Raw genomic sequence first — 137,901 nt, forward strand, 5'->3', positions numbered from 1 at the left:
CGATCATCCGCAGGTAGCTGTTAGACCTCCTCACTTACGATCGGAGAGGAAGCCAGCATAAGCTGGACTTAAACTCATAGCGACCGCATTGATGAGAGGCTCCTGAGTAATTACGCTGCGCTAGCGCGCTAACCAACTGAATCTTTTTAAATAATGTTCTCTAAATGAGGCTGTGATGCGTGTGAACTAAATTTATTTGCGCTAAAATTGGAACTTTTTTTCTCCAACAAATGTTCGACCAGAATTTCAATGTGTTATGTGCACAACTGCCGTCAGCTTCTAAATTTAGCTTGCCACTGTTTACATATGCTAAGTTCAGGGCCTGCTGTCTGCCTCTACCTTAGAATGTTCCAGAATACGCTCAGTTCGGTGCCTGTTTGTTTACATCAAATGTTCAGGAATTTTCTTATTCTAGACAATTCCACCAGGCTATATAAGACCTATGAAAGCAGGTCAAAATAAAGGAGAACGGAGAACTATTGAGAGTTTTGGATGCTTTCGCTGTGTATTTATTACTTTAGTAGGCCTTTTGTGCTGAATTTTGGTGTCTTTATATCCTCTGGCTTTGTTATATTTTATCTCCACCGAGCACTTGTTCAGTCTGAACTTGTATATTTAATTTGTGCTCTTGTGTACACAGTGCTTATTAGTACACGGACCCTGTCTGTGGAATTTTGTGTATATTTCGTCATACACGTTATACTGTGGATTTTTCCTCTTATTTCTGCATTTATGCCTGTATGGTTTTCCGCATTGTGGAATATATGCGTCCGTTTGGACTTGACACCGTTGTACATGTAAGTACTTTAGTATTTGTATAGATACTGCTATCCTTTCTTGTTGAACTTAAGTACTTTAGTATTTGCATAAGTCTTATTATCTGTTGTAGTTAAAGCTAATAAATTGTTGTAAAGTAAAATCTGCTGGTTTTGGTTACTTTTTGTGCGGCTAAACTGTCGTGTATTTCGAACAAGCCATCGCTTTATAATACAGACAGTTTGGGTCGTAACAAATGACATTTATATTTAGATATATCCATGACACAAATATTATTGTGTATCAATAACAAATTTCCATTTAAATATACACTTTATTAACTAGACATGACTCACATCCTGGTTTATCAGCCGTGATAATGTCAGTGTCAAGACGTGATAATGTAAGTGAAAAGACGTGATAATGTCAGCGTCAAGACGTGATAATACCGTCGGTGGCTAGCAAAAATATGCATGCATGTTCGGTGCTTTGTATTCACCAAAAACACACCCCATGCAGTTAAGATAAACATTCCTAACGCCTTCAGTAAAGATTATTATGTACCCCATACGGTACACCCAGATGGAGAGAATGTAAATTGAGCTAAGTCAACTGGCTGCATGATCTGGACACGGATTCTGACACCCAACCTCCACGTGACCATTTGTGGGTGTTTCTGATTGCTATATTAATTTGTCATGTACAACAACCCTGATAGCCCATTTTGTTTTGGAAAATATCAGTTGTCATGCACATAAAGGGCTGAACACCTAGGCCTACAATACTTTTTATTGTGAAAAGTAGATTTTACTGTTTTAAGGCATTTTCCTGAGAAAAATTCCCTTTATAATAAATACATGATCAAGTGAACCAAAATCATTTCCACATATCTGATGTCCAGTAAGGGAGTTGTAAATTTCTGTATATTTTCTCAAGCTATATATTTTACAAGATTTATCAGTTAAGCTTCGTAATAAATATATATTAAAGACACTATCACTGACCCTCTCATTATTGCGATCGCTTTGAGTTCAATTCCAGCTCATGCTGGCTTCCTTTCCGGCTGTACGTGGGAAAGTCTGGCGCAACCGGCGTATGGTCTTGGGTTTCCCTCGGGCCGTGCCCGGTTTCCTCCCACCATTATGCTGGCCGCCGTCGTATAAGTGAAATATTCTTGAGAACAGCGTGAAACACCAATCAAATAAATAAATATGTAAAACAAAATTTCTTTCAAATACCAACATTAGAAGAAGATATTATCCAATGCATTTAACGCTATACAGTACGCTTATGGATGGCAACGAATATTTTTAGCTTGTCCTGTTCCATCGGCTACACATATTACATAACAGCGCCAAGCACATACCGGGAAGTCCGTTACTCATTTCACAGATGATCTGTCGCTGTGAGTAGGCTGTCAATCGGCCTGCGTGACAAGAGGCGATTTCATATCTAGTTCCAAGGCGTCATTTAAAGAGTTCTGCGTGTTCTATGGTGCATGCCACTGTCTTCTAATTATAAGATAAAAACAGCATTGGAAAACATTCAGTTATTGCAGTGTTAGAAATATGGGACGCAAACATTCAACACTCCACCCATTTATTTGATTGTGCATGTAGAAAATCTCTGGCGCATGCCCACTGTACACGTAGAAAAACTGTTCGGTATGCATATACAATTATTCCAAACATTTTTGTCAGTTTTAGAATGAAAATAGTTCTCAAATCTGATTTCTGATGTCAGTTTATACTTGCTATTAAATATATCTCTGTACAATTTCTTCAAATGAATTTGAGTGTGAATAAATTTAGCATAAGTAAATTTTCCGTGCAACTGCTTTGTAAGTCTGTGTGCACCTTGTGCGTGTAACATTTTTTTTCTTAAATTCTACCCCGGTATTGTATAGTCTTTTATGTTATGTGCTCTGTGTAATTCTTGTGTTCTTCGGGTTATTTTTGATAGTCAGTCAGATAGTCATTGCACATTCAAACATTTCCTGACGAATCTCTCAGATGTGCATGTATCAACTCTACAGGAATGGGGAATGTACATTATACTATATGTACTATATCTGAGTAGCTAAAACATGTTCAGAACAATATATACGCCCACCTATGCAACCAAGTGTGCATGGTCCAGCAGATATGGTCGGTGTCAAGTATATTACACACACTTCTTGTTATTATGTAATGGAGTTCCGATATTTCAGCTGTATCAATTACATATATCCTATCACGCATCCTATCTACGGACAGAGCTATCCCATGAGACATAGGCCCCAAGTAGTCTCGCGTCATATAGCAGACTGTGTCACATTGTCTAGTGTTCAGGGGACGGCCTGATATTTGGTATTTAGGTGAAGATTCGTGATAACTGTTTCCCAGTGCGCATGACTGGGATTACATCGCCGTGAGATAAACAGACTTACGTGGCTGGTCTTTATCAGGTTAATATTTGTGACAACTGACACTTTGACTCGTGAAAAGTTGCAAGTCGAAAACACAAAAAATACACATAAACGACTATATTTCAGCTGGGATTATTCGGTGTTTATTTATGTACTTGATTGGTGTTTCACGTCGTACTCATGAATATTATAGTTTAAGCCTGACTTATTGTTTTAAAGCTGAACGTGTGAATCACAAGAATACCCATTTCTTGGCAGTTTAGAGCTGCCAGTCTGATTGACTTATGGCTACTTGGCGTGAACATCGATAGTCTTTACCGCGCATGCGCCGCTCTGTGCTACGTTCGCTTAAGGAACGTCACGCGCGCTGAAAGGAGTACGTTAAGTAACTGTTCTGCGCTTTTAAGTGTTTCAAGTGTGTCAGGAACTGACAGGCCGAAATCCCAAAGACCTAAGAAAAAACACTAGACACACAAATGCACAAAAATTATTTAGGCCTGTATGTATAAATATGTATAGTCTTTCGTTTTGGCATCATCACTTAAATGAGCGTAATATGGGGAACATTTTAATAACTTCGATAGGTAATGAGGCGATATATATATATGGATCTACACAGAAATCACTTCACCTGATGTACTAAGAATGCGCACCTGGTTTGCGCGATCAATCCGGAATCCGACCTGTCCGTCCATGAACGAATGGAAGGCCGGAGCGTGCACACATATATAATTTCCGGGTCTCACATCACCCCACTTAAAATACGGATACGGATTGTCATCTTTAACGTAGAAAAGGACAACGAGACGATGCTCACTGACTTCATCCTGTAAGAGAATAGACAAGAGAATGTAAATGTTCAATATAAGAAAAAACAGTAATGCCGCTGGAAAGGTCGAAACACAACGTTCGAGTGAGTGAGTGAGTGAGTGAGTGCTTGGGGTTTAACGTCGTACTCAACAATTTTTCAGTTATATGACGACGAAGGAATCCTTAGGGTGCATGTATGTGTAATGTGCCTCCTTGTTGCAGGACGGATTTCCACCGCTCTTTTATTTAGTGCTGCTTCACTGAGACGACTTACCGAATACAAGTAAGCCGCCCCGCCCGAGCCATTATACTGATACGGGTCAACCAGTCGTTGCACTATCCCCTTCATGCTGAACGCCAAGCGAGGAAGTTACAACTTCCTCTTTTAAAGTCTTAGGTGTGACTCGATCCCGAAGCAGAGGCTCTACCAACTGTGCTATCCGGGCCGGTCACAACGTTCGAAAATAATGCCTTAATCCTAACAGAAAGTATGTTGTCTGGCTGACGTTAAAATGTATCCTGCTACTGAATTGGATTATTCTGTTAAATGTAGCACACACATAGTATTAACTCAGCATGAAGATCGTTTTAGACTAACATGGAGGATGATATGTTAAATATAACATGAGAAAAAAATTCTAGTATCACTCCGACAGGAATTGTGTTAAAATTAACAGATTATTTTTTGAGCGTAACATTCTTATTATCTGTGAACCTAAGTAACATCTATACAAAAAACACTCATAACCCGTTGCGCGTTTCGAGATGGTGGCCATGGAAACCAGAAACTTGATCGAAAAAGGAGGGAGGCCGGTTTAATATCGCTTGACTTTAAGACTATAGACCAAAATTTCGCAAAGCAATATTGCCGTGTGTAACAAAAGCGACGCCAGATAGAGGTTTCCAGGGCACATGACAAACCAGGGTTTTGGGGCTTCTTCGGTGGCCTGGAGCGTAGAGCGTCCGCGTCGAAATCGGGAGATCTGGGTTCAAACCCAGGTCGGGTCATACAAACGACTTTAAAAATGGCACTGGTTGCTGCCTCGATGGCCAGGTGTCATTATAATGCGACTGGGGTGGGGTGTCATGTCTGCTGCCTTTGAAATTATACCTCAGTAGCAGCAATACTTTGGCGGCATGGAAGTGCCCTGCCACAAGAAGGCACAGTATATGTACACACACCCAATGAAACTGTTTAGTGTATCAGATGTGACTGGGTGAAATATGATGTCTGGTGCCACTGCTTCAGTGGCGGCAGTACTTTGGCGGCATGGAATTGCCCTGCCACAAGAAGACGCAGTACATGTACACACACCTAATAACTCCTTGTCGTCATATGACTGAAAAACTTTACAAACTCAAGCACAGCTTATAAATTGACGAGTTGTGTACTCTTTTCATTCATTCGCGTGGAACATTCCTTGCGTATTTCCAACATCATTGGAAACTTCCGTCTGTTTCTCTTTGCATGAATCCGTTTTAATTTCATGCTTTGTGTACTTTCTTAGTTCTGTAAAGGTTTGAGTTGAACGGTGTTTTAGAAATTGGTCCTACCATTACTGACCCGGAACGTCCATTTGGGTTGACGGCAGGCATACGAATGTCTATTTAGACACCTAGAAATGAAAGCGAGGCGTAATCTCGTTGTAGCATAATACTACTGCAGTGCTTCTGAAGCGGTTTGGCTTGTAATGAAAGTCAAATCGTCGAAAGCGAGGCGCAGTCTCTCAGCATAAGCAGGATATCATTGCCGTGCTGCCGAGAGGAGTATTCATTCTGCCTTGCAGTTCTTAACCTGGCAGTGATGACACCTGAGCCTATGAAACAGTGGCAGTAGATCAATGGCAGTAAACTGTACTGGATTCCATACGTTCTTTGAACAGGAGAGGTAACAAGGATCACGTTACTCATCCTCCTTACAGCGCATGCGCCGCTTTCTACGTTTGCTTTACATCACTGCCACAACTAGCATATTTGGTACAGAAATCTCAAACGCCTATGTCATTGGGGTCACGGGAATGAGGCAGGAAGTGATGTCAGAAAACACAAAAACTCTCCACCTTTTACTACAGAAGATAGATCTACAGCGCTTGTACTTACCATTATACGTATACCGTGACGAAACAAATGGCCATCCATTCTCACGATTTTAGCTATCAGGACTGTTTTCTGCAGGTCAGGTAAGGTACTAGCTACCAACTCAGGCGGAATAAAACTCATATCAGTGATAAACCGGAACTTTTGACCTCCATCTGCTGGGCGAAAGAAGTTCGGGTGAGGCAAAGACGACTCTAGCTTGCTTGCCACGCGCGATAACTCTCGATGGCTTGGGCTAGGAGACTGGGACGACCCGGGCGGTGGTGCCATAAGCAAACTATTAAACGGGAACTGATCATAATGATTGATAGATCCTGTTAAATTGTCCGTCAATATCCAATCCCGCCCTTTTCCTCTGCGAAGCTCTGAAGACTGTCCACGTGCTTTGGGTTTTGTCGTTTCGCGTCTCTCACTGGCCTTTTCCTGAAGTTCTTTGCACTCCGGTTTGTGCGTCCGCCAGTGGTTTCGCTGACAGATTTTGGAGCAGTACAATGTCGTCTTGCAGCCGGCACATCTTTTCAAGTCTTCGCCTTGTAGACTACAGGCAGAGCAAGATTGCGACATTCTCACGGTGCAGTAGGCCTATAGTCACCACACAGCTAGGATATACAGTTTATACATCGGCTTTCCAAATCAAAAGAACAGCTCACATGCACAAGTACACAGCCTGGCTGACCTGATAGCCTGTATATAGCTATACCCTGACGGGTGCTGCGAAATTCACACAAATTCAGGTCTACACTTATTTCTCAGAAATGGCCTGTATGTTCCACTCCTTGCTCCCGGCAAATCATGGCATATTGAAACTGACTATTTTTTCTCGGTATTCAGGTCAGAGCTGCATTCGGGATCAATACGTATAATCTTTCAGTACAGACCTCGTGTGCATTTGTGTACATAGCTATTACATTGCATCACGTGCGTGATAGCGTATAACAATCATCACGTGCTACATTTATGGCCCGACGGCTGATGTTTATACATTAGCTATTCCAATTTTTATTTGTAATTCTGAAAAGAAAGAATTATACTCCCCTCCCAGTTTTTTGGAAAAGTAAACATATAAATACGTTGTTCATTAAATGCACAAAACATGTGAAAGAAGAAACTTAATATCCCTGCTACAGTTACATGTCTATGGGCTAATAAGAACACACCTGGTGTCCCAAAATAAGAATGAATTAATGATTATGGCTTAGCGCCACATCGGCAATACTTCAGCCGTATCGACGTGACCAAAAATTAGAAGAATTACAGCAGGCCTAAAAAAAATTTTGAAAAAAATTAATAAATACATGATACATCAACATTTAAGTTTTTACCTATTACTGACAGAGCTCGAAACTCTCCTTTTGCACTCAATTGCATTTATACAAATATATATATGTACAAATGAATATTTATGACAAAAAAAAACTTGTGTAGCACATTCAAATAAGCCTATCATACAACAGATATTTCATTTTTTAAATCTTTTCCGTGCACAGATTATCGTAAAATACTTGCTATAATTAATGTATCACCAAACATCAATTGAACGAAAAAGGCTTAAAAAAATATTAATTTTATTTATTTATTTATTCTTTATTACGCCGGAGAGGAAGCCAGCATGAGCTGAACTCACAGCGACCGCATAAAAACACATTGAGTGTACATACGTAATTGACTGAATGCTTTAAAGAGTTGGTGAGTGAGTGAGTGCTTAGGGGTTAACGTCGCAATTAACTATTTTTCAGTCATATAACGGCGAAAGAGTCCTTCGAGTGCATGTACGTGTAATGTGCCTCCTTGTTGCAGGACGGATTTCCACCGCTCTTTTATCTAGTGCTGCTTCACTGAGACGACTTACCGAAGGCAAGTAAGTAAGCCGGCCCATCCGAGCCATTATACTGATACGGGTCAAACAGTCGGTGCACTATCCCCTTAATGCTGAACGCCAAGGTCTAAGATGGCCAGTAGTGAATGTTTTAAAGGGAATGGTAATATTAAATTTTTTGTCAAAACAAATAAATCCTATTTGAATATATATTTCAGTTGTGATATGTATATAATAAACACTGACACTGCATGCATATACGGGCTGCACGCATGCGCGCCTGGTGATTGGGATACAGCCACATGTTAGGAGGTTTGTACTGGGATGTGTACGGTGCGGTGGTGTCATACATCATGGTCTGTGCGGTTTCCCCCAGCCATAATACCCGACAGCAGTTGACAATTTAAACCAGGAAGATACTGGTGAAATAAATAAATTAGCAATGTTGGGTAGGGGGCGATAACTTTTTCTATGATAATATAAAATTTTCATGCTAACGTTTTATCGTTCTGAGCTATCAAAGCGTTATCATCCGGAGCTATCAACGCTTTATCGTCCAGATTTTCCAAAGATTTATCGTCCGGTGTTCCCAACGTTTTATCACCAGGAGTTCCAAACAGTTTATCGTCCGGAGTTCCCAACTGTTTGTCATCCGGAATTCCCGACAGTTTGTCATCAAGAGTTCCCAACTGCTTACCATCCGGAATTCCGGACAGTTTATTAAGTGGAGTTCCCAACTGTTTATCTTCCAGAGTTCCCAACAGTTTGTCATCGGGAATTCCCAACAGTTTGTCATCCGGAGTTCCCAACTGCTTATCATCCGGAATTCCCGACAGTTTATTAAGCGGAGTTCCCAACAGCTTATCATGCGGGGTTTCCAAAAGTTCACCTGGAGTTCCCGAAGGTTTATCATCCGGAATTTCCAACAGTTTGTCGGTTGATGCTCTCAGTGCTTTATCGGCTGGTGTTCTTAATGCTGTATCGCCCAGGTTTCCCAACGCTTTGTCTTCCGGATTTCCCAACGTTTTATCTCCCCGATTTCCCCATGATTTATCATCCGGAGGTCCCAACACTTTATCTTCTGGAGGCATTAACGATTTAACGTTCAGTGTTCCCAACTCTTTTCCGTTGGGATTTCCAAAAGCTTTATCGTCTGCATTTCTTAACGCTTTATCCTCCGGGAAAATTCTCAACGTTTTATCATCTGGACTGCCCAAGGCTTTATCTTTCGGAGTTACCAACAGTTTGTCGTTTGGCGCTATCAGTGCTTTATCGTCTGGTGCTCGTAACGCTTTATCCTCCAGATTTCTCAACACTTTATCGTTCGGAATTATCAACGCTTTATCTTCTGGGTTTCCCAACGCTTTATCTTCCGGGTTTCCCAAAGGTCTATCTCCGGGATTTGCCAATGATTTATCGTCCCAAGGTCCCACCACTTTGTCCTCTGGGGCTATCAACGCTTTAAGGTTCAGAGTTCCCAACTCTTTTTTGTACGGATTTCTCAAAGCTTTATCGTCTGCATTTCCTAACGCTTTATCCTCCGGGGAAATTCTCAACGTTTTATCATCTGGACCGCCCAAGGCTTTATCGTTCGAAGTTGCCAGCAGTTTGTCGTTTGGTGCTATCAGTGCTTTATCGTCTGGTGCTATTAATGCGTTATCTTCCGGATTTCTCAACACTTTATCGTTCGCAATTATCAACGCTTTATCTTCTGGGTTTCCCAACGTTTTATCTTCCGGATATCCCAACGCTTGATCTTCCGAATTTTCCAAAGTTTTATCGTCCGAAGGCCCCACCACTTCATCCTCTGCGGCTATCAACGCTTTATCGTCCGGAGTTTCCAAGATTTTATCGTCAGAACTTATCAACACTGTATCGTTCAGGGTTCCTAAAGCTTGATCAACTGGATTTCCCCACGCTTTATCGTTCGGAGTTCCCAACACTTTATCCTCCGGAGCTATCAACGCATTTTCGCCCCGTATTCTCAATACTTTATAGTCCAGTGATTTCCCCACTTCAAGGTTCAGAGTTCCCAACTCTTTTTCGTCCGGAGTTTCGTCCGGAGCTTTACCGTCCGGGGTAATTCTCAATCCATTTTCGTTCGGTGTTGTCAATATTTTGTAGTTCGGAGGTCCCAACGCTTTATCATCCGGACCTATCAATGTTTTGTCATCTGGGATTCCAGAAGCTATCAAAGATTTGTCGTCCAAATTTCTCAACGATATTTGGCTCATTGATTCTAAAGCTACATTGTCCAGAGTTCCCATGGCTTTGTCATCCGGATCTATCAACGCTTTATCGTACGGAGCTCTCCACGCTTCATCGTACGGAGTTCCCCACGCCTTATTGTCCGAAGTTCCCCACGCTATATCGTCTGGAGTTATCATGTTGGGTCCTGTGCCACAAGTGGAATCAATGCACTCTTCACAGCCACAGAACACTTGCATCTGTTCCGCCGTGTTGATTCGGAAACCAATCTGACCATCTCTGAACAGATGCAGGACTGGGGCAAAAATGCTGACATAGTTACCAGGTTTCATATCCTCCCACTGAAAGAACGGAAGCGGACAGTCGCTATCCAAGTAGAAATAAACAACCACTCCCTGCATTTTGTCATCCTGCAAAAATTAGAATAAAACACACAATTATAGAGGAAAATACTAATCGTAGCAAACTAATACTTCATTTATTAATCAATTAATGCAGTATTTATACAGTTCACGTCAGCTAGTTAACGCCTGAGTTTTACACGCATGGGTAGTGGCGGAAGCGCACAGGAATGCTCATGCCTGCATAAATTTTAATTTATTTCAAATTTTAATTATTCTCTTTTATCTAGTGCTGCTTCAATGAGGCGACTTACCAAAAAGTTTTCGTCTGGACTTCCGATCGGTTAAATTTACGTTATACTTTTTAGGGGCTGACTTCATGTAGGCCTACATATATGTGTAAATGGAGCTATACTATAAGTATCGTGCTTATCAGAGCTCCGTAATCAAAATAAAATATGTTGAAACAAGTACAGGGGAATACCTTGGTCAGATATTGCAGATGTAGAAGCGATAGTTTCCTTTGAATTTGGAGAATGAATTAATAGGCATCAACAGATACATCAGAAATAGTTGAAAAAATACGTCAATGTTTAATTTAATTCAATTAGGCAAAGTCCAATACATCTTCATCCGCTAAAACGAAAATTATTTCTTTATTTATTTATTTACCTGAAGTTTTACGCCGTACTCAAGAGTGTGTCACTTATACGACGGTGGCCAGCATTATGATGGAAGGAAACCCGACAGAGCCCGGGGGAAACCTACGACCATCCGCAAGACCTTCCCTCGTACGGCCGGAGAAGAAGCCAGCGTGAGATGGATTTGAACTCACAGCAACCACAGTGGTGACAGGCTCCTGGGTATATATATATATATATATATATATATATATATATATATATATATATATATATATATATATATACACTGACCAGAAATCAATACAGCATGCAAACATAGAATCGAAAGTGAAATTAAATGGTCTTACTTGAACCCAGATGCCATGACGGATCCAGTATGGGTCCACTTTGATTATTTTGACAACCAACACCACGTCCGCCGGGTTCGAGTCCTGCAAAAACCATTCGTGTGGTACAGTTCCTATGTCAGTAAGGATCTTACACGTGGTGGGCACGTAGGATGACATGTACTGGGCGACCTGTGACAGATCGTTGTCCAGATGTCTGGTACCGATAATGTCCTGTTGATCCAGGTGCCCCGCTTGAACGCCGGAGGGCAGCGGACGCCTGTACTGGATGACGTATGGGCTGAGATCGTCGACAGAAGCAACGCTACAACTGAACGGGTTTTCTGTGTCACTTCCCCGTGGACTGACATTTTCCGCGTTCCGCCCACCACACACAGCCTTGTGGTGAGACCAGTCATATCGCTGACAGGACTTAGAACAGTAGTACGTTACCTTGCACCTCTTGCAGCGTTGATAGCCGTCCCCCTCCATTTTACACCGGTTGCACTTGCGAACAGGCCTTCCCGTGGATGTAGCCATTACTTATATGTGGCTTGCTATCAGTATTACCTCTATGATGTGTCTGCAGCAAATCCACATAGCCTATTACGAGGACTTTCCCCAAAAAACGAAACTGAAACTTCATGTACATTTCCCATCAGCCTATTTATATACATGAAAAATGTGACGCACTGTGTTGCATGGTGGATAGGCTAGCAAGCCACCGCGTTGAATGGTTACTCCCTATAGCTTATAATGTTAAGATATTCCACGAGGTAGCCTCTGTGTAATTATAATGCTACTACGATTATGTGCATCTGTTGACATGGATATGGCATGCCAAGTACGTATCTATCCAGCAGTTACACGCCGAATGAAATACAATGTGTCCACTTTACTATACATCTGAAGTGACCTTTTATGTGTTTGCATTCCCAATTTAAAATTTGTCTACAAAATATTGCTGTCCCAGCCCATACACAGTAGACAGAAGACAGGACCGTTATGTATTTACAAAACAATCCAGTTGCACGTGGTAAATAAAGAAATGTAGCAGGTATATTATAGAGTTGCTATGGAGTTTTATGGTAGTTTTCATCATTTTTTTCGGTCACATTATAAATGAGGTGTATCATTATAGCAGATCGCTCTATCCGATGTCGACCTGTTCATGATGCTGCCTCACTAAAGAGCCATGCGGAAGACGTATTTCACCATTAACTGCACAATATAGCAACTGGAAGCAACTATGGGCAACTGGAAGCAACTGTGAGCATACGATCGAACGTTGGTTTTAGTCGATCTAAGCGCGCTTGTTATCACCGACAACTGATGACTCAGCAGTTTTGGGGAGTTGAACATGTTCTACTTTTCTGCGACTGGTAGCATCCATTTTGTACCAAGTTCTGTTCCTCCCAGTGACGCACCACGTGGATGATGAGTTTTACTATGAAAATGGCGACCACCGAGTGGACGAATGAGGGCAAAATAAGCTTATCGGTATGTGAAGGCTTAGGCCCTGCTTGTACGACACCTCTTGCTAGGCACAGACAAAGCCTATGAAGTACTCAGGGAGTGTAACGAGGGAGAGGGCTATAACTAGAACAAATTATTAAATTTGCCTATCCTAAATTTCACATGAAAAATTGGAATAAAGGGACGGGGAAAATTTCGAAGAAACCTTAAATTTCGAAAGGAAAGGTGTATGGGGCATTATATCAATTACATTCACGCATCGTGTACAAACGCCCCATCATCATGAACAGGTCAGATGACAGTTACGTTGTACGTACCTGCTCACAGTTGCCGCCAGTCGTGGTCGACCTACGCGCACCGAAACTGAATCTGATCAGAGGCTTACCAGTCGCTCACGATCGTAAGGTTTTGCCAAACTATTCGACATATGCACTGCGCGTAAATCGATGGCGTCGAGCTGTACTCAGTCGCTTGCGATCGCAAGTCAATCTGCGCCCTGCTTAAGACGTTTTTCAGAGCAATGGTAGCCAGGGAGCGCCTCTGGTCAATCCGCTCATTTCGGTCAAAAAGCGGCATGTACGGCGAGACATTGACTGATTAATTTGACAACATGGTCGTGGGCCTATGTTGTTTTACGCAAGCCTCAAAACATTTTTCATTTATACGATAGCGGTCAGTTTTACGGGTAGTGTTAATCGAAGATCTCTGGTATAAACCACGTACCTTCGGCAAGTTACTAATTTTCACACAAGATGACATATACAAATGCACATCATATGGCTGGCCATAACAAACGCAAGATTGCGTCAGTAGGCTAACGGTATTCATCACCCACTTACCGCCATGCAAGGTCTCCATGAACAATACGTGAACATGAACAATACATGGACATGAACAATACATGAACATGAACAATACATGAACATGAACAATACATGAACATGAACATGAACAATACATGAACATGGGAGAACCTACATCACTTTTCACGGCTGGGCCGAAGTGTTCAAGTCATAATCCAAATAGTTACGTTGTCTGGATACGTAAAAATGACTGTAAAACAAACAAACCCTTTGCGACCCTTAGAACAGAGAAGAGTTGTTTGTTGTTATTTACTTATTTAATTATCTATTTATTTATTTCAGATAAGACTGAAATTTTCACTTATATGACAGCAGTCCGGTTTATCAGTGGTGGACATGGGAGTGTCTGGAATAAACCACCGCGCTTACCCGACCAATTTCTTATCATAAAGCCTCAGCTGAAACAGCTAAAGCTTGATTCGAACTCTCGATCTCTGAGTTATAATGAAGACAATAATGGCCTGTCAACCCATTGTATGCGCTGGACGTATTCAGAATGTAGATTAAAACGCGGGTCACATACATGTACAATACTTTTATTGAGTGACTTTCAAGACTATCGTCAGCGATACATTTTCTCGCCCAAACCCTGTACTTAATATACTAGTACTCTCAAGTCAAAAGATTTCTTTTCCTTTCTAACACAAATCTCTATGTATTTGTCCACAAATCTGCATAATATACTTCTGTGCAAACATGAAGACTTTTGATAGCAACGAAGAGAATGGTGGATATACACAAATAGAATATTTGTACACATGCTGTAACCAATCTACTTGTACAACTAAAATGATCTAGCGGAATTAAAACTCAAATTGTACGCAACACACCTAATAGTACTAACTCTTTTAAGCGATGTACATACACTCTAAAAATTGACTGGTATGTACAAACGTGGCGACATATAAATTTACAATGATGCAAAGAGATGATTATTAATGGTATGCTTTCCTTACTGTGTATACAAGCTCTAAAACAAATGTGCTTGAAATAAAAAAAAAAAGACCATAACAAACACTGTTTACAAAAGCATACATCTTTAACAAAAGGAAACATTTCATAAATAGGGTGGGTAGTTTGGACCATCTTATCAACTGTATTATCTTATTTTATAACTTACAAATTAATGAATATCTGGCGAACGGTTAGGTTCTACAACTGTTCAGTAACAGTATTATCGTTATTAGGGATTACACTTTCTGGATATAGCACAGATTCTAGTGCTGAAATTTTGGCTGAGACCACTGCGGGCACCTAACCGCCAGCAATACGTCAACCGTCTAGACCACTCGACCAACAGGCCTTCCACAAAAATGGAAGGTAGTTGACCGGTAGACTTTACAGGGAACATGCATTACCCCTCTGATGATCGCAAACGACGTCACTCCCCTTAGGTGAATATATCAGATAGGTATAGATGTCATTTAGAAAGTGAATTAAGTAACAGTATTATCGTTATTAGGGATTACACTTTCTGGATATAGCTAACTGTTCAGTAGTTTTCTTCTAGCTGTATATTCTGTAACCTGAAAAAACAAAACTGGCAAATCTTATTCAAATAGCTTTATGGTGGGTCCCTTTACATTGTTTGAATGTTTTTGTATGTTAGAAGTGATGACAAAATAGCATTTTTGAATACAGCGTAATTTTAAGTGGAACTGCTTAAAGGAATGACTACTACAGACCCCACGCTTTGCCAAGCAGCCTGCAGAGGGATATATACTATGGCAAAATCTAATGGAAGCTACTTTAGATAACTTCAAAAAGTGTAGCAGCCCTACAAACAGAAGAAAAACCAATAGAACATCTTGTCTAATTGAGTTCCACGACACATTTCAGGCACTGTTCTTTGAGGCCACAATTTTTTTTTGCAATTTATGTATTTTTCATTATGACCTGACAAACACAACACTATGTGACTACAGAAGCTCTCCAATTAGCCCATTGTCATGAAAACCATAAAATAACAAAATTCTTCAAAAACCAAAATTATACTGCTAAACTAGGGGATTTGATACATCAACCTGGTAGCTGGGAAAAGTCTCAGCGCACAATTTTCACCAGGATATGTGAGCTATTAAAAGATTTCACAGCCTGATTCCACATAGCCAATTCTGACTTAAGTCAAAATTTAAAACATCGTCACCATTCTCGGTTTTTGCTACAGAAAGTTAAAATTTTGGTACATATGTCAACAGATCACATTTATGAGGTGATGAAAATTTTCATTTACAGATCCCAAAAATGAGCTTGAACATCATATTTCAAATTTAGACTAAAGTCAGTAATGGTTTGGTGGACTCAGCCCTTGAGAACAATATTACTGACTACATGTATATGTTCACTGTCCACTGGGGTAAGACTATAAGAAAATACACAATACACAGAATGCATACAAAACAATTTCTCTATATGTCAACAAAGCTTTTCCTGCAAACTTCAAACTCAACAAAGTATATAAATAAACACATTTAAACAGCTCCACATTCACAGGTGGTTTATAGCAAGAAAATACTGGGGCAAAAAGAACAAAAACAGCCAAAAAGTTAACAGTACTACATGTGCAGCCCACTAAAATTAGTGCACACGTGGATCTTTTCTTGTGTTTGCAATTTCTCATTTTTTTTGTCAAAACTGTGAAAGGAATTTGATCAACCAACCAATTCTGAATATTTGTGATGCGTAATAATCTACACAGTAGAAATCAAGTGTTGGCCCTTAATTCTTCAAATTTTGAGAACATCTGGTCTGCCCTTTTTAGCCAATATACATGTAACTGACCCTAAAGTGTAACAGGAATAAACAGTCTTTTTTTCTCACACTGTTAGTCCACCTAATGAACAACATACCCATATCTTGAAGTCTTCCTTAAAAACTTTTATTTTGATCATTTATTTCATCATCATTTTATGCTGTGCCTAAGAATATTCCTTCATATGATGACAGTCTGGTTCAAGGCTTGCGGGGAAAAAACGGACTGGGGATCAAGCCAAAATAATTCAAAATTATGATTGCCTCTAAGTGGCATGGCTAAACTGATGTGCCTTCTGTGTTAATTTTGCCCGAGATTCACAGATTTTAGGTTGACAAGGGAGATAACTTCAGCTAAACTCAGGACTCGATGAAAATTGTGTCCTTCCAACATTTTTATAGGCCTACAAGTATACGACAAACTTAATAATTACACCAACAAGCCTTACTGGTCCACTTATTGTTTTTAAGTGTTAGCATGATAAACAGTGGAAACTTTATACAATAATGAACTATACATGAGGGTGTAAAGTGCAGAGCAGTCACATTTTCACACCTTCATCTTTACAGCATACATTTTGTCGTAATTTGTAGTCACAGTACAATGCCATAAATATCTAAATGACCATACGTTTCGTCCATGACCAACTTGCCAATCTTTCCTGATTCTGATAGTTCTGCTGATTTTAGACAGGTGTTTTGAGGTTTGCTTGGAACATGGTATGATATTCTACTGCAAAATTGTAAGTTTCAACACCAAAACTAAGACTTTGTGACATTTATTTGCCTCTAAAAGTGCACTTTTGTGGGTGACACTTTAGGTCATTTTAGGTATTTGGCCCACCCTTATTCTTTCATCTTTTCAACTTCCACTGCAACCAATTTTTTTAAACATTCTGAGATAACTATGGGGTTTAGAGAAATAATCTGCACAGTTTTGAGCGACACAAACATATCATTTTCATAATTACTGTATGTATAAATTTGACTGAAGAAAGTGCTTAAGTGGTTGAAAGAGAGGTGAACATGACTAATTTACTCTTTTTGATTGATAAAAAGAATCTATTGATCTCAAAAAGATATTTTCCTGTTTGTTGTCAAAGTAACCTATATCCTGGGAAAATGTGAGCATCAGCACCAAAGGTAATATTTTATGAAGGTTGTGTGTTTCCACCGGAGCTCTGCCCGGTCTCCTCCCACTATAATATTGGCCGCCATCGTATACGTGAAATGTACTTGTTTATGGCGTAAAACACGAACCAAATAAATAAAAGAATAATTATTTTATGATCTTCATTTGCCCCTTAAAATGCATTCTTTGTCTGCAAATTTTTATGAAAAATGCAAAACAAGATGAATTCATAGTCTAAATATAGTCTACCTAGCCTAATTTAAAAACTACAGAGCGCAATACTGTTGTTGTTGGAATAGTAGTGGAAAAACAAAGATATGTCAACGCTTCAAACATATGACACTGTGATCACACAATCGCCTCAAACACTTAAACATTTCTGGACGCTAATGCGGTAATTTTTCGGAAACTACTTTTTGGACAGTGCCATTCCCAGCCCAATGATACCTCCTAGTGCAAGGGCTGCTGCTCCTCCAACTATTGCCATGCCAACAAGTCCCTCTGAAATGATAAGAAAATAATCAGTCAGTAAACATTTACCATTTGATAAAATTTATTTTATATATATCAAACAACCAACCAAGTGCATTTTGACACTGCCTAGATGCCGGGCCACCCAAATAGTGCCTGCAAAAATTGCCCTTGTTAACAATACCACAACTACAGCTAACAAGCGGCAGGATGACAGAATGGATTGGAAATGGGAGAGTTGAGTTGAGCTCAAGATGGGTGAGTATATCTGTGTGAACACACAAGATTGCAAGGGGTCAACTTTTTTGGTCACTCGCTCATTTGTAATAGTGTAAAAACAAAATACAAACAAAAAAATGATAGCTAATTCAGCCCAGGTCATCAAATAAACGACTTTGTAACATGCAAATTTTCATAATTTCAGACACATAAATACCAACTGTTTGATGTATTTAATTCACTTCAATCTTGTTTATTTTGTTCACTTCACCTATGGTATAAATGTGATTGCTGTGAGTTCAAGTCCAGCTCATGCTGGCTTCCTCTCCGGCCATACGTAGGAAGGTCTAACATGTGGATGGTCGTGGGTGTCCCCAGGGCTTTGCCCTGTTTCCTCCCACTATAATCCTGACTGCCGTTGTATGAGAGAAATATTTTTGAGTATGGCGTAAAATGCCAATCAATTAAATAAACAAATAAAATAAGTGTTTACATGCTTTAAATTTACATGTAGTTATCTGAACAACATAATGCTTTACCTTTCTTCATCTTGTCATTAATATATTTCTGTAGCTGTAAAGCCTGGTAGTTTCTGGGTTCTATCTTCAGAATACCTTCACAGCACTTCAGAGCTCCTGTATAGTCCTGCAAAACGAACATCGCACAATTACAAAGGGAGATAACTTGTAAACTTTCACGCAATTGTCCAACACAGAAACCTCATACCTCAATCTTTTCGCATGCTTGCAAGGTGTTTATTCAGCATTTTCTGTAGGCATTATTTTAAGTAGACCGATGAAGTTATGCTTTTTCCAAAGCCCTGAAATTAGCCAAACCAACCAAAGTAGTTTTGTCTCCAAAATCATATTAAAATTGTGCATAAATTGCTGAAGAATTAGGGTTGTAGTTTGTTATATATTTTCACTGAAATAATATATCCCAAAACTGGCTAAGAATTCTTCCATTTTAAACCAGATGAGGCAGACATTGGGATGGAAAAGAGGAAACTATACATAATACAAATAATTTGACATTTTCAAGGTTACAGGAAACCGGGCATAGCCTAGAGGAAACCCAGGACCATCCGCAGGTTACGGCCAGACCTTCCCAAGTAGGGCCGGTGAGGAATCTAGCATCACACTCTGTACTATATCTTTTGTAAGCAATGCTTACACAGTAAAAAGCAGCAGTATGGTTTGGTTTCACAATCACAGTGCTGTGCATATAACATTGCCACAGCGTCCGCTTCGGGACCGGTAGATCCAGGATCAATCCTTGGTCGAGTCACACCTAAGACTTTAAAAGAGAAAGTTGTAACTTCCTCGCTTGGCGTTCAGCATGAAGGGGATAGTGCAACGACTGGTTGACCCGTATCAGTATAATGGCTCGGGCGGGGCGGCTTACTTGCCTTCGGTAAGTCGTCTCAGTGATGCAGCACTAAATAAAAGAGCGGTGGAAATCCGTCCTGCAACAAGGAGGCACATTACACGTGCATGCACCCTAATGATTCCTTCGTCGTCATATGACTGAAAAATTGTTAAGTACGACGTTAAACCCCAAGCACTCACTCACTAACATTGCCACGGCAGTTACGCATGGTGACCAGTGCTGTGGATGTAACAATGCCACAGAAGTTACGCATGGTGACCAGTGCTGTGGATATAACATCGCCACGGCAGTTACGCATGGTGACCAGTGCTGTGGATGTAACATCGCCACAGCAGTTACGCATGATGACCAGTGCTGTGGATATAACATCGCCGCAGCAGTTACGCATGGTAACCAGTGCTGTGGATATAACATCGCCGCAGCAGTTACACATGGTGACCAGTGCTGTGGATATAACATCGCCACAGCAGTTACACATGGTGACCAGTGTTGTGGATGTAACATTGCCACGGCAGTTACGCATGGTGACAAGTGCTGTGGATGTAATATTGCCACAGCAGCTACACATGGTGACCAGTACTGTGGATGTAACATCGCCGCAGCAGTTACACATGGTGACCAGTGCTGTGGATATAACATCCCCACAGCAGTTACACATGGTGACCAGTGCTGTAGATATAACATCACCGCAGCAGTTACGCATGGTGACCAGTGCTGTGGATGTACCCACCATGTGATAACAGTACCCCCAGGTGATAACAGTACCAAACAGATGATAACAGTGCCCACCAGGTCATAAAAGTACCAACCAGTCGATAACAGTACCCACCAGCACCAACCAAGTGATAACAGTACCCACCAGGTCATAAAAGTACCAAGCAGGTGATAACAGTACCAACTAAGAGATAACAGTAGCCACCAGATGATAACAGTATCCACCAGGTGACAACAGTACCCACCAGATGATAACAGTACCAACCAGGTGATAACAGGATGAACCAGTCGATAACAGTACCAACTAGTCGATAACAGTACCAACCAGTCGATAACATTACCCACCAGGTGATAACAGTACCAACCAGATGATAACAGTACCAACCAGATGATAACAGTACCAACCAGGTGATAACAGGATGAACCAGTCGATAACAGTACCAACTAGTCGATAACAGTACCAACCATGTGATAACAGCACCCACTAGGTGATAACAGTACCAACCATGTGATAACCTGCCCAATGTCCTCCCACCATAATGCTGGTCGCTGTCATATAAGTGAAATATTCTTGAGTACGGCATAAAACACCAATCAAATAAGTGAATAAATAAATGATCTATTGCACTTACTTTAATTCTTGTATAAGCAATGGTCAAATAATACAAGTAGTCTCGCCGTGATGTGTCATCCTTAGTGCGATGAAACAAATCTGAAACATTGCAAAACAGGGGTGTTATTAGCTGTGCCATTCAACTAAATTTCTTATTTGCTTCAAAGTAAAAGTATAGAGTAAGTTGTCTCACTCTATAAACAGAGTATTAAACTTTCAAACAACACACTGTTTCCTGTATTTTACACGAGTCATCACAGGATAGACTTCAATCTTATACGGCAGAATCATACAAACAGTTTTGAGGTGTTCTACATGTAAGTAGATGTAGACTCAAAAATTTTGCATTTACATGAGGCTGCCAGTTTTATGGTTAGAGGAAACCAGACTGTCCGATGCAAAGACTGAACAAATGGTGTTAAAGGAGAAGAAAATTTAAATATTAATCAAATACCATTGAAAAGAGTATGTTTTTCCTCGCAGGTGCATGCTATAAAAAAATTCTAATATGTACCTCAAGTTGATAAATTATAAATGAAGTCAGCACCAAAATCCGCTGTGGGCGACTCCATTTTGCCTCAGAACTAGCCCTGAAGTCTTCTGTGTTAGGAGGAGAATTGCTGTCGGAAACTGCCAAAGTGCAGTTCGTACATTTCCAGTAGAACTCTTCTTCTCAGAAGATAGCGAACAGTACAGTTCGTTTTGACGATCGGGAAACTGGAATGTTGGATGATTTACACGAACAAGTCGGCAGTTTTAACATCCCCAGCATAAATTACAGGGTGTTAAAGATGGAGGATGTGATGGACTCAGTGATTTATGGCAGCTTTGCCGTTTTCAGGCTTTACGTGTATGGCGAGGAAAAATGGCAAAATTATGCAGCAGGCACCACCAGATTACGAAAAGAAATGTGCTCTTTTCAGCCTATAGTGTCATGTCTTTAGGTTTTCTTCTCCTTAAGGTAGCTCGAATCTATACAGAATCTATACTTTGTGCCAATTTTTACGCATATTACAAGTTGCAAAGTTACACATGTACTATGCTGTAGCTGTTGTGGAGTGTTAACTGACACTCAAATGATGTATGATGTCCCGCTTTGCACTTCTGCAGGTACAGCGTTAGGCTCATACAAAGTCATGTTTCACTCACGTAAGACAAAAATAGTAGTTGGATGACCCCAATTTTATATTTGATATTATTCATAACTATACCCTGTCAGTCCAAGCAAGGGATGAACAAGTACCATTTTTAAAGTGTTTGGTATGACTCGACCTGGATTTGATCCCATGTCTCTTGGTAAATATCTCTCCTGGTAAATACGCATCAACCACTCCAAAATAGTGCAAATTCATGTCACTGACTGCTAGCCAGGTCATGGAAATCTCACCTTCTAATAAGGCAATACCATTCTTCATGTCATTCTGGTAACGACTGCGGACTAGACACCAGGCATATTCAAACTGTGCTTTCTCACTCACGGAACCACGTTTTTCCTGCTCTTTGTACATGCGCTCAAATTTCTGTTCCGGTACATGAAACAAAGAAAATATCATAATAAGCAGGATGGAAGTTTGGGGTTAGTGTTTCTGTTAAAAAATGGTTCAGTGGTGAAAATCAGTAATACATTGATAACAGGAAATAAAAATTCATGTGAACTCTGCTTGTATACAGTTACTTGTATGTTCACACCTCACATCATGGATTGTACTAGTTGATATACACGAATAAAATTTTAAAACGGCAAGTACATGTATGTTCCAGTTTCTATTTCTCAAAAATACAACAAACTGTACGGATTTGAATGAAATAAGCAATGACTGATAAAGTTAGGCAGTTCATGACCTGTTATAATACTCTTGCTTATAATCGTCAAAAAAAACGTTACGCATGACATGCACGTGAAAGCCAGTACCTCACCGATCAGCTAAGTGTCATCAGCTACAAGTGATACCTTGAATAATGAAATCTTACTGATGTATATATGCATGTCTATCTGATTTATACCACCTTATCAGCATGGCCTGAGGTTTAACACCTTCAGTATACACTCTTCAGGCTTCTGTTAAGTGCATATATTTTGCACATAGAGTTAATTTATATGGTACCTCTTCTTAAGTTCTTTTGTAACTTATTCAGTTGTGTCTTATGCAATACACAAGCATTTTTCACTTATATGCTTATGGTCAATTTTATGGGTAAATGAAACCAGATAGAACCTGGAGAAAACCATGCATCATACCTCCACAGGTAGCCTACCTGACAATCTGTAGAGTGAAGTCCAGTTTACTGTTATCCATCAATCAAATATATCAGAAAACCATTTCATAGGCCTTGTGCAGCATTTTCTTCAATTTTATTGAACATTAAAGTACATTCAACATTAGTTTAATTAAATATAATGTTGAAGTCTAGTTGAAAGCAGACCTCAACATTTAATTTACTTGAACTAGTATATTTCACCAATGCAACTGCAGGGGCCAGAGTCATGATGGGAGGAAACCGGGCAGAGCCTGGGGTTAACTGAACTAAATGAACATGTATACTCTCTGTATCTTTATTTGAATATTAACATGCAAGTGATATCACATTTTTCTGGTAGCCACATGTGCAAACATGGACAGTAATCACTGATAATGTGATATATATATAACATAGAAAAGAGTATATCAGCCATCATAGTTTAAGGCATAAGGCTATAGATACACTGCAGATCTATAGGAGGTGGTAATTTACCATGGATTCATGGCCAGCAGCAGATTCTGATTTCCAAATTATGATAGGCCTTTTATGCTCATTGGATTTGTTTCATTCATGCCATACATGTACTAGAAATCTAGCAACTCATACTCATCAATGATTTGTTTTTATGCTCAAAATAACACTTTTCCCACTCTGCCCTGCATTAATTATCCCTGTTGTAAGAGGGCGTGGGACTGATGGAACACCCAATTACAATATAATACGCAGCCAGACAGTATTTAAAATACTTATAATAGAGAAATTCACCACATGTATCAACACAAATATATGTTTGACAAACTCTTTGTTTACTCTTTCAGCTTCTATACAAATTGCCTAAATGTAGCTGGAATTCATTATAACACTTGGATCATTTACTGAGTTGCTTGACTTCGACTAGCCATTCGCCACATTAGTTTTGGCAAATACAATTTCTGTGTGGCGAAAGGAAATTGGCGTCCCTTCGCCACAGCAAAAGCGAAAGCAATGGATGCCTTTCAACTTCAGTTGTTTAGGTTTAGAGTTCGTAAATTTACTCAGATTTAAGGTCGGATCCAGAATCAAGAAGGAATATTTCACTTCAGTGTGAAAAAACTTGGTTATGAAAACAACAAAGTATTTAAAGAGCTTTTTAAACTGGAAATGTATGCCCGCGATAATTCAATTCAGACAATGTGGTCCGAGAATTACTTTCAATTTACATTAAAAAATGCCGACCAACCGACCTGACTTAATAAACAGTGTTTGTTACCCGCAACAAACAACTTTTTAATGATGGCCTGGGGTACCTATGATACAATGTGATGATCATATACACAGGTCATCCGGGATCGCAGGGCTCTCCACATATCAGTAAATACAAGCCATCCTTGGACTGAATTTTCGGGCTAGGTACGTGGTGTGGTGTGGTGTGCACGTGGGGTGGAGGTCAACCGTATGACCCGAGGCACTTAAAAATGTATGAGAATCGAAATATTCAACAATGAGGTGTCCTTCACCGGTGGTTCCACCCTCTGCCCTTCTGAGGCCAGATTAGGCCCTGAGTGTTGCGAAAATTAATTTTTTAAAAAAGTGTTGATACTTTACATTAGGCATAAGCAATGAAGACATTCACTTTGACATTCACATCGAAAATTTCAGTGACACTGTGAGCAGAAGGGCAATCAATACACCAAAGCAGGGTGACCGCTAACTGTAACACATTTCAAGGAAACGGCATTTTAGGTCAGCTGTCAGTGTCATGTCAATCGGGACAATATGTCAATGAGCTGAGGCGGAGGACAGGCGGGGAGGGAATAAATGCAAAAATGCACTACAAACGATGACATCCCGTGATCGAGATAAACAGGTAATTGATAAGACATCAAACGGTATATTTATTTCACAAGTAATGGCCAGGAATAATTGCAAATTTACCTTTAAATCGGAAGGATCAACAATATCTTCGACGATTGCCTCCATCTTGAGTGTTGATTTATTTACCTTCTAACGTTAGAGAGCTCCGTCTCATCCACGTGCTGATAAACCAGTGATTAAACCATAAGCCACAAACAGATGAGAATCATCGGCGAAAAGAAAGCTTCTTTATTTTTTATGCTTTAATTATAATATATACTATGTTTATTTAACCTAAGCTGAGATGAGCATTGTGGGTGGAACGGAAACGTGTTCACCTGCATGCATGCAACCATATCCGCTGTAGCCTTGGTTTCATCATTTTTTACTTGCAGATGAAAAAAATAAAAGGTTGCTGAAGGTGGAGGTGGGGTCGGGGGTAGGCTTACATATCCGAAAAGCTAGCCTATACGTTTTGGGGAATAGACCTCTGTTTATTTATTTATTTGTTTATTTTATTGGCGTTCAACGCTCGTGAAGAAAATCGGAATGCTCAGAGTAGACCACTGACCTTTGGTAACTTATTAACTGACAAACTTTCCCAAGAGTGACGTTCATATGCACACCATTTTCTTTTGATGGAATTATGCCAGATAAGTACACGCTCTCCAGTCGATGTTAAGCTGTGGAGAAGACCACACGTACGAGCGTTGTCACGAGTTGCATCCCCAAGATCAGCGAGAGAGGGAAAATCTAGATAAAATTCCTTGTCCAAGGTCGGATTTGAACCCCAACCTCGATCATGTGTTACCAGTAGTGATAGTGACAAATGTGAAAATCGTTAGGCCTCCAGCAATCATATGCACACTACAGAGCAAATATGAAATGCTTGTAACCTGCGTGTGGTCTTTGCTTTGCGCTGCGCTCTGCTCGATTCCCTCAGATCATAATGCTGGCCGCCGTCGTATAAGTGATATATTCTCGAGTACGGCGTAAAACATCAATCAATCAAATAAATAAATAAATAAGTAAATAAATTTTATAGTCGCCGCGCTGTAGCGCTGTTACATGTATGTTGATGTAATACAATTTGTACGTCATGCCTTAATCGATGAGTTATCAGGCTACAACGCTCTAATAGATATGTAACGGTATCATATATGTCAATATAAATGTATATATATCACTGTGTCCTTTAACACTGAGTGAAAGATTTTGATTCCTAAAATATTTTTGCAAGGTCAGATTCATATATATATAGAGAGCTATACTTACATATACCATGAACCAAAAAATGTTTGACCTATGTTTACGTTTTTTACTCATAAATGTCCAGAAAAATATAAAAGATGAACACCCATTTCTATCTTCAAAAATCGGAATTCAAAATTGATTCTGTCAAAAATATAAATATTGATCAGTTAAATTCACGCATTATCAATTATATAATTTGCAGTAAAATTTATATATTTACATTCTCAAATGGAATTCGTAAAACAAAATATTACAGGTTTTAATTCTGATCGCTTTGAAGCTGGCCGTGACATATTTTCGCCTACAATCCCACTGTATCAGTAAACACAGCAAAGCGTCTCTTCTACAAACAGTGTCAGGAAAACGTCGAAAATACATAGGCTTTTTCCTTAAAAAAAAAGTAATCAAGATAAAACTTAAATCACTGAACAATAAATATTTAGTGAGATGATTCTTTCAAAAACATAACATAGCTGATCACATATGATATTTGTGAAAGTTTCCACATGAGTTACATGTAGATTTCACAGGTAATGCTTGGTCACGTAGCTAACTGCGAGGGATCGAAGTGGCAATCAGGTTGAGATTTTGAAGACGGGTTGGTCACGTTTAAAGACAAATTACAATCATGCAGCTCGCTAAGAGAAGCCAAAAATGGCGATACTAGTATAAATGGAAGATGGGGAATACGTTTGTAGATTTAGAAACACAAAATATGCACACTATAATTCATTAAACGACTTTTGTTTGCCACATGTTCGTCATCTTCGCATGCTTCTTGCACTTTGACAAGCTCTTTTTACTAATAGTTTACGGCCATTATGCATGAAATGTATATCAGCTTAAAGATAAATTTCTGTAGATTTTAATGTTTTTATTTTAAGTAGAATCCGTTCATTATGTGCAGAGATATTTACAGAGAAGTACAAGTGAACAAACACAATCGTGATGATAAAGGCTGAGTTAGGGAGAAATTCGCGGCTTGCTCTCGTTGAGGTCCGCGCTCGTGCTATGTAATGTAGGCCTCCACGTGGCTGTAGTATTCACACACCTGATCGTGGAGTAGGAAGCTCATCACATAGAACGTTTTACTCAGACATGGCAGATTCCGCTCCAGCCCCAGCCATGCAGAAGGCGAAGAAAACCACCAAGCCAAAGAAGCCCACCGATCACCCCAAATACATCGAGATGGTAGTGGCTGCCTTAAAAGAGCTGAAGGAGAGAGGAGGCTGCTCCAAGAGCAAAATTCTCAAGTACATCATGGTCAACTACAAAGTCAGCGACGAGAGAACCGTCAACACTCATCTGAAGGTGGCTCTGAGGAATGGCGTCAAGACCGGAGTGTTGAAACAGACCAAAGGGACAGGGGCCTCTGGGTCTTTTCGTCTCGGTGACGCAGCTAAGAAGGCACCGGCGAAGCCGAAGAAGGTCGTCAAGAAATCAGCAGCAAAGAAACCCGCAACCAAAAAGACCACCGCCACCAAGAAGACTAAATCACCAAAGAAGGTGGCCAAGAAACCCGCAGTAAAGAAAACTCCAACCAAGAAGGTTGTAAAGAAGCCGAAGTCACCTAAGAAGGTCGCCAAGAAGCCAGCGTCCAAGAAACCTTCCAAGAGCCCGAAGAAGGTCGCCAAGAAGCCGGCAAAGAAGACAGCTGCCAAGAAAACAAAGGCTTAAAAACTTCCATCAGCAGTGCGCTGATTTGTTGCTATTTCCAAAGGCCCTTTTCAGGGCCAACCAATTCACTCGAGAGAGAATCTTTCCAGTCTTACGCACAGCTTAATTTTTCTTTTTTTGTAAGTCATCGTTTGAAAACCTTGTTTTATGATATGCAGTTCATGTGTGTAGGCCTATGTAAGTTTTCTATATTTCTCTCTAGCACATCTCACATCTCCTGTCCCTCAATAATAAAGACACTTGTGGGTGTGTTTGCCAATGGTAATTTCGCCACCAACTTGAAAATTACGCTGCTTAAACACATTGTTTCGTAATCTTGTAGACGCCGGAATCGTTAACTTAACTCCGAGAGATATGCTTTGTTCACCGAAAAATGCAAGTTTAGGTTTTAAAGCTGTGGGGAATTATTTACATAAGATCCAGATTTTGTATGTGTGTACAAAAGGGTCACAGGGTTTGAGCCGCAGTATTGTGGCAATAGTTCTCTATGAATTGATCATCGTTGATTAGAACAGCCTGAATCTCTGAAATACCTCTTATTACCATGGTGCAAATCATTCGAATGGAGACACCTTGTTATCTAATTTATGTATGAATGTGTGCAACTTTACAAAAGCCTACTTTGGTTTGCCCCACCAGTGCGTATTAGAAAGATTTTCGAGTACCGCGTTGAACTAATACTAATTCAGGGGTGAATTAAATTAGTTAATCATTGTTTAGAACATCCAGAATCCCTTAATGCTGTGGCGCATGTCATTGCATGGAATGGAATCGCTTTGTAATGTACGCGACATGACAAATCTTGTTTGGTTTGCTTCAGCAGTGCGTATGGGGAAAATTCTCGAGTACAACGTTGACCTACAATCAACTAAAACTTTGTTCTGTATTGTTCTGGTTCACTGATTTCCGCAAATGCCTTGCACCCTGCGGCTTCCCATGTAACGGCTGCTTGAATAGGTGACTGGAAAGGAGGTGGGGAGGCGACTGATTAATGCGAACACATGCGATAAAATCTGGTCCTTTTCCTAACTATCCCGGCTCTTATGTAACCATAACTGTTATCTTGTTTTCACCCGTTCGTTCGCCAGTGTGTCCACATACACAAAGAGGGGGTCAGAGTAGGAGTAGGTGCTGCGCCCACACAGCGAGTAAATGAGGAACCCCGACTGCGTGTCCATTAGCTCAGTTCTATTCATTCACAACAGTGCTAGTTCAAGCTGAGTACCGAGTTGTTGTCTATGTCACTACAGTCGAATTTAAAAATCTCTACATTAAGGTTTGTACGTATAGGCCTACTTAAGCTGAAAGGTCCTTGAAAACATAAGACCACATGCAGGTCTTCTAAGATCCTTTAGAACATTCTCATTTATTGTCAGAGAACCCCGATATGAACAGAGGTTTCTTAAGCTGGTTATGTTAAGATTGATGACCATATGTGAGATCAAATTAAGACAGCTACCCAGTGTTAGCGATGCGCCTCGAGGCATGCTGTATATAGGTACCTCTGTGGGCGTGGCTGTGCGAATGTAGGGCATTTACCCCACCCCTGCGAGACATTTTCTGTCCTTGTCAGTTCCATCTCATGAACAATGTCCCTACAGGTCATCTTTTCTCAGCTTTTCTTACCGTACAGGTAGCTTTCACAATACAAATTTTCACCACCATTAGATGCCTTCATTATCTCGATGCTTTTCAAACAGTTCCGACACCCTGGATTAGACAAATTCTGCATTATTAAACAAGCTATGCTTGTCATGCAATGCATGAATGAGTTCAATTTTTTAGGTAACAACAATACTGGCAACCAGGAGCCTCCACACCTAAATGCATGGTTATAATGTGTTAGAACAATAACTGCGGGTTCGAGCCCAACGCACGCAAGCTTCCAGTCATAAATGTGAAGCTTGACAGCAATCTGCGGATCGTCGTGGATTTCCTCCGGGCTGTGGTCTGTTTCCTCCCACCACAATGCTGGCCGCCGTCGTATAAGTGAAATATTCTTGAGTACGGGGTTTAACACCAGTTACATATATAGTAAACAAATCAGTACTGAAAAAAGAACAAATACGCTCGGTAGTATAGGTATAAACCGTCAGCCCAAACGACCATACAACATAAGAACTAGCAGGGCTTCTAATGCAACTGTTCATTTTATTTATTTATTTGTTTATTCATTTGATTGGTGTTTTAGGCTTACGACCGCACCCTGGGAGGAGAAAGTGTCCAGGGACGGGAGGATGTGTGTACCCCTGGCTGAGCAGCCCTTTAAACAGTGACTAGGGCCATTAAAAACTAAAAGAGTGAATGGTGGTCGATGTATACTGAAACATCTTAATACTAGGAACACAATTTGCTTCAGTTGGAACACATCTTTGTACACAGCCCATCCAATTCTACACATTTTAAAACAAAATACAACCAGTACTATAACCTTAGTCATTTCGAAAGATGAGCGGAAACAGGCCTAAACAACCACAGACAATGTGTTCTGATATGGTTGCTAACTTCAAAAATTAACATTAAGTTCTTACCAGGCCATGTGATACGTCATGGTTGAGAAGCGGGGAATACGTTGTTGCCTCACTCGTACACCCACCCTATATTGCCAAAAGGCAATACAGTGACCAGGTGACATCAGAAGAAACGTGTGTTCTAGGGTTATAGAAATAACTCACGCCTGATTGGTTGAAACTGAAAAGGCGTCTTTTTTTTGTCTTTTTTTTTTTATGTGCGCGATTAGGATTTGGATAACTTTGAACTGTTATATCTCGGATATGCAACACTGCAAAGCATGCTTTGTAAACTTTATGTGCAATACTTCATTGATGCATATATATATATATATATATATATATATATATATATATATATATATATATATATATCTGGCCTAGTGTCGTCTTTTCTTTTAAATGAACAACATTGACTAGAACACTCCAAGCTATGACATCGCTTTGGCCCAATGGTTAGAGCGTCCTTCTCGAGAATGGGAGACCTGTGATCGAATGCTGGTGGGCCATGCCGAAGACTTTAAAGTTACCATCCCTTGCCGCGCAGCAATGTAATGTTATATCAAGGAAACAGGGCTGGCTGGTTCAATAATGTGACTGGGCGGGGTGTCATAAGGGGAACAGGTCGTGGACAAGTGGTCAAGGCGTATTACAATGACCACACTTTCCAACAAATGTTCGTGCTATGAAATCATCTGAGTGTAGAATTAATCCTGACTTGAGCGTCGAGTGGCTTCGTTTCACCTTTTCGCACTTCACCGGTTTTTTCAGCAAGAGGTAATTAACCGATCAGCTTCCGCGGAACTGTAATTTTCAGTTACAAAAGCCTTGGTTCGAAGACACAGATTTGAAACTTAATGGAGATTTATTTGTGAAATGAGCAGGCAGTCAATGGTTTTTGGTTTGATGTTAAACCGTGCAGACAGAACATATCCATAGGTTCCCGGTTTGATATTAAATTGTGCAGACATAACTTATTCGTCGGTTCCCGGTTTCATATTAAACTGTGCAGATAGAACCTATCCGTCGGTACTCGGTTTGATATTTAACTGTGGAGACAGAGCTGCTGCTTAGGTTCCCGGATTAATATTTCCCAGTTCGGCTCTTTTGTGACAAATTAGCTGCCGATCGAGCAATACATGTGTACTCCAAACAGTGCACGCGTCGCTCTAGCCTCTCGCGTTACATCACTGTCACCACTAGAAAAGGGCCTGGTATGCTAAGGCGAGGAATCGGCCCCCGTGCAAGAAATTGTGTATCTCAAGAAGAGAAACTGACTATGGCTGCGAGTGACAGCTGCTGACAGTCTCGAGGCTACTTCTTTTCACGTTTTGTTTTATTCTTCTTTTCCCGTTAATTGGCAAGCATGCAACTTATAAAGCTCCAAACGTACACGGTAGCAAAGTATAGGCCATAAAATCGATAAATGGTACACTGCTCTAGTCGCACTGAAATATCTGTTTTTGTATCGAACACTTGTAGAGTGGAGAAAGTCACTCCGCAACAAATGTAACTTTCTGAAAAATTAATGAACGCGCAGTTATGCACTAATCAATTAAATACATATATAACAAATGTTCAGCCTTATACCTCTACTACGCATAACATGTTGATGTTAGTGATAGCCAGATTACCACGTGCTCTCAGAAGGATTCATGTTTGGTTTCGCTATAGTTGCCATTGGTTACGTTATACCAAAACTTAACAAGTATCCATTCTAATTCATGATAAGGGGCCTCCGTGGCTCAGTCGGTTAGCGCGCTAGCGCAGCGTAATGACCCAGGCGCCTCTCACCAATGCGGTCGCTGTGAGCTCAAGTACAGCTCATGCTGGCTTCCTCTCCGGCCATAAGTGGGAAGGTCTTTCAGCAACCTGTGGATGGTCGAGGGTTTCCCCCGGGATCTGCCCGGTTCCACCCACCATAATGCTGGCCGCCGTCGTATAAGTGAAATATTCTTGAGCACAGCGTAAAAGACCAATCAAATAAATAAATAAATAATTCATGATAACACTTATTTAATGCATGGCAGACTATATTTTATCTCACACAAAAGGTATGTTACCCCCAAAATAAATAAATAAATAAAAAGAGAGAACAACAAAGATTCGAACTCTTTCCCGAAATGCAACCTGCTTTACACGGTGACTTAGTTCACTGCACTATGAAGGATGCCTGATATATGATGGCGGAAAAACGAATTTTAAACTTGCCAAAATATGACTAATCACATTACAAAGTTAATTTTTTACACATGAAGACATATGTTAACCAGAACGAAACGTTGACAGCACGCAGAAATACACACATAAAAGATATTTTTCTGGTTAACGTTGATCTTCATATTGTAAATTAAGTACATAGTGCCTCGTTTGAACGAAAAATTGGCGTTTTTGATCGAGAGTGCATTTTTGTCGGGTTATTGCTAAGTAACCATCTCTTTTATGGCCATATAACTTTTATGGGTGATTCGACCAAGTTTTATACTTCGGATCTGGAAATTTACAGAGCTGTGATGGGATTTTGAAATTTACAGTTTCTTATCGTACTTCTCTGGGGCCGATTCTCCGCCTTACAGTACCAGATACTCTTCATGGCGACACATGTTAAGAACATTTTCATGGTAGTTGCTATCAACTTGCCTACAATCGCTTTGTGCACGAGGCCAATGAGATGGGTTGTTTGCAATGTAATAATTTTAGTTTCCACTGTATCATAAGTTCTTTTGACTATCACTGTGTATAATATCAGATTTCTTTGATCAGGTTAGATATAGATTTTACCAAATTGCGGTTCGGGGTGTAAAACATCTTCCTGTCATTACACCAGATATAATATATGGCCCGTGAAGACCACTTTACAACGTCAACATTTAGATACTTATGATAAGCACCATTATAGCCTAACTATAGTTCCAAGTGGGTTATACCATAAGGAACTTTCAGGCACTCTCGCGCTATATCCGGGGAGAATCACAAAAAGAATTTCGATCATTCTGATTGGACGAAATAATCTGGCTTCAGCATCGTGGATCTGTCTTAAATTGTGGCACTATTCCTTAATTCTTGCACTTTGATTTGAAGTAAAAGGGTAATTTTAAATTTTCCTCAAAAGATCTTAGACGATTCTCAGTATTAAAAGAAAAATCCTTCAGGTAAACCACAATTTTAACACAGTAGGCTATTTCAAAGATAAAATCAGGCTTAACATAAGTCTAAGTTGAAGGGAATCTATGTGCTAGGGGTATAAACCACAGGCCTTTGGCAAGTTACTGACAACATTTCGCACTTTTGACTTTATGTGCCCACCCCATTGCTGGAAGACATGTGGTCTTAAACGAATTTCCAAGGTCGGGTTTGAACCCTTAACTCGTGGCAGTCACAAAGACCATGCTTTTCCACAAATGTTGTTTTCGCAAGTCCCGTAATTCCAACATACCTCTCATTGACCCTTATGGACCCCAGAGACCACAAAATTATCGGCTCGACTCATTTCGGTCTTAAGATAATAGTTATCATTATTGTCCGGACGAACTGGTCATTTCAGCTTGAAGGGGTGCACTTTAGCACCGAGCATGGTGGACGTTATGAAAAGAGTTCGTTCCTCAAATTTCTTCAACATCGTGTCACACTAAGCACAGCTGGAGCTGACTCAATCAATAAATATGGAGCCTGAAATTGGGAGCTAATTTCCAAGTTAAATATCAAACCGACTGAGCAGTTCTAGCTGCACAGTTTAATATCAAACAGGTTACCAAAAACTGCTTGATAATATCACAAATAACGGGGAACTGCAAGCTAACTTCCCAACTGAATATACAGAAGCATGAAACGACAGCTAATCACACAGTTAAATACTGAAGCGGGAACTGACAGCTAATCACACAGTTAAATACTGAAGCGGGAACTGACAGCTAATCACACAGTTAAATACTGAAGCGGGAACTGACAGATAACTACACAGTTAAATACTGAAGCGGGAACTGACAGATAACTACACAGTGGAATACTGAAGCGGGAACTGACAGATAACTACACAGTGGAATACTGAAGCGGGAACTGACAGATAACTACACAGTGGAATACTGAAGCGGGAACTGACAGATAACTACACAGTGGAATACTGAAGCGGGAACGGACAGATAACTACACAGTGGAATACTGGAGCGGGAACTGACAGATAACTACACAGAGGAATACTGAAGCGGGAAATGACAGATAACTACACAGTGGAATACTGGAGCGGGAACTGACAGATAACTACACAGTGGAATACTGAAGCGGGAACTGACAGATAACTACACAGAGGAATACTGAAGCGGGAACTGACAGATAACTACACATTGGAATACTGAAGCGGGAACTGACAGATAACTACACAGAGGAATACCGAAGCGGGAACTGACAGATAACTACACAGTGGAATACTGAAGCGAGAACTGACAGCTAACTACACAATGTAATACTTAAGCGGGAACAGTGGACATAGTTCAGAGTTATATATCGAACCGGGAACTTTATGTGGCAGGCAGCTAACTTCGCAGAGGTATACCGAAAGCGACAGACAACTGCTCAGTTGAATACTGAACCAGAAACTCACAGCAAACTATACAGTTGAGTATTAAACCTGGAATTACAATTGGCGGCAAGCTTAGAGATAAATATTTAACCGACAAATACGATCTGACGCCAAACTTCACAATGGAATCAACGCTGGTGTGATACACCAATCAAACAAATGAATAAATCGCTGAAAGTTCCGTCAAGGGCAAGACAGTACCTGGCTAAAACATATTTCAGTTTAAAGCAGGATAGTTAAGCTTTCTAAAAAGTATCATACTATATTGTTTCAATGAGATTTCAAAGAAAACCACGTAGAACAAAATGACAATACTGCTCAAATGGCTGGCATGAATCGAGGCAGCCATCTTGAGAATTTTATGCAATCAAACACGTTGCTGCCAGATTGCGCGGCCTAAGCTGTGGCCTACCCATTCACGCATTTTGAGATTGTTTATAACGAGTTAGTTACGTGTAGCCGAAGGGAAATTTAACGGGACAGGTCCCATATTGTGGGACAGGCCTGTATTATTTATGGACCTTTACTTTAAATGGTAGTATTTCAGTGGACATAAACATTAGCCAGGTGCCGTCTTTCGCTTTAATCTCTAATATTCTTCTGGCGACATAAAATACATTATTGTAAAGGCCTAACCATGCTCCAAGCTTTGACTAAAGTATAAAGCTGCTAAAACATGTTGGACTTACTGAAATCTAGGCATAATATTTTTGCAAAAGGCAAAACAATTGCCACTTAAAACCTGTTCAATAACAAATCTCAAACAAACAGGTTTCTCAATTAAAACTTTGAAAACTTTATTTTAACAAATGCGTGAAAAAATATAAAATATGGAAGGAACACCATTGCATGTTGAGCTAACATAAAAATGCAGTTTATAAAAATACATCCAGAATAAAATTTCATATATACAATTTTAGATTTGCTTATTTCATTAACATTAAAACTTAATTTTAATCCGAATAAAATTTAGATTAAATTAGTTTTGCTCAATAATTGTCTTGACGTACATTAACGATTGACAATTGTTGTAAAATCCATACGAATCACAGTCACGGTATAGTGCACAATTATACTATACCACGCAGGAAGCTTTTTTTTTCTGCAGTGGACAAACGACTTACAATTACTTCAGTGCAAACAATATCTCATGGTTGCTGCAGTGCATAAACGATTCACAGCTGACACAGTGCAAAAACCACTCACAGTTGCTGCAGTGAAAAAACGATTCATAGTTGCTGCAGTGCCAAAAAAATGACTCACAATTAGCGTATGAGATGTATAACTGAACATGGTCATGCATGAAATTGAAGTTAGGACATGGTGTAGGTTGAAGTGACGACATGTAAAAACCTCTGTTGTGCACAATAAAACAATGATGAAGTAAAATGTCGTTCTGATTTTCTTGCTCCAGTCATATAATACGTGTAATTATGGATATTTTTTACAAATATGAGAGCAATGAAACGTTAAGAAAAAGGTAACACAATGTGTGCATTTGACATTCTCACAAAACTGGTGAAGCAAGAAAAGCAAAATCTTTTTCACTCCAATTCAGTCATAAACAGGAAAAAAATTGCAGTAGCTTTTCATACCGTGTGTGTGTGTGTGTGTGTGTGTGTGTGTGTATGTGTATGTGTATGTGTGTGTGTGTGTGTGTGTGTGTACGGCAAACAAAACAAATAAAACAAAAAGTCAAAGTAAATAAACTGTCGATATACAGTGGTCTTTGATAAAGAAAATAAGAGATCACTTTTTTTAAGTGTTATTTGTTAAATAAAAAAATTACAATTAATGTAAAATATACAATTTAAAAACCTTGCTTTCTTCTTGCGTAAAACTAATCTATACACATCAAATAATTGGTCGATAGAAACACAGCACTTTGAAGCAACATCATATTGTCCTGTTAAATCTGATCAATCCTGTTTAATGACGTCATCAATTAGAAATGCCTCTGGCGTAAGGTTTAGGTAAAGTTTTGTTCGACCAAGGATTGCCACAAACAAACATCCGAGCGCGCTCCATTAAAAACCCTGATGAAGTTGCTGTGCTGTACTGAAAATCTCTACATATTAGACAAGGACAGGTAACTGCATCGGGTTTTTTTAAATGGAGCTCGCTCTGACGCTGGTTTTGAATCATCCTTGACCAAACAAAATTTTGCCACACCTAATGTTAGAGCAATCTCGGACTAAATATGTCAGGTAAAACTTCCCATTCTAGTCAAGTAGATCGTTCTGTAAAATAACTGTTCAAGTGCTTCCAAATTAAACAACACCTGGTATTAGATACCCACAAGGCCACGTGTGGAGACCTTTAAGCCAATCGTTAAGTAGCTATATTCTACGAGATGGTATGGAAGACGTCAGACTGCGGATGACCAGCAAAACTTACCTCCAATCTGGAGCTAGTCTGCTAACCATCAAAGTAGAAGCCACATAACATCACAGGCCTATTTTCTCTTCAGTAAGCCCTATAATTAAATCTTAATATATAGCTACAAGTAATTAAGTTATTTCATTCATGCATTGGTTTTAAAATAATATTTCTCAGTCATGCAGAGTGGGAAATGCTTTCACGAAGCTTAAGCTTACTCCTCCATTTTTAATGTCTCAGAGCAACGGCGAATAACTGTACAAATTCTTGACAGAAGTTTGTGTGCAGTATCAGCGCAATGCTGTAAACTCCTTTGCTAAGTTCTGAAAGAGTAAGTTTGGTCACATTGATTACCCAGGATGTTTCCAGAATGGTTATCCAGATCTCCAATATCAACTCTGATACTAGGTAATCAAGTTGAAACCTATACATTGAATCAGATACCAGAATAATCCCACAGTGCGTAGAGAATTATACTCTGATTTCGTAATACTATAGACATCGTAATTGTGCAACCACTGAAAAACCAAATATCACATATTTCGACTGTCAATCCAAAAGATGTAAGCGTAAGTGCTTGAGAAGTATTGTTCACAGGCTGTTACAACAAAATATGCCGATGCTACCAAGTAACACTGTTGACTTCTTCGTTCATGTTTTTGTTAATTTTTTACAAATAATCTTTTCCTGTTTTATTCTTGAACTTCCCTATCCCTGCTAATGCCTCTTATTTGATATGGATAATAGTTGGCGTTTTTTTATTTTTTTGTTTTTTTCCTTCATCTGTCTGATTAATTTTTCTCGTTCTACGTAAATTTCTGCTTCCGGTCCACGAATTCCTTTTGACGCTCTGCGCATGACAGGAAGTGTAAAATTTGGATTTCCCACAAAGAACATATCCGTTGTGTTTCGCCGTTTTATCGACAACGACGAGTAGTAGCCGTGGTGCTGAAAAAGTGTCGGTTTCCTCACAATTCTGCGAAATTGTAACATCAGCTCATTAAAATGTAAGTAAGTGACGTCATTGGGCTGTTCATTATAAAACAACATCAACATTTTGGCAAGTTTTTCCAGATCATAAGAATGGAATAACTTTGCGATAAATCCGAGTTCACTGAACTCCAAACAGGTGAATATCTTGTAGCGAGTCATGAAGTCCTCCATCAGTCCGATGTAATTAGGAACGGTGGTCACATCGTCCTCGAGCTGCAGATAATATTCTGCGACATGCCGACTGTACAACATAAGATAAGCGAAATCGTAATTCTGCTTAGACCGCCATTTTACCCTTAACATCGGGTGGTGATAGGTAATTTTCAGATGGTCCAGATCTGGGTAGAAATCCCTGGGAGCTTGGATGGTTCTAATGAGACCGGACTCGAAATGTTCTTCATATCGACGGACGAGAGCATTGGACAGCTTTTGTTTGGATGCCTGTACGAAATCAGCCAGGAGAATAATGATAACTATTTGCTCCTTCTGCGTGGAGTTGGCGTTATCCAACAGCGAGTCGATAGTGCTGAATATATACGTAGTGTTCTGTTGGCGTTCGATGCAGGAAATGGCAAACGTAAACTTCACTGTAACAGATGAAAGAGAACAATAAAGTCTTCGGGACGAAAGGGATGGAGTAACAGGAAGACCAATGATATACAGTATAATCAACTAATCAAGCCGCCTACGTGTACTTTCGAACGTATCATTAACTAACCATTATATTAATGTGATTGGTGTTTTACGCCGTACTCAAGAACATTTCACTTATACGACCGCGGCCAGCATTATCGCGGGAGGAAACTGGGCAGGTCCCAGGGAAACCCACGACTATTAGGAGGTTTGCTGGCAACGAACTATTACAGGATTGAAAAAAAGAGGGGATGAATTTCTAAAACGGTGGGAAAACTTTAACATTTTATCTTACGCATTAAAGTTTGAATGTTTTGAAAATGCACGAGGGCGACAATGAACATATTATGAACATTTAAATGAGTAACCATTAGTGCATTGTTTGGTTGTTGCCTTACGACAAAACTCAAAGTATTTGTCACTTATATAATGCCGTATAAGTATCATGGGTAGAGGAATTTGGGAGGAAACCATGAACGTTCAAACTGGTGACGAGCTTCCACACATGTGACGTTAAGATCTGCACACGGTAGTGGTTGTAGCGCTTATTGTCACCAAGGGCCTTTAAGCACTAAGAGCGGGGAAACAAAGGGAAACCTGTCCAAGTAAAGGTACTAGTTCACCTTTGTAAATGTATACACAAATTGTTTTCAGAAAGTAGTCTTGAAAAAGTTACAATCCACTAACATAAAGCCCCAACGGCGAGTTCCCTGTTGTATACACGGGAGCCTACATATCATGTAAAAACGTGTACTTCTACCACTCATGCAGCTAGACTGACTCACCTTTGTTGGGCCGCACTTTCCCCGCCACAAGGGAATTCTCAAACAGCTGCGGTGGGATTTCTCCTATTCTGGACAAGGACATATCTTGCGGTTGACGCTCGATGACATACTCACGCAGTGTCTGTCCGTTTATTTCTCTCAGCACTAACCTGGTGTTACCATCTGAAACAAAGAAGTATTTAAGTAACACCGCATGCATAACCTTTCGTTTGGAACCGGACAACTTCTCCTGAGCTGAAGTCATAGAAAAGCGATCGCGAGTTACTGACCCTCTATCACAGATTTAATCGACACTGCACCAATTCAGAACTGGGGTCAATTGTTCAAAAGTCTATTAAAATTTAAGCCGAAAAGGCTTAAATGCTAAAACCAGTCTTATTCTAATATTTATTTATTTGATTGGCGTTTTACGCTGGACTCAAGAATATTTCACTTATACGACGGCGGCAAGCATTCTGGTTAGAGGAAACCAGGTGGAGCGTATTCTTATACAAATCAAACTGTACTTTAGTCTGGACACTGGCCATGGGGCGCGAGCCATATGCTTGCTAAAGACACTTCCGTTTCCTCCCTAAATAAAACAGACCAGTGTTACATAAAACTTCTTCAATGTAGTGTTAAGCTCCAATCAAACAAGCAAATTAATGCAATTCATATCCCAAGCTAGATGTGCAAAGCGTTCGAGTGAAGCCAGCTTGATTGCCAACTTTTGTGACCACAAAATGAAATTATACATAAAAATTGCTGGGGAAACCCACGACCAGACAGAACAAAGTAAATCTGTCGTATACCTCAAAACCTATGTCCAGATCCAAGTGATTTTGCGAACTTGATCGTGGATTAGATGAAATTAATCTGCTGCCAAAATCTGATGCAAAAAATCCGGTGACACATGGCGTTGTTATTGTACAGAATCAAAAATCAAGAATCAGACAGAGAGAAAAACGGACAGGCAGCGTTAAAATAACATTCGTATGTTTTGCTGAAGCGTTGGAGGGGTTGGGGGGGGGGGGGGGGGGGGGCAAATAAATACATAAATAAGAGACGACTCTAAACAGTGTCAGCGATCACAGTATATCCTCGCATAATCAGCATGGCCATTGATATTATTCACACGCTGCCGAGGCACGTCGGGTGAAATTTGTCGCATACCGGCAAGACCAAACAGTCCAGATAATCCGTCACTGTTACCATGGCGCAACAAACAAACAACAACAACGCCAGTTGTCAGTGTTCATAATAGAGGTAAGCACAGTGGACGAAGGAATAACCTAATTTTATGCACAAAGGTCGCGTCTACTGTTGTGGGCAGCTGTTGGTTGTACTTAAGCGAAATGAGCAAGGTACCGGTATGCGAAAAATCCGAGGTGTAGCCATACATCCTTTTATTATATCCTAAATATTCACAGAGGACAAATAATATTATATCCTATACACAAAGCAAAGTGAAACTACAACGGGGGGCGGTGGGTGAGTGTGTGTCTGTCTGTGTGCCAGACATGTTCCTGGTTGTGTGTGTGTGTGTGGGGGGGGGGGGCATGCATGTTTCCGGCGATGTCCTCTACATTCCGAAACATCCTTGCTTAACGCGTTTGGATTAAATTCCATTTCGCTTATACGACGGCGGCCAGCATTATCGTGGGAGGAAACCGGGCAGAGCCATGGGGGAAACCCATGACCATCCGGGGGGGGGGGGGGTGCTGGTAGACCTTCCCATGTGCGGCCGGAGAGGAAGCCAGCATGTAGGTTGTTCAATAGTTATAAAGTTCAAATTGCGTTCCACTCCGTATATTCCCCAATACTCGTTACTCATCTTTTTCTAGTCTTTGCCCTAAGGAAGATAATGTAGCCAAGAATCAGTACAGACATGCATACGCTTGGCTTTGTACGTCGTACTTAATGTTTTAATCAAATAACGACGAGAAGTCATTCCGTGTGTGTTGGTGTACATATACTGTAACATAGCGAGTACCTAAAACTGAAACGTCTTGCACTGTTTGCGGAACAACTATGCGGAACGGAACAATTGGTGTTGATGGTGTCCGCTCGGAGAAGCTAGTTATCAGTGATCAGTTACATTTGTTTACAGTGAACTCTATAGATGGTTTGCAACACGCGGATGTTCGTGAGTTTAAACCGGGCCCTGTCCGGTTTCCACACAACATAATGTACGGCGTAAAACACCAGCCAAATAAATAAATAGATATAGATGGTTTGCAATGTCAGCCATGCAATGAGGTAAGTTTGTGTATTGCCCACTGGGTGTCTATTGGTAGAAGTGTCATAAATTGGGCAAAGACCCTTGGCTTGTAAGAGCATACAATGGGTAGCCAAGAAACAAACTTATCTCAAAGATGGCTGCCATTGCAAACCATCTATAATCAAACTAGCAGTTCCCAATGGCCGCTGGCCATACTCAAGGGCATACGCACAAAAGGTGCATCGCCAGTATTATGCTACGGGGCTATTAGCCTACGTATATACTTAAACAATGTTGGAAATAATGTACGGCTCCTATGTTTTCGCAGCCCATTTGAAACGCCCGGGCATGTCTAAACAGAAAGGATCATAATCGATGGTACATGATAAGGGCTGCACTGAGCGGACATCCCGCTCTGACCCACAGGCCTGGGTGCGTCAGTAGTGTGACAAATACTCATAGACAGTTATAATGGGCAAACCAAGCCCCGCTCTGACACACAGGCCTAGGTGCGTCAATGGTGTGACAAATACCCATAGACTGTTATAATGGGCAAACCAAGCTCTTCCCACCCTTATCGACCAGGCTAACATATGGATGTAGAAACACCATTTGTTACACCATGCGTTACATGCACATGAAAAAATTTAATGCCACTGTAGTTACGTGGACATGAATGCCACGACAACATAATACCATTGTAGTTACGTGGACGTGAATGCTACGATAGCATAATGCCATTGTAGTTACGTGGACCTGAATGCCACGGCAACATAATGGCATTGTAGTTACGTGGACAACATAATGGCATTGTAGGGTTTTCGTTTCAAGCCTATAGCCTGGCCTTTATTGGTCTCTTTGACTTTGGACTTTGACTGGCCGCACTTATTCAGAAAACAGATAACAATAACAGGGCCTGTTAATTATCTGCACAGATTAAAAGCCTACCTCTATATTGTAGATGTTTAAAACACATATCTGTATTATTAACACATTTGGATTAGGTCAGGAATTTTTGTCTGAAATCATCGCTGATTCATACAAGATATAGATATGAACTCTCAATCTGCATCTTCAGTCTCTGAAAGGGATTTTGATCTGGACCTGTTTTTGTGATTTAAGATACTGTAGTCTGACAATTGGACAGAAATGACTGATATCATTATGCCATGACTGAAATTATTGATGAGAAAGTGTTTCCTTGCTTTGTTCATTTAGTGCTTACAGTATTGTATACACTCATATGTTTGCACTTAAGTTGGAACATTTGAATTGCTGAAATGTGATGACTGCATTTACTGCAAAGACACAGTTTCTTGCTGTTAATTATTGATGACTCCAATGTCAGCACATAACAGCAGGGCATGTGCATGTATACTCTTTATGAGGAAGAAAAAAGACACACACAAGTAAAAAATGATATTTACTATGTCTGAAACTTTCTTATGTGCTCATTTACTACTTAGAATTGTGTATATACATGTAGGCTCTAAAATAAACTCAGATAGCCTCTCAGAACATCTAGACTCCAAGAGCTTCAACCAATGATGGATCTCCAAACATCCTCCTACTTTTGGGCAGCAGCCTGCTACTTCAAAACAAAATGAATACCCCGTATTGTATTTACGTGCACATGAATGCCATGACAACTTAATGTTATGGTAGTGAAGTGCACATGAACGCCATGGCAACTGAATATATTTTTAGCTACTTCCAACGACGTATAGTTCTAATCCCACAAATAATTAACAACGATTTCTATAACACGTGTTTTGCATTAAAAGTATTTACTTTACAAAGGTTTATAACGTTCTGCGTTAACACCTGTGTAGGTTGGATACGTAGCAATATCAGTTTACAGTATCTGTAGTATGCAGTCACTGTTTACAGTACCCAGTGTGCAGTGTTAAGGCGCTGGTACATTTACCATAGTCTCAAACGACTCGGATACCCACAAGAAAGCAACCAAGAGAACGGTCAAATAATCCCATAGGGTCGAATCAACAATGGCTTTCTAAACGGCACTTCAGTTAACGTTCTCAGATAAAGTGGAGCGTAGCGCGACAGGTGAAGTTACTTGTGCAAATGTTTATCAACTTTATCAGTGTTTAAGTCACCCACCACCACAACAGGATTGTTGGTTGCTCAGACATTGCGGCTGATGTGCTAAACCTACATAGGAGTGGCCGTTACTATGGTAAAACCTTACCGATAGTGGCATTCGAAACTGAAGTTTGGTCACGAACATAAAAAAATGCCGGTAGTTGTTTACTCAGGGCTGTGTATTTTTCTGTGATCTATAACCCGGGTCACTGAGGTACTGTCAACAAATTCCTGAGTACAAAGTCAAACAACGCTCAGCAGACGACGTAATGGACGCAGAAAATGGGCTTCTGTATGAAAGAATGTCGGTCGCATAATATATGCGTTGCAGTGGGGATAACGTGAAAATCTCCCGCTCATTATTCCTTGTGATCGGTTTCTGGTAAACCCATAATCCTAAGAAGATTTGCCACCTTATTATATATACCCAGGACTGAGCGCTGAGCGGGTAGTGAATGACAGGGAACAGGGGGTTGCGTGAGCCAGGGTGGGGTCAACTACATTATACTATCGTTGATGCCTGTCTCGAAGGCTATCTCTAAATGGACGACAACAAAAACTCGTGCCACGCTCCAGCGGAGTCATCGGCGCTGGCCGGTGTCTAAATCAACCCGCTGTGGTCATTTCGCCATTGTACATGGCATGCTGGTGCAATTGTTATATAGATCAGTGAGGTTGTACTACTGTACGCTCTTTCATATTCAGCCAATTCGTTTAGGTTTTCCTTTGTGTTTAATATAAAAACCATTTCCAGATTTTCCGAATGAGAAGCCGGAATTTTGGAGTTACTGACGAAGTTTTCAGTCAGCGCGTGGGCGTGAGTTCGTGAACATGTACATTCGGCACAGATTGAATCAACATGCATCTAATGGCTAAAAAGTCGTTTTACGAGCTGACTTGAAATCTTGAGGCCTGTGATTTTTTAATGTGCCTTACAAACTATATGCTTTGTTTGGTTTTCAAAAACTCTAAATATCTATAATTTTTGAACAAATACCACCACCACCACCCTCTACCCCTAAACATTATCTCTGTACAATAAACAGTGTTTATCTGCTTTTTAAATACATTTTGTGGGGGCGATTTTATTATTGTACATAATTAAAACATACGTCTGAACTTAGTTGAACGAACACATGTTACATGTTACAATATGATAATAATGGGGCTATAATGTGTGTACATAACAGGTTGTGCACACTACAATGTTGTCAGCACCTGACAACGACCAAATATTGTTTGTCCCACATTACTACGCCGAGCATGACAAACCCCAGCCGTTGTTTTCGTCATATTATCGTTTGAAATCGATGCTGCTGGAATAATTTCTGGCACTTAAAACATGCAGCATGCTGTAGGTACGATAAACACAAATATCCTACGTGTTGGTAGGGTAGTCTGATACGTACTGACGGGACGCATCGATACATTATAAATGCACACCGCAATGCAACGCATTTGGTTAGGAAGCAGAGGTAAAGGCGAGTATTCCCATCTATGCATAATTTAATATACTGCATTTTACCTAAAATTTCGCACATGGCTAAGTTTCTCATTTTGCTCAATTTGCTTAGAAGATAGAATGATATCCACCTGGAAAAATGCAGGTTTCAACAATATTTTATGACCATTATTTCCCAATAAAAATGCATTTTTCGTCCACATATAAGGTCAAAATCCAGAAACGAAGTCATGGTATGTTAGATAGCAGCCAGATATTGACTCAGATACGCAGTTATTTCACCAATAGTGGTCTTGAGCAAGAATATACATGTAGAAACTATACAAACACATATAGAGCAGAATTTGACAATGAGGCGTCTCAGCCTCTATGGATTTTCAGTATAAGAACATACGCTTCCGCGTTTTCCTGTACAGTGTATTCTTGTAAGAAGAAATTTGTTGTAACTGTACAGTGTAGCCTTGTAACAAGAAATCGTACAGTGTAGTCTTGTAAGAAGAAATCTGATGTAACTGTACAGTGTAGTCTTGTAACAAGAAATCTGGTGTAACTGCATGCTTTAACCGACTTAACACAACAAATCCAAAATGTAAGAGAAGAAATGCGGACTTACCTCTGACCATAAGCCTTTCTGATTCCGTCCATATCATCAAGGACACGAGGACTGTGAGCGGAATTAGAATTGTAAGAATCTTACATTTCATCCCCTGCCCCATGATCACAAATATTCGTCAATAACAGTGCTGTCCGGTTTCTAAAATGTGGCCCGCAGCTATACGGGACTGGCACAATTCCTCCAGCCGTGTCCAAAATTGATGTTTTGAATTCCTGCCGCCTAGATGGATCCACTTTTACAGTGCGTTTGCGTGTCGCATTCCCACGTGAAGCTTTTGCTTCTGTGCTTAATTTGAAGATCAACAGGTTCTGCGACTGTCGGCGAGTCTTAGGTCTTGGTGTACAGTTGGCTGGATTTATCACCTAGCCAGACAAACTTGTTTTGAAGCGCACCAATCAGCGCAGAGACCGTGCAGCCTCTAAGTGACTGGCTTATGACACTACTGTGTGGGTCGATCACCCTGGGAGGCGGGAGTTTTGGGGTAGCCGTTCCCCACCCTACCCATCCCGTCAACCTTCTTGGTATACAGGTGTTAATTTTATGTCCCTACCACCCCCCCCCCCCCACCCCACCCCCACCCCACCCACCCTACCTACCCAGTGTAGGTTTACGGTAAAGGTGATTTCCCTAGCCCCCATGCAGTTTAGACGCTAGTATGAATACTCTTTTGATCCAAAGGGAATGGGATTAAATGCAGCTGTTATAGCTTGGCCATCAAATCTCACACAGTTTACTTTCTCCCACTCGCTGACCACTTCCTCCCTGACACCCTACCCCGAACCTAAGGTTTCCTTAATCTTAAAATTACACCCAGCACTGTCATTCTTGTATTACTCTCTACAACCATGCAGGTAGCTTGTGTGTCAGCTGTCAAAGCATACAGCGCATGTCATGTTATAGCAGAAAAGACTTTGAGGGCAAAACTTAAAAGAAAGTTTTAAATGTTTACAATATATAACACTTTGGTAAGAAAATGCAAATGTTATAAAATTTTACGTATTACATTTCCAGTTGCAATTAATTTAGTATTTTGCCAACCTCCAAACAGGTTTTGTGAATCCGCCGTAATGGTAATAAGTATATACTAATAGTTACGTCTCCTGCATTGCAAGACAAATGTTTTAGTCACATGGCTATATTCCGGTAAGCAATTTATTTATTTGTTTGATTGGTGTTCTGCGCCGTACTCAAAAATATTTCACTTATAGGACGGTGGCCATTATTATAGGAGGAAGAAACCGGTCAGAGATTGCAGAAACCTAACAAATTGGACGATATACATGTACGTTGTTCTATGTGTGTTCATCATCAACTTAAGAAAGATTGCTTTCGTCATGAAGGTAAAAGCCGCATATGTTTACTCGATACCGCGGACATCCGGGTACTTCACTCATACGCGGTAGCGGCAATTAGACGACGAGGTGACGGATATCACAGGAAGGTATAGGGAAAGGAACAACACTGGACGATATTAAGGCGATAATTATAGTGTGTAAGACAACAGAACAATGTGCACAGTACATATAAATTGTGGACGTTAACAAAACCTGGTTCTGGACTTATGGGGTCTTGAATAAGAGTTTTGTATCAACTCCAATATTATTTAGACAATGTTTTCGCCGCCCTGTGTGAGCAAGTATAACCGTGTTGGTACGAGTGAATCGGAAAATTCCCAGATGTCTCCAATACCTCATACTCGAATTAACAGAAACCAAAAGAAAATGGCACCCAAGTGAACTCTTCAAAATTGGCCCTGATCTCTTTCCTTGAGATAAATGTGAAGGACAAGAAGACATTATCAATAAATGCTTGTAAAACCTCCGATTTCATCCAAATCAATTAAGGGTTTGTTTGTTTTTGGGGTTTTTTTTTTACATGTTTGGTGGCAGTTTTGAGCTAAAGAGGGAATGGGGTGGGTAGGTGGAGGGGGAGGTGTCTGACTCGGTGGTACGTACAGTGTGCCACCCCACCCACTGGCGAACAGTGGATGCTGTCACGGCCTTGGACAGGGAATTTCAGGACGTCCCCGTCTCATTATCGTGTTGGGGGCCTGTGTTGGTAATTGGCTGTCTGAAATACCCGTGGGATCCTTTGCTCAGTCTTACGTTTAATTGTATGTCACACGTTGGAAAGTTCGTCAGTGGTGCCCCAAAGATCCGTGGTTTAAACCAGGCCACAACGGTTTCCTCGACAAGGATAAAACTGACCGCAATGATATGATCCGGAATATAAGGTTACAATCAAACAGGAAAAATATTCCAACATTTAATTACTAAAATACAGGTGTACCTAAAAGAATTTAATTTTCCTGACGTTACACGTTTATAAAACGCAATCCGATTGGTCGAATTTTTGAGTTTATACTCCAATAAACCGAAAAATATGAAACCACGCCCACGCAGGACTACTTTGTCTAAGAATAGAACTGAAAAATGGATTCACGGGTTTATACAATTTGCACAACGATTTTTTTCGTTCATGCCCCAATAAACCTAAAAAATATTACAGCCAGTCCTTAATAACTCTGGGTTCACCCCTCCCTGGCGGGAAAACCTATTGAAATCATTACGATATGATTAACTTCAAACTTCAGTATCTCACCTAACTGCGTAATGTAGAGAAACATACCTCAGTAGTAACAGTACTGAACCCATGGCATAACTTTTGCTACATTGATATTTCATGTGATTTAAAGATCATGTGTAATTTTACAGGAAACCATGAAAATTCAGTCTCTTCAAAAACCGCTGATCTGGTCATGTTGTAAGTTGATTAAGATGTTACAAGAGTAGGCCTACTTTAATCCTAAAAAGTTTTGATTTCCGTATGCAAATTTGACTTCTGGCGCCATTTGTAACACGTCACCTGACTCATTTTTTACTTTCTTCATATTTTACCCCACGGTAATGCAAATTTGCTCCTGTCAAATGCAACTTTGTGCGCTGAATCCAAAAGTATCAATACCTTTTCCCCGAAGTTTCAAGGTTTTACCGGAAGTGAGACAAAAGAGTAATTTATTTATTTGGTTCATGTTTTACGCAATACGCAAGAATATTTCACTTATACGACAACATCAAGCATCATGGTGGTAGCAAACCGGACGGAGCCCAGCGAAAACCCACATTTGCAGGTTGCTGGAAGACCTTCCCATGTACGGCCGGGGTGGGGGGGGGGGGGGGAGGAAGACAGTATGAGCTGTATTTGAACTCTCAGCGACCGCACTGGTGAGAGGATCCTAGGTCATTGCGCCGCGCTGGTGTGTTACACCCCTCGGCCACGGAGGCTCCACAAACAATGAAAATTACAGTCCGTTATGACTGAGCTCAAATCTAGCTTATGTCCCATTAGCAGTCGTTTTATTCTCCACATTTTGACGTCTTATGTGGAATAATAGGAACTTACAGGTACATGAGATAGTTGGTTTAGCATATGCCATCGCTGTCAGCCATGTCACCTAAATTTATTAGCGGTCCATTTCGTCCCGGAACCATGATAAATTCAGTGGGGCGTGTCCCAACATTGTAAAATGCACCGTGTTCAGTCTATTTTCCGATATCCGCCATTTAGAAGATATCCCACATTCCCTTTAGTTTTAAAACTATAAAGTATAGAATGATAGGACAAACATCAAAATGTAGCACGTGATACGGCCTTTATATATATGCGAACCGATCTGAGTTTGTTTTCTATAGATTTTTGAGTGCTTAGTGAGTGAGTGCTTGGGGTTTAACGTCGTACTCAACAATTTTTCAGTCATATGACGACGAAGGAATCATTAGGGTGCATGTACGTGTAATGTGCCTCCTTGTTGCAGGACGGATTTCCACCGCTCTTTTATTTAGTGCTGCTTCACTGAGACGACTTACCGAAGGCAAGTAAGCCGCCCCGCCCGAGCCATTATACTGATACGGGCCAACCAGTCGTTGCACTATCCCCTCCATGCTGAACCCCAAGCGAGGAAGTTACAACTTCCTCTTTTAAAGTCTTAGGTGTGACTCGATCAAGGATTGATCCTGGATCTACCGGTCCCGAAGCGGACGCTCTACCAACTGTGCTATCCGGGCCGGTATATATATAGATTTTTGAATGCTGGAGACTGTGACCATTAGGGTAATAGGGTTGTCTTACATGGAAATGACATAATGCTCTTTCGATTCACTTAACATAAGATATCTTCCCTACAGTGGAGAAGTAAATAAAATGATGCCAGACACAAGCTGTTAGATATTGCCTACATAAATGAAACTGACTATAGCCGTCAAACGTAGACACACAGACTAGGATAGGTCTAACTTGATCACAACTGCAATGTAGACCGTGCTCAGAAGATAAGACGTTGGAACTGAAATGCCTGCATTTTATTGTTAGTACATGACAGAACTGGCGAACTACGGTCCATTTAGCTGCCCGTCGACAGGGAATTGGGTGAGTAAATCACAGCGAAATAAAATAAACTGTGTATCACACGATCTTTAAGTTGCAACAACAACATAGCAGTCGAAGCCCAGCCCCAGGCCACATGGTTTGCTGTCCCTATTCCAAGCTTCTCCGGAAAATGGGAAGACTTTGAAACATTTTGTGAGCGATTTCAATCCTGTATGGAGGCTAACGCAATTACAGATGAAACAATCTTACTCATGACAATTCAGTGATGGGAAACTTCAATCAAGCCAGGTGAAACTCCTTTATTATATTGGACAAATGATTCGGGTCAAAGCTCAGCTGGTTGCATCCGTTAACAGTGGCGACGGAGAAACAAGGGACTTAACTCTACTTGTTGTCCTTGGCAACTGGCCCGCCTTGCCTGGTCGTGAACTGGTTGCGACACTTTAAACCATGGAATCGATTCGACGGAAAAATCATTGGAAATAAACTCAGCCAAAAATGAATCCACAAAACCGGAAAATATCGGAACAGAATTTCTTAAATTATTCCAGGTGTACTAGGCCATATCAAAGGCCTACAAGTCAGCATAGATCTACAGCCAGACGCCAAACCAGTATCCTGTAAAGCCAGACAAGTTCCATTCGCTCCAAGCGGAAAGGTGGAGGCTGAGACTGACCGTTTAAAAGCGGATGGTATCAGCGAAAAGGTCAAGTATTCTCCTTGGGCGACGCATATCTTTCCAGTACTAAAGCCCAACGGCGAAATACACCTATGTGGAGGATACAAGGTCAGTGTGAATCGCTTCAGCACGCGAAACGTTTACCTCATTCCCAGAATGAAAGAACTTTTGCCAAATTTGAATGGTGGAGAAGAATTTACAAAACTTGATCTTCGCCACGCGTACCAGCAACTAGAGTTAGATGAACCATCCCAGATCCTAACTACTATAAACACTTCCAAAAGCCTCTTCAAGTACAACCGACTATCGTACGGTATCAATACGGCTCCAGCAATTTCCCAAAGGGATTTGGAAATAACGCTGAAAGTACTTACATGTACATATTTTGGCGACATTCTGATCTCCGTAAAAATCACACACATCATGAACATAATCTCAACAAAGCTCCAAAAACGCTTGAGAACGCTGTTGCTCCCCTACAGGTCAGTAAGTGCAGATTTCTTCTATCGGAAGTTGACTACCTGGGCGTGTGTGCCGACAGAGAGGGGCAGTACTCTACTGCAAAGAGAATCAGGGCAATTCAAGATGCTCCTGCGCCAGAAAATGTCACAGAGCTGAGGGCGTATTAAGGGCTTCTGACAACTTATGGTAAATTTATTCCAAACGTGTCCATTCGACTTGCTCCTTTGTATGATCTCCCGAAGAAGGGTAATCCTTGGCAGTGAACTGCTAAAGAGCACAAGCATTCAATCTCAGCAAACAGAGCCTTAGTGATTATCCGCTACTTGTACATTACGACCCTGACAAGCTAATCATTTTGGCTTGTGACACCTCTGGGTATAGCATTGGTGCTGTTCTCCAGCATAAACGTAACAGAAATGAAGAACCCGTCGCATATGCTTCAAGAAGCCTCAACAAAGCGGAGCGCAACTATTCACAAATAGAAAATGAAGGACTGGGTATTTGTTTTTGGCTTAACCTAGTTTTGACAGTCTTTGTGTTGCCCTTCTTATTTTCTGGCGCAGTGTAGGACTGTAACACACACGAGACGAGACAAATTATTTAGATGGCATAGAACTTTTAAGATGGCGGACAACGAGGCTCATCCTCCGGATCAACCAATCAGAACGATCGCTTCATTCAGCGTCAACGCACATGTTGGGGACATCCTGTGTAACACCTAAGAGTTATGTCCCTTAGAGCAACATTGCTAATTACCTACGATTGCTACATTTGCTTGTGCGAAGCTTTGCCATTGTAACAGTCCATTACTCAGCTTGTTTTCCGCATTTTTTATTTCTTATATTCTGTTTAGGATGTATACTAGCATAAAGAGATACAGGAAAACTTCTCAGCTTTCTTCTTGAGACGTAAAAATTGTTCTAAACATAAGGCACAGTTTGTCAGCCGGAAAATTAAGCAGTTTGCAGTTGTGGCTTCAACGGTGACAGTTGTCAGAAAATCTGTTGCCCGATGAGTTCGAATCATAATGGGAGGACTAAATAAGCTGGTAATCAAGAATATCTCACTTATACGAGGGTGGCCTCAAATAGGATGGTACAAAGCCAGGCAGAGCGCGGAGAGATAACCCAACAAGGAATCTGAACCATCTTTTCATTTCCGCTTCGTTTGTAACGTAATGTAATTCCATGTCTACGTTAGGATATGATAATATGTGAAGTATCCAAATCACGGTTTAGACCGTCAATCTTGAAAACAATATTGTTGAAATAACACAGCATAATTCCCACAGACCAGTGTGATTAATAAAATTAGCCTTTAAATACAGTACACATAATTTATATAAAGCCTTTACTTGTTGAATGCTGAATGATTTTTTTTTTTTTTTGATTGGTGTTTTACGCCGTACTCAAGAATATTTCACTTATACGACGGCGGCCAGCATTATGGTGGGTGGAAACCGGGCAGAGCCCGGGGGAAACCCACGACCATCCGTAGGTTGCTGACAGACCTTCCCACTTACGGCCGAATGCTGAATGAAGTAGACCACATCTTCGTGTAAATCGTAGTTTCCGGCGTAAACCACTGGCCTTTGGCAAGTTAATGAAGAACTTTCTCACATGCGGTCAGGTATCAAGATTTTTGTCCGAAAAAAGTTCTTCACCAATGGGATTGCCACAAGACCAGCTTCCTTATGTTTATTTATTTGTTAATTTGATTGACATTTTACGCCACATTAAAGAATAATTCACTTACACGACGGCGGCCAGCATTATGCTGGGAGAATACCGGACATATCTAGAGGGAAACCGGCTTCCTTACACATTTATTACAGACTCTAGTCCATTAAAAGCATGTGCCAATACACTCTACTGAAAAGTTACTCTTTGAAAGGTCTCTGTGGAATTCGAAAACCCCTCAAGTCTTTTTCTGTGATGATTTGAGGAAATTTTCCGTGCTTGATTAGCTCAGAGCAATGGCTGTTAATCATGGTGATCGTGCGTTGTCCAATGATTTTTGTCCATTTGTAGGCCGTTGCAGTCGAGTTTTCTCGCCTTGTTCCATATGGTCCATCGCTCTTGGAATGAGTCTTTTCAAGAAGTAATTTCGCCATATAATCCGGAAGCCGCGAGTTTACAAACGAATAAATGTCTTTCGCAACGCCAACAGGGTCGGCTACTAAATCCTCGAAAATGACCTCTTTGAAACTGGACGGATACTCCCGTTCCAAGAGTTGTCGTTCTTTGAAATCCTTCGTTATACGCCGACAAAAGGCTTCCACGGTCAATACGTCGACAACACAGTTCGCACCAAAGTTGTTAGAACAAAACATTGCCCTCGGGTCGCGTAACAAATGAATAACTTTGACCTCCGGATATTGCTGAATCAGCTGTTTAGCTACATCCATTCCTACGCGCACGCTTTTAACAACTCGATATTTCGCCTGCGCACATCTTTGATAGTACGCCGGAAAGCAGTCCTGTGGAACCATTTCTAGATTCCCCTTTTTTTGGAGAACACAATGGCAGAAGTCTAGTATACTTTTGGACACCGAATTACACAGCTGCTTGGTCGCGGTTGCCACGTCGAAATCTTGAAATCGACAGGAATAGATGGCGGACAAAATCTCTGTTGCCATGGTTTCGTCTTCCCTCAGCTTGTCCGGACATTCCCTGCAAAAGTTGACATATATTATTTGGTAATTAAAGGAAACACTAACATGAAAAACTTCATATATTAGATGAAATACTATTAAATATTTTCAAGGAAAATAGCCCCATCTTTTTTTCGAATTTTTCCAATTGAATAAAATGGTTTTAAACCATCGGATACATATTTTTGGGGCTTAAAATGGTTCGTTTCAAGGTCGATTCGATTTATGCGTATATACATTGTGAATGACGAAATCTAGCAAATTTTGTCTGTTATAAGTGACATACATCTAATGTGACGTCACTGGCCCCAACATGATCAGAAAATGTCACCGTAGAATTTAATGTTTCAAGTGAATTTTACTAGGTAACTTTTAAAACAAAATTCGTCAGTATTTAATAACAATTTAGCTGCCAAATTCTTTATATGACGTTAGTGTTTTCTTTGCCTTCAAGACATTCACTTGCCGTCCACCTGTCTTTTCACCGCCGCCGTATTAGTGATTTATAATTTTGAGATTTGATTTGATTTATAATTTTGAGTAACGCGCAATAATCCATCTAAGTAAATCAGTAAATACGTTTGATTGAAACCCGCTCACTCCTTTAATACAATAGAGCGTCCGCTTCGGGATCGGTAAATCCAGGATCAATCCTAGGTCGAGTCACACCGAAGACTTTAAAAGAGGAAGTTATAACTTAATCGGTTGTCCGTTAGCAAGAAGGGGATAGTGCAACGGGGTTGACCCGTATCAGTATAGTGGCTCGGGCAGGGCGGCTTACTTGCCTTCGGTAAGTCTTCTCAGTGAAGCAACACTAGATAAAAGAGCGGTGGAAATCCGTCCTGCATCAAGGAGGCACATTACATACATACACCCCAAGGATTCATTCGTCGTCATAATATAACTGAAGTGTCATATGTTGAGTACGACGTTAAACCTCAAGCACTCGCTCACAAGAGAGACCGCTTCGGTGGTCTAATGCTTAGAGCGTCGGCCTCGAAGTCGGGAGACCCGAGATCAAAACACAAGTTGGGTAATACCAAATATTGTAAAAAATGTTACTTGTTGGTAACACGCTTGGCGCTGGAGTAAGGAAACAGGGCTGGTTTTCCCGGGGTAGGTATGATGTCTTCGAAATTTTACTTGAGTGACGGCAGCACTTCTCCACAAGAAGGCGCATTATACTCCCTTTCGTCAAATTGTCATACATACATACTTGATGCAAAAGCAACAACTCTTGTCAGTCTACGCGAAAGCTTTTCAGTTTTTCTCCCTCGCTTGTACAAATAGTCACTCTGCTAACATAACTTGAATATATGACAAATCACGACCTATAAGTAAATAGTTATATCAAATTTGTCTAAATATTCGCAACTTAAATATATATATTATATAATGGTGCTATATATGACTATATATATAGTCAGTAGAAACAGACCATTTTTACATAGAAGGAGGTTTAGGCCAGACAATTTGGATATAGCTAACAAACAGATGCCTTCATCTAACTAAATGAAAACAAACCTTTCAACATCCCTTTATATGGAGGTTTAGGTCAGAGCATTTTGATAAAGCCCAGATACAGATGGTTTCATCTAGCCAAAAGAAAACAAACCTTTCAACATGCCTTCATGTTGAGGTTTAGGCCAGATCATTTTGATAAAGCCCACATACAGACGGCGTCATCTAGCTAAATGAAAACAAACCTTTCAACATGCGTTTATATTGAGGTTTAGGCCAGATCATTTTGATATAGCCCACATACAGACGGCTTCATCTAGCTAAATAAAAACAAAAAAGTTTCAAAATGCCTTTAGGAGGAGGTTTAGGCCAAACCATTCTGATATAGCCCACATACAGACGGCTTCATCTAGCGAAATGAAAACAAACCTTTCAACATGCCTTCATGTTGAGGTTTAGGCCAGACCATTCTGATATAGCCCACATACAAACGGCTTCATCTAGCTAAATAAAAACAAAAAAGTTTCAAAATGCCTTCAGGAAGAGGTTTAGGCCAAACCATTCTGATATAGCCCACATACAGACCACTTCATCTAGCTAAATGAAAACAAACCTTTCAACATGTCTTTATGAGGAGATTTGGGCCAAACCTTTCTGATATAACCCCATACAGACGGCTTCATCTAGCTAAATGAAAACAAACCTTTCAACATGCCTTTATGAGGAGGTTTAGGCCAAACCATTCTGATATAGCCCCATACAGACGGCTTCATCTAGCTAAATGAAAACAAACTTTTCAACATGCCTTTACGTGGAGGTTTAGGCCAAACCATTTTGATACAGCCCCATATAGACGGTTTCATCTAGCTCAATGAAAACAAACCTTTCAACATGCTTTTATGAGGAGGTATAGGCCAAATCATTCTGATATAGCCCCGTACAGACGGCTTCATCTAGCGAAATGAAAACAAACCTTTCAACATGCCTTTATGTGGAGGTTTAGGTCAAACCATATTGATACAGCCCCATAAAGACGGCTTCATCTAGCTAAATGAAAACAAACCTTTCAACCTGCCTTTACGTGGAGGTTTAGGTCAAACCATTTTGATACAGCCCCATACAGACGGTTTCATCTACCTGAATGAAAACAAATCTTTCGACATGGCTTTATGTGGAAGTTTCTGCCAGATTATTTTGATATAGCAGACGGTTTCGTATAGCTAAATGAAAACAAAACTTTTAACACGCCTTTATTTGGAGGTTTTGTCCAGACCATTCTGATATAGCCCACATACAGACGGCTTCATGTAGCGAAATGAAAACAAACCTTTCAACATGCCTTTATGTTGAGGTTTAGGCCAGATCATTTGGATATAGGCCACATACAGAAGGCTTCATCTAGCTAAATAAAAACAAAAAAAGTTTCAAAATGCCCTTATGAGGAGGATTAGGCCAAACCATTCTGATATAGCCCACATACAGACGGCTTCATCTGGCTACATGAAAACAAACCTTTCAACATGCCTTTATGTTGAGGTTTAGGCCAGACCATTCTGATATAGCCCCATACAGACGGCTTCATGTAGCTAAATGAAAACAAACTTTTCAACATGCCTTTACGTGAAGGTTTAGGCCAAACCATTTTGATACAGCCCCATACAGACGCTTTCATCTAGCTAAATGAAAACAAACCTTTCAACATGCCTTTATGAGGAGGTTTAGGCCAAACCATTCTGATATAGCCCCGTACAGACGGCTTCATGTAGCTAAATGAATATAAACCTTTCAACATGGCTTTATGTTGAGGTTTAGGCCAAACCATTTTGATACAGCCCCATACAGACGGCTTCATCTAGCTAAATGAAAACAAACTTTTCAACATGCCTTTACGTGGAGGTTTAGGCCAAACCATTTTGATACAGCCGCATACAGACGGTTTCATCTACCTGAATGAAAACAAATCTTTCGACATGGCTTTATGTGGAAGTTTCTGCCAGATCATTTTGATATAGCAGACGGTTTCGTATAGCTAAATGAAAACAAACCTTTCAACATGCCTTTATTTGGAGGTTTTGTCCAGACCATTTTGATATAGCCCACATACAGACGGCGTCATCTAGCTAAATGAAAACTAACTTTTCAACATGCCTTTATGTTGAAGTTTAGGCCAGATCATTTTGATATAGTCCACATACAGAAGGCTTCATCTAGCTAAATAAAAACAAAAAAAGTTTCAAAATGCCTTTATGTTGAGGTTTAGGCCAAACCATTCTGATATAGCCCACATACAGACGGCTTCATCTAGCTAAATGAAAACTAACTTTTCAACATGCCTTTATGTTGAGGTTTAGGCCAGATCATTTTGATATAGTCCACATACAGAAGGCTTCATCTAGCTAAATAAAAACAAAAAAAGTTTCAAAATGCCTTTATGTTGAGGTTTAGGCCAAACCATTCTGATATAGCCCACATACAGACGGCTTCATCTGGCTAAATGAAAACTAACTTTTCAACATGCCTTTATGTTGAGGTTTAGGCCAGATCATTTTGATATAGTCCACATACAGAAGGCTTCATCTAGCTAAATAAAAACAAAAAAAGTTTCAAAATGCCTTTATGTTGAGGTTTAGGCCAAACCATTCTGATATAGCCCACATACAGACGTCTCCATCTAACTAAATGAAACAAACCTTTCAACATGCCTTTATGTTGAGGTTTAGGCCAGATCATTTGGATATAGGCCACATACAGAAGGCTTCATCTAGCGAAATTAAAAAAAAAACTTTCAAAATGTCATCTGAAGGTTTAGTCCAGATTATTGGAATGTAACCAGCATACAGAAGACTTCAGCTAGCTACATGAAAACAGACATGTTAACTTCTGCGTATGAACACGTTTTAGGCTATATCACTGAGATATTATACACGTTCAGAATATAACATAAAATAAGAATTACAGCACACAGAGTAAACCAGGGCAGTGACTGTTCGCAGAGACGCAACCGGTAAAATACGACCTCTTACCAATTTACCTCGGTTAGGATTTGACTCTAACTGTTCATGTAAATGCATTAAACAGTAGCAAATTACGCCATCCCGCCCCCAGCACCATGGCTTAAGCAGGCTTAAGTCAAAATGGCAGGCAAAGAAGAACCATATATCTTGAGCGCATACACTTAAAACATCAATCTGTTAGTTTTAACAGAAAGTCTGTTGTCTGAGTGATACTAGACTGTATTCTGTTATTATAACATAATACTGTGTCATATTCAAAATAACATCATGTTAGTCTAATAGAGTCTTTATGTTAAATTAATAGAATATGTGTGTTATATTTAGCAGAATAATTTGCTGCACTCAGTTAAAATTAACAGATTAATTTTTTTGAGTGTAGATCTATAGGCTAGATTGTGGATAAAGTCCCCACACAAACAAAAGATGGGGATAGACTAATTGCGATACATGTATAGCCCATGAAATATCTTGGGTAATCTCTGGTTGTGATGTGCCTTGTATAAAATAAAGGTTAATCCGTCCAGAGGAACGACATGTCGTCACTTTTTTTTAAAATCCAGAAGAGTTAACAGCGTAAGGTTACTAACCTGACAGTGCCGTTAAAGTATTTCACTGGATACCCTTTGGCTATGGTGTGTAGGTAAAGTGGGTAAAGGGGCTCGAAGCTGTAGAAGGCCACGGGGTTGTCGTCAAAGAGACTTCCGGTGAGAGTAGAACCGCTTCTGTAGTAGGCCACAATCAATACTTTTATCGCTTTATCATTAGCAGCCAGCTTCACAGAATTCTCCTTGAATGAAGGTAAGGAATCTGTTTCCAAGTAAAAAGAACAAAAAAAAAACATTGCACATAGGGTTTCTTTACCCCAGACCAATATGTTGTGATTATTATTGTTGTGATAAAGAGCTAGCCTGGACTGACATCCGGTGATTCTGTGCAATAACACAACACCGTTTTGGGGATCATTTTTCTTCAGCCTACTTCGCCATGATATGACGTAAATGCTGACAATGTGCATGGCTAACTCTAATTTGTCATTCTTTAAACTACTGGCATGTCCATGAATGAGCTTATCTTTTCACAAACGAGACCCGCATCTATGCGTAATGATGCAATTCTATCATGTCCTAACATTTATTGACGGATTGATTGAATATTGATTGATTTATCTACCTAGTTTGTTTTATTTATTCATCCCACAATATGGAGAAAACCGTCATATTTCACAAAAGTCCCGACATAAAGTTGAAGCCAGCTCAGCCAAAGCTGGATTCGAACCCCCGACGTCGTTGGTCGCCGCCTTGCCGAGCCTCCGATTATAAACTGATTGGCATGGGCTGATCACAGTAGACCGCGTAATAAGCAGTTCCAAACTCTCCTGTTGATTTGTTTTAATGGCTAACGCCACAAAAAAAAAAAAAAAAACAAACATAGAATCACCACATATATTATTCAGGCAAGGCATGCCTGGTATCTAGGCATTGTTTTCGTGTTATTGTTTATGACGTGTGACAACATAACATTCACTCTAGCATTCCTGTGGCGTGTAATAAATTGCAATTAACACCAATGCAATTTTTTTTTTAACTAATGCTGCTTAATCTATAGCGCTTCTATTTAAGCTTTTACACGAACAGTTATATTAATCCCTAATTGAGGATCACCGACAAAAGGTCGTATTTCACCGGTTACATGTAACCAATTGCCAAATATCACACTGTCGTCGAAACAGTTACAGTTTCACTCTGTAACTGCTCAGGTAAATGCTTAAAGAGTATCGACTGACAACCAGGGTTTAAGAATCCAAAATATGCTGTAATAACAAAATCAATATGTTGCTGGTGTAGAATTAGTCAAAACCAGCTTCGTCATCACATTTAGTAGACAGTTACATGCATTAAAACGATTTAACGGATAAGGCCTCGGGAATGCTTAGTGCACCAGCATACAGAATCCGGGTCGAAGTATACGTCATGGAGGAAACTGCAAAAGATGTTAATCAAGGTTGCACAATCTTTGGATGACTTTCAGCTGGATTAAACTCTTTCTCTTTCTATAATTACATCGCCACGGTATATGGCTGAAATATTGCGTTAAGTCATAACCATTCATTCTGTAGTTACATTATCAAAAAATAAAATAGTCTGTTGCTTGAGTTAGGCTAGAATGTATTCTGTCAATGCTGCAGATTATTGTGTCAGATATAATACTTGTTGATTCAACATGTATTTATTTATTTGATTTGGGGACCCCAGTTGGTTAGCTCGCTAGTGCAGCGTAATGACCCAGGAGTCTCTCACCAATGCGGCTGCTGTGAATTCAAGTCCAGCTCATACTGGCTTCCTCTCCGCCCGTACGTGGGGAGGTCTGTCATCAACCTGCGGATGGTCGTGGGTGTCCCCCGGGCTCTGCCCGGTTTTCACCCACCATTATGCTGGCCGCCGTCGTATAAGTGAAACATTCTTGAGTGCGGAGTAAAACACCAATCAAATAAATAAATAAATAAATAAATAAAGTTGTTTGATTTGTGTTTTACGCGGTGATCAAGAATGTTTCACTTGTTCGACGGCGGCCAGCAAAGAAAATCGGGCAGGGGCCGGGTGAAACCCACGACCAGATTCAACATGTATTATATTTATGTGGTAGAATATCGACTGTACTTAGACTAACAGGATATTATGTTGAATATGACACAGTATTACGGTAATCACAGACTACATTCCAGCATCATTCAAACAACAGATTTTCCATAAAAATTTAGCAGTTTATCTGCATTGCGTTACATCGGGAGAACACAGGGAATACAGTATTGTAATTACACCTACCGTAAACGGTTTCATACATATCATCGATTAAGGAATAGCCAAGGTAGGAAATAACCAAAATGGCAGCGATCAGCAGGGCAAACGAAGTGTTCCTTCTCCCTGAGGAAATGAAAGATACTCTTAGTTCAGTTATTTCAAAGTACGATAAAAGATATGTGTAAAATGACACATTTGTGACATGGTGGCACTTCCTCTGTGATCTCGAGGAGAGACCACAAATGCAGGGTGTCAAATCTAGGAAACATTCTAGCAGACACACACCATAAACAGGTTCTACTGCGGCCATGGATAGGGAATTTGGGCATTCAGTGTGTATGGGGCCTTACATATAATAAGCCGTCGACGATGTTCTTGTGGCCGTTTAATTTACTCATTTTGATTAATTAATTTTAATTAATTAATTTTAATGTTAATTTGAATTTTTTAATTTTATTTTGTTTTCTACCAATATGTGTGCTTGCCTGTATGTCACATGCCAGCAAGTTCGTTAGTGTGTTGCCAAAGATCCATGGTTTTACACGATTTCCTCCACCCATAAATCTGACACAACAGCCAAATAAATAATTTAATAAATAAATAAATAAATAAAAACACATAAAACAGATCCATTTGTTTCAGAAGACGGCTAGCTGATGAATTTCGACAATTGTGAGTTGGTGCACATCACATAACTACGGTGTCGCACTGCGTTTTTCTCGTCCTTTGAGATGACATGTTCCGTGCTTCAAAACTTCTGTATATATTATGTTAAAAATATAACGCTGCATGAACGGGAATGGCATATTTTTCATAATGTTATATATAAGTTTTCCGTAGCTTTTCTCACAGAGATATTACTGAAAATGATGCATTTTAAGTCTGGTAAATTTTGAGGGTCTTAATGTTTGTATATATAGTAGTATACGCATTGTATGTACCATGAGCAGTCTGCTCGTCTTTTTTTTCTGACACTTGTTAGGGACACATGCGTGACGTCAGACGTATGTCATTTTTACGTCACCAGTACATTATAAGCTATAGGCCCGGTTTCTTCCCACCATAATGCTGGCATCCATCGTTAAAGTGAAATATTCTTGATTACACTTAAACGCCTATCAAATGATGTTGTATATATATATATATATATATATATATATATATATATATATATATATATATATATATATATATATATATATATATATATATATATATATATATATATATGTGTGTGTGTGTGTGTGTGTGTGTGTGTGTGTGTGTGTGTGTGTGTGAACATACGTGATTGTGATTGTCTGTTAAATGTGATGACAACACACCATTTTGAGTGATTCAGTTTCGGTGTGGCCTAATAAATTGCAACTAACATCACAGCATTTTTTTACCCAAACCTGCTTAAGCTATTGTGCAAGGGGGCGTGTAAATTTCTACTATTGATGCATTTACATGAACAGTTAGAATAAAACCCTGGTTGAGATAAACTGACCAGAGGCCGTATGTCACCGGGTTTTTTTTAGGTTTAATATCTGTGGATTAAAAAAATTAACTTACGTGATTTAAACAGCCACATCGTTGTCAGGTAATTCACGATGGAGTCCAGCGATGATTCTGCAAACCTGTGGTCTTAATCAACAAGTATTATTGATCGTAATTCGTTATAGGCATAGCCTCATCAACAGCTGCGCTGTCCTTGCTTAGCGGACAAGACAAGTGGCACCTTATGACTACTGTTTTTATAATTTTCATCATCCCAGGGTCTTTATTCAAATTCAGATCGCCGTCCACACAGAACACTATTTTCACGGAGTCACGCTCCCTTTTCGCCCTCCTGCTGTGCACAGATGTAAGAAATGGCACGACACTGCCCATGCGCAGCCTATTCCGGAAGGGTCTTTTGTGTTTCTTTCTCCTATTGCCTCCTCGCAACCTGCTGGAAATAGCCTAATCACACCCCTCATTCGAACAGTCGCGTCATTTGACAGATGAGTTGTATATGAATCGTAAGTTTATTATACATAAAACGAATGCATCAACACAAGGTGTTTATTGCCACAAAATACCACACATAGCAACTCAAACATGGCGACGAACTGTATCATTAACTCTGTGGCTTTTGGTGTAAGTTGGATATTCATATATTCTCTCTCCGATCAATAAAACCTAGACTGAAAAGCGACCCTTTACTATATATAACGCACATTTGCAAACGGAATATATAAAGCAGTGGCTACTTTAGTCGACTCTATACGTGTATGAACAACTGTCAGAAAAGATTGAATTGAGCCAATATTACGGAATAAGTCCGACACAGCCTATGTCAGGTGAGCCATGTTGAATTAACAACTCACTAAAAACGACTAAATTTCAAAAACACTTCTGCTTTTGTGGGATCGCCCTTTTTTCCAACTCAAATTAATGTACGTCCTTTGGCTATAAACCCAAGTCATATTCTGTTCGCTTTCGAACAGATGGCTTCCCTCAGTTTGTTTATACAGCTGCTCAATATTGCTGAGTGTTGAAAATCGAAGTATATTATAATCTTCATAAATGTATGACCTTTGCAGGATAAGTCTCTAAGTCAGAGAAATTACAGAGATTTAAATGTAGAGGACAGGTAACGTTCTCGTTCTCACAACGAAGCGACAGAGCGATGGCACGAATCGATGGTACAAAGGTACAAGCGTTGGGGCGATGACACGAAGCGATTGCACGCTCTCTACAATCAGGAGGGAAATTTTCGATAACAAAATTGTCCAAACTTTAACCGTGGCTCCCATCAGCTTGTTCAGCCTTTAAGTTATACGCATCAAACTTTGGTGTTTTACGCCGTTCTCAAGAATATTCCACTTATACGACGGCGGTCACCATTATGGTGGGAGGAAACCGGGCACAGCCCGAGAGAAACCTAAGACCATCAACAGGTTGCTGGAAAACCTTCCCACGTACGACCGGAGAGGAGGCCAGCATGTGCTGAGCTTGAATTGACCGCATTGGTGAGAGGCTCCTGAATTATTACGCTGCACGAGGGTCATATTTTCAGTAAATGCAGTTTTTGCGTCACTGTTAAAGAGCCAGACTTCTGATCATTATGTAGCCAATCCTTTACAAACAAGATCTAATTTGCTCTCAACATACCCATGATGAACCCATCACGTCTCTCTCACGTGACCCCAGGGCGACATAAGAAACGCAAAAGATATGGGTTCAATCCCAGCTCTTGGCAAGGGATTTCAGTCCTCTCCTTCCGTCGCGAGCCTCCGTAGTGGTAACAAGAAGGGTTATGAAATGAATGGTAAATGAAATACACTGTAAATGAATACTTTTTTTCACATTCGGGACTTTTAACACCCTTCACTCAAACAATCACATAGTAGGTATGAACCACGACTTTTGTTAGATGGATGTTACATACGGGTGTTTCGGTGTTGTAAGTGATGAGGTATGTTCGGTTACTCGTGTTAGAGGCAATGGATGTTACATACGGGTGGTTTGGTGTTGCAACTGATGAGGTGTATTCGATGACTCGTGCTAGAGGTAATGGATGTTACACACGGGTGTTTTGATGTTTTAAGTGATAAGGTATATTCGATTACTCATGCTAGAGACAATGGATGTTACATAAGGGTGGTTTAGTGTTGCAAGTAATGAGGTGTATTCGATGACTCGTGCTAGAGGCAATGGATGTTACATACGGGTGGTTTGGTGTTGCAAGTAATGAGGTGTATTCGATGACTCGTGCTAGAGGCAATGGATGTTACATACGGGTGGTTTGGTGTTGCAAGTGATGAGGTGTATTCGATGACTCGTGCTAGAGGCAATGGATGTTACACACGGGTGGATTGGGGTTGTAAATGATGAGGTGCATTCGATGACTCGTGTTAGAGGCAATGGATGTTACGTACGGGTGGTTTGGCGTTGTAAGTGATGAGGTGCATTCGATGACTCGAGTTAGAAGCAATAAATGTTACACACGGGTGTTTTGATGTTGTAAGGAATGAGGTGTATTTGATACCGTGTATGGACGATACACAAACATGTTTTTGTTAATAAAACAAAATAATATTGTTATAATAATTAATTCGAACACACTGAATGATATGCTTTTATATATTCATGGTTATTGCAGTACACATAAAGATGTCTTTTCCTATAAAAAAAACACATGACGCATATTTCAAGCATATGTGTTGGTCGCATCGATTGGTGTATGCTATTCACACAAGCTCAACACAGACAGTAAACATGATTTCGTGTTTATATTAACTGTAAAAAGCCGATAAACGTAAAAATTTTTTGTCTGAAGGAAATATCTAATTCGTTTCGATAGCAATTTAACGATCTTTCCAAACTGAACTAACAATTGTAATTTTCTTCATTCGAATTTCCAGTCGATAAGATTTACACTAAAGCGGTACAGAACTGTCACTGATCTGTTAGTTGTGAGAGATAAACTATAGCCTATATATACACCAAGCTCAGTTTTAGATATGACAAAGTTTGTATTTATTTATTTATTTGATTGGCTTTTTACGCCGTACTCAAAATATTTCTCTTATACGACGGCGGCCAGCATTATGGTGAGTCCATGACCCACGACCATCCGCAGCTTGCTGACAGACCTTCCCACGTACGGGCACACTTTTTCAAACCTGACCTGGGAAATAGATTTTTAACAGAGGAAATTCTGTCTCCAGTGTTAGCCAATCAGGAACGATATTATATCCGTTTAAAGGCAAAGAAAACACTAAAATAAAGTATTTATCACAAGATTATTTGACACTGCGTCAGGAAATAGTTTGATTTGTTTTGTTTTTTTAGACTTTTTCTAACCGACTAAAATGCATTTAAAACATAGGATTCTACGGTGGCCAAAATATTTTTGGCTTGACATAGTTCATGCCAAGGTCCATTTGTTTTGAATTTCGTTTTGAATGATGAAATAGGCCTAAAGCAGTATATGTGTGTCAAGTGGCAAAAAGTTCAAGTAATATCACTGGTAGTTATAAAGAGGCCGAACGTGTCTCATTGGGTACGTTGAGTCCGCGCTCCCATAGGCGCATGCGCGTGACGTCACACGTCACGCAAGGCGCGCCAAAAGGACCAATGAGCGCAGCTCCTTCAGCTCTTTCGCGCCAAAACTGATCCATGGGTGAGCTCCACTTCGTGCCTAAACTGATGTCACGTGTGAGACCAGCTGCATCAGCTCCATTTCGCGCCAAAACTGAAGTCACCAGCGAGAGCAGCTCCTTCAGCTCCATTTCGCGCCAAAATTGACCCATGGGTGAGCTCCATTTCGCGCCAAAACTTCGGCTTGTAAATACACACCTCACGCGAGGCGCGCCAATGGACCAGTGAGCAATGGGTGAGCTTTATTTTGCGCCAAAAACAGACCAATGGGTGTGCGTGACATCACGCGCGAGATCAGCTCCTTCAGCTTCATTTGGCGCCAAAATTGACCGATAGGTGTGCTCCATTTCGCGCCAAATCTGATATCACGCGCGATAGCAGCTCCTTTAGCTCCATTTCGCACCAAAACTGACCAGTGGGTGGACTCCATTTCGTGTACGCCAAAACTGACCATTGGGTGAACTCCATTCGCGCGGGGCGGGTGAGGGTGGGTAGGCTTGTAAAGTTTGCATGTTGAGCTGCGTGGCGCCAAAACGGACCATTGAGGTGGTTGGGTTGGGTGTTTTCCCCGCTCGGTTATTTCGCTGAGGTCCGCGCTGCGTCGTCCAATGAGCGAGGAGGGTCAGGAAGTCGTGCTTGAGAAGGGAACAAAATAACATAGTATGTATGTTATATGTATAGTATAACATTGTATAGCATTGTATAGTATTACATTGTATAGTATAACATAGTATAATATAACATTGTAACAGTGTGTATAGTATTACATTAGTAATGTATTAGTATAGTATTATATTTTTGGGTAGGCTTGTAAAACAACAACAACAAAAAAACATCATATGAGTCGCTGACATTGATTTGACAACAGGCATTTTCCTATGTAATATTTTTTTTTTTTTTTTTGCGGGATGAATTTCTTCACCCACCCTGTCTGCAACCAGGGAAATCACGTGGTCCCTAACTTCTGGATTGCCTCACAGAATAGCTTGTCATGACACACAATCATCTTTTGGTATCGCCAGTCATACCTTTTCATGTATGTACAGAAGCGAATAGCGGCGGGCGATGATTTATTTATTTTATTGGTGTTTTACGCCGTACTCAAGAATATTCCATCCGCAGATTGCTGCCAGACCTTCCCATGTACGACCGGAGAGGAAGCCAGCGTGAGCTGGACTTGAACTCACAGCGACCGCATTGGCGAGAAACTCCTGTGTCATTACGCTGCGCTAGCGCGCTAATCAAAGGGCCGCGGAGGCCCTGGCGGGCGATGACCTAGCGAGCATTATGACAAGTGGGCTTAGATTAACCATACAGGCCGCCTGGCCCGTTAGACAAGAAGGATCAATAACGTCATCGGTAAGCCCCCCGCGTACGCCGGCTGCGCTTTCTTTTGAACTCCTGAAATTAGGATCATGTTAATGAGAATGTCATTATTTTGCTTAGTGTCTACGCGGCGATGGCCCCGTCTAGTGCGGACACATCACCTCAAAAAAGGACTTTTCTTTCTCAGTTGATATACTCGAACACTCGCCATAGTATAAACACATGCCTTATTTCGTACGGTCCAAAAAATGGTCCAATTTTCGATACTTGAGATTGATTGGTGAACTGTTTTCGAAGTGGCACGGTGAGCGTTACATAACCGTATGCTTCCAAGTTATAAACTTGTTTCTTTACCTACATGTTGCCTAACACGTTTCTGTGGTCAAATTGTCTGGATTTGGTGTCTTTTTTATGTGAAACTGAATAAAATAATAATTATTGGACATCATAGATGGCGTGACGCGAGGCGCGTGATGGCTAGAGCTAATCGGGAAGTGATTCGGGCCGACTCGATCGGCGTGAAGCTGTTGTGTCTCCAACTCACGGAAAAGTTATCACTTTGTCCAGGTATGTACCTAATAGCTGTGTTTGGTCGATTACATCTTGTGATCCGTGGTTGTCCGAACTGCTGTATGTCATTGACAGTCATGTATATGGGCTTGACAAGCAAACATGACTTTTCACTTGGGTTTAATTCACCCGGCACGGAGAGTCATGTTTCACCATATTTCTTCTATCTCCTAAAGTCCAATATTGAGTATATTGTTTTACACTTGATCAGTATTTTAACCCACCACGCTATATGTATGTAGTTGTATTGTTTGTGACGTGCTAGAAGGAGTTCTTGTTTATTATTTTACAACATGTCGCGTGAAGTAAAATGCAATTTGAAGAGAGTGTTTAACGGTCACAGAGGTTTTATTTATTTGTGGATACTGGCTAAATTATAAGGTAAAAGGATGTCAACTCCTTACTCAAAATTCTTGCATTCATTTGTGAGCGGGCATGTCTATGGACTGGATGTGAAACTCGGTGTGCCTGGTCTGGATTCGAACCCACGATAGGTCTCATTGATGAAGGGCTAGGAGACTCAGTAGACGTGATTTTCCCCCCTCGGTGAGCCAGTTAAAATCAGTTAAATCAGTTAAAATGCTGTATACGTATTTTTATGTTTCCTGCATCATTTCCACTGTGTTTAAGTAAACTGATGACAGTACAAGTGTCTTTGATGTAAAAGGGATATGGTGATCGTTTGTTTGTTTATTTGTTTATATATATATATATATATATATATATATATATATATATATATATATATATATATATATATATATATATACGGTGTACGGACGAAGTAATTCAAATGAACATCCCTGCTTGTATTTTCCTGCATTTTTTTTACATTAAATACAAGTAGGCTTACATGTATATATGTACACATATATGGAATGTATTATATAATGAACAAGGGTATAATTTTTGTACTAGTTTGTTGTGCTAGCGGTTGTTCTGAACCTCTGTGCGTATACGTATTTAGTGATACGTATACTGTTTTAATCCTTTATGTGCCATCACTGGTCTAGAGTTGAAATCCAGATCGCGTTTTTTGGATACAGCTTTAAGTCAGCAAAAGAATCATCAATACCATTCATGAGAGAGAATTTCAGGGGAAATAACTCTGGGCCGCTTGTTGACACGGCTATAGACGGGGAACAGTCTTTGGCGCTGTATGGTTAATCTAAGTCCGCATTCAGACAGTGTGAAGATGTCGTCTGTAGAAATGAGTCAGTTCGACTTCATGAATTAGGGAGTATCTCCAGGATTCAAGCAAGTGTGATGTGGTCAGGAAGTACTAGATCTTTCTTCTGTTAGGTTCCCTAACGGAAGACGGTCTCGTCTCCCCTGAAAGACATATTTGTAAAACAAAACACACTCAGAGCACGTTTCGCTCTCTGCATTCACTTTGCATCACTGCTACCACTAGTAAATTTTGTAGAGAATTATTGAACCATGCCGAGGTCACGGGGGTTGAGATGATGAGGCAGGAAGTGATGTCAGAATGTACAAAAACTCCGTTTTAACCGTTATTTCTAATAATACTTTATACGCATGGATTTTCTTCATCTAAAGTATACACAACATGATTCTAAGTGATACGGGAACCAATTTTATTGATTAAATATTTCCGCGCATGAGCATCAGTGGTGAGGCTCAGCCTAAACACGCCTATGTGCGTCACACCGGCTCCAAATGTCAAGCTTGTCCTGTGGTGGCATTGATGTAAAGCGTGCAGTAGAGCGGCAGGTGCGCTGTAAGGAGTCTGTGAACTCATATGTTCATTCATTCTGAGGCGTCATGACGCCACTAATGGTTTCACTTGAAATGGTAGGGTGGGACATGAGATGTGATGTATCCAACCATATTTCTAACCAGCCAGCCATAATGGTCATGTGCACGTATCCAAATTTGGCGACACTTTCATGATGCGCGACAGCTTCGATTGACACAGCTTCAAGTTTTCTCCATTATTTCAAGTGATAGCTAAGGACATGGAATGGGTAAATGTGGGGTAAAATATCTATTTTCATGCCAGCAAAAGTTGGATTACGCTGTACAACACTGCAATGTGATCCTATGACATGCTGTTAACCAGTCTCTGTAGTTTAGACTTCTTCATCCTCTTAATATTTGGGTAGAGTTGATGCCAGAATTTCCAAATTGTCTAAATCATTCTCTGTGCTTTTAAAGACCATTTGAACATATTTTCCGCTTCACAAGAACAAATTTTGTTGTCCAATTTGTTCTTATCTGTTCTTATACGTCATATTGAGGGTGCATTGTGGGTCTGTCCATCCTTTCCCTATCTCTCACCAGTTAAGTGCTAAAGTTATAGGGTTTGCTCACTTTTGTTTCTTGTCAACAGAGCAGAAGCCTAATGGAAACGAGTCGCATCACCTTAAAATTTATGTTATGGTCGTTTTGTGATCATATTGATTTTTATCTCAACACTGATTTGAAGGGCTGCCTTACTATCAAATAGGAGGATCCTGTAACTTTTGATGATTAACACCAATACCGTGGACTGTCTTTTATTTGCTGCCATAAGAGGCATATTTTCAGGTTCCAGACCTGAAGATTTGTTCACCATGATATTTTGTGTACACCATATTGTTTTATCCATTAACGATAACCACGGTGTCCAATAATTGTTATTTTATTCAATTTTACATTGAAAAGACAGCAAATTCAGAGAAAACGTGTTAGGCAACATACAGGTAAAAAAAAATAAGCTTATAAGTTGGAAGCATACGGTTAGGTAACATTGCTGTGCCACTTCGAAAGCAGTTCACCAGTAAATCTCATGTATCGAAAATTGGACCATTTATAGTACGAAACAAGGCTTGTGCTTATGCTACGGCGAGTAGACAATCCAGAAGCTAGAGATCACGTGATTTCCCGGGTTGCAAACAGGGTGGGTGAAGAAATTCATCCCGCAAAAAAAAATATTACATAGGAAAATGCCTGCTGTCAAATCCATGTCAGTGACTCATCTGATGTGGGTTTTTTTTTTTGTTGTTTCGCAATCCTAGCCAAAAATATAATAGTATACAATACTAATGTAATACTATACACACTGTTACAATGTTATACTATACAATGTTATACTATACAATGTAATGCTATACACACTGTTACAATGTTATACTATACAATGCTATTTTGCTCCCTTCTCAAGCACGACTCCCTCATCCTCTCCGCTCATTGGACGACGCAGCGCGGACCTCAACGGAATAAATGAGCGGGAAAACACACACCCAACCCAACCACCTCACTGGTCCATTTTGGCGCCACGCAACTCAACACGCAAGTTTTACAAGCCTACCCGAATGGAGTTCACCCATTGGTCAGTTTTGGCGCGAACGAAATGGAGCTCACCCATTGGTCAGTTTTGGCGCGAAATGCAGCTGAAGGAGCTGCTCTACCTGATAGTTCTGTGTATCCTGGCTTATCACATCCAGAGCGCATCTCGGATCTAGGAATTTTTTTAAACGGCCCATGACAATTTCTCGATACCTCACAAGAGCAGGGCATTGCCCCAATGACGGCAATCAGCATTATGGTAGGTGGAAATCGGGCAGAGCCCAAGTGACACCATAATGATATTGTGTCAAAGCTCTTGAGCACAGCGTTAAAGAACATCCCCAACATCTTTATTTTCATGCTAAATGTTCCCTAGGCATAGTATTTTTGCTATGTTAGTATGTAAACTGCATTTAAAAAACTACCATTTTAACTAGTTCCACTTAAAAAAACCATTAAAGCATTAGGCCTACCAACTGTGTGTTTTTCCTGAAGCTATCGTGTGACTAAATCTATAATTACCCCTAGGTGTACACCTCTTAATTAGCACAATGAAAATCATATAAGTAAAACAGTTTTACAACGAATATTTTGAAAGATACCCGAGATGTGTTGGATTCTAGAAAAGCGTGTACAGCATAGCGACTGGGCGATACGATGACCGATTTTCGCTCACATACCGGCCACCGGAGATGACGCAAGAGCGCTCCCGCCTAGAGTGTCTGACAATTGGACATCCATAGAATTATGGTCATGCCCATGGAGAATTTGGCGCCGTTTCGCAGTCCACAAATTATCATTTTTTTATAGCCAAGTCGAGTATCAATGGCAATGAACAGTCAGACAAGTTAGCCAAACGAGCCCTGTCCGATCAGTCGGTTGCTACTGTTGTTACTCCCACCATGTCAGAAATAATGAGCAAACTGAAACTCTATTTTCTTCAGCTGTGGAGTGATGAATGGAACACATTAAGGCAAGTAAAGGCAGATTTTATCATCGATACAATCCAGACGTTGACAAACCGATATTCTTAACTTCAAGCTACGGTTACGGCACCTCCATGTCAATTCCTACTTGCACCGGTTCAGTCTACACGATTCTGAACTAGAAATAGAAGATTCTATTTTCGCACCTTTTGTTTGAATGGAATCGCAATACGGTTGGCTTTCGTCAGTTTCATGCTGACCTACATGGGACCGGTATAATTTGCCCATCGCTTCAAAATGTCCTAAAGCCTGGCAAAAACCGTACTAACGTCTTTCAGGCCGTGGGAAAACTTTTGGTAAAGATAAAAAGAAAAGTTGCATGTGTACATTATTCTTAGGAATAGAGCCGCCAACGCAATCAATATGTGTATATATGTATTTATTAGTGTGAGTTAGTCCAGAATTGTCGTTGATCTGAAATGATGTTGGCTTTATTTTTATTAAAAGGTGCTTTCTCCATAATTTGCTATGTGGTTTATGTCATAGCGCCTTACATGCGGATGGCTGCTCTCTCGTCCTGTAAACTGGTTAAATCCTTCCGCGGTCAACAACATTGGTACTTGTACTACAATCACTAGCGTCAGTTCTTCCGGAACTTTCGTCGATCTGGAATTTTAAATTTCTGCAGCTCTGTTGGGTTATTCAGTATTGGAAATTTTCCATTTTTCAACACAGCAAAACAAGAGTTTTGGACGGCTTCATTCGTGTTCCAAGTAATCATCACTGTCCAATTATAAGCAGTCTGTAGGCCGTTTTTACGGTAGGTACCATAAGCACCGTCATACTTGCCACCGTACTTGGTTTTGTCTTGGAGAATAGCTTTGATTGCATGAGGCAGGTTACCGGCCACAAACTTATACATGTCGCCTGCCTCGGCAATGGCATCCTCCACAATGTCTTCGTAAATCACTTGCATAAAGCTCGTAGGATAGTGTTTTTCCAGCGAATGTCTGTCTCTCAAATCCATGGTCAGTCTGTCGCACAGTTGGTCGATTTGGACACGGGTCACACTACAGTGTTTAGAAAATAATTTTGAGCACAACATTCCGCGGGGATCACGCTGCAGATGTATGACTTTTAAGTCCGGAACTATTTTCAGCAGAGACCTAACTTCCGCCATGTCTGACCGGATTGTTTTGACAACCCGGTATTTGGCATTCTCACACCTGGCTGTGTAATTTGCCATACAGTCTCGCAGAATCTCCGGTGGGGATTTCCCTTTTTTACATTCACAAAATTCCTTCGATGTACGCGTTCCGATTTGACACATCATCCTGGTCCAAGTTACGACGTCAACGTCCGCCAAGCGACACTTAAAAATGGACGCCAATATGTTTACCGCAGTCATGCGGAGGCTGTCGGGATCGCGTGGCCACGGTCTGAAAGTAGGCAGATTAAATTAAATACATCATCAAATATACCTCATCCAAGTTCTAAACTAAGCAAGGTATTAATAAGGGTAATATTGAAAGTATTTACTGCGGGGAAAGAACTCGTTAAATATAGAACATATACATGGATACCGCTGTTAAACTTTATATGAGGCCACATAAAATAAACCTTTGCACAAATATTACTCAAAAATTGAACACTATTTGGTGCTGTCATTGCACAGAAAAAAATATCGTCCAGGTAGACGGACGGGCGGATGGACGGATCCAAATTAACTTAATTTAATTTAATTAATAAAAACTTTGCTTTCGCTGAAGCGTGCGATAGGAAAATTAAAGTTATGGAATTAAATTTGATTAAAGATACGCGAGCTGGGGATGAGATTCTATCGTTTATATAATTAACGGACGGACACATTCCGCTTTTTAACATGGTATCGATTCCATAAAGCCCGTTTTTGGCGGAAATCAAACTTTTAAATTTGCTTTTAAAGCTTAGTATTGTATCGATGGAGTTAATTTTCAAGCACTTAACTAGTGTTACATGAACACAAGGGCATCTAATCTTGAACTTCTTGGACTTTAATCTGAATGAGCAAGTATTTTACTATTTATAAGGTTTAAAAACTTTGTATTAAGGGAAAAGGGACTGTGTGAAACCGGCCCAATGAAAACGTATCAAAATTTTAGTTGTCATGTTGTAGAACGAATATTGACATGGAGCGTACCGTCGCTTTTTACAGTGGTGTGCGAATGTCGCATTTTTTATCTTTACGAATGTTTATTTTTACATTTACTCCATCCATAAACATAACCCTCATTTTTTACATCAAGTGAAACAACGAAATGCATTGCTTTCAAGAATTCGACTCTGATTGATTGACCACGCCAAGCATGCTGAGCTATGCTTCACCAAATCACGTATAGTTTCATTATACTATCACTAAAATTCCAAATTCAAAACTTAAGTTATACTTGTATTTATTTATTTATTTATTTGATTGGTGTTTTACGCCGTATTCAAGAATATTTCACTTATACGACGGCGGCCAGCATTATGGTGAGAGGAAACCGGGCAGAGCACGGGGGAAACCCACGACCATCTGCAGGTTGCTGGAAGACCAAGTTATACTTGTAATAAGATGATTAAGCACTTAACATTCAGAGGTTAGAGTAAGGAAACAGGACATGTTGGCCCAGTGTCGGTATAATGTGACTGGGTGTGATGTCATATCTGGTTATATCATATCGACATGATACTTCAACATTATTATTAATTGATTCGTATTCGTATTATTGTTAAGCGATCTTATTATCATTTGTTGGATAAGCACGTTTTAGTATGTTACAATTAAGCATTTAAGCACGTTTATTATCTCATGAAAAACATGTTTATCTCGCGTGTAAGTGTTAAACATCTGTTTTTCCATTGTAAGAAAATAAATTTTAGGATGCATGAATAATTCAGCTAATTAGTGATACCTTGTTGAGCCATTGAAGTATCGAAGCTCATTCTTGAAGCTGTAGAGAGAATAGAGTGGTTCGAACAGGTAAAACGCTTCGTCGTTGTCGTTGAACACACTTCCGGTTAGCGATGAGCCGCTTCTGTAATATGCGACGATAAGGACCTTTTTGGGACTGTCGACCCGAAAAACCTTCTGGACATCAGCTCTACCCTCAATGAGAAACCTGCTAACTAAAACAGACCACAAACGTTGATTAATTCAGTGACTGAATAGCTGAATGAATCATAATTTGTAGAGATTCTAAATACATTTTATGGGCAGATAAAATTACACGCTAAAACCACACATTTTTGTTACAGTTTATTAACGCGCCTTTTTTTTTAGCAAACTCAAATAGTCCAGTAAACATGGTTTGGTGACATTTAAGTGCAAAAAGGCGATAAACATGTAAGCGTTTACAAGAGTAAAAATCTGACATTTGGGATGTAAAGGTAAACCCAGTGAAAAATATGTGTGAAAATTCCTGAGTCCACAATTAAATAAATAAATTAATTAATAAGGTTACAGTGACGTACCTGAGGACGGAACATCTATGGAACTCCAGACTAGAATTGCCGCCATTAACACCAGAACGAGGCCGATCAACTTCCGGCCATGGCGGATAACAACTACTGCAATGACGACAATGACACATTACAACAACAACAGAATTAGGAATAGTTTTACTGCATGTATAATCGTAACCAATAATGCGAGTTGTTATTTATTTTCACTGTATAATGAGCTAGGATTGTATACCCAAAAAGTTTTAATATATATGTGTGGTAATAGAGGAGAGGAGAGAACATGCACCATATTTATTTAGTTATTTATTTGGTGTTTTAGGTCGTACTCAAGAATATTTCAGTTATACGCGGTCAGCATTATGGTGGGAGGAAACCGCACCATACTTGTAACTGCCGTTTTGTCAAAAGGTTTGCTAGCAACCCGTCGATGGTTCGTGGGTCAGGTCTCCATCGTATAAGTCAAATATTCTTGAGTATGACGTCAAACAAAAATCTGCACGTCGTGTTGCTTTTCAGTCACAAATTTCACAACACAGAGTGGTTGCCGAATGTTCGGATTTAACTTGACAAGCAATAACACGGTTTTGGGTCTTTGATTTAAGATCACGTCGCATGAATTCCCTGCTGACTGACGTTCATCTATATTGCTAAGTTCTTACTATATTTAAAATGTTTGCCTACTTAATGCAGTGCAATATCGACGGAAATTGTTCAGCTGCACGCGGCTGATTATACATCTAGACGGTGTAAGTGACGGTCCAAATAAAAAAGAACGTTGTTTTTTCGTGGGCAAGGTAAAGATGGTTTCTGTAGTAAGTGGTTTTGAAGTCCAAGTAATGATTGTATACCTGGATGAAGTTCAAGTAATGAGCTAATACCCGGACAAAGTCCAAGTAATGATCTAAAACTGGATGAAAGCAAAGTAATGATCTAATACCTGGATGAAGTCCAACCAATGATCTAATACCCGGACGAAGCCCAAGTAATGATCTAAAACTGGTTGAAAGCAAAGTAATGATCTAATACCTGGATGAAGTCCAAGTAATGAGCTAATACCCGGACGAAGTCCAAGTAATGATCTAATACTGGTTGAAAGCAAAGTAATGATCTAATACCTGAATGAAGTCCAAGCAATGATCTAATACCTGAATGACGAGGAAAGAATGATTTAATATCTGGACGAAGTACAGGTAATGATCGTATACCAGGATGAAGTCCAAGTAATGAACTCATACCCGGATGAAATCCAAATAATGATCTAATATCTGAATGACGAACAAATTTTGATCTAATATCTGGATGAAGTACCGGTAATGATCGTATACCTGGATGAAATCCAAGTAATCAGCTAACACCCGGATGAAGTCCAGTAATGATCTAATACCTGGATGAAGGGCAAGTAATGATCTAAGGCATGGATGAAGGGCAAGTCATGATCTAAGACCTGGATGAAGTACACGTAATGATCTAATACCTGGATAAAGTACAGGTAATAATATAATACCTGGATGAAGTCCAAGTATTGATCTAATACCTGGAGTAAATGCAAATTATGTTAAGTTTATATTTTCAAACTTAATTATCAAATGAGTTTCACACATTATAAGAATGGATGGTATATTTTGATGGAATCGCCGGCTTTAGATCCTAAATTATAAATGTACAAACCTGACTGCTTTGTTTTTTGTTTTCTTTTTTTTTTTTTTAGTTTTTTTTTTCAGTCAACAGAGGAATAGAATGGGATTAAACCCACGCCTTATGTGACCTAGTGATTGAAAATTAACCACAAATTAGCCACAATGGTGGAAACAGTTGTTATATATAAGCCGCAAGCTTTCTTCTATAAGGTCTACACTCCTCACCTCGGCATTCCCTGACACAATGATGCCTTGAATATATTAGTTTCCACATATTTCAGGTATGAGTCACACTATACGCCTTGTCTTATGTAAAAGTCAAGCTGTATCTTAAATAAACCAACGTCCTACCACCATACAGTAAATAAATAAAACACCAATCAAATAAATAAACACATAAACAAACGAATGCTTGTCAATCCCAGTACACAGTGAAAGTATACCATGTTCAGTTCCTAAACACTGGTTATATGGCCTATAAAGGCCATCTTAGAAAAACTCTTAGAGTGCATCTAACTTTCATAAAGAAAATCTGAAAAAACGAAATGAAAGTATTTGTATGCATAGTTTTAAGTGGTTTATTTAGTGTTCTCCATTTCGATTTTGAGCGTTCCTTTCCTTAAAATGACGTGAACAGGTGGAATATCAAAGTATCACGTTTAACATATTTTATTTAAAAAAACGCGTACCGGGTATTTAACATGTCATTTATTCATGCAGACCTAAAGCCCAGGCCTAATACATGGCGGTGTCAAACAACAACAGAGAGAGCTAGTTAAACAGGTAAGTAATTGACTTCGTGATCATTAAGCACACTAGTACCATTGTACTTGATGTACAGTACGTCCGAGCTAAATGATGTGATAAATAAGCTCAAGCCCCCTCCACAAATGTATACTGTATATCTACAGTGGATGTTGTCAGTTTTTACGACCGTTAGGTAAATACATGGTTGTTAAATATTTACAAAATCTGACGTAGCATACAATCAAAATATGATGGTGAACATATATAAAAAAATGTTAAAATGTGAACATTCCAAAAGTGTTAACATTAGAATCAACATGTCAGATGTTTTTGAATGCGAGTTTCGACATTATTAGTTTCATGCATGGTTACTCAGTGGTAAGATACTCAAATATATGAGGATTATTGACACAAATATATATGTGCATCCTATCACTGAGTCACCATGTCACGAATTTACCCTGCGAAGATCCATCAGTTCTTATAACCTTTAGCAAAGCGTTTAAAATCTCTGTATGCTGTGGGGAATTCTCAAAACCTTTAGCATGGTGTTTACAATCTCTGTATGCTGTAGGAAATTCTTATAACCTTTAGAAAGGCGTTTACAATCTCTGTATGCTGTAGGAAATTCTTATAACCTTTAGAAAGGCGTTTACAATCTGTCTATACTGTAGGGAATTCTTATAACCTTTAGAAAGGCGTTTACAATCTGTCTATGCTGTAGGGAATTCTTATAACCTTTAGCAAGGTGTTTACAATCTTTGTATGCTGTGGGGAACTCTTATAAACTTTAACAAGGCGTTTACAATCTGTGTGTGTTGTTGGTAATTGTTGTAACCTTTAGGAAGGTGTTTGTATGCTGTGGGGAACTCTTATAAACTTTAACAAGGCGTTCACAATCTGTGTGTGTTGTTGGTAATTGTTGTAACCTTTAGTAAGGCGGTTACAATCTGTGTATGCTGTCGGGAACTCTTTTAACCTTTAGCAAGGCGTTAAAAATCTGTGTGTGCTGTTGAGAAATGTGATAACCTTTTGTAAGGCGTTTACAATTTGTGTATGCTGGGGGAACTCTTGTAACCTTTAGCAAGGTGTTTACAATCTCTGTATGAAGTGGGGAATTCTTTTAACCTTTAACAAGGCGGTTACAATCTGTTTTATGCTGTTGGGAATTCTTTAAACCTTTAGCAAGGCGTTCACAGTCTGTGTGTGTTGTTGGGAATTCTTATAACCTTTAGCAAGGCGGTTACAATCTGTTTTACGCTGTTGGTAATTCTTATAAACCTTTAGCAAGGCGTTTACAATCTGTGTATGCTGTTGGGAATTCTTATAAACTTTAGCAAGGCGTTTACAATCTGTGTATGCTGTTGGGAATTCTTATAAACTTTAGCAAGTCCGTTACAATCTGTGTATGGTGTAAGGAACAGCATATACTTTGGAAACGAAACGAAAAATCGATGACACCTGGAAGTAAAATCTGTACAGCAGAGTCATTTTACAACATCCACTCCAATCTGTGTTGAAACTGGCTCCTTGTTTGGTGTAAATCTTGTTGCAGATTTATATTGATTCAGTAAAACATGTTTGTTTGTTCGGGTGAAGAAATGTGTTACTTGGGAGGTTTTCTCCGTTTCATGATTTATCAACATGTCGATAAACTTTGTGGCTAGCATCGCGACATATGGCACACGGTATATGTCTGTGTATATAGGCTTACTCATACACCATTCTCTTACTAGATCGTACACAAGATTTTTTCACCGTCTGAGCTCTCAGAACTCAGATGTAAGTCTGTTTTTCTTAAAAGTCTAGTACTTATCTTAAAGGGTTCGTGAAACGCTCCGTATTTATTTCTTAATACAAAGTATATGATATGGCCTAATAGATAGAAATACATGTAGACTAAAATGGATTTCAGCTAGTGTTTTCACATGACTCCAACCGTCAGTTCGGAAATTAAATATCTTCGCCTGGTGATTAAGTATCTTCGCCTCAGTGATGAGACCGGTCAAAACAACTTTGTTGAGTGCGGGGAGAACCCAATTGGGGAGCGCTAAACTGGAACCACGTTTCTACTATGTTCATCGATGACATCATGTCAGAAAATTTCCGGCCATTGACGGAATACATTGATAAAATGGAGCAGTGATTAAGAGATATAAATAGGCCTCAAAACCAAAATAATTTGTTCTTTACCTTTTTTAGAAACGCTTTTCGTGTGTCCTTGTGTGCGAAATCTTCGCAGTCTGAAGTAATTCGAGTCGGAACTGTCTGTTGTTCAAAGCTGCATTGCCAATGACGTTTTGTTGACAAAATGTATTGCAAGACAGCAATGGTCAACACAGCTTGGACCTGAGTCGCCATTATGCGGGAATATGTAAACCATACAGACAGTACCATCAAACCTATAAATATTAAATAATATCTACGCAATATTCATATCTGTAGTTCCAGCAGCTGAATATAACCTTGAGTACTCACTCTGTAAAGTGGACATTATCCCATAGAATACCAGAATGGTATGAATAATCGTAATAAAGTTCAGTACCCGCTGTCTCCTGCTATTCCTTTACCTCACCCTATGTTCACCTCTCCTCGGATCGGGTGAAGAGACAGGATATCGCGGTTTTAATTAGCTTATAAAAACGATATATTCATCGATCTGACACAAAAAAAAATTAATATCTTATTTCGTATATACTTCCTAATAGGCTAATGAGACATGATAACACGTCGGAACTGAGCTATGGGACTATCGACCGATCCAACACCTTAGTAACGAACACGCAGTCCATAGGCGAGATTCAGTATATTTGAAGCACTGACAGCAAAATGTTTTAACTACGCTTTTGTGAGGTTTGCAAATTACATATACCTTGCTGGTTGTTCTGTTGTCTAACATACTACAATTTTCAGTTGTGGTCTGACATAATTCTTAGAGTGTGGTCCATTATCATTCATTTCATTCCGGCCGTACTTGGAAAGGTCTGTCCGCAACCTGCCGATGGCCGTGGCCTTCCCCCCAGACTTTACCCGGTTTCATTCCACCATAATGCTGGCCACCCTCGTATAGGTGAAATATTATTGAGTACGGCGTAAAACACCACTAAAATAAATAAATAAATAAATAGATAAATAAACAGTTATTCCCCGCGGATGGTCGTGGGTTTCCTCCCAACATAATGCTGGCCGGCGTCAAGTGAAATTTTCATCTGTTGTAGATAATGCTGCGTGAGAGTCAAATGCGCAGATGCGCGTGGTGTTGATGTGGTATAGCTTCTATGACTAGGAATGCTATGTGCTTTGAGAATTTTAGTTATGAATTGCTTATGCACGAATTGCAATTATGATTAATGTTTTTAAAATATATTCGTTCAAGTCGCAGACACATGTTTGTACGCGCTGTTTTTATACATTTGTTACGACCTATTCTTTGCTTCAGTGAATATTTGAAGCTTTAGAAGTCACATGCTTGTCATACAACAGGAAAAGAAGAGTCAAACAGAACTGAAAATGTCAGCTACTTTCGCAGTTTCTAGCAATGGAGCCGAGTCCCCGCCTTACCATACCAGGTCCTTTCGTTTAATAGGAACACCTCTGGTTCACATATTCGTGTTCATATGAAAGAATCAGAACTTTGATTTTCACTTTGCTACAATGCCTAGCACAATAGCAACACCGTATAAATGCCATCTGCCGTAGTTATTTTATTTTCATTTTATTGATCAGAGAAAATAAAACCATCATGAAACAGTCTAGTCATTTTGATTCCGTCGATATCAAGAAAACTTTTATCTGAGTGAGGCTAGAATGCATTCTGTTATTATAACATAACATTCTGTCATATTCAACAGAATATTCCTTTAGTCCGAATATATATGTTATATTTAACCGAACGTGTGTGGACGGATGGACGGAAGGATGGATGAATGGCTGAGCAGATGGAAGAATCGGAGAGGTGGACTGGCTGACAATTTACTGCATAGAGGAAGAGGCTGCGAATAATCAAAATACAATTTGTGTAGTAGTGGCAAACAAAATATCTACAAGTCTGTATCAGTCAAACAAAAACAAAAACAAACAAACAAACAAAGGTTTGTTTATAATCTATCCGTGTATTATATTCCATCACTATATATAACCCTGGAGCTGGCGTATGTACGGCTCCTGTATAAATACATATGAAGTTATTAAGAGACCATGCATACACGCATAGATATAGAACGGCGGTGAATACACTATATTATAAACAGCGGTGGGGCCTAATGGAAAAGTGGTTGACGGACCTCGTGAGATTGTTTGGGGAATTTTATTTCCATGATAGATCAGAGAGTAGAACTGTACGTCAGAACGAGGTGGGAAAGTTCTTCAGTAACTTTTCCAAAGGTTTGTGGTGGCCAAGCACTCCAACTCCAAGTTAATACCAATACCTCCAGCCATACAAACTGACCTTCACCGTATAAGTAAAAATATCTTGCGTGTTGGATTAATCAGCAATCAGTAAATACGCATATTCATTAATTAATTCATAAATTCAAAATTTCATTAATCAGTTCATTAATAATTCATAAACTGAAGTGTTAAAATATTAGCATATATTACCTGCAGCTGTACGATATGGCGGCAAGTTGACCCTCTGGGTGTAGGTCTTATCCATAGGAGTTTCCATCATGTCGGAGCGAGAGAGTGAGTGTTCTTCATGCATCAATCCAATGCCAAACTACCACGTGTATAGTCCCTCTTGTTCTTTGAAATAGTTAACTGCCATGCGCTTACAGTGCATGATTAGTACACGAAGCACTCAATGACATGGACTCTTAGTAAGCTTGGAATCCAATGAAACAAACCATCTCTCCTTCTGGCAGAAGAGCCGGATGAATACTGGTACCATAAAGCCTGAGCCGTGTGTCATATAATGTTATGTTGTGGTGTGTCAAGTGATCAAGTGTACACGTGAGCATGATCGCAAGATAAATAAGTTAATGCGGGTTGACATAGGACACTGTTGATGTCTTGCTTGCGTGGACTGAAGTCTTGATGATTGCCAAATCTAATTGCTTGACTGTGGCGTGCTTTGATTTATATGCAGGCTTCTCACCTGGATTGGGTTGCTTGTATCGATTGAAACCTTGGTGATTGCCGATCCAGGTTGCTTGATTATGGCGTGCTTACAAGCGCTTATCGCTTTGCTTGTATCGCCCTTAATCTAGATGAATATTGACTTTGAGTTTCCTGATTTGATTCTGTGTGAGCTCTTCTACATGTCGCCCTTGTTGACTAGAAAGAGTGATTCATCACGTGACTAAATTGGTGGTTGTGTGGTTTGCTGAAAAACAATTATGCTGACTAGGAAGCGAACCACTGAGCAGGTGGTTATATTGCATTGGATGTTCTGCTCTTTGATTGGTCACTAGACTAGTTGGAATGGCTTATCAATTGATTTATCATGATGTCTGATATTCATTTCCATTCATTTGGCCCATCATTTAGCTAACAAAGGTGATTGGTTGCCGTTCAGCTGGTTGGTGTCCAAATTTCGCAACACACATGTCAACACTATATCCTAAAACACCGGAATGGTCGACAGATCAGACAGTACAAATGTCAACACTACTCTGAAACACACCACTTGTCGGCAGATGAAACGGTACACATGTCAACACTACTCTGAAACACAGCACTTGTGGACAGATCAAACGGTACACATGTCAACACTACTCTAAAACACAGCACTTGTCGGCAGATCAGGTGGCACACATGTCAACACTACTCTAAAACGCGGCATTGGTCAGTAGATCAGAGGTACACCTGTCAACACCCACTCTGAAACACGACACGGGTTGGCAGATCAGCTATTACATATGTCAACACTACTCTGAAACATGACACCAGTCGGCAGATAAGATGTTACACATGTCAACACTACTGTGACACATGGCGCTGGTCGGTTGATCAGCTGCTAAACATGTCAACGCTTCTCTGAAACACAACACTGGTCGACAGATCAGAAGGTACAAATGTCAACACTACTCTGAAACACACCACTTGTCGGCAGATGAAACGATACACATGTCAACGCTTCTCTGAAACACAACACTGGTCGGCAAATCAGACGGTACACAGTTCAACACTACTGTGGAACATGGGGATGGTTGGCAGATCAAACGGTACACATGTCCACCCTTCTCTGAAACAGATAACCGGTCGGCAAATCAAACGGTAAACATGTCTACACTACTCTGAAACACGGTACTGGTCTGCAGATCAGTTGGTACACATGTCAACACTACTCTGAAACATGGCACTGGTCGGCAGATTTGCTGGTGCAATTGATGTATGGGAGCACTAATATGAGGTAAAAACATACCGTTAATTTCGTAGTAAAACGTGCATAATACATCTTTAAGTCCACATCTTTGCAACTCATTCTGTAAGTTGCCCGTCATCCAACAGGGCGAAGACTGGCGAAGCTTGTAACTATAAATGCAACGTAAGGCGGATAGCGCCTATGGCTGTGGAGCGGACTGCAGTCAAGCACAGGCCGTGTTTCTGCGTGAAATCCAGGGACTGTCAACACGTACGCGGCAGACAATGAAGTTGTTGTTGTGGCACTTTGTCACTGTGGGATATTCAAATCCCTGAGCGCAGTTTACCCAATTTGAATAGAGACCTAACACGTGATCTGTGCACTAGAGCGTCTCGGCCTAAGGGTGAAACTATATTTCGGTTGGCTTTAAAGGCGACAGAGGACATAATTGGGACAGGTCTATTTTGGGTGTTCAGTCATCTGTGATTTTGTCGTCAGGTGTTTTGACTATGCGACATCCATTATCTATCGCGGCCCTTCACCGCACGATCACAGAGAGTAAATGGACCGCATGATATATTGTTATGGCTTACCTTTTTGACACCTGGGAACAATTTTGTACTTGAGGTTTTTGAAGTGCTTGCATGACATGAATTTTGAATGGGAGTAGAAATATACTCTCAGTTGCTTTGACAAATGCTGACCAAACGTTTTGATATCCACAAATCTAAGTAAAATTGTGTTCAGTGTTGCTTTTTAAAAAGCAACACTTGTTTTTCCTTTGTGTTGGCAGTAGCTAACATGTAGCTGCTAAGAAAATGAAGTGACAAACTCTGCATCAGTGGAAGGACGTAGACGATAATCTGCATTACTTTCGGAATCGATGTGCTAAAAGCTCATGAGCAACGCGGTAAACCACACAGCTAATTTCAATGATAATCAAAACAGGTCGATTTTGATACCATAAAATTCTGAAGACCAGCTTCATCAATAAAATTAGCAAAGCAAAACCTGGATTTTTTCCCCACCATAACACTGCCCACCCCTCTATAAGTGAAGTATTCTTGAGTGTGGCGTAAAACACCAGTCTGATAAATAAATAAATAAAGAAATAAATAAATAAATAAATTTTCCGAAACATCCAAAGAGCCACGAAGGCTTCTCTCCGAGATAAAAATGCAACATCTTCTGGATCATTAAGTACAATGGAAAAGTAATGGCGCGAGAGACTCTCGTTCTGCCGCACGCCGAACTCCCAAAAGCAAGGGTTCAAACTTCTTCATGATATAAAACTTAATTCCCTTTTACATATTTCACATATCTGCTCATATATGTACTCAAAATATTCAATTTAACTTCTGGGGCGTCTGTGGCCGAGGTGGTTAGCGTCCCAGCGCTGCGCAATGACCCATGAACCCCTCGCCAATGCGGTCGCTGTGGTCGCTGTTCAAGTCCAGCTCATGTTGGCTTCCTCTCCGGTCGCACGTGGGAATGGGAACTGCGGATGGTGATGAGTTTCCTGGGGTCTGCCTGGTTTTCTACCAGCCGAATGCTGGCCGCCGACGTACAAGTGAAATATTCTTGAGTATATGGTGTAAAATACCGATGAAATAAATCAATTTCCCGCGCAGTCTTTCCTTTAGTAGTTTGAACCACTGTCGGTCTGCCAGCAACATGCAGATGGTCGTGGATTTGTGCCGGCTACTACCGGTTTCCTCCCACCATAATGCTAAGTGCCATCTTATAACTGAAATATTCTGAAGTTCGCTGTAAAACACCAACTGAAAGTATTGTTCAAAAAAACTTGAACCACAGTTCACCGCTCCAACCAATACCCCATAAAATCAATATATTTTATTTTTATTTATTTTGATTGGTGTTTTACGCCGTACTCAAGCATATTTCACTAGAGGAAGCCAGCATGAGCTGGACTTGAACTCACAGTGACCGCATTGGTAAATATCAATATATGAGCAATACGTATCCAAGTAATATTCAATTGGATGATCAACCTGTTAATTTTGGATAGGAACGTTCTAGAAGGAAATGCTTCTTTCTTGACGTCATAGCGTCTGGGTGTGAAACATCAAAATGTAATAAAACAAGTGATATCTCATTGAGTGAAACATCACTTTTATCAGTGAAGGAACTCCTGACATTTCACCTTTATATAAATAATAAAAACATGTTGTTTATTCACCCATATACAGCCTTTCCTAAATACTGCCGGGGACTCATTCATTACAGCCATAACTTAACAGCAGTCAAAAAATCACATATTTATAATGCTTGTAAAGAGCTTTTGAAGGCAAATAAGTATAGTTGTCGCTCTATGATTTTCTGGGTAAGCCAATACAGCAGTTGGTTTTGGCTCCATGAATGAATGATTATGGCTTAATGCCACGTTGAAAATCGTGGCCATTTGGGCTTTATGACCCAAGAGGTTATTGACTATATCCTGAATGTAAGGAATGGTGTCTTCAACGAAGTCAGAACGACTGATACACGTCTTTGATGAATGAATGAATGAATGATTATGGCTTAACGCCACGTCGTACGTTTTATAAGTAGGACCTGTTTAATGCATGGATGAACACGTTATACTAACATTTCTTCAGCCATTCACTGCATGCATTGGCCTAAAAATCGGTACATGTCTAATACGATCTAGGAGGGTGGGGGCTTTTAGGCCGGCCGGCTCTGAACCCTCGTCTGGGTTTGTTGTGACCGGGGGGAAACCACTAGCATTTTATGTTCTAAACACATAAGCTACCATGTTAGGCTTTATCCAAGTTTAATAAATCGACAATAGTATGGCATAAAATATGACGACACTTGCGGGCTGGACTGAGCTACCTAAACATCTCAGGTATTGTTTTATTACGGTTTTGAAACTGAGGCTTTTCACTGGTCTCAAGAAAGTTGTATATCAATTTTATGCTGTAGAATAACTAAGTCATGAAAAAGTTCATAATTTATAACCACGTGCTCCAGTGGCTCAGTCGGTTAGCGCGCCGTACTTATAGACAGTACCCTCACCTTGTGTAACAAGGGTTTGAGGAATGCGGAGGTCGTGAGTTCGATCCTCACCTGGAGCAAGATTTTTATCTGAACTGTTTTCTTTTTGTCTTAATTTGTCTGTTCAACATTCAGCATTTCATGTTGAACAAAGAATGAAGTCCACATATTTGTAGAATCAGTTTTGTTACATTTCCCTTTAAAGTGTGTTTTTCAAATGTCGAATGGTAAAAATTATTTTAATTATCAAAAAGACAAAATGTAGCGACTTCATGTTGGATAACTTTTTGTGATAATACTCTAATATAAGGAATATATGCGAGTTAATGTTTTCAATAATGAATTTATTTATTTAAAAATTATAGGAAGCTGGTTTATCTATTTCTATGGAGTACTCAAGATTATTTCACTTTTAGGACAGTGGCTAGCATTATTGTGGGAGGAATGCGGGTACATCGAGCGGAAACGTACATCGGCAAATCTTCCCACGTACAACCGGAGAGGAAGCCAGTATAAGCAGCCACCGTATTGATGAGAGGCTCATGGGGTCACTGCGCTGCACAAGCACGCCAACCTCTTTGGGTCACGTTCAATCATGGAGTAGAGACACGTATTTTCTCTTATCCATGGTAAATATGTTCATACCACTGAATCAATCAGATTGCCCGGAATGGGTTCGGAAACCTTCACTCTGTCATGGACTCCGTAGAGGACAGAAGTTATACCTCTGCTCACATCGCTGGTTCTCATAGCACTGTCAGTTTTCAACCCTTTCGCTAATTAGCAAAGTGTTTATTCAAGCATATTCTATGTATTATTGTGTGTAGACTGATAAAGTTATATTGTTTGTGAATAAGAAAAAAGTACGCCCTTCAGGTGTTATTTCAACTGTACAAGTTTCAAAATGTATGTTCTGTACAAGCAGGCTTTTATCGGCTGCAAGAAGCTGTGCTTTAAGAACAATGTTCTAGTATAACTGACAGGTTGGTGTCCTTTTTGAATTATATTCACATAGCAGCCCTATTACTTATCTGTTGTGATTTGTGTTTTAGTATTTTTTTTTTTTTTTGATCATTTTTATTTATTTTTTATTATTTCATGCTGAACAAAGAATAAAGCTCCCAAACTCTGAGTTTTAAGTATTTTAATTTTACATTCCATAATAATGTAAGGACGAATCTTTTGAATAAATTTTTCACAATAAACTGTAATCACATGGTATCCCAACACGTTACAATGTGACGACTTGTTTTTAACGTCTTCCGCTGAGTAAAATTCAAAACATCTCTGACACAAATTATTTCAATTGTATATGTCAAAGCATAACATAACTTATCATTAGATAGCATACTCTAACGTCATATTGAAAGCATTTTACTATGTAGAGCAGCAATGGTGTAGAGGTGAATCAGGCAATATTCCCCTTCTTGCGACCCGAGCGGAGCAGGTTTTGTCAGACCCGTCGACAGTTACAGTGTTTGCTGAGAGGGAAATACAGCTCCCGTGTTTAAAGACCTGCAGGATCACTCACATAATCCATGTACCGACCTACCCTGAAGTAAGAGATTTAGCAATATACTTCATCTTTTCAGTAATTATGACATAGACACTTTTATGCTCTTATCTGCTTTGTAAATGAAGGTAATCATGGGGCCCCAACTGTGTTGTTGTACCACATATATATCATGTACTGAGGCAAGAGTATGTCGTCATGAAACAGAGGCCTCAACTGTGATGTTGTACCACATATTATATCATGTACTGAGACAAGAGTATGTCGTCATGGAACAGAGGCCTCAACTGTGTGGTTGTACCACATATTATATCATGTACTGAGCAAGAGTATGTCATCACGGAACAGAGGCCTCAACTGTGTTGTTGTACAACATATTATATCATGTACTGAGACAAGAGTATGTCGTCACGGAACAGAGGCCTCAACAGTGTGGTTGTACCACATATTATATCATGTACTGAGACAAGAGTATGTCGTCACGGAACAGAGGCAAAAAAGGATTGGTTGTACCACATATTGTATAATGTACTGAGACAAGAGTATGTCGTCACGGAACAGAGCCTCATCTGTGATGTTGTGCCACATATTATATCATGTACTGAGAAAAGAGTATGTCGTCATGGAACAGAGGCCTCAACTGTGATGTTGTACCACATATTATATCATGTACTGAGAAAAGAGTATGTCGTCATGGAACAGACGATAGCAAAGTGACCTAATAGATAGTCATTCCATGAGGACTTCAAAATGACGTCACTGTGTGGTCAGAGCTACAAAACTACAAAGACCTTTCTATACTTGAAGAATTGAAAAATTCATTATCACTTCATGTAGCTCCATTGGCTCTGTCGGTTAGTGCGCCATAATACCTTCACCTTGTGTAACAAGGCTAGATAAATGCAGAGTTCGTGAGTTCGAGTCTCAGTTATTACTACTAAACTTTTGCCTGCATATGGTATCTCTTTGTTTTGGTCATTATAATACTGTCTGTTTCAGCATTTCATGCTAAACAAAGAATAAACGTGAAGCCCCGAAGTCTGACAGATTTGATTTTGAAATATTTTAATTTTATACATTTCATGATAATGCAAGAGCGAACTTTTGTTTTTAGTTTTTTCTAAACTGAATTCCCCACAATGAAGTTGTATTCACATACTCTCAAACAATTAACCTGGTAATTTTAATAGAAAGTCTGTTACCTGAGTGATGCTAGAATCTATTCTGCTAGTGGAACGGATTATTCTGTTAAATATAACACACATATTGCAGGATAGTATTTTGAATACGACACAGTAGCCTATTATGTTATAATAACAGAATGTGTCATTCCAGCGTCGTTCAAACATCAGATTTTCTGTTATACTTAACAGATGTAGTTGCCATACGCCTTTTGAGTGATGAATTGTTTTTAATTTAGTCTGATCTGTAAACTTATAAAATATCTGTTACACAAATTATTTGAAATTATTTGTCAACCTTAAACCTTAACGAGTTGTATAAATCTGCATAGTCTTCACAAACATACAGTCAGCCAAATGCCAAGTTCTCGGTTATCGCCTTACCAGCCGGACACCTACACTTAGAGGAAATCGGGGCTAGTATTCTAGGCTACCCTCACTCAAGGTCACATCCACCGGCTTCAATGTCAAGGTAGGTTTCGTATTGCGCTGCTCGCTAAGACACCTGTTTTAGTTTACGAAATATTTCTTGTATTTTTAACTCTATGAGATTCACATTTAAACAGGAGACTGTTTTATTATTGGATCCAACTGAGTCTTGTTTAAAGATCTGAAACTCTTATAGCATCCCAAGGGACATTGTCTGTCCAAAAACGCAGAATACAAACCGGTTCCCAAAATACACCAGCTTGTATGATAGTGAGCGGCTACAGCGTGGGGATAGCTGACTACAACATGTGTTGTCTAAATCGGCTGTTGAGCTATATAGGTATAGAGATCCGCAGATTCTTTTTTACAATATTCTACAAATAGATACGAAAAAATAGGCTTCGCGTGAGTATATTTTTCTTACCAGTTATCAGAGAGCAAAAACGGTGTATAAGTCATTACATTGCCCCTGTAGTATCTACGGGGTTATTTACTTATGCCTTGTACTGGAAACTTACCGTGCGCTCATCATATGTACTAAACAATGCTCTGTGCAGATTGGACTTCGCTTTGTGGCGTTTTGCGGAGACCTTGCCCGCCCATTGATTACTTCAAAGGGCATTGAAATTAAATGTCCTATAAGTGAAGACATTTGGCGTGTTTAGCGCATCTAAATCTTAGACTAGAATGACCTGGGATTTATTCATGATTTACCTGTTAGCATGTTTGTGTCCTTTTCTTTTTTTTGATCTAGTTGTTTTGCATTCTTTTTTTTTCTTCTTTTCTTGTTGTTGTTTTTCTTTTTTTGTCTTACTTTTTTCACGCATATATTTATTTAGTGTTCTTTCTTTGTTTATTCCGTCTTGAACGCAACTCTTTTACTTTTACGACTGCTCCCTGTAGGTTGAAGAAATGTCCCGGCGTTAAAATCACTTCATTTCAACAACTTCCTAAAGGTTTTACACAAGCTTAAAAACCACATGTATGAACCGCTTTATTTCCTTGTTCTAATTTCTCAGTGCTGAGCACCAACAGCAACAAGTACCGTGACCCGACTTCAAGGCGGACGCTCGAACCTTTTGGCCGTGTGACCACATACTGATTATTACACTAGCATTGAAGAAATGTGTTTGGCAAGGGAAATATATTGTTTAAAACAGTAATGGGTACTCCAGTTCGTGTTTATATTCTTGAAAAATATCATTACATATGAAAGTAAATGAATAAGACCTAGAACCGTTCACGACGTATTGTAATGTTCGTCAAAATATACACATTAAACACCGTGTAGACGTTTTATACATGTCAATGTGGTTAAGGTGCTTTTGAAAGTTTACATTAAAGTTTTTCAGTCAGTAAACACAGACTGGTTAAATTTTGATTAAAACTTTTCCGAATAGTGATTTCTTCATCATATGTCTCTGTCTCTTATTGAAAATATTGAAAATTATTAATTACGGCTAATTTGTAATTAATATTTAATATTTGCTACTTTTTTGGACTACAGTACATATGGCTGGTGAATGCCGTGTATAACAGTATCCTAACGGAATAGTAATTTGATAAAAAATAAAGAATTAAATAATCAGTTTTAAGGAAATAATCATTCTTAGTCGTGATAATCTGAACCTCTCGTGATTGCAAGAGTGAAATATCATGGCGGCCGTTGTTTTCGGAGACCTTTATGACGTTATGCACGGAATATATGTACTAAGGAGGTGTGCTTACGTATTATACGTGTATATTTGATTTAAACTGACATGGTTGCCTTGTAAAATAGTCCCGCGGATTTGAACTTCGAGCTCTTCCTTTGTAAAAGACTTTCCAGACGAGATGACATCAAACGTTTTAAACAAATACTGATGTTCTGTAAACCTTCCGTGGAAAAACGATGGTGGGAAACATATTGCTTTATAACTTCAGTCAGGCAATTCAGAATGGATACGAAACGGCGACTGGGTGGGTGTTTTTTTCTCCATTTCCGCGCCTCTGGTATGTACATCATGTCTGTCAGTGTCAATTAGAGTAACCGGTTAAATTGCCTCTTACATGCACGAGACTCGCGATACCACAGGAAAATGGTGGCCTGCTTTATTAGCTGTTAAGATCCTTGAACATCTTCCAGTTTAAAACTTTGCGTACAATGGCGTGTAATCGCAACAGAGGTTGTACTAGGAGACCATGTGTTCTGTGGCAGCTGTGTAATTAATGTCGATGTCAGAATCGAGGAAGGGTAGGTTTAGCTAACTAGAAGCCATCTCAAGGTGTAACTTTAGCATCTCTTGAGTTTAAATCACCTTCCAACGTGCGCTTGGAGTCCATGAACGAATGACTAAGAGCATACCGACGAAATTTGTAATTTATTTCTAGGGCGATTTAGAGTTGTTTACTCTTGACACGATGATAATGTCTGCCACACAAATGAGTGGTTTATGAGCGCACGGGATAAACTCTGGGAAACAGCCTTGGGGAATCAAAGTATATAAACGTCATAATTCTTTTAAACATCCCTTTGCATTTTTAAAATGAGATAAAATAGAAAGGAATAATTTGCATATTTGCAACTGAAGTTTTCTTTCCATGCTAGGAGAAGCATCCGGGTTATCTATATATTTCATCACAAAGGGGTGTTATAAACCTGGGACTAAATTCCATGATTAACCGCACTATATTAATGTGGGCGTCGAGACATTCCATTACATTTTTCATAAAGCGCCAGTGGACAGTCCGGAAATAAACTATTCTGCTGTAGTGACATCTACAGTGATAGCTATCACTACAGCTTTGTTGGGGAGAGCGCCTGATTCTGGAGAGTTAGGCTGGTCACGTGCTCCCAGTAAGTTCATCGATGACGTCATTTCAGAATATTTCCGACCATAGGCGGAAAGTATACATAAAATAGAGGGGTAATAAAGATTTCCAAAATACGTGTCAAGAAAGAAATATTTTCAGATACATGAGATGCATGATAGTTACGTGCATCACATTGGCATTTACGTGCATCTCCAGAGTAGTTACGTGCATCTCCAGGGTAGTTACGTGCATCTCCAGGGTAGTTACATACATCTCCAGGGTTGTTACGTGCATCTCCAGGGTAGTTACGTCATGTAATACTGCATATGCTTGTTTTGTAAAACGAGCTGCTATAACTTTGAGTAGCTTCTAAAATGGGTAGTTTGGTTTTTAAAGGTAAATTTTGCATTTTGTTTCTTTTTTCTTTTGTAGTGATACAAAAATGGACTCGAACGACAGTATAGAATCCATATCAATGTGAAGAGACGGCAAAAAAACAAAGAACATATTCGATATAATGTGACGTTGCCTAAATACCACCATGAGTCACGTGATACACTTCGTAGTTATTTTCTGCTGTGTGATTATCCATGGTTGCTGTGGAAAGAGTTTGTCTCCTGGCAACGCATTGATTACGAAAAGAAGTTCGTCGACTGATCACAACAAAAACATCATCGCCAATGCCTCGCAGGAAGATGGCGGCTCGGGTAGTCATGGCAACCACACAGACGGCAAATCTCACAAGAGCCACGGTATTCACGTGGCGAGTTGGAACTACGAGTATGTGGAGCAGCCGTTTATCATCGCTTTGTTTCTTATTATTGCAGGAGTATGTAAAGTAGGTAGGTCAGACTGCAAAGCGTTTTCTTTTTCTTTTTTTTTTTCTCTTGTGGCAGGGGGCAGGGAGGGGATGCTTACCAGTCTTGACTATGCGTTTAACATGTGTTAGCCAAAGGTGTCAGTATATATTACAAGAATAATCAATCCCTTCTCTACTGGTATTTGACCCTGTTCCAAGACACTGCCAACTTCTGTTGTCAATTCTGTTGCCAAAATTGTAGAGATGTTAACCAAAGTTCATCAATGGCATTCATGGGCCTACATGTATTGGCCATTTTTCAAACCCTACAGATTTGGGGATAAGCTGCTTAAAAACTGGAGTTGATTATAAAGGGAAATAGTTTGGCACAGTGTCAAAATGTTTAAGCTTATACTAGTTCATGAAAATTTCATGGGTTACAGTCAGTTCCTATGACAGAAGAAAGTCATTCCCCTCTGTACAGAACTCGTTACTATTTAATGAAACTTATTTTTAATATTTCTTTATTAAAACGTATGTTGTATTTATTTTGATAATTCCCAGAGGCTGCTTTTGTCAACATTTTATGCCAAAATAATACATACAAAATAATACACTGCGACATGGCCTGTTTAGGGCTAAACAGACCATGTCGCAGTGACTATATAAATGTATATATAAATGTATATATAGGCAAAACAATATATACATTATACATCACGAATTGTACGTGTTGCAGTTGAGCCTTTTGCACTAAGCTACATTGATTTGCCAGGTGTCAGCAACACGCCAACTGTCATTTACGAACTAGATTATGTAAAATACAGGTCATCTAGGTTAGATAAGCGCTCTATGCATGCTAGTAATATATTCGCGACGCTTCCACGTGTATTGGAGTGCATGGCAGTACAGGTCATCCAGGTGATATATATGGTGAATATGACTGTTAACTCCCCCCTCCTACCCCACCCCAACCATTTTTAATTAAATAGCTTAGACGGAAACGTGATATCTGTCTCCGATGGTGGAGACAAATTTGAAGGGAATAGTCTTTGTCTTTTTTTATAAGACAGTTAATAGGCATTGGTTTACTCTGTCCACGCAGGCTCTCGGATTTCCTATAGCCATAAAACTAACCATCGTCTGAAATAAGTGGAAGTTTTTCTAATACTGGTGCTAAACCCCAATCAAATAAAATAGGGACAAAATATTTGTTTTGAACTCTCCTTCCTGACTTGACCTTGTATTCCTCACACTCCTCGACACCGCATGCGCCCCTCGGTCTCTATGCTCGTTTTAAAGCACTGTCACCTCAAAAAAATTTATAAAAAAATCGCGGACAGCGGCAAGGTCACGGTGATGAGTCAGAAAACGGTTAATGAAAAAGTCTGGTTCAGCCTTTAATTATTCATATAAATAATTGATACGTATGCATTTTCTTTTATGAGAAGTATATGCAAAGCATGATTTTAATAAACGCTTGGCTCATCTTTATGGATGAATGAGGATTATGTATGAAGAACCACACGAGAGAATGAAAACCGTTAGCGGTGAAGCTCAACGAAAAGGGTCGAAAGTTCAACATTTCTTAGTTACACGTATAGCCGTGATATCAAGCGACCATATGGAGCGGCGCATGCGCTATGAAGAATATGCGTGATGTTTCAAGTTAGTAGTATTTAGGCAGTAAACAACATCAACAGAGAAAATATATATACTCAAACTCTCGTGCGGTATTATGACAAAGTACCATATATACATGTGTGCAGAGCTTGTACTAACATGTATCTCTATAGAATATATAAAAAAAATTCAAGGATGAGCATCATTTTTTTAGCTCTGTTGCATGCACCTGGAAGTGAGGTCATGTTATATCTTGTCGCCATTGTAACACCCAGAGGTTGGTCGAGTAGTAGGCCCATTAACCTGGGCAGACAGTTCTCCGTTTAAAACAAAGCAGATATCACAATTATGATATACTTTAACCAGGTGCAAAACAACCGTGCAGAATTTACAACCTATGATGTCTGTGCGGCAGGATTATGCAATCATTGACCCGGCACACTTTAATTCGGGGGCAAATTTTGTATAAATTGTCATGAACTGCGCGCACGTGTAGCCTGGGCTTAACTAATTATTATTATCACTTAGCTTAATTATTGATAAATAAGAAAGGTATAGAATCTTTTACGTGTGATGATATGGATATGAGCCCTTGACCTTAGGGGTTACCGATGGCTCTAATAAAAGGTTAAAAAGACTTTGCTATCTGAAGTGCAAAATTGTTCCTTGAAGGTACAAATATTTTATATTAGCAAATGTAATCACTTGAGACCTTCAAGATTATTATTTCATTCATTGTTTATATATAAGACAGGTGTGAAGCGGGAATGTGGAAAGTCAGAGTGAGGAGCTAGTTATTGTGTCTGGCAGACAGCCGTTTAATATTCTGCAACACACCACCTGAGTTTGTAATCAAACAGGCTATTGCTTCTTTTCTACTTTCAGGATTCCATCACGCCGATTTCCTCTCCTCCATCGTTCCCGAATCGTGGTATGTTCCTGGCATGGTTTATACACAGTTGTTGTAAACTCCATTAACAAGTCATTAACAACTGAGGCCGCGTGTTCGAATTCAGATTCCCCGTGGCTGCGGCTGCAGCTTAACAACGGGAGGTTTGTCAGTTTTCTGGCGAGGTGCGGTGGTTTCCATTGAGTTCAGCCTGGTTTCCTCCACCCATAAAACCGGCCCGGATAGCACAGTTGGTAGAGCGTCCGCTTCGGGACCAGTAGATCCAGGATCAATCCTTGATCGAGTCACACCTAAGACTTTAAAAGAGGAAGTTGTAACTTCCTCGCTTGGCATTCAGCATGAAGGGGATAGTGCAACGACTGGTTGACCCGTATCAGTATAATGGCTCGGGCGGGGCGGCTTACTTGCCTTCGGTAAGTCGTCTCAGTGAAGCAGCACTAAATAAAAGAGCGGTGGAAATCCGTCCTGCAACAAGGAGGCACATTACACGTGCATGCACCCTAAGGATTCCTTCGTCGTCATATGACTGAAAAATTGTTGAGTACGACGTTAAACCCCAAGCACTCACTCACTCCAACCATAAAAACGAGACAACCGTCATAAGAGTGCGAAATCCTTTAGTGCAATGTAAATCACGAATGGAATAAATGACCAAAACAAGTTCAAATTCTCGGTAAAGCTGTGTGTCATTCATCATAAAGCATTTTGTGTCGTCTTGCATCACGGCCCCTCGTTAAACGAATAAGCCATGTTAAAAAAATGAGCTGTCGAAAATTTGATCGACAGATTGACAGACAGACAGACTTCTTGATCTGCTTAGTGGCATCCAAAAAATGTAGGTTTGGCTTGGAAATGTAGAACATGGAGCTGTTTAGGATGTTTCTGTAAATATTTTATAATTAGTGAATACCAAACGAACAATATTTACGATTATTAATCATGTGATATAGCAACATGCTAATTATGTAATATGTATTTTAATATCGATGAGCAGCTCTACCCTGTTTCCTTCCACCATAATGATAAATAAGTGAAATATTCTTGAGCACAGCGTAAAACACCAATCAAATAAATAAATAAATAAATAAGTAAAAATGTAGTTGATGCTTCTTTTCTTTATTTCTTCTTTTGTCGCATAGTTTACTCATCATCTTGGGCACTTTTGTCGGCTTTATTTTGCAGTAAGAGGTTTATAGATGCATGCTATTCGCTCGGATTTCTTGTGCAGTACGTGTGTTGATTTTTGACCTTGTGCTAACAATTGTTACACGACAGACATTGCTACAAATACACAGCTAATAACGAAGTGCATGATCCAGTGGCTAAGGTAATTGTATTTTTTTTTAACATTTTGTAATGTGTAAATTTTAAATAGCAGATGAACCAAAAATTTATCTTTTGTGTGCATTTTTTGCGTATGTATTGCACGCACGTGAGCCAGTGAGTCAGTTTGCGATATGTGTATTTGTATTTGTAACATTCGCAACGGTGTTACAACGGGAGTATATATATATATATATATATATATGGTACATATTTTGTCTAATTTACCTTGATACCCGTAATGCAAGTAGACGATCTTCCTTGATTTCATACGCTCAAATTTGTAATCAAAATTTATAAATTAGATCCAGAAATAAGGAATGTCCTTTCTATTACATTTTTCATTAACCGTATTTTTTGGTAAACTTTACATGCACTACTGTTGATGGAATGTATTTGCTAATTTTCGTGGTGTATTTTCTCTCTAAGTTTGATTTGGAAAAGATTGTTCAATTTCTGACATTTTTGTCACCTTCATTCGGTTACTTTTTTCCATTGTTACTTCAAGGAATCAACATATACGTTTCAGAACCAAAAAAGTATTTTAATTTTTCCATTGGTAGCAGCAGCTTTCTTAAATCTTCCGATCTAAGCCATGGTAATGTAAGAAACCATTATAATTCAATTCTCACACAAATAGTCTGAAAGAGGAAAAATTATATTGCTTAATTTTATCATATTATAATAATCTTTAAATAAGTGATACATCTGCCTTCGTAATTACTACATGTATTTTTTTCCTAACTTACCATATACCAAACACAAAAAAGGCTTGAACAGGCCTAAAAAGGTAGTTATAGTTTGCTTTAATAAAATGTTAAATACACTTTTTCTTCCATCAAGGTTGATATGATATATTTTCACGTTTCAGTTTGTTGCACGAAGATGAGATATTTCCAATTTATCTCACTCCGAGGTTGTTCTTCTTGTTTCTCCTTCCACCGTAAGTGTCATGATGTAGGAAGTCACCCTTGACTTTCAATCGCGTGGGTTCAAACCTTAGACGGCGATTTTGTGGATTTCTTCAGCTCTAACACAGTCTAACGTTCGCTGAAGACCACTTGTCTTCCACTAATAGGGCGTGAATAACTGTATACGTCACATGTGGGAAAGTTCGTGAGAACCTTGCCGAAGGTCGGTGGTTAACCCCGAGAAATTCGGTTCCCTTATCCGTAACGGTAACCGTCATCTTATAAGTGAAAATGGGGCCTCCGTGGCTCAGTTGGTTAGCGCGCTAGCGCAGTGTAATGACCCAGGAGTCTCTCACCAATACGGTCGCTGTGAGTTCAAGTCCAGCTCATGCTGGCTTCCTCTCCGGCCGTACGTTGGAAGGTCTGTCAGCAACCTGCGGATGGTCGTGGGTTTCCCCATGGCTCTGCCCGGTTTCCACCCACCATAATGCTGGCCGACGTCGTATAAGTGAAATATTCTTGAGTACGACATTAAGCAGCAATCAAATAAATAAATAAATAAATAAATGTAGTACACGGGGAGTGTCGCTCCGAAAAACGAAAGACTCCCAATATTCACCCAATATTTCCGTAAAATGGGATCAAAATGAGTTATTCCTTTTTTCGAAGTGACACTCCTGGTGTATTACTTCAAACTTATCACTTATATATCCTATAAAACTTCTTTTATTGTAGAATAATACTGGAATCGGCGTACAGCCTTCATGATCGGGTGTTCTTCGATAACGTGGGGACCGTCTTATTGTTTGCTGTTGTGGTGAGAATGAGTTTGAAAAGATGAAAAGCCATCTTATGCAAAATTTCAAGCTTTCTTGCAACGTAATATCAGTTGTGATTCCAGTGGGTTTTCCCGGGATCTCCCCGGTTCCTCCCACCATTATGCCAGTCGCAATCGTATAAGTGAAATATTCATGAGTTTGGCGTAAAACACTAATCAAAAAATAGAATAATGAATCAGACCTGAATTCCGGATGAAACCAAAGTACCACCAAGCGCAACGTTTTTTGAGTTTGTCCACATTAGAATTATTGTATTTATTGTAAAATAGTGCAGATGGTAAACGACATGTATAATCTAACGCCTGGAATTTTGAAATCTTGATATTAATATTAATTAAAAGACGGTTAACCGCATTTACAATCATCATACAATCACTAGTAAACAACATTGCGAAAAAGCACCACAGGAAATATATATAAGTTGTACATCATGATATTACTTAATTAATGTCTCAATGGATAAGAACTATCTCATAAGGGATTGAACTTACTTATTTGTTTCTCTGTATTCATCTGTTTATTTTTTATTTGATTGGTGTTTTATGCCGTTCTCAAGAATATTTCACTTATACGACGTCGGCCAGCATTGTATCTCAGTATATGCTGTCCAAAATTAAATGTAAAGGGTATTCTGTATATTACAAATGCGTCACAGCTATTAATGTTTAATATCTTCAGGTGCATTAGCAGCTTATCGATAAAACTACGGTATCTGATAAATGCAAATGTCAACATGCACCCGAATTACTCTATTCCCGTATATGTCATGCAAAAAGCTTTCACGACATTGTTTTTGACAATTATCATTATACGTCGTTGGAAGCCTAACTGTTGTACTTATTCATTCACGTCTATGTAATTTTATTTTAGAAAGGTATTAGCACGAATGCCCCATAATAGTACGTCATAAAAGGATTAAGAAACCGCACGGCCATAAAAAAGAAAATTACATATTATGCAGTCTGCGTGATAGAGCAAAAATAGCACGTTAATTTCGAGTGCAGTGAAATTATATTTAGACCTCTACGTGTATATACATATATATATATAACTCAAGACGATCTCATGAGAGATCAGATTGGGTCTCACTGGCTCAAACCAAGCCCATGAGGGATTAAGTTCCAGCATGAAACGTCTTGATTGTTCAAAACGATCTTTTGAGAGATTAACTCACTGCATGAATGTCTCAGTGGCTCAAAACGATCTCATGAGGATCAACTTCCTGTATGAATGTCTCAGTGGCTAAAAACGATCTTATGAGGGATCAACTCCCTGTATGAATGTCTCAGTGGCTAAAAACTGTCTTATGAGCGATGAACTTCCTATATGAATGTCTCAGTGGCTAAAAACGATCTTATGAGGGATCAACTCCCTGTATGAATGTCTCAGTGGCTCAAAACGATCTCATGAGGATCAACTTCCTGTATGAATGTCTCAGTGGCTAAAAACGATCTTATGAGGGATCAACTCCCTGTATGAATGTCTCAGTGGCTAAAAACTGTCTTATGAGCGATGAACTTCCTATATGAATGTCTCAGTGGCTAAAAACGATCTTATGAGGGATCAACTCCCTGTATGAACGTCTCAGTGGCTAAAAACGATCTTATGAGGATCAACTTCCTGTATGAATGTTTCAGTGGCTAAAAACGATCTTATGAGGGATCAACTCCCTGTATGAATGTCTCAGTGGCTAAAAACTGTCTTATGAGGGATGAACTTCCTATATGAACGTCTCAGTGGCTAAAAACGATCTTATGAGGATCAACTTCCTGTATGAATGTTTCAGTGGCTAAAAACGATCTTATGAGGATCAACTTCCTGTATGAATGTCTCAGTGGCTAAAAACGATCTTATGAGGGATCAACTCCCTGTATGAATGTCTTAATGGCTAAAAACTGTCTTATGAGGGATGAACTTCCTATATGAACGTCTCAGTGGCTAAAAACGATCTTATGAGGATCAACTTCCTGTATGAATGTTTCAGTGGCTAAAAACGATCTTATGAGGGATCAACTCCGTGTATGAATGTCTCAATGGCTAAAAACTGTCTCATGAGGGATCAACTTCCTGTATGAATGTCTCAGTGGCTAAAAACGATCTCATAAGGGATCGAATTCCTATATTAATGTCTCAATGGATCAGAATTATCTCATAAGGGATTGAGCTCCTGCATAAAATGAAGTTTGTAAAGTTCATGACAGCAGGGGTTGCCGTGTTTCTATTATAATTAAATAATTTTGGATGACTTCTATACTTACTATTAATTTACCACTTTTTTTCAGGGCACGGTTCTCAACTGTTTTATAATCGGTAGGTATCTCTGTACATTTATGCTGAATTTGTGAAAATCTGACCTTAATGCTGGTGAGAATAGGGAAAACTAGTTAGGAGATACATTACTTAAAGATATCTTGTTACCTTTTTAATGTTGGTGAACATCAATGAAATGTGAAACTGTGCACGTATGTTTTTAGAATCTACAATTTTAACATAAAAACAGTTGGTGTATGTGATTATTTTTATATCGGTAAAAAAAAAGTGAAGAGAAATTTTTACCATTGTATTTGCATTAATCATGTTTTGGGACATTAAAGATGTACATATTATTAATACATTTACATGTATGAATTATTGTTTCTCCCGTATCGGAAAAGCTGAAAATAACTATACCGTATATGACATGAAATCAATAAAACACATCTTAAGATGCAAATATATAAAGGTTGCGAAATATTGCTTTTGGTCCTGAAACTTCCTATTTTTCCAGTACGATATCATCCTATCATCCAAAGAAACCCTAGAACAACTTTGTAAGATGAATAGAACTTACAAAATCCTCCAAAATGGGTAGCCTGCATGTTTCTTTGTCTGTCTGTCTGTCTGTCTGTCTCTCCTTCATGTAATCAGCCTTTTTCCAATCAGCTACGTCATTATTATTTATTGCACTTAAGCATATGTCATTATACCTTGTTACATAATTATATTTCCATGTATTGCACATGTTTAAGATTCTGAATTTTTTTTTTTGGAAAGTAGTGGAATGAGAAAAATATTAGACCGTAAAACTAGCCTTTCTATTCAGGTCCGAGCTTGTACATGTTGGCGGAAGTCGGTGTTATGGGTGAAATCCACATAAACTTTGTCCAGTGCCTGGTTTTCAGTTCCCTGATCGTCGCCGTGGATCCAGTTGCCGTAAGCCTTTAGTATACACCTGGTTATTGTTCTGACTTAAACATACACATGCCCGGTTTCCACCTATCAACCACCTATGCTGGCCGTCTTTGTATATTTATTTATTTGATTGGTTTTTTACGCCGTACTTAAGAATATTTCACTTATACGACGGCGGCCAGCATTATGGTGGGAGGAAACCGGGCAGAACCCGGGGGAAACCCACGACCATCCGCAAGTTGCTAACAGACCTTTCCATTTACGGCCGGTTTTTGTATAAGTGAAATATTCTTGAGTATGGCGTAAAACACCAATCAAATAAAAAAAATAAATAAATAAATGAATATATACATGTTCACATATTTGACTTCATTACAGATATGACCACTTACTTCATTTCAAAATACACATTTTCACTTATGTGATTTTAATATACGCTTGTTCACTTAATTGATTTTAATGTAAACGGGTTGCTCATAGCCAAGTGCGATCACAAATGCGATTGATGTGAGTTCAAGTCCACTTAATACTGGCTTTCTCTCCGATCGTAAGTGGGAAGAACTGGTAGCAATCTGCGAATGGTCGTGGATTATTTTCCTCCTGCAACATACGATCAAATCTGATTCCCGTGTGGGCCTTGATGACCAAGTGGTTAGAGTGGCAGCGCGGCGTAATAACTCTGGAGCCTCTCACCAATGCGGTCGCTGTGAGTTCAAGTCCAGCTCATGCTGGCTACTTCCTCGGCCATACGTGGGAAGGTCTGCCAGCAACCTGTGGATGGTCATGACTTATCGCCGGTTTTTACCCGGTTTCTTCCCACCATAATGCTGGCCAGCGTCCGAATAATTCTTGTGTTCGACGTAAAACACAGTGCAATGAAATAAATAAATAAATAAATAAATAAATAAATAAATAAATAAATAAATAAATAAATAAATAAATAAATAAATATACATATGTCTTTGCATTGTATACACCTGTACAAGACCTTCTCTCGTCGTAGTCAATCTGCACATGGTCATTTGAGGTGTCGTGTTCAAATCCAGGTCTCGTCTGGTTTCTCCGTAGCTTTAAGTCAGGAGCTTTGTCAGGTACCTGGCGAAGGGCGGTAGTTTTGCCTCCCACAATAATGCTGGCACCCTTCATGTAAGTGAAATATTCCTAAATACGGCGTGAAACAGCAATCAAATTTAATACATACTTTCTGTACGTGTATCCCGGTTTATGAATCTAGTGGATGTGTTTGATGGCGGGAAGGAACTAACACCAACTCCAGGACATGTAGGAACTCTGCAAATAAGAGTTTATCCCTGTTAGTTACAGCGTTAGACGAAATCGCCGTACATCATTTAGGTCGGCCGGTGCTTGTCGGAGTACAAATAAATACGATGTTACAGCTAAACTTCCATATTTTACAGCTTGACTTAAATGTAATAACAATTCGTCACCGTTGATCTTCCATAGTCATGTCGCTGTATTTTATGTAATGACATTATGGTACTATCCATCTTACATACAGAAACGGTATAATTCCATGAATACACTTATCCCTGATGTTTATAATATCAAATGGTATCTCTCCACACGAACTTACAAGTTAGTATATTGAAATTCGTGAAACAGTATCTAAGAACTCCGGACATACGTTTCAAATGGGCTACCATACATTTAAACATCCACAACTGCATGGTTAGGAATAGATGAAAATATCGAATTCAAACTATTAACAGAAGTTTAACGCTATATTTTTGTCTGCTGTCTGCAGGAAACCATTAATGTCATTACCAAAGCAACTTTTAAGTGGCTAGTTTTACCACAACATGCAAAAAGCTAAAAATAACAAGCAAGGTGCGCTCGATGGCACACGAATGTATGTGACGTGCTTATCGTCTGCATAAACGCTAACTTTAACTAGAACTTTAACACTTCTTTGTACGAGACACTAGCAAAACTTGACATACAAAGGTAAACGGTGATCGTAGGGAGAAGAATACATGGAATTTGCACGTGTACATACCTGCAAATAGGAGTTTATTCCTATTAGTTACAGCGTTAGACGAAATCACCGTACAACATTTGAGTCGGTTTGATACGGATTCAGCATGCGGATTTGGACATTCCTATTACACATTTATACAAGTACTGTACTTACAGCAGATCAGTCTAGTCAGACTCTCGCATTCGTGTATAGAGTATTCGACAAAGAATTATCAGTTCTAGGTTGTTAAATACCTCTCTTTTCATTATCCAAAGAGATAAACCCTTTTGACAGTTACGTCCTTTGCAAAATGAACTAGTCATCTGCACTTGGAACAGTTTTCGTCTTCAGTCATGAGAGTTATTATGCCCATTATTAAGACATCCTTCGTTGCTGTTTTCTCTTTCGTCCCTCAGCTGTTTTCTCTCTCGTCCCTCAGGTCTTGGCAATCTTCCAGGAGGTAGGAGTGAACAACGTGTTGTACTTCCTTGTATTTGGCGAGTCTCTTTTGAATGGTAATGTATTTCCTTACTTCCTCAGCTTATTAGCTTTAGGCCTGGTGTTTGCCTGTATGTAATTAAGGCATCCACGTTAATGTTTTAGTGTTATGACAGTCAGCTTAATATGTAAATATGTTTACTTTCCCACAAAATCTCACTGGCCTAAAGGTTTCCCCCTACCATAAGGCTGGCCGCCGTCGTATAAGTATTGTTAAGTACGGAGTAAAACACCAATCAAATAAATAAATCACTGGCCCAAAGGAACACAATATGTATGATCCATGACAAATTAAGACAGGCATAGCGCCATGTGAACGTTGTCCAAGGGATGATAACTCATGATGATAACACATTTTCCCTTAAGACAGCATCCAGTTGGCACTATGTCTATCTTGATCATGGGCCACAACTGCGTATTGTTTCCCGGTCGGTTCTTCATAAGTGACATCGTAGGTTCGAATCGTGTCCTCGCTGGTTCGGCGTGGGGCCGCGGTTTCTTCCAGGAACTGCGCTTTTGTAAGGTGTCCACTTCTATATGATACCTCACCACTGCCTCACAACTGACGTAATTCTTATGTTCAACGTTAAAATCTAATCAGTCCGTTTAACTTTATCGAAAGTCTCAATGGAAATTCTGCTTAACCTCAGCACAAACATTAATCCCTTCTTTGTCTGTCCACAGATGCCGTAACGGTTGTTCTCTACAATATGATGAAAGAGTTTAATATCATGGAGGAAGTCACAGCTGCGCAAGTATGTCACTAATTTTAACCCGTCATATAGTTCAAGGTCCCATTTTCAGGTTGTGGTACGGCAATACATCTGTATATATTGGATAGACATACAACATGTATGAACTTATTGTAGTCATATATACGATGTAATTGTGAGTACCGGTATTGTTTATGTTTATTTGGTTCTTAAGGTTCTCCCTATAGCCCCTCCTCCCTCTTCCCCCGCACACACACACTCTTTTAATCGTCTGTTTTCAGGTGATATTAGGAATCGCCGCTTTCTTCACCGTCAGCTTGGGGGGTCTCTTCGTGGGTCTACTGTGTGGGATATTCACCGCAGTTATCACCAAATACACAGTCAATGTTAGAGGTAATTCGCCTTTTCTTCCAATCGGATTCTATTTTCCCAACAATTCTGTATATTTATATTCACGGCCGTCTTTGGCGAAGTTGATACACAGTATGATTCCCACAGTATGTTCAACACCATACTCGCTTAAATACAGTTGACACAGTTGGGAACGTGTTGACCTTGAGTGTTTTGGTGACCTTGAATGTTTTGCTGAATATTCGCTTAAATACAGTTGGCACAGTTGGGAACGTGTTGACCTTGAGTGTTTTGTTGACCTTGAATGTTTTGCTGAATATTCGCTTAAATACAGTTAGCACAGTTGGGAACGTGTTGACCTTGAATGTTTTGTTGGATCTAGGCGTCAGAATAAACGTTCTAGGTCAAAAATCGTAAGCCCAATTCCCACAACATTGTGGTATAATCTTACGCCAACTTTGCTCAACTCTATATATTCACTCATTGAATTTTGATATAATAACAGCCTAATTCTCGAAGCTGGGCCCTCGCGGACAGAGCCTTTATAAGTGAGTAAGTGCTTGGGGTTTAACGTTGCACTTAGCAATTTTTCAGGATCCCTTGTAAAGAGTTACAAAGAGACATCCAGTCAACCAGGGTTCGAATCCAGCTTCGAGGCTCTACCCCAGGCTCTACCCGGTTTCCTCCCACCACAATGCTGGCCGCCGTAGTATAAGTGAAATATTCTTAAGTACGGGGTAAAAGACCAATCAAATAAATAAATAAATAAATAAATGAATACTGGGTGAAGGATTGTGGTTTTCTGTGGACAGAGATCGAAGCGTTCACCCCTTAAACCAACAACCCAATAATTGTTGGAATTCATTGCATTTCTTTTCTTGTCTATTTTTAAACAAGTTGTGGAGCCCCTGGCAGTGTTCGTCTTAGCCTACATGTCTTTCCTGGTGGCTGAAATGTTCCACTTTTCCGGAATAATAAGGTATTGAAGACTGTTCCCATCACATTGTTATTTATAGTCTCTCCTATGAGTAACCAAAGTATACTATATAACATCTCTGCACACAATAGACCTTTCCGAACTGTCAATCAAAAACGCGCAATTGGCCGCTCGCCCGAGCCATTATACTGATACGGGTCAACCAATCGTTGCACTGTAACCTTCATGCTGAACGCCAAGCGAGGAAGTTCAACTTCTTAGGTGTGACTCGTCCCAGGATTGATCCTGGATCTACCGGTTCCTGACAGCTCTACCAACTGTGCTATCCGGGTCAGTAGGAGTGAAATGAAAAGTGACGTTGTCACGAGAACTGGCGGAGGGACAACGGATGTGGTGGATCCATCCATACTTATTTACTTACTTTGAGCGCACAACAGCTCAATAGGCGAAGCAAAGTACTTAACCTTATTTGAAGTAACCGTATTCTGTTACTGCTATAAGATATCATCATCATCATCATGTCATCATTACAGTTTTCATTATCATCACACCTAAAGACACTTGGCATCATCATTATAGACATTGTGGTAAGCATTGGAGCGCTAGGCTCTCGTTATCAGCATCATCGTCGTCATCATCATATGCGCAATTATCATCATTGTCATGGTTTTCATTATTGTTACAAACGCATCGTTGTCCAAGTAAAGGAAAGATGTGAGGCTAAAATAACATTGTGCCACTCAAATGGCCAAAAGGTCGGAGAGCAATGATTTAACGATCGTTTGGCGCATTCATTTTCATTCAAGAACAAGCCTGGCTACTCATTCACCCTCTACAAGTTGCATGTCTCTTCTGATGCAACTTTTATAATTGTAATTACCGCACGTTTTCTATCTCTCGCTCTTATTTCAGCACCATAGGCTGTGGGCTAACACAAGCGAACTACGCTTTCCACAATATATCACAGAAATCCAGTACCACTGTTAAGTACTTCAGCAAAATGCAGAGGTAAGGAAACCTTTAGCCATGTTTTTGTTCTTTTAGGCTATAGATTGGATAAACCTCCCATTGGTATCGCGTTTATTCTTTAACTACTGCAAGTTGACATCAAACTTGGACCGTTCATAGCCACAATCAACAAAATAACCTTTTAATTTTGTTGACTGAGTTATGCTAGAATGTATTCCATTATTATAACATAGTCCTGTACAATGCAGAATATGTTCGCTATATTTTGAGAGAATAACCTGCTGTAATAACAAAATTCATTCCAGCATCACTCAAATAACAGAATTTCTATTGAACTTTTCTATTGCTGGTTTTCCAGCAATTTGCGGATGGTCACAGGTTTACCGCGGGCTCTGCCCGGTTTCCTCCCGCGATAATGCTGGCCGCCGCCGTATACGTGAAATATTCTTGAGTAGGGCGTAAAACACCAATCAAATCAAATGAAATCTATTGAACTTAGCATATTATTTATTGAGAGTGTGTCGTTTTCTTACTCTGTATTTGTTGATAGAGAACAATAGTTGAGTCATGGGGCAGTGAAGATTTAATAATTTATTTATTTAATTTTTATTTATTTATTTGTTTGTTTGTTTGTTTGTTTATTTGTTTATTTCATAAATTGTTTAACGCCATGCTGAAGATTTTTTATTAGTCAAAGTAACTGCAGTTCCCAAAGTAAACCATGGACTGAAGCATAAGTTAATTCAAATCATACATTTAACACACCTGTACAAACACGCAGCTTCTGGACGAATAAATGAAACGAAAACTGCAGGCTGTAAAACAAACAAGGTCGTGGAGCCATGTTAAATATTCACAGGCTTATACAAGAAGATCTCAACACATAAAGCGAGTTCTAAACAAACATTGGTATTGCCAGCGCAGTTATCAGTTACCATAGATTAATAACGTTGATTGTACTTGCACATATTTATTCATTTTGCTTCGACTGAGATTCTACAAAAGAAATCCAATATAGCAAACTGTAAAGAATAATGATAATCAATTACAAGAACAAAATAATAAAAACTCGACCGATAACAACAGGAGCCAAAAATAGGACATGAAGATATGTAACAATGAGACAAATCTAAATGGGATACCGAGTTTTCCCAATATCTAAATTAACAGTAGGAGAAATAGTTGAAATTTCACAAAAAATCCGTGTCCTTTTGTCGCGGATAACAAAAGAAAAGATAGAACCCAGATGTTTAAAAGGGGTGTGGTTATTGTGCAGTTCACATGCAGGATTGTATGGTATTAGCCGCTCGAATGTGGGGCAACTGATCTAACGATTTATTGGCGTACGGAGCATTACTAAGCCACACTCACCGGCGTAATTAAACGGTAGGTCGTATGGATCTGTGATAAACATTAGGTTTTAACCGATGACGAGAATTGTTAGATTTTTAGGACCTACATTCATGGGAGATGTAGATAAATGCGCAGTAAAGCGGTGGATGAAGTGAATTTTCTTCTGACGCCGGCGGGAACAAACCTGTAATACAGAATCAAATTTGGGTAAATCGGAACAGTGCGGTGGTTTGTGTTCAAGAAACCGCGGGGGTCTGTGTCCCTAAGAAAGAAGTTCTCACATTTCCGGGGAAAAAAATTGAGTTGGCCCGAATTTAGCTCGGCCAGGCTGCACGCAACAAACATTTTTTTTAATCATGTCCTAACCAAATCAATGAACCATTTTCTACAGTCCAAAACTGGAACTACTTCGGCAAATCAGTGACAATTGTCACCACCTCAGATATGCCCTCATCAGCGGACACTGTCTGCTTCAGGTGTCAGTTTGATTCCAGTGCTGTATGTAGGTCCATACCTATGCTGAGGCACGTCAGATACATGTTGTATAATGTACATCAAAGCGGCCTCCGTGGCTCAGTTGGTTAGCGCGCTAAAGCAGGGTAATGACCCAGGAGTCTCTCACCAATGCGGTCGCTGTGGGTTCAAGTCCAGCTAATGCTGACTTCCTCTCCGGCCGTACGTGGGGAGGTTTGTCAGCAACCTGCGGATGGCTGTGGGTTTCCCCCGGGCTCTGCCCGTTTTGCACCCACCATAATGATGACCGCCGTCGTATAAGTGAAATATTCTTGAGTACGGCGTAAAACACCAATCAAATAAATAAATCAATAAATCAAAGCGCAGAAAGAGCTTTCCCTTGCGGTAAGACTGTCAGGAGGAATGGAAACGGAAATGGTTTGTGTTACACAGTCACCTCCTAGATTTATTACGCTGAGGAGATTTAGTATTTGATGTATTTCACCAGCACTATAAGCCTGGAAAGAAAGTATCTGAGGGTGTTTCACCACCATTACAAAATCCAACTGATGACGTACATGAAAACTGAGTAAAGCACTATACATTTTCCACATTCCAGCGCGACCAGCGACTGCGTCATCTTCCTTTTCCTGGGCATGACTCTCTTTCGAAGCCGTCTGATCTGGCATACGGGATTTACCCTCTGGACCCTCGTTCTGTGCCTCGCCGTGAGATTTTTGGGTGAATTGGACAAACCGTTTAATCTCATCACTTACGTGGATTTCATTATAAAGAAAAGAAAGTTTCATTCCTGTTATATTTCCTTTTCTTTTGTCCTTTACTTGCATATTAGATTATTAAAACTTGGGCAGCTAGGAATTTTTACAAGTTCTTACAAATTCTTCTGGCCACAGACCCCCATTAATTTTCCACAAGCGACAATGTTAACGTTTAGCGCTGTATCTCAGTCCCAAACATTCTGTGGCCAGTAAGCTTTGGTGCATACCTCGCCCAGCCTGTGAGAAAGAAGCCATAAAAATCTTGACATAGGTTGACCGTCAAAACCTGGACCTTTCTCTGCCGGCAGCTGGGTGGGGTGCTTAGCAAAGCCAAGGGGACGTCACTCGCAGCCTCGTCACCGTCTCTCTCCTTGTGTCCTCACGACCAGAATTTCAAACTTTCATCATTAAAACTCATACCTGCCCAAAGTTTAGACATTTTCCATCTTTTTAATACCAAGCATGTACCTGTACTCCAAAAACGGCAGGCTGGCAGCCAAAAAAGACTTTACACCCTAATATACACAGAAAAACGGAAGTTGTAATGCGAGTCTGTGTCCTTCTGGTTTGTAACAAACCGGACCAAGGCTGTGTACTTCTTTGCTTTTACCTGTAGTACGTCACATTTGTCAGTGTATATGTGCTCATAAAGTAATGACATACTACACAAGCACTACAGCATTACAGCTAAAAAGACATCCATGTCTTCTTACCACAATTTAGACCTCTTTGTGTATCTCCACAGAATATCTCATTGATTGATAGACCTAAATATTTACACATTCGCCATTGTGTTAGACTGGTATCAGTTGATTAAGGCATCAATTCACTTATTAATTTTCAATTCGTGATCAAAAGTTTTATTTGTTTGTAGTTGTGTTCTTCCTGACGTTTATTGCTAATAAAGTTAATCGTTTGAAAAAGATTGATCTGGAAGAACAATTCATCATGGTAAGTCTTACTAATAATTATTTTGAAGAACGCTGCCTTCAAACGCTACAAACTGGAGTTGTTGCCTTGGGCATTCTTGTCCTGTATGCCGGTTTACATTAGGTAGTTTGCAGTGTACTTGTGAAAATGGATTTCCTTTTTCAACATGAGAGCACACTCCATTTAAAAATCTGATACAGTTGCCGTAATAGTCTGTCAAAGAGTTTTTAGCTGTTACCTGTCACCTGTAATTACCTGGCATATTCGTTTCCAAATCAATAAGTATACTGTCACACATGTTCCATACGTTTTCGTTTATCGATTTAAAGAAAGCGCAGATGTCGATCGATTATTTTTATGGCCGTATTGGAAGGAGTTTACTAGTATGTAGTATAAGAGTTCAAAATGCTACTGCTATAGCCTTGACATGCATATATTTGACAACAGCAGATAACTGTATCGAGTTTTTTAATGGGGTACCCTCTAAACTTGATTTGTGACCTTCCCTGGTAAAACATTACACCATTCTCGGACTATGATATTAGTCCTGGATATAATTAATGACTAGAAATGTACACGAATATGTAGACCAAAGATAGCTGTCTTCATGTGCATGAAACACCAATGTGTAATAAAACACCAATGACATTAGGTCACTGCCATCTCCACACCAGCTTACAATAATTCCAATCGTCGCCATCTTGCCTTACTTTGCACAGGCGTACGGCGGTCTGCGCGGGGCTGTGTGCTTTTCATTGGTTGATCTGCTGGAACCGGCCAATATCCCTCACAGAGACATGTTTGTTACAACAACTCTTGTGGTTATCTTCTTCACGGTTTTCGTACAGGTAAATGGTAGCTTCGTATCACTTTTATAGTGCTTGTGTACAACCTCGTACATATGTAAGGGGGTACACTGTTTACTTGCCCCACCCTTTATGTTGAGAGGAAATATGTCTTTATTTAATGGATTCGTGTTTTACTCTGCATTTTTGAGTGTTTCATTTATGCTGTAGCAGTCAATTTTTGTGCGTGGAATAAGCGAGACCTGGATTCGAACACGCGACCTCATTGGTCCGATGAGCCAAAGGGAAAAAGAAGTATATGAACTGCCTGTGGTATAAAATTTCGCATCTTTCTCAGTTTTGATTACGGTCTGTTTTTTTCTACATTCTTTCTAGGGTATCTCCATCAAACCGCTGGTGAAATTTTTCCGAATCCGGCTTAAAGAAAGAAAGGTTTTATGTATCTACGAGGAAATCAATGTTCACGTGAGCTATTTGTACTCCTTATAACGCATGTGCCCCTCTCTAAACGCTTGCTTTACATCACTGCCACCACTAGACAAGCTTGACAGTTGGAGCCTGCGACACATGTACGCTTGGCCTCACCACTGGTATCCTTGAGCGGAACTACTTAATCAGAATTCATTATTAAAATCGTGTCAGGTGTTGGTTTAGAATCATCTTGTCCATATTTTAAATGAAGGAAATGTGTGTGTATAACGTATTATTATAAACAAAGGCTGAAAGAGAGTTTCTGAGTGTTCTGACATCACTTCCTGCCTGATCACCGTCACGCCATGCCTACCTCGGCGTTGTTTAAGGTTTATGTACAAAATTTGCTAGTGCATGGTGGCAGTGATGTAAAGTGAAGGTAGAGAGTGACCCATGCGCTGCAAGGAGTACGACGTAAACTATGACCGTAAAAGATATATCGACAATCTTCCCAGTGGTTAGTTGTTTCACTGGAAAATTTCAACCGTATATATACAGAAACCTGCATGGAAATTTATTTACTGGTAAAAGCCGTACAGTTCCAGTATACACATTATGAGAGATGGGTTAAGCAGTCTGATTTAATGGATGCAAACCGAACTAACATTTAGTAAGTAACCAGGAACATAAAACTACTAGGTTATTATTGATACACTCCAGTCTAGGGCAGATATGTTTTTTTGTCATAAATTTTAGTGTATCTCATTTTTAGGGGCCACTTTCACAAAGCTACATAAGTCACTTTTCATAACTTTTTTCATAAAAGACTTTGCCTAGATTATAATGCCATAAGGCGACGTCATTGACGGGAATAGTTACGAAAAATTAATTTACGAAGTTTTGTGAAAGTGGCCCCTGTACCTTTGACAACTAATAAAGAATCATTAATTAACCACTATGGGTTTGTAACGTGTAGATGAACCACTTTGTTACAAATTTCCAATCCCTTGCGCTGGAAAACTGAGCTTTAATGACGCTTTCATCCCACTGGTCAGGTAACAGATCACGTGATGGCTGGCATAGAAGAAGTGCTTGGGAGAAAAGGCCAATACTTTTGGAGGGTAAGTTATGTGTTTCATCTCCATCCACTTTGTTTCACCCGAAAGATTTCCATGACATGCCTACACTAAAAAAAGACTGCTCTGTGAGTGCAGTGGAAATGACTAATTGTTTTTTTTTTGTTGTTGTCACTTTTCAAGACAGTCTCACAGTGACAGACAAATCCCGAGTTTATGTTTTATTTCTTGTTTATTTATATTTTATTTATAACTGAACAATTTTGTCCCTTTTACGGCTGAAAACTTGCAAAAGTAGTACTCACAGTTTCGCCAGAATTGAATGAAATCTGTATCATAAGAGGTCAGACTTTACACTGGTTCATGTGTCATGAGAGGTCAGACTTTACACTGGTTCATGTGTCATGAGAGGTCAGACTTTACACTGGTTCATGTATCATGAGAGGTCAGACTTTACACTGGTTCATGTATCATAAGAGGTCAGACTGCACACTGGTTCATGTATCATGAGAGGTCAGACTTTACACTGGTTCATGTATCATGAGAGGTCAGACTTTACACTGGTTCATGTGTCATGAGAGGTCAAGCTTTACACTGGTTCATGTATCATGAGATGTCAGACTTTACACTGGTTACTTAGATTGAAATCGTCATCACATATACTAAAGGTATCTTGCTTTGTGCGTTTTCTTCTTGTGGGTCTTTCAGGAAATACTGGAGTATTACGACGACAAATACCTGAGGAATGTTTTTCAGAGGACGCCGAGTAAAACAGATGAACGAATTATGGAAACCTTTGAGAAAATAGCTCTGAGGTGATTGTTGGACAAATGTACAGTTATTTCTAATAAAAATTACCGCATTCGTAATTGCAGTGAAATAACAACAGTGAATGGATTTCGTATATAGCCTGCATACTGAATTTTAGCTGTATCCGTATTTTAGGTGTTGGAATTCCATCAGTGTATATACTAGAGAGAAAATCTTAGTAATCATAGACTCATAATCAGTTTCCTCAAAAAGAAAATAGTCCCATTCCGTGATGTCTTTAATAAGACAAGACTCAAAATTCGGTCTCCTGAAATAGGAGCAGAGGCTTTTTGGGTGTCATAAAGGAGAAAATATTCCTATTCCGTGATGTCTTTAATAAGACAAGACTCAAAATTCGGTCTCCTGAAATAGGAGCAGAGGCTTTTTGGGTGTCATAAAGGAGAAAATATTCCTATTCCGTAATGTCTTTAATAAGACAAGACTCAAAATTCGCTCTCCTGAAATAGGAGCAGAGGCTTTTTGGGTGTCATAAAGGAGAAAATATTCCTATCCCATTTCCTGATCAAGAAATACACACAGTTTGGTCTCTTAAAACAGAAAATACTCCTTGGTACAACTTCTTGATATAAATCGCCTTTGCATGTATAATAAATTTATTGTAATGTAAATTTGTTGTTTATATCCAAAAACATGCATTTGATCTTAATTTTAATCATACCTATGAATATATTAAAATATGATTTAAATTCAGGTTGAACACATTTGTTAGCTGAAAAGACCAAATTCTAGCACAAAGATATTTATTAAACTTGTGTTATATACTCATTTAAAACATTATTGTGTTTAGGACAATATATACCAAAAGGGTGGTCCCAGATACCCACTATTCACAGATCATTTTCAAATGTCTTCTTCTCATTATGGAAAAATTGAAAAACATATTTAAGACCATATTTATAGCTACCTTTTCAATCTCTTTCATCTCAACTTCATGTAATTTCTATCTTTTCTCCAACTTTCAGAACGGTGTACAACATAAATTAATTATATGGCTGTATGCTTGGGCTTTTACATCGTGCAAACATAATTAAAAACAAACTAGATTAATTAAAAAATCTAGATAAATAAATTCGTAAAATAAATTTATTATGTAACAAGGTTGTTAATGTTGAGAATATTATAAGTTCGTCTCTCGTCTAATCCGCAGACAACACTTTGAGAACTTGTCGAACTCGAAGTTTCCGGAGAAGTACGCCAGTAGTTTGCTGCTGTTTAATGAAGACGAGCGCGGAAGGTAAATAAGCATCACTGTAATTTGTTTGTTGCAGACTTGGAATTAGCGTGTTACAGGCTTGGAATCAGTATGTTACAGGCTTGGAATTAGGGTGTTACAGGCTTGGATTCAGTATGTTACAGGCATGGAATTAGCATGTTACAGGCTTCGAATGAGCGGGTAACAAGCCTGGAATGAGCGTGTTAAAGCTTTGGAATTATCGTGTTACAGGCTTGGATTTAGTGTGTTATAGACTTGGAATCAGTATGATATATCACACGCTTGGAATCAGTATGTTATAGGCTTGGAATTGGTATATTACAGGCTTGGAATTAGTATATTATAGGCTTGGTGTTAGTATATTACAGGCTTGGTATCAGTACGTTATGGGCTTGGAATTGGTATATTACAGGCTTGGAATTAGCATATTATAGGCTTGGTGTTAGTACATTACAGGCTTGGTATCAGTACGTTATAGGCTTGGAATTGGTATATTACAGGCTTGGAATTAGTATGTTACAGGCTTGAAATTATTGTGTTATAGGCTTGAAAAAAGTATGCTACAGGCTTGGTATCAGTATGCGATAGGCATGGCAATCAGTATGTTATATACCTGAAATTAATAAGCTATAGCCTTGGAATCAGTTTTGTTATAGACTTGGAATCAGTATGCTGTAGGCTTGGAGTCAGTATGCTATAGCCTTTGAATCAGGTTGTTATAGACTTGGAATCAGTATGTTATACTGTATGCTATAGGCGTGGAATCAGTATGCTAAAGCCTTTAAATCAGGTTGTTATAGACTTGGAATCAGTATGTTATACTGTATGCTATAGGCGTGGAATCAGCATGCTATAGGCGTGGAATCAGTATGCTATAGCCTTTGGAATCAGTATACTATAGGCTTGGAATTATTATGTTATAGTCTTGAAATTCAGCTTGTTACGGGCTTTGAATTTAGTACGTTATAGGCTGATAGAATCAGTAGATTTAGGCATAAATATTGTTGGTGTATTATTCAGCTCCTTGCATGAAAACATCTCATTTTCTGAAAGATCTGACGTCATCTTCTCCAAAAGAACGGAAACTACAAGTTGGTAGTCGTCACAGGTGTTACTAGATTGTCCGCTTTATGTTTTGAGCATCCATCATTCCACATGTGGGTCTCATATTCCCCACATAATGCAATAAAACGCAATATGACGAAAAAGCATACAAGGGACAAAACTCTCTCTGTTTATAAGGCTGTTTATCCTCAAACAGGCCGTACAAGGGACAAAACTCTCTCTGTTTATAAGGTTGTTTATCCTCAAACAGGCCGTACAAGGGACAAAACTCTCTCTGTTTATAAGGCTGTTTATCCTCAAACAGGCCGTACAAGGGACAAAACTCTCTCTGTTTATAAGGTTGTTTATCCTCAAACAGGCCGTACAAGGGACAAAACTCTCTCTGTTTATAAGGCTGTTTATCCTCAAACAGGCCGAGTATGAAAGGAAACAATCCTTAGCCTATTAGTATTACATTTTATTTAATTGGGTTTTTTACAGCAGTTTAGATCTTATTTATCTCTTTTCTATATATTTATAGAGTGATGAAAATTGTTATGTTGTAGTATTTCCAGTGACATTGACGAAGATGTCAGCAGCTCTGGGGATTCGTCTTCAGAGCCTGAAACTCGTCCTGATGAAGACATAAAACCATTTGAAAGCGGTGAGATATTTATGGTTACACTTTTGGAGAACTAGACGGAATTAATGGCCCTTCGTTAACCGACACGGTTAAAACAACGACACGTTTGCTTTTGTCTGGTCCTTGACCACTGCGACGTTCTTGGAATGAAATTTTGGCTTCTTCGGCTGCGGTTTTAAGTCAGGGAGATAGTCAATTTACTGGTGTAGGCCTCTCGTTTAATACAGGCATTACGGCTTCCTGTACCGGTATATACCTGCATGATTTATTTATTTGATTTGATTATTGGTTTTCTTGCCTTTCCCAAAGTTTTATGAATAGAGAAAACCGAAGTTTCCTGGTTAAATCACGCACCTTTGGAAAGTTACCTATGAACTTTTCCGCGTGTGGCGTACCGTACACGTAGTTCGTCAAATACCTGGCTAAACAGGGTTGTTTCCGCTTAGTCCCGCATGGGTATTTCAACCTGAATGCCGATTAATACGTGAAATATCCCTGGGCAGGGCATAAAGCACCAATTATATAAACCCATAAGCCTGTCACCAATGCAGTTGCTTTGAGTTCAAGTCTCCGGTGGTATGTCGAAAGATTTGCTTCCCTCAGGCTCTGTCCGATTTCTTCCCCCCACCTCATGCTGGTCGCCGTCGTATAAGTAAAATATTCTTATGGCGCAAATCAACAATCAAATAAATACATAATCAGATGAATAAATGTTGACCATTTTCACGACTATCGAAGTTTTACCGACAGTGGCCTTAATCCCGAAGCTAAGAAATAAACAAAACATGTCCAAAGATCATTGACTCTTTATGTTCCTACTGTGCAACGATGAGATTATAATTATTAATGCATTCTTCTGTTCTCAAAGGTAAACAAGACATGATCAGACGACGATCTCGAGCTTTCAGTTTAATCCCTACCATTGTTGCTGCGGAGAAAAGACGAGAAACTCGCCCTTTCCGGCGTCAAAGTACAAAACCCGAGGCCTCGTGGGGTTCCGATGTCGGCAAGCGGAAAGGGACAAAACTCATCGGAAACCCCACCGTGGAAGACGTCCGTAAAATGTTAGCAAAGAATCCAGCGAATGTAAGTACACTCCTTCCTCGAGAAGACATTGAAACAATGGGAATGAGATAATATTTTGATTGCACTTTTTTCCTGCGATCATAAATATCTATTTAAATTTAACATATAAAGTATAATGATACCCTGTGTTCTTTTGGTGACCGCCTAACTTTGCCTTGTTTGAACAGAATACTGAATACTCGTATAAGTATTCCCAGATGAGAAAAAATTTGCTATCTTTCGAAAAGGGGTTGGTACAAAGTCAGGTGAGGAGGACATCGAATTGGCTTTAGTGTAAATGTTGACTTAATAGGGAAAAATAGAGCGGGAAATTCAGAGCGCGACTCCTTTAAAGTATACCACCTTATCAAATGCGAGACTTATTTTACAAACATTTTAAATTTTGGTATTTTTTTCCCTTTCCAGCTTTTGCACCAAGAAAGAACCAACAAGAATATAAGACGAGAAGAAGACACCGACATCTTGCAGCTTTTGCAGGAGAAACAAGCCAGGACTCGGCGAATGTCCATGTGCCTTGGCAACACCTATGACGGGATATTCCAGGGTGCACTCCTACAGAGTAGGCAACACAAGATGACTTCTTTTGACGAGGATTATCCAAAGAGGAAAAAGGGTCGCTCCCAGTCGTCCTTCACTCCTTCGGATGCAGCGAAGCTAAAAGCGAAAAGGTCGGCAGAGTTTTCCCGATCCGCCACTGTTGGATACGAGGAGGCGCCACTCCGCTCCAATACAGACGACCGGTCGCCATTACTGGAAAGGTCAAAGGGCACTTTCGGGGCGGCCGCAGTTGATCTGCATGCTGAGTCGAGAGACGAGCTGTCCAGAAGTGGAGGGGATATCGACAAGATTACCTCCCTTTCGAAATCCCCAGAGCGCAGAAGGCGGAGAGAGAAAGATCGGGTGAGAAAATGGCGACACGGGCGTATGAAGAAAGCAAATACATTTGACGTAGCGGAACCGTTACTGGAGGTCATCGGTGAATCGGAGAGCGTTCCATTGAACGTCCTGGGTGAACAATTAGGGGAGGAACAGAAGAGCTCCCCATCCACCAAAACGCGGTCAAACCCAGCTCTGTCACGCACAAGCTGTCAAGGGGAGTTAACTGGAGGTGGAGATCACGTGCTTGACATACCAGTCCGTGGTGGCTTAGGTGTTGACGGAGTTAGTTCGGTAACTAGAAATCGGTCATACGTCGATGCCGTCGCTTTGGGGGAAGAAATAGCGCCAAAAGAATCAACGGAGACGAACAAAGGTGTTTGACAGCCTTAGAAATCCATTATCAAACGCAGATACCTGGTGAAGGTCGGTGGTTCACGGTGGACAGGCCGGTTCCTCCACTCATAAACCTTATTCCGTAACACAGCCCGGAAGTGGGAGATCACGTGAGCGCCCTAGTATGGGCGAAAACAAAATGGCTACCCCATTTTCATGAAAGCCCATGTCTGCAACTCCGTCAACGACCAGTAAGGTCTAGCTGTATACAAAGACATCACCTAAACTCTAGAGAAACACCCAGACGGGATCTGGAAATGTGACAATTACATGAATACGCTTTCACTGATTTAAAATTAAACATTTACTTATGCTACCGGTATAACATTAGGAGAGGGGCTAGTTTTCTCGCCCTCTAACTTCCTCTAGCTTTCTTGTGTCTCTAGCTTCGGGAACGTCATACAGAAGGTTACACACGCGCAACCAAGATTTGCCTCCGAAATGAAGAGTGAAGGAGCACTGATGGGGTAATACTGCCACACAAATATTTTAGGTTATTGATATACTATAAATTTCTGCACTGTTATTTTGGGCCTAGTTAAAATATATTAGAATTTTGTCTGTTTTGGACAGAATTGAAAATTTTTTACCCAGTGTTCTTCCCATCCGCCTGGAGATTACCACGATAATAAAATGCTATAACTTCCAGCAATCTCAGTTCAAAAAATGGTGGTCTTGCTAGTAAGATTTGTTGATATGTTTTAGAGAAAAATGCAAGCTGCATGTGGTGGTATGGCATTGTACCACGCGAAAGTTAGGGGATATATATATTTGAGGTTGAAGTTGACAAATTTACTACATAAATTGTAAGGAAAATCGATGCGCCCTTGTAATCAGGATGCACAAGTTTCCCTGCTACAACGCAAGCGCTCTACTCTGGAATCAGGACTCCATTAGCACGCCTGTTTCTCTGGAGGGAATGTAGGCCCTAATTCTGTGTATTTTAGGGTGTTAAGTCTTTTTTCCCTGCCAGACTGCCATTTTTGGTGTAGGCCTACTGGTGCATGCTTCGTATCAAAATGATGGAAATTGTCTAAGCTTGGAGCAGGAATGCGTTATAATGAGGAAAGTTTGAAATTCTGGGCAAAAGAACTCAAGGAGACAGGTGGTCATGAGACTGAAAGTGACGTCCCCTTGACGTTGCTAGGCATAAAAGCTGTCGGCATAGAAAGGTCCAGATTTTGACGGTCATCCTATGTTAAGATATTTTTGGCTGCTTTCTCATAGGCTGGGCCAGATATGCACCAAATCTTATTGGCCAAGGAATGTTTGGGACTGAGCAACAGCGCTAAACATTAACATTGTCGCTTATGGAATATTAATGGGGGTCTGAGGCCTGCACTGCATGAAGAGTTCCAACAAATGGGCAATACTCAGTTAGGCATTAATACTAACTGAAAGAAAAACAGGCGTTTGTGTCCTATCTGCAAAGGATTTCAGGATCCAGATCATCTCCAAATTAAAGGTAAAGTTTTGGTGATTGGCCGAATAAAAGTCAGCAAAACCATATCCTACATGGCAGAGATAATAATTACAAATCGGACAACTTCAACACTAAATTTTTAAAATGGAATTACATGTAGTTAACATAATATTTTATTAAATTTATTTATTTATTTGATTGGTGTTGTACGCTTATACGACGGCTGCCAACATTATGGTGGGGGGGAAACCGGGCAGAGCCCGGGGGAAACACACGACCATCCACAGGTTGCTGAAGATCTTCCCAAGTACGGATGGAGAGGAGGCCAGCATGAGCTGGACTTGAACTCACTGCGACCGCATTGGTGACAGCATCGGGTCATTTTATTAAATGCAGTTTATAGATTTACACAGGGTAAATACTGTGCCTAGGGTACATTTAGTGTGAAAATAAAGGCGTGGGGATCTCCTTTAACTACACTACACATCTGTGGAGAGGAACAAACGACACACTAAAAATATATCCCGTTAATTTTAGCAAAGCCTGTTGTTTGAGTGATGCTAGAATGAGGTCTGTTATCTTAACAGAATATTCTGTCATATTCAACATAAGATCCTGTCATAGTGTAAGCTTTATGTTAAATTAATGGAATATGTGTGTTATATTTAACAGAATACATTCTAGCATCACTCAGAGAACAGACTTTCCGTTAAAATATAACAGGCTAATTTTTTGAGTGTATGTCCGTAACTGCAACACGCATGCGCGATTGCACTTTTTTGACTTAACAAACTAATTTGTAGGTGTTTAATACGCTTAGGGATTATTCGCCAGAAACGAACATGTATTTGTAAAAACAAGTATTTGTAAAATATAATATTAAATAAAAATTCTTTAAAATACACAAAAATTAGTCCTAATGGTTTGGATATCTGTAAGAATAACCGGCAAGCAAGGGACCGGCTTCATGATTTATTTTATTTATTTATTTGATTGGTGTTTTACGCCGTACTCAAGAATATTTCACTTATACGACGGCGGCCAGTATTTTGGTGGGAGGAAACCAGGCAGAGCCCGGGGAAAACTCATGATCATCCGCAGGTTGCTGTCTGACTTTTCCACGTACGGCCGGAGAATAAGCGGCTCCATGAAGATTACCTAGTGTTAAGTCATCATTAGCTAAGTGCACTTTATATCTCTACAACATACGTTGCCATGGTAATTAAGGCCTTACTTAGTTAAGTGAGCTTCATGGAACCGGCCTTAGGGCGTTTATACAGTGAAGTACATGTACTTTTATTCCAAGTGCATACGTACGAGCACTTTTTGTTGTTTTCTCTTTACAGATATCTGATTGCTCTTACACTGACAAAACATCATGACATTCAGAACCAGCTTTTATTAGCACCCCCTTGAAAATATGCCATGTTTAATACTGACATAATTGTTATAAAATCCTGATATTCAAAGTGTAAAAAAGCTGGTAAAACTTAAGACTGGAGATTTACGACTTATTAAGTTTGGCAGACACGAGAGCTTAAGATGTGACTCAGATCAACACAGCTAGTCATACGAAACTGGTCCCTGTCGCCATACAGCTCAACTGTTGAGTTGCGTCGTGATTTCGCATACGCGAGTATTTAGGACTCAACGCAACAGTCAAGTTGAGTAGGATCACGTCGTGATTGCACACACGCAAGCACATAGGACTCGACGCCAACAGTCGAGTTGAGTACGATCGAGTCGTGATTTTACATACACGAACTCAACAGTCGAACTGAGTAGGATCGCGTCGTGATTTTGCTTTTGCGAATTCAACAGTCGAGTTGAGTCGCGTTTAATATTAAGCTCACGTATGCCGAGCCTAAGTAAAATGATGTTCTATCTATCATGGCCATATCACGCGATTCTTGTCAGAATGGCGGTTGTGTAAGTTGAACTGCTATTGTTAAGTCTTGTCACATCAGATTTGCTTAGAGATGCTTGTTTATACCTTGTAGAAATAATTCAAATTCAGTTGTTAGTTAAGTTGTTTGTATACACATCCTTTAATTCCAAACGCATGGAACAGTACGTTAAACGTTCCATTATAATGATACAAAAGAAGTGCAAAAGTCCACTGATGTAGAAAATAAAATGTGTAACATGAATTAAAAATAATTCAAAAATTGTTTATATGCTCTTCGTTGACATTGTAAATGAAATTGTCATGGCAAGTTCTTTAGAAGGCACAGCTGGGCAAACAATGTTGCAGTACATATGTAAGTATATAAATGCATATAAACGACGTATACATATATATACAAAATATCTGGCCGATTTTATCACATGGTTGTTTTCTTGTAAAAATGCGATGATATGGTAATGCTCTAATACATGGAATAACCTTTCCTTTAAGGAAATTAAGAAATCGTTAATATATGTATACCGTACTAATATGTATGTAACAAATCTGTCAAAAGATTTCTGACGCAAAGTGGCCTGTGATAACCTATTCCTTACTATCTAAGTTTAATTACAGCTATATAGTATATAAGCGTGACCAAAATTTTTCCAAAGCTGTGAACTGACCACTGTTCTATTAAAATTAATCAGTAATGTTCCCTGCACCGTAGACGTTTGAGCACGGTATGGATATTTTTTAATTTATTTATTTGATTGGTGTTTTACGCAGTACTCCAGAACAGAGACCTTTAGTTAGAAGTTAAACTACAATTAGTGTACCTATTCTAGTTTGAAATTACAACTTACAAGTTGAACTTCTAACTTCTAAGTAAAGGTTTAATAATACGGTTTAATACGGTTTCTTATACGACGGCAGCCAGCATTACGGTGGGAGGAAGAACATACGACCAGAGTTGCTGGCAGACCTTACTATGCACTTACGATGGGAGAGCCAGTGTGCATGAGCTGGACTTGAACTCACAACGACGGCAATGGTAAGTGACTCCTCGGCCATTGCGCCGCGCTGACATGCTAACCATTCGGCCACGTATGGTAGTCCATGCCAGTCATCCAGATAACAGAATGTCTTATGCACCTCTACAACCTTAAACTTAAGGTGTCACGTCTTTCATTGCCTTTGTATTTTCCTGACCAACGCCCAAAATCATTAAGAGGTGATATTTCATGAATTTCAGCCAGACAATATCCTTTTTTTTTCACTACATTACACACTGGGCGTGGTCGTCACAAAATAAAATATGCACATATTAAAAATCAGCTCTGACACCTGTCACTCAATCACCAGGTGTTTCATCTCCTTGACGCCATACTTTGTCTTGTGCTGCTCGAACAGTTCCCGAAGTTCGTTCAGATAACGATTGTGTAATGCCTCGATTTGCTCTGACGTCGGCTCTGGAGTTTTCTCAACGTCAATCGGTTTGCCCACTGTAAAGATAAAACAATGTTTAACTAATGAAATCATGGATGGAAAGAACTGACTGCTGGGCCTAATATATTGAATACCGCTCTTCATACATTCATCACCTATCGGGAGTTATTTATGCCATTGTATTGAAGCAGTAAACGTGGATATAACCGGGCTCACACCACTTTGGCGGTTTTGGAGCCAGCACCAATTCATAGCTCACTAATTCATCAATTCATTGCTGCCTGCGTTTACACGTCGACCAGTATATAAGGTTTAATTCGCCTATAGAGGATGCTAACTTGTAACTGTCACAACAGGAATGGTATACGTCTGAGCCGGCAATTGCCGGACAAAAAAGGTGGACAAAACTGAGCCGTTCTAATTTAGGCCACCTTAAATTGTTGGATCTGAAAAAGCCGTCCTAAATGGAGCCGGTTTATTGGTTTTTTTTTTCGTTTTTGTTTCACTATTGCAAACAGAGCTGGCCTTGCTCCACCATTTTTTCTTGACGTAATCTTGACTTGATGTTAAGACTTGAGTATCCATCAGGGCTCCTCTATGCACTCATAAATCTGATACGCAAGAGACTGATTCGATTATTGATTTAATTGGTGTTTCACCCCAGGATTTTACTCTCACATGGCGGCGGCCAGATTTATGGGTGGAAGAAGGCGGAATAACCGAAGTAAGCTATACACAGATCGTCTCCAGATACCTGTCAAACTTTCTGGCTAGACTGAAACACGCGACCATCCTGGTTAGATTTGGCCAGCTTTCGAATTAACAGGACAGGTGAAAACAGTAAGCACTTACCCACGGTATGGATGGGCTTTCTGTAGGGTATCAATCCGAAGGTGTAGTTAAAAATCCCCCTGCCGTGGAAAATGGGTGGAGAAAACCCGAGCATCTTTGTCAGTCTGATCTGAATGGCTTTCAACTTTGACCCTCTGGGATTGCTCATTTGTGTGAACAATTCATTCTCCCCAAAACTGAACACGGGCACGAGAGAGGCACTGCAACAGAATTGATAAAAATATATATGGCGATCATTATACACTGTATGTTGCAGGTACTGTATTGTACAAGTGTGTTATGTATGGCGATGATTATTTGCTGTGTGTTGCAAGTATGTGTTACGTACTGCTACGATTATTTGTTGTGTATTGCAAGTATGTTATGTATGGCAATGACCAGCGGAACAAACCACGACTGCCTCCACCGATTGGCTAGCTAACGTTATAAAGGTCACAATTCAGCTAGCGAGGGTTGGGTTTGAACACGCAAACAGGTACCTGACAAACATTCAGACTTAAAGCCACGACCTCACCAACGGGAGCCAGATTCAAAAAAGTAGCTTATTAATTTGTCAAGGGCATGTTGACTTTCGGATGAAGCCATTTCTCTGCTCGGCAATCGAGCGTCTCCAATGGAAATCAATTTGAAGATGTCAAAAATTTAGTTATTAATTTGTAGCCTACTTTCCAATACCCGACATCAATCATCTATACGCTGAACGCTAACCTTTAGACAACTGAGCCAGCTGGTTATATTTTGGAATGATACCAGCCAAAAATACCAAGACACATTTTTTGTTTTACTCATAGATATTAACTTTAGGTGGGGGAGGAGGGAGGGGGGGGGTCGCCTCATATGCTAAACATTTTACGTTTGCAGCTTCATGTTTTTTCAGGCCGGGCTAAGACCAGACCAACAGAAGGCCAAACCAACCTATCCCACTAATAGGGGAGTTTCAAATTGGAACTCTTTTATCGATAAAGGTAGAAATAGTCCAATTGTATCATGTGACCTATCAGATATGTTAGGCAACTATTTTTGATCACATATACTATAACATGGGCGTCAGAAAAAAGGTTCAAAAAAAGTAATTTAGACTGGATGAATGACGGAGAAAATTGAGGAGCGGAAGGTAAGGAACTAAACAACCATAAACACAACATAAAACGTTGACTACATACACATAGTCTAGACTCACCCATGTTTGAGTGCCATCTTGACGAAGCCTTTCCTGCTTTTAATTGTCAGGGTGTAGTTATCAGGGCGTGCCTCCAGGGCCTCCACGGCCCCACCCACAACCACCACGAAGGCGTTCCCTGTCCCCTTAGCTCCAGACAGGACGTAGTTCATACTGTCCTTACTCACCTCTACCATACCTGAGAAAAGAAAATAATGATATTTTCTATATATTTGATTTGTGGTTAGAATTCAGGAAACATTACTTATTTAGGCCGGTGGACTGCGGGTTTCTGGGTGGAGGAAACCACCGTCCTTCGTTGGGCTCCTGTCAATACCAATCAATAAATCAGTCAATCTATTGGCCCTCGTTGGCTCACTCGACTAAAGTGTTGCTCTCATGGGCCACACTACCAAAGGCGATTGACTGATGTTTAACGTTGTGTTCGAAAATGTTGCACTTTTATGGCTGCAGACATGCGCACACCATAATGATGGAAGACAAGTGGTATTCAAAGAACGTCAGAAAGTCCAAGCCGCCACACAAGCCTCGTCGACTGCATACTATATAATTAAAGACGAACAGCATAGAGAGTAAAATCAGAGGAGCGGCGAAAGTGTGATAGCTGACAAATGGCCACACGTAACCTGTTAAATATATACGGCCCCTTGTCAATTACCTCATTCAAGGTTTTATTCTAAGTGTTCACGTAAACTCGTAAATAATAGCAATTCACACGCCCCCTAGCAAACGTTAAGATTGCACTTCAAAGTTCAGAAATGGCATTGTGGAATCGGCCCCTACGGCCGGTTTCATGAAGCTCACTCAGTTAAATAAGCTCTTAACTATACCGTGATAACGTATGCTGTATGTATAAAGTGCACTTATCTAAGGGCAACTTAAGACTAAGTACGCTTCATGTAACTGACCTTTGCACTACTGTAGTTCGACCTATTTGCCAATCATAAACTAGTCGACGTTGCGACAATGCTATAAGGTATAAAGCCAGATAAACTCATCACAAGGTCAAATTATATAGTGGAGGAAAATCACTCGCTTGCAAATTGAAGGTCAGCTTATAATCTGGGCTATGTTATAAGACGACGTATTTTTAACCTACATTATTTAGTATGTACAGCAGGTTGCTTAGACTTATTCCACACAAATCCCTAGAGTAAAATCTCCCATTACGTAATCCGAAATGTATATCGACCGTGCATCGTGTGTACGTTATGTGACTACAGTATATATCCCTACGATTTATAATTACACTAAAATCTCATACTGTATCACTCTTCAATATTGTGATTTTCTATCTTGTCTTTGTTACGTTTTTCCAAGACTATTTCTTTACTATCCTGGGTGCACATGCACCCTCCTAAAACGCAAAGGGTTAAATGTCTGCATCAAAAAAATTAATATTCTACATTATATTCGACAGTGTTTGACATGTTGTATCATTTGAACACTCAGCTAATGCAAACTCCAAAAAAATGAATCTGTTAAATTTAACAGGAAGTCAATTGTCTGAGTGACGCTAGAATGTATCCTGTTAGTGCAGCAGATTATTCTGTTAAATATAACACAGACATTCTATTAATTCAACATAGCCATTCTATTACACTAACAGGGTATTATATCGAATGTGATAGAATATTGTGTTGTATAAACAGAATACATTCTAGCATCACTCAGACAACAGACTTTCTATTAATTTCAACAGATTAATTTTTTGAGCACATACAGTATCTGAGTGTTAATACAACATGTTAAATACTGTCGAATATAATATTTTTAACATTTATAACGGGGAAAAACAACACCTAAATGTGATAATAACGTTAAATTACGACATCTTTTAACCATTTTGACAAATGTTAAATTTCTAACACTTGAGATTTACTATTATAAATGCTTCCCCTACCTCATATCTGCCAAAATGAATTTATATATAAACTTTCAGATATAAGGGAACCTAAATCATCACCGAGTAGTGAACAAAATTAAAAAAGTTTAAATCTACAGCCTCAATTTTTGTGGGACACTGTTTTGCAAAAGAAAACCTGAAACGGGAAATCAAAATAGCTTTAAATAGCTCACACGCTGTTGATCATGTTTCAGACGCACTCGAACATGAAAATTACATTTAGTTCGGAAGAAAGAGAGTGAAAATTAAGTTGTGAATGTGATCTTCAATATTTCGACAAGAAGCCAACTGAAAATAATTTCTTCATGGGGGGTGGGGGGGGGGGGACCACCTCTTGGCACATGTACATACTGTCTTTGTGTAATAATGTTATAAATGAGAAAGTAACATATGTTTAATAAATATATTTGAACAAAAATTTGGTCTTTTCAGCTATCAAATGTAAATAACCCAGATTTTTGACCGCAACCGCATTGGTGAGAGGCTCCTGTGTCATTACGCTGCGCTAGCGAGCTAACCAACTGAGCCACGGAGCCCCCCCTCTCCCCGTCCCCCTCCATAAATTGATCATATTTATATTTTTGTTATATTCATAAATATTATCACACTTCAGATTAAATGTATGTGATTGGATATAAATAACACATTTACATGCATCACATCTTTATTTAGAATATTATTACGCAAAGACGATACACCAAGAGGTGGTCTCAAATACCCACCATACAAAATATTTTCATATACCCTTTTCTCCTGAAGGAAAAATCGAAAAAAAAAATTTTTTTAATCCACAGTTTTAACGCTTTTCATCTGATTTTAGTATCATTTTTATGTTTTCTGCTCCTTCAACATTGCAGTCTCAGCGAAGTTAACCGGTTCAGGATTCAGTTGTTCAAAAGTGTATTAAATCGGGTAATACGATGCAGTGCCTTATTACTACAAACCAAATCCAGCTCAAATCGGGTAATACTATGCAGTACCTTCTTAATACAAACCAAGTCCAGCTCATATCGGGTAATACTATGCAGTACCTTCTTAATACAAACCAAGTCCAGCTCAAATCGGGTAATACTATACAGTATTTTCTTAATACAAACCAAGTCCAGCTCATATCGGGTAATACTATGCAGTACCTTCTTAATACAAACCAAGTCCAGCTCATATCGGGTAATACTATGCAGTACTTTCTTAAGACAAACCAAGTCCAGCTCAAATCGGGTAATACTATACAGTATCTTCTTAAGACAAACCAAGTCCAGCTCATATCGGGTAAAACTATACAGTATCTTCTTAATACAAACCAAGTCCAGCTCATATCGGGTAATACTATACAGTACCTTCTTAATACAAACCAAGTCCAACTCAAATCGGGTAATACTATATAGTATCTTCTTAATACAAACCAAGTCCAGCTCAAATCGGGTAATACCATGCAGTATCTTCTTAATACAAACCAAGTCCAGCTCATATCGGGTAATACTATGCAGTACCTTCTTAAGACAAACCAAGTCCAGCTCAAATCGGGTAATACTATGCAGTACCTTCTTAATACAAACCAAGTCCAGCTCATATCGGGTAATACTATGCAGTACCTTCTTAAGACAAACCAAGTCCAGCTCAAATCGGGTAATACTATACAGTACCTTCTTAAGACAAACCAAGTCCAGCTCAAATCGGGTAATACCATGCAGTATCTTCTTAATACAAACCAAGTCCAGCTCATATCGGGTAATACTATGCAGTACCTTCTTAAGACAAACCAAGTCCAGCTCATATCGGGTAATACTATGCAGTACCTTCTTAATACAAACCAAGTCCAGCTCATATCGGGTAATACTATGCAGTACCTTCTTAAGACAAACCAAGTCCAGCTCAAATCGGGTAATACTATACAGTACCTTCTTAAGACAAACCAAGTCCAGCTCAAATCGGGTAATACTATACAGTACCTTCTTAATACAAACCAAGTCCAGCTCAAATCGGGTAATACTATGCAGTACTTTCTTAATACAAACCAAGTCCAGCTCATATCGGGTAATACTATGCAGTACCTTCTTAATACAAACCAAGTCCAGCTCATATCGGGTAATACTATGCAGTACCTTCTTAAGACAAACCAAGTCCAGCTCAAATCGGGTAATACTATACAGTACCTTCTTAAGACAAACCAAGTCCAGCTCAAATCGGGTAATACTATGCAGTACCTTCTTAAGACAAACCAAGTCCAGCTCATATCGGGTAATACTATGCAGTACCTTCTTAATACAAACCAAGTCCAGCTCATATCGGGTAATACTATGCAGTACCTTCTTAAGACAAACCAAGTCCAGCTCATATCGGGTAATACTATGCAGTACCTTCTTAATACAAACCAAGTCCAGCTCAAATCGGGTAATACTATACAGTACCTTCTTAAGACAAACCAAGTCCAGCTCATATCGGGTAATACTATGCAGTACCTTCTTAATACAAACCAAGTCCAGCACATATCGGGTAATACTATGCAGTACCTTCTTAAGACAAACCAAGTCCAGCTCATATCGGGTAATACTATGCAGTACCTTCTTAATACAAACCAAGTCCAGCTCATATCGGGTAATACTATGCAGTACCTTCTTAATACAAACCAAGTCCAGCACATATCGGGTAATACTATGCAGTACCTTCTTAAGACAAACCAAGTCCAGCTCATATCGGGTAATACTATGCAGTACCTTCTTAATACAAACCAAGTCCAGCTCAAATCGGGTAATACTATACAGTACCTTCATTATGCACACCAAGTCCAACTCAAATCAGGTAATACTATATAGTATCTTCTTAATACAAACCAAGTCCAGCTCAAATCGGGTAATACCATGCAGTACCTTCTTAATACAAACCAAGTCCAGCTCAAATCGGGTAATACTATGCAGTACCTTCATAATGCACACCAAGTCCAATTAATATTAGATAAAATATTCCTCATATACATTTGAACAAAAAAAAAAACGTTCTCTACTTGCAGGCCTTTGAATCTCACACGCTGTTAATACAGTTTTAATGACCTTCACTATTAGCATTACAGACGCGTTCGACCAAATGTAGCAATGTGTTAAAAATAGCATTCGCCAAAACTTATAACTTATACTTATTGAACAGCGCCTGTACACGTAAAAACATTTGTGTTGTATGGACACAAACTTTCCAACAAAAGTATTGTGTCATATTTGAACAACTCCATCTTGTGTTGAATTAAAAACCAGGTCTTGTCTGACTTTTATTATTTTACAACACAAATATATGTACCTCACATTTATTTAACACATGATTTTATTTAATCAATTTGCAACACGAATATGTGTACTTTCACATTTATTTAACACATGTTTGTGTTTTATTAACTTGCAACACAAATATGTGTACCTCACATTTATTTAACACATGTCTGTGTTTTATTAACTTGCAACACAAATATATGTGTGCTTCACATATATTTAACACATGTTTGTGTTAGAGTAAAATATTTCTATGTTGAATGAAACAATACAAGTTGTCGTGTTAGATTTCAACTCAGTTGTTTTTGTGTGAATAGCTAATACTGAGCATTCACTCAACGAAGCAGTATTTTGACGAAGACATGTTTTGAAAAAACAGATTTGTTTAAACAGTGCATGCATGCCTGAATATTCACGAGATTTGGTCACATTTTAACAGATTATATACCTGAAAATTCGTTAAGGGTAACAAGGTTTTGATAATTAGATCATACCTGAACAACGGCTAAACGAACAGAGGTTTTTAAAAGGATAGATTCTATACCCTATTATTCTATACTACTGAACCCTTGAGGCCTTGTACAGGGAATTCTTCCGCGGCTCTCACCGTTAAATCGTGAGGCCGTTTACGTACCTTAACGTTCGCTGAATATCTTTGTCTTTTGCATCACTACGTGGACATATTTGCTTCTCTCACGTGCTGAAGTTTGCCAGCAACTTGTCCAGTACTAATATAGCTGAACGCTGTCGCATATTTATTTAATTGGTGTTTCTCAAGAATATTTCACCTATACGATGCCGGCAAGAATTATGGAACAATTGAACAAAATGTAGCAAAATTTTGAACGTCGCCTACCTGAGCACATGAAGTAATCCCTGTGGAAGGGGAACACAAACTGGCCTGAGAGAATGGAGAGATACGGCCGGATACCCGCAAATATTTTACTAAAGCCGGTCGCTTCCGTGGCAAAGTTACAGAAGGCTCCTGCGGACATGATGCCGTGAGGGTGATAGCCAAAGATATAGTTCTTCTTCGGATCCAGTTCAGCCGTTTTCACCAAGGAAATGGGGAAATAATCCCTGAAGTAATGCCATATTTTCCAGTTCCTGGCCCAGTCAGATCTTCGGCCTCCCCGCGCAGGGGTTTTATGATCGTAAATATACCAGGCAAGGTAGGCGAGAATGATATAGTAATATGACGTGCACAGGAGAATATAAAGACTGATGCCGAGGCAGAAGAATCCAAGAAAGAGAAAGCACATGGTCCATTGGAACACAGCGAACGTCTGGAATCGCCGCTCAGCCGGGATCCACAGGGGAGCGAATTCTATCCCGAACAGCTTCATGGTTCACCTGACAAAAAAGATGAAATAATACAAGATCATGGTAATACATCGATTTTATTATTTACTGTTATGGCGGTCAGCATTATGGTCAGAGGAAACCGAGTAGAGTCCGGGGGAAACCCACGACCATCCGCAGATTGCTGACAGACATACCAGCGTACGACCGGAAATGAAGCCAGCATAACCTTGACTTGAACTCACAGCAATTGCATTGCTGAGGGGCACCACTGTCATTGTGCTGCCTCAAAGTCGGAAGACCCCGGGATCAAACTCGGGTCTCGTCATACCAAAGACGTTGTACTTGTTGCTGCCTCGCTTGGTGCTCAGCATTGAGAGGTACAGGAAACAGAACTGGTTAGCCCGGTGTGTGTATAATGTGACTGGATGAGGTGTCATGTCTAGTGTCTATCGCATGATACTTCTTTGGCAGCAGCACTTTGGCGACATCTACTCGCGCTGCTACAAGAAGACGTAGACGTACACACACCTAATGACTCCTCGTCCTTATATGACTGAAAAATTGTTATGTACGACGTTTAACCCCAATCATTCATTCATTCGTTGTGCTGCGCCAGCAAGCTAACCATGCTACCACGGAGGTCAATCTGCGTTTAACGTCCTTTCACGTCTTTCCCTCAGCATAATCCCTGGTCTATTCTCATCTTGTAGGATTCCATTAGCGGTATATATCATGGGGATATGGGGATATGGGGATAGTCCGACAGGGTTTTCTCTGACCAACCTCTGTCAGACAGGATTGGATACTATACATATACAAGTGTGTGACTGACATGAACTGCAGATCGCTCTGTCCACAAAACTACTTACCATTTGTGGGATTCAATAGGTCAAAACAGGACAAAGGCCAACTTTATACTTATATTAACTTATATCTAAGTTTTACGTAAATGCTTACACAAGTAGCGAGTTACACGCCCCTAATACCTTGGCTTCAACAGAATTATATAAAACAAGAATGCGGTGATGTTAATTGTAATTTAGTAGTCGTCAAGGGGATACCGGCGGGTTTTCTTCCCACAACAGGGCGCTAGTGTAAATTGGGACTTGCACGTCACAAGTCTTTTGTTGCGCGACCCCAAACATGTTGCGCGTAGCGGTTTCATCTGTGATGTTCCCATTGTGACATCGCGCTGTTGACCCTGCAGTGGAATGTCCAGCGTCATTGAAATGACGTAATACGTCCCACTTCGGACTTCTGCCGGTATCCCATTGTCTAGAATTTGTCTATACACACCCTATAGGATGTGTGACTTTATACATGAAAGTGTAATAATTGGTAGAAATCACGCATATATAGTCACAAATCACGCATATGTAAGCACTGTAATATACTCAGGTATTACCCGACATTATGTTATAAATCTTTCTACCTACAGGACTCTAATCTACGTGTCTTTCCCAGACAACCATGTTATCTAGAATGTCAAACTAGGTCAATCCAAGCAAATGTACAACATCACGGTTAACACATAGGCTGGACATGCTATCTTTACAAGATCCCATGTACATATACAAGACAACCTTGCCTACATGGGACACAGTTCTCTACAATACACGATGTCTTTATAAGTTTCCTACGCTCTTGCAAGGTATCTAAACAGATATGTGTAATGCTTAATCCATTGGCGAGACAACCAGATAGAAAATATCACAGACGGAGATTGTATAAATGTACGTAAGATACAGTGTATCTTGAATGTGCCAAACTCGGGTCCAAGCTGGTTGATCATTGTTCCCTTGAATTTAATATGTAAAACGCTTATCATAATAATATGGGAATGCGGACGTATTATATATTGTGGATATCGAATTTATTTAAGTAATGCTGGTGATCTTTTGATTTGTACCTTCTAACAACATTTCTAGAAGTTTCTATGTGGCCGATGATTTGGAAAAGATGTTAAAATATATATGGGGCTAGTTTGTCATCCATATACAATGTGTTCAAATTAGTATATTAGGACAAGCTTTCTTAGTTAAAATGAGGCAAGGCCTGGCAAACTTTAATTTAATCAGCTAGGATGTTCAACAGAACGCTACGGGTATTGGCAGAAGACGATGGCTGGGTGAATAGTGTTTGGGGAGCCAGAGCGCAGCCAGGCACGCTGTGCTCCCCAAGTACCCCACCCCGACCATTCAACCCCACCCTGTAAAAAGGGGCGTGACCGACGGAACTCTCAGATTAACTCGTGGTTCTGATCTGGCTTACAGACTGTAGGTTTCTTGTATATACTTGCATTTGCACGCATTCAATTATAACTACAGCATGCATGTGTATGGTACAATCATGTACACAATTAAAAGCCCAAAGTCCATGCATGTATTTCTGAACACAGTACAAAGTCCGAACTGCATGTTCAGTGACAGTGACAACAAAACAGGATCCAGCCTTAAAACCACAGTTTTTAGGGGTGGGGAGTGCCGACGGAATTGTCAGTGGGTCAATGCTCACCTTCCAAAGGCCTGATAAATATATATATATGGTCAAGCGGGCATAGTAGAAAAATGACAACGGAAAAAGGTGGATAGCTATACATAGGGTATCGACAGCAGTTTTGTTTTCATTATTCCGTCCACATTCCTGATAAAATACTGCTAAAAAGTGCCATAAAGTTTGTCAACACTTACTTAACAAGTAAGCCGATATGATATACTGACAAGAATTAAGTCTCGAAACGTCTGTTGTTTATATATATATAGGCCTATATATACCATTCACCTAGAATATATAGTGTACTCTTATATCGCAGCCAATACCCAAAGGATACACATGCTTACTCCATGCCAGCAGCTAAAAGTAGATGCTGCATCCTGATGTTTTATAGTGTACGCACGAGCTCTCGATAGTAGCTATGGTGGTTTAGAGCTTGTATGCTTGTATACAAATAGTTAACAGTGAGAACATCAACACGTAGGCCTACGCTTCAGCTCTGTTTACTACAGGGTCTTCATTCAATGCTTTGCTATATATATCTCATAGTAAATGTGTCCAACAAATTAACTTAAATTATGCCAACATTCAACAGGCTATATGTCATTACAAGAGGTGTGCATGTACTTCATTCATGTATAAAGATCGTTCACATACCTATACGTTACACCACTCCGATGTTTCTCCCTGCAAACGTGTCCGCCCACGTACCCGGTCCTCTCCGACAATTATAGGGACCGTCTCACTGACCAGGCCTTCTTCAGGGATAGTGTACACGACGGTCGTACGAAGGTATACCGAGCACACAATAACCTATTTCACAGGTCACCGTGATCTGGACTAGACTACAACACAGACTGCGATGTAGTCCTACCGCAGAAAAGTACGCCCGTTTAATGCACACGTGTGCCTCTTTTCCATGCGAGTTTCGCACGCGCCTCTACACTCTTTCAAATGTTAACTATACATACCTTTAATAAATGTTATCACTTAGCTAATGCTGGAAGAGAAAAACAATTTATTTTGTTTGGTGCACTCTATATGAAGTGTTACAACACCTAAAAATGTTGTAATCCATACCATTAATTGTCTAATGTAAAATTAACATTTTAATGTGGTGTGCAGTATGTGTATGA

The 137,901-nt window shown here is 39.7% G+C and overlaps 8 protein-coding genes and 1 non-coding gene across 10 annotated transcripts; 3 read left to right on the top strand and 6 right to left on the bottom strand.

Moving 5' to 3' along the window:
* Positions 1 to 3,296: 3,296 nt before the first annotated feature.
* LOC135479155 (uncharacterized) lies at positions 3,297 to 6,712 on the bottom strand. Its single transcript, XM_064758917.1, has 2 exons — positions 6,074 to 6,712; positions 3,297 to 3,990 (listed from the first exon to the last, which is right to left on the bottom strand). The coding sequence occupies exons 1-2, from the start codon at positions 6,632 to 6,634 to the stop codon at positions 3,775 to 3,777; spliced, it is 777 nt and encodes a 258-aa protein (XP_064614987.1). The 5' UTR covers positions 6,635 to 6,712; the 3' UTR covers positions 3,297 to 3,774.
* Positions 6,713 to 14,265: 7,553 nt separating this feature from the next.
* On the bottom strand, positions 14,266 to 25,233 carry LOC135479103 (mitochondrial fission 1 protein-like). Its single transcript, XM_064758824.1, has 5 exons — positions 25,189 to 25,233; positions 22,421 to 22,553; positions 21,053 to 21,132; positions 18,857 to 18,962; positions 14,266 to 18,128 (listed from the first exon to the last, which is right to left on the bottom strand). The coding sequence occupies exons 1-5, from the start codon at positions 25,231 to 25,233 to the stop codon at positions 18,037 to 18,039; spliced, it is 456 nt and encodes a 151-aa protein (XP_064614894.1). The 3' UTR covers positions 14,266 to 18,036.
* Positions 25,234 to 27,459: 2,226 nt separating this feature from the next.
* On the top strand, positions 27,460 to 28,038 carry LOC135479581 (histone H1-delta-like). Its single transcript, XM_064759470.1, has one exon. The coding sequence runs from the start codon at positions 27,460 to 27,462 to the stop codon at positions 28,036 to 28,038; it is 579 nt and encodes a 192-aa protein (XP_064615540.1).
* Positions 28,039 to 38,220: 10,182 nt separating this feature from the next.
* On the bottom strand, positions 38,221 to 46,395 carry LOC135479801 (alpha-1,3-mannosyl-glycoprotein 4-beta-N-acetylglucosaminyltransferase C-like). Its single transcript, XM_064759707.1, has 3 exons — positions 46,293 to 46,395; positions 39,915 to 40,076; positions 38,221 to 39,083 (listed from the first exon to the last, which is right to left on the bottom strand). The coding sequence occupies exons 1-3, from the start codon at positions 46,393 to 46,395 to the stop codon at positions 38,221 to 38,223; spliced, it is 1,128 nt and encodes a 375-aa protein (XP_064615777.1).
* A 7,306-nt stretch (positions 46,396 to 53,701) lies between these two features.
* Positions 53,702 to 63,353, bottom strand: LOC135479802 (carbohydrate sulfotransferase 1-like). The gene is made up of 4 exons (XM_064759708.1): positions 63,303 to 63,353; positions 61,773 to 61,871; positions 59,538 to 59,757; positions 53,702 to 54,494 (listed from the first exon to the last, which is right to left on the bottom strand). The coding sequence occupies exons 1-4, from the start codon at positions 63,319 to 63,321 to the stop codon at positions 53,702 to 53,704; spliced, it is 1,131 nt and encodes a 376-aa protein (XP_064615778.1). The 5' UTR covers positions 63,322 to 63,353.
* Positions 63,354 to 73,353: 10,000 nt separating this feature from the next.
* LOC135479625 (carbohydrate sulfotransferase 1-like) lies at positions 73,354 to 81,451 on the bottom strand. Of its 2 annotated transcripts, none has more exons than XM_064759514.1 (4): positions 81,404 to 81,451; positions 76,484 to 76,579; positions 75,925 to 76,138; positions 73,354 to 74,430 (listed from the first exon to the last, which is right to left on the bottom strand). In XM_064759514.1, the coding sequence occupies exons 2-4, from the start codon at positions 76,527 to 76,529 to the stop codon at positions 73,632 to 73,634; spliced, it is 1,059 nt and encodes a 352-aa protein (XP_064615584.1). In that variant the 5' UTR covers positions 76,530 to 76,579; positions 81,404 to 81,451; the 3' UTR covers positions 73,354 to 73,631. The 2 variants fall into 2 exon arrangements, with proteins under 2 accessions (XP_064615584.1, XP_064615583.1); XM_064759513.1 differs by having other exon boundaries at positions 81,337 to 81,451.
* Positions 81,452 to 88,149: 6,698 nt separating this feature from the next.
* Positions 88,150 to 88,260, top strand: Trnai-uau (transfer RNA isoleucine (anticodon UAU)). Its single transcript has 2 exons — positions 88,150 to 88,187; positions 88,225 to 88,260. It is a non-coding gene; the product is annotated as a tRNA-Ile (tRNA).
* Positions 88,261 to 94,637: 6,377 nt separating this feature from the next.
* LOC135479397 (Na(+)/H(+) exchanger beta-like) lies at positions 94,638 to 121,670 on the top strand. Its single transcript, XM_064759220.1, has 22 exons — positions 94,638 to 94,938; positions 97,404 to 97,449; positions 98,568 to 98,609; positions 99,623 to 99,694; positions 100,398 to 100,479; positions 102,784 to 102,811; positions 103,584 to 103,693; positions 106,090 to 106,165; positions 106,833 to 106,903; positions 107,143 to 107,254; positions 108,110 to 108,191; positions 109,062 to 109,157; positions 111,544 to 111,665; positions 112,578 to 112,654; positions 113,353 to 113,481; positions 113,815 to 113,904; positions 114,906 to 114,971; positions 115,635 to 115,741; positions 116,905 to 116,991; positions 118,581 to 118,678; positions 119,526 to 119,743; positions 120,149 to 121,670. The coding sequence occupies exons 1-22, from the start codon at positions 94,638 to 94,640 to the stop codon at positions 121,001 to 121,003; spliced, it is 2,967 nt and encodes a 988-aa protein (XP_064615290.1). The 3' UTR covers positions 121,004 to 121,670.
* Positions 121,671 to 123,852: 2,182 nt separating this feature from the next.
* Positions 123,853 to 137,538, bottom strand: LOC135479281 (2-acylglycerol O-acyltransferase 2-A-like). The gene is made up of 5 exons (XM_064759100.1): positions 137,423 to 137,538; positions 133,824 to 134,320; positions 127,805 to 127,982; positions 126,625 to 126,824; positions 123,853 to 125,828 (listed from the first exon to the last, which is right to left on the bottom strand). The coding sequence occupies exons 2-5, from the start codon at positions 134,311 to 134,313 to the stop codon at positions 125,674 to 125,676; spliced, it is 1,023 nt and encodes a 340-aa protein (XP_064615170.1). The 5' UTR covers positions 134,314 to 134,320; positions 137,423 to 137,538; the 3' UTR covers positions 123,853 to 125,673.
* Positions 137,539 to 137,901: the final 363 nt, after the last annotated feature.

Source organism: Liolophura sinensis, chromosome 12 (assembly GCF_032854445.1).
Source record: "Liolophura sinensis isolate JHLJ2023 chromosome 12, CUHK_Ljap_v2, whole genome shotgun sequence".
Taxonomy (NCBI): Eukaryota; Metazoa; Mollusca; class Polyplacophora; order Chitonida; family Chitonidae; genus Liolophura; species Liolophura sinensis.

Excerpts from the sequence above, each read along its gene's own strand:
- LOC135479155 (XM_064758917.1), bottom strand. The coding sequence starts at position 6,634 with ATGTCGCAATCTTGCTCTGCCTGTAGTCTACAAGGCGAAGACTTGAAA. Across the intron at positions 3,991-6,073 it reads GTCACGGTATACGTATAATG|GATGAAGTCAGTGAGCATCG; the intron begins GTAAGTACAAGC and ends ATTCTCTTACAG.
- LOC135479103 (XM_064758824.1), bottom strand. The coding sequence starts at position 25,233 with ATGGAGGCAATCGTCGAAGATATTGTTGATCCTTCCGATTTAAAG. Across the intron at positions 18,963-21,052 it reads TTGCTTATACAAGAATTAAA|GACTATACAGGAGCTCTGAA; the intron begins GTAAGTGCAATA and ends TTCGTTTTGCAG. Across the intron at positions 18,129-18,856 it reads TAATGACAAGATGAAGAAAG|AGGGACTTGTTGGCATGGCA; the intron begins GTAAAGCATTAT and ends TTATCATTTCAG.
- LOC135479581 (XM_064759470.1), top strand. The coding sequence starts at position 27,460 with ATGGCAGATTCCGCTCCAGCCCCAGCCATGCAGAAGGCGAAGAAAACC.
- LOC135479801 (XM_064759707.1), bottom strand. The coding sequence starts at position 46,395 with ATGGGGCAGGGGATGAAATGTAAGATTCTTACAATTCTAATTCCGCTC. Across the intron at positions 40,077-46,292 it reads AGAAAGGCTTATGGTCAGAG|ATGGTAACACCAGGTTAGTG; the intron begins GTAAGTCCGCAT and ends TCTTTGTTTCAG. Across the intron at positions 39,084-39,914 it reads GAAAGTGCGGCCCAACAAAG|TGAAGTTTACGTTTGCCATT; the intron begins GTGAGTCAGTCT and ends CATCTGTTACAG.
- LOC135479802 (XM_064759708.1), bottom strand. Across the intron at positions 59,758-61,772 it reads TATGTATGAAACCGTTTACG|ATTCCTTACCTTCATTCAAG; the intron begins GTAGGTGTAATT and ends ACTTGGAAACAG. Across the intron at positions 54,495-59,537 it reads TACTTTAACGGCACTGTCAG|GGAATGTCCGGACAAGCTGA; the intron begins GTTAGTAACCTT and ends CAACTTTTGCAG.
- LOC135479625 (XM_064759513.1), bottom strand. Across the intron at positions 76,139-76,483 it reads CATAGATGTTCCGTCCTCAG|TTAGCAGGTTTCTCATTGAG; the intron begins GTACGTCACTGT and ends GGTCTGTTTTAG. Across the intron at positions 74,431-75,924 it reads TACTTCAATGGCTCAACAAG|ACCGTGGCCACGCGATCCCG; the intron begins GTATCACTAATT and ends GCCTACTTTCAG.
- LOC135479397 (XM_064759220.1), top strand. The coding sequence starts at position 94,638 with ATGAGTCACGTGATACACTTCGTAGTTATTTTCTGCTGTGTGATTATC. Across the intron at positions 100,480-102,783 it reads TCTTATTGTTTGCTGTTGTG|GGCACGGTTCTCAACTGTTT; the intron begins GTGAGAATGAGT and ends ACTTTTTTTCAG. Across the intron at positions 102,812-103,583 it reads TCTCAACTGTTTTATAATCG|GTCCGAGCTTGTACATGTTG; the intron begins GTAGGTATCTCT and ends CTTTCTATTCAG.
- LOC135479281 (XM_064759100.1), bottom strand. The coding sequence starts at position 134,313 with ATGAAGCTGTTCGGGATAGAATTCGCTCCCCTGTGGATCCCGGCTGAG. Across the intron at positions 126,825-127,804 it reads AAGATGGCACTCAAACATGG|TGCCTCTCTCGTGCCCGTGT; the intron begins GTGAGTCTAGAC and ends ATTCTGTTGCAG. Across the intron at positions 125,829-126,624 it reads AAAGCCCATCCATACCGTGG|TGGGCAAACCGATTGACGTT; the intron begins GTAAGTGCTTAC and ends TTATCTTTACAG.